Source organism: Schistosoma haematobium, chromosome ZW (assembly GCF_000699445.3).
Source record: "Schistosoma haematobium chromosome ZW, whole genome shotgun sequence".
In the NCBI taxonomy this organism is placed as follows: Eukaryota; Metazoa; Platyhelminthes; class Trematoda; order Strigeidida; family Schistosomatidae; genus Schistosoma; species Schistosoma haematobium.
The window spans coordinates 82,838,943-82,968,235 of NC_067195.1; the positions used below are offsets into that span (position 1 = coordinate 82,838,943).

At 35.3% G+C, this 129,293-nt stretch overlaps 3 protein-coding genes across 3 annotated transcripts; 2 read left to right on the forward strand and 1 right to left on the reverse strand.

Moving 5' to 3' along the window:
* The first annotated feature begins 9,817 nt into the window (after window positions 1–9,817).
* DZIP1 (Zinc finger protein dzip1) lies at window positions 9,818–42,185 on the forward strand. Its single transcript, XM_051212479.1, has 16 exons — window positions 9,818–9,955; window positions 16,670–16,856; window positions 17,166–17,263; window positions 18,885–18,956; window positions 21,906–21,971; window positions 24,285–24,638; window positions 25,589–25,753; window positions 26,532–26,637; window positions 28,857–28,897; window positions 30,876–31,173; window positions 33,345–33,604; window positions 34,876–35,204; window positions 37,395–37,790; window positions 38,910–39,070; window positions 39,756–40,040; window positions 41,477–42,185. Exons 2-16 carry the CDS (start codon window positions 16,742–16,744, stop codon window positions 41,551–41,553), a joined length of 2,823 nt encoding a protein of 940 aa, XP_051072664.1. The 5' UTR covers window positions 9,818–9,955; window positions 16,670–16,741; the 3' UTR covers window positions 41,554–42,185.
* Window positions 42,186–42,335: 150 nt separating this feature from the next.
* Window positions 42,336–60,301, forward strand: RDH12_1 (Retinol dehydrogenase 12). The gene is made up of 3 exons (XM_051208747.1): window positions 42,336–55,705; window positions 56,773–57,240; window positions 59,258–60,301. Exons 1-3 carry the CDS (start codon window positions 55,418–55,420, stop codon window positions 59,471–59,473), a joined length of 972 nt encoding a protein of 323 aa, XP_051072665.1. The 5' UTR covers window positions 42,336–55,417; the 3' UTR covers window positions 59,474–60,301.
* A 15,413-nt stretch (window positions 60,302–75,714) lies between these two features.
* On the reverse strand, window positions 75,715–102,905 carry RDH13 (Retinol dehydrogenase 13). Its single transcript, XM_051212480.1, has 5 exons — window positions 102,366–102,905; window positions 100,062–100,529; window positions 78,827–79,151; window positions 76,522–77,279; window positions 75,715–75,864 (listed from the first exon to the last, which is right to left on the reverse strand). The coding sequence occupies exons 1-3, from the start codon at window positions 102,651–102,653 to the stop codon at window positions 79,029–79,031; spliced, it is 879 nt and encodes a 292-aa protein (XP_051072666.1). The 5' UTR covers window positions 102,654–102,905; the 3' UTR covers window positions 75,715–75,864; window positions 76,522–77,279; window positions 78,827–79,028.
* Window positions 102,906–129,293: the final 26,388 nt, after the last annotated feature.

Here is a 129,293-nt window from a genome sequence, read left to right on the forward strand (position 1 = left end):
GTAAGTAAGTAAGTAAGTGCCCGTTTGTTTAAGTGTACTAAAAAATATACATTCTTTCGTTGTCTGTGACCTTCCACGGACTCGCTTACGCTCAGCAGTCCCGCTTGTGAACTTTAGCACGATTTCAGTATTCTGTCGATACCACGAGGTCGCCAACAAGTACATCTTACCTCAAACTTTAATTGCCTTCTGATATTTGGTCTACAGATGGATCTAACCTGGTAACTGGCACGTAGTCTTCCTGTAGTGGTGACCGTAGTCAACCGCGACTTGACGCCACACTACATCTCAGAGAGCAGCTCACAGGTAGTATTCACAAACACATACACAAAGCTACATGAATCTCACTGGACCACACCACAGAGAACCAGACACATCATATTTGCATCGGTAATAATGTTCACAAGGTTATTGGAAGACGTTAGAACAAAGAGAGGAACTAAAATAATTTCAAACCACCACCAACTGTTGGTTGCCAAGATGAAACTGAAGCCAAAGAAGCATTGAACAACTGGATAAACGGCAATACAAAGGTTCAGTATAGCCTTCCAAACACTAACAAGCTCAATCGATTCAAGATAACTCTCGACACCAGGTTCCAATACCTACAAGATCTCCTGGAAGAAGAAACTACTGTGAAGAACAACTTGAAAGCGATCAAAGAAGCACTTACTTCAACGTGTCAGGAGGTGCTGGAACGCAGTAAGCATCATCATAATCAATGGACCTCAATCGAAACACTGGACAAGATTCAATAAAAGAAGAACAAGAAGACACCAATTAACAACAGTCGAACGAGAACGGAGAAAGTAAATGCACAAACTGAATACACAGAAGCGAACAAGCAAGTGAAGAGGAACACTAGGGACGACAAGCAGAAATATTTGGAAGACCTAGCGACGATAGCTGCCAAAGATGCAACCGAATGAAATATGAGATAACTATGTGGTACTTTCGTGCCTCTAGGTAACCCTCGTGCTATTGATAAAAGAAACCAAACAAGTAGTGAATAGGTCTTTATTTAGATCTTCGCGCAGTCACAGTGGAGCGTGGGATTATTTGTTCAGACAAACAAAGCCTCTCAACATTCAATATAAGATAATAGGAAATATAACGCCTATACAAAATAAGGAAGTGAATGAATACTTGAACTATACTGTTTTGGCATATGCTTGGTTGTTTGAGGTCAACTCTTAACCAACCAACCTAAGCTGTAACAGTACAACGAAGAAACTAGCAGGGAAAAATGGTAATACAGGAGGACTGGTCGAGGACAAAGAAGGCAAGACAATCACCGAGACTCAAAAATAAAGTAGCAAGTGAGCAGAATAATTTGAGGAACTCTTGACTAGGCCAGCTCCATTGAATCCATGGGATATCGAAGCAGAACACACACACCTTCCTATAGATGTCATTCCACCAACGATCGAAGAAATCAGCAGAGTTATCAGACAATTGGTGAGAGAGGAAGCAGTAGAACCTGACAATACACTAGCTAAAGCACTGAAGTCATACACGGATAAAACTGCAAACATGTTCCATGTTCCATTTAAGACGATTCAGGAAGAGAAACAAGCCTGACAGACTGGAAAGAAGGATATATCATCCAAGAAATCTCAGCAAGTATGAGATCTATGTAGGCGTTACACTGTAGAATTATGGTCTACTATGATATTAGTACTGCTCTAATAATAGACCTAATCCTAAATTTGTAGATTTGTCATGATATAACTGCCTAATCTATAAGATCTTACGTGGAAGTCACACCATCGACTACACCAACTCACTGTATCGTATCAATTACCAATACATGATGTAGAACAAGGTTAGGCTAGAGGAAGAACAATATATTTAATATGAATAGAAGATATAAGGTAACATCCAGCAGAGACCACGCCTGCATGGCCAAGCCATGCCACTCGAACAACTCCAGTCCATTCAATTCCTTGTTCGCGCCTTCTCCATCGTTAAGTATTTCTCCGCGTTAAATATTGAATATCTATCTTCCTAGTAATCTCGTATTCAGCTTTGAGGATTGTGTGGTTACGGTCCAATGCCGCTACAACACCACTATCAGTAACAGCGCAAGTTTTCGGCTGCGTTGCTGAACCAAATGAAAAATTCAATAGACATCCAACTTCGAGATCAACAGACCGAATTCCATAGGGTCGGTAGTGCATAGACCAAATAGTATCATCTTTGAACAGTCAGTTGGATGGAACTCGCCACTACACATCAAATTCCTTAATAGAGAGAAAGTATTCGATAGTGTGAATAGGAGAACCCTATGAAACCTTCGACATTAAGACGTTAGTAGTTGAGGACATCGTCACTATCATGTGGAATTCATACAACGCACTACAATGCAAAGTCGTAAATGTAGGATAGATGACAGATGTATTCCAAATAAGGACCGGGGTCAGACAAGGCTCCCCCTTCCTCTTTCTTCTAGTGGTCGATTGAATTATAAAGACCTCGACTTCTGAGAGGAAGCACGGAATATAACGGACAGCTCGGAATTGAGCAGACTATTTGAACTTCGCAGATGACTTGACCCTTCTGTCCCATACATACCAACAATTGAAGATCAAGGCAGTCAGTGTAGCAACAGCAATCTGCATCAGTGGGCCTTAACATACATAAGGGAGAAGCAATATCCTAAAATACAACACGGAGAACACCAACCCCAGGTATTCGAGGCAGGTTCAATGACAAGGATTGTGTTCACACAGTCGAAGAACACATGAAACTCAAAACAAGTGTCAATCGTCATCAGCAAAGTACGAGTATTTCTAAACGATTGTCTACGCAAGATACTGAATGTCCGTTGATCGGATACCACCAGCAACAATGTACTGTGAGAGAAAACAAACCAACTCCGAGCTGAAGAAGAAGAAATTAGGAAAAAACGTCAGAAGGCGATAAGACATATACTGCGGAAATCACCAGACTGCACCGAGGGGCAGGCCTTTACTTGGAACCAAGAAGGCAAAAGGAAAAGAGATGGACCGAAGAACACTTTTAGTTAAGAAATGGAGGCAAACATTATAAGGATGAATAGCAACTGGAAAAATTGTAAATGATTCTCTGGAACAGAGTTTGATGGAGAGTTGTGGGGGGGTCTTATGGTGCCCCACGAGGGTTAACAGGCGTAGGTAAGTAGGTAAGGATATATAGGTTCACTAATGCATTTCCCCATTTTTACAATATAGAAACTGGTTTAAAATAGGAAAGCTATTGACTGTCACAATGAACTTGATGAATTGTTTTGAAATAAGTGTTGTCCATATCAACAGAGTCTTTGGCTGGTGTCTTGTGCTTGTATTTTGAATGTGTGAAGATTTACTGGGGTAACTCGTTGTTTTTACTGCTTTTATTTTGTGTGTTCCCGAAGTTGAATTTCCAGTCACATTTCCAGAGAGTCAGATATCAGCCTAATGTTTTTTGAACCCTGAATTTTTATCTTGACCTTCAGACACAGTTACCGTTTCTATCCTCTTAGTGATTTCATCAATACACATGAATTTTGAATTTTGACTCATAAGAGCATTCGATGACTCTTAGTTACGTTGTTAGAACATAATCCAAACCTGTTTGTAACAACCGAAATGCCAATGTTCGGTTTGAACGCTGGACTAACAAACCAAAATTTATTCGATTAGACCAGAATACGTCTTTTTGTATCTCGTACGAAGCGTTTTTGAGTTACTCGCAATAATGCTACAGAGAAATTTTCAGCGTTTTCTCTTCTTTATACTGCTGGTAATCAATGATTTCAGTCGGCTCATAAAACTAGTTTGTGATGAGAACTGACTACCTCACCGCTTTATTCACTCCGAACCACCTAACTCCTTATTCAATGACACAACCGCATACTCCTACATCCTGGTCAAAGGAATTTTCATGTATAGAACAATCACATAAATATTCTTTCGGTAGAACCAACAGCAACAGAGATGTGAGTGAGCGGAACATAAGCCACTTGTTAGAAAAATTCAATAGTAGTCAAAACCACATTTCTCTTACATGTGAAGAAGAGAAGAACAACCAACTTCCTTTTCTTGACATCCTGATTACTAGGAGAGATTATGGTTCCATCAAACGTGCTATATATAGAAAACCAACATGGACAGGACAATATCTTAATTTTCATAGTCACTGCCCTATTCATTATAAACGTGGTTTGATAAAGAGCTTATTCAATAGAATCAATCGTATTTGTACTAGTGATACTATTGAAGTAGAGATGAAGCTCTTGACTGATGCGTTAATCAATGATGGTTACCCTTTGAAGTTCATAAACCGCTGGAAGGGTTGCAATATGACTAGACCTATGACGCTTCTGGCACCCAAAAAGCGAGTTTATATTACGCTACCATTCAGAGGTGACACAAATAGTCTCATGTTGAAACAGAGACTTAAATTAGCTATCAACCGGACATTTTATGCAGCCCAACTTGTCATTATCGAAAAGACAAGGTCTATGTTTCACCAAAAGCCCAAACAGCATGAAAACGATTGTGTCACATCCCATTGTGTCTACAAATTTACATGTGTGTGTGGAAACACGTACGTAGGGAGGAGCAATCGTGATTTGCAATTAAGGGTGGGTGAGCATATACCAAAATGGTTGCAAAATCAGATGAATTCCAATGGTGAAATAAGACCACAGGATAGACAGACATCATCATCCATTGCGAAACATTTGATTGAGACGGGTCATAAGGTTGATATCAAATCAGCATTTGTTGTGTTGTACAAAAGCCTTCAAGGACGTATACTAAGGTTTATTGAAGCCTTGGCTATACGAAAATTGAAACCCCCTTTATGTGTTCAAAAACAATTTGCACTTACACTTAACCTACCCTGGTAGTACTGATTTACTGTCCAGAGTGGTAATCACATTTGTTTTTGTGTACTTTAATAGTTTTCCTTTGTTATGACTTACCCTTAACCTGTCTAGTTGACCTTTTAATTTTTCATATATAAATGTTCTTAACAAGTATATGTGTGATCAGATTGTTCGAAATGTATTGCGCAAATATATCACATAATTCTGATAAACTACGTCTTCTCATTGCATTATCGACATTTTTTTATCTGTATCTTATTGCTCTTTTCGAAACTGCAAGGATTTGGCAACTGACAATCCAAATCGACCTCTTCTCCAGTGTAGCAAATGTGTCAAGACTGAAACTTTCTGGGGTCTCAGTGATTATGGCGCTAAACCTCCAACCAGACTGACAAGGTTTTGATGTATTTACTGAATGAGCAACTGATAGAGAAACATAGTGTAGTCATCTGTAGTGAATGAAGACAAAAGATAAACAACACTATTTAATGATAATTATAAGTCAATTTGTTGACCGATTTTGTCAATAGTTTCATCAATTTTATCAATCATATTACGCGATTGTCAAGTCATGACAATGCTTTATGACGATACCGTGAAACCATTATGTTTAGCTGATTGTGGTGATGATTGAGGATTAGCCAGTGGAAAATTGGTATTGTTGCTTTAGATGGTTTGAAGTTATCAGAAATTAGTAGAGTTAGCGAATCCGAGCTGCTTGATTGTATTATAAATTTCAATCTAAAAAATATTCGTCTACATAGTGTTAATTTTAGTAGTAGGATCCGGAGTTTTAATTTTAAATATTTGTTTGGCCAACAACTACATGACATTTTAGTTATTATGCTTGTGCATTATGATAGCACTTAAAATCGGTGGCTTTATTATCTAGACTATGTTTGCGTTTTTAAGCTACCAATATAACAGACCAATTCATAAACCCAAACACGCATAGCAATAATGACTATGACGGGTTTATTGAAGATGTTACAGGCGGTTCAAATGATTTTTACATCTAAAAGACAGGGATATAGTGCAGTCCATGTACGGGCCAGGTTAACATGCAGGTTACTGAGGTATATGGTAATTAAAAAGTAATAAACATGGCCAAAATGAAAAATATTTTTAAAGTTTAGATGACTTATGGAATTTCAGTTGGGAATATGACAAGTTAAACCCTCCATAAGAAGCTACTGTCGTTAATCTTGTGGTATTCATAAATGTGTGGCAAAGACTACTACAACTAAGAAAGCTCTTAAATAACACACTTTCTTGATAGTATTTGGTAGCATAAAAGTATTAAATATTTCTAACGAAAAGTTATGGGAGCGGCTCGTATTAAATATATACGACCAGTCTAACGGAAAAAATCTATGTAAGTCGAGAAGTGCTGAAAACATAGTAAACTAACCAGAAAAGGAAAACAGGGTCAAACTCGCCTGGGTTATTTTCGCGTCCAAGTAATGAAAATTTGAATTATACGGTAGTTTGAATATGGATTATATACGGGGTACTGTTGATTAAATTTTTGGATTAACACAGCATTGCAGACTGAGTATAATTAAGTTCAAAATTAACTGAAACCGAATACATAGCATTGCATGACGAACAGTCTAAATGAAATCTAAGATTGCAGGAAATTTATAGTTCAAACTCACCATAAATTTCTAGAGTATTATTGTTTGACCATGGAACTCAGCGATTGGAAATTAGGCAGGCAGTGGTCAGAAGGAAAGATATTACGGGATAGTCCATAGTTTAAAAGAGATTGAAATGTTAAGCGAAGAAACAATATAAAGAATAAGATCCAGATAACTGTTTAGTCCTTGCTTACGTTGCTAGTGAACGTATGTTTACGTTATTTACAGATCATATTTGCTAGAGCTTGATGTTTAAACAAGTTTATTTCGCTGAAGCATGTAAATGCTATTAAAGCTTGTTAATGAACCATCGAAGCTAATTAACATACACGACCAGTTATTAGTATCGATTGGGTTAGTATGCTATGAGTGCTAATCAATATAACATTACGATCATGCATGTGAGCATTAATCAGAGTACTATTAGAAAACTGGGTTTACATAAATAAAAATCGATCGAGAAAGGTAAGGTGGAAATACGGATTAACAACAATAGGTTGCGTTTCTTTAGTCGGGCTTACCAATGTGGAATCATGGTCAACTATGATATTAGCACTGCTCTAATAATAGATCTTATCCTAGAATGGTAGATTTGTCGTGATGTAACTGCCTAATCTATAAGATTCTACGTGGAAGCCACATTATTATCTACACCACCTCATCGCATCGTAACAACCATTAATATATGATGAAGAACACACTTAGGCTGGAGATAGAACAATATATTTAATATGAATAAAAGATATGGGGCGACATTCATTCAATTCATTGTTCCCGCTTTCTTCATCGTTGGGTTTTTCTCCTCATTAAATGTCGAACATCTATTTTCCCAAGTGTCTCCCCTCCAGCTTTGAGGATTGTGTGAGTAGGGCTCAATGCCACTACAAACTTACTCCAAGCAATGTATGAAACTGCCATATCGGAAGAAGATTGAATTATGGGTAACTTCTAGGAACTATTTATAGACTGTTATTATATATATGTTCTTATTGTATAAATGTTAAGTAACTAGATTGTATATATTTATATTCCTTTTATCATAAGCTTTTGTTCGACCTATTGACTACTATCATGTGATTTACTGTTCATCAGTTATTCCCAATTTATTGGTCACATTCTCTCAAAATCACGGCCACGTTTTGGCTCAATCCTGTATGATTGTTATTTCCATTTCATAGTATGAAGTGGTTTAACTAGCTTGTTTATAAACTAATTATATCCGAAATATATGATTTCAACAATGAAAGCTGATATTGGTGTTCCGAACTCAACAGGTGGGGCTAGACGAGAGGGACCAATAAGGAGTCTGGGCTTCTCATACCGGTCAATACGTCATTGCTTTGGCACAGTGATAAGATCGTATAAGTTGTGTTCTGATTGCCAATCTTATCATGTGCAAATGGGCAGGCCACAAGTCATAACAAAAACCTTCCTCTTGAGTAACACAATAATTAAAGGAAGCAAGTGAGAAGTAAAGTTAGACAAGGACCATGCAGAAGATGTTGAACTAAGTGTTAAAGTTAGTTCTTCTTACTCAGTCAGCGATATTTATGAGGACTTAATGGGAGTGAAACCTACCTCAATATACCATCGCTAATTTACTTCCCATACTAATTACTACATTATATTCAAGTTTCTTTCACCTGTCTTCGGGTAAAATAGGTTAACAATTAACGTTCTGAGTAGCTAACAAAACGACTTATTGTAGCTCACTTACTTTAACGGTTATTGAGAATTCTGAACGATAGAGGGCTTAAATATTGTCTTACAAATAGTCTATATGACATCGGGACTAATCAACACATCTACGAAACTCCAAGCTTTATTCCCTCATCAGATCGAAAGGTCAGAAAAGAAATTTAAACCATCCGGTTAAAAATTTTATTACATTCCAATCGGAAGTAAGTCAAACTGACTGACTTTATTCAAACACAATTATTATTCCCTTCATCACTCGGCACAGGAAAATAAGAAATATGCTTCCCAAGTAAAATAAGGAAGCGAGCTACCCTGAACCCGTATCGAGATGCTTTTATCTTGATAGCCACCGGATGGTTGACAGTTCTGCTAAGCTCCATACCTTTGTCTGCTACAAATTGACATCCCAAGTGAATACCAAAACATGAGATACTTAAATGATTGTTCAGTAAACCTAGTGTCTAAAAACAGTAATCAAAAAATTTAACCGGAGTAAGACTATAGATCATGGAGATCGAAGTACATTTTAAAAGAGCTTTTCAAGGGATCAAAACCGATTCAGCAGAAAACTCAAATAGAGACTTTCTTTCAAACAGATAGCTTGAGTTCGGTTTGGGTTTGCAACTGTTAATACAAAAGTTGTAGGGTCTAATCATCAGATAAGGAAAAAAATTGACTGCAGTTGAGTAATGTGAAATTCATTTGTGCACAACCTACGTTTGTTCGTAAGTATATTGAAAGATGTCAACTAACTCCTCTTTATTCGTTAGAAGGAGGCCCACTACTGACATTCAGTATGACAGTCGTATGCTGGAAAGATTATCCCGCTCTACTCGTCTCGGATTCACTTGCACCCTAGTTTAGGGGACGTCAACGTTCCTAAAGTCAAGTTCATGGCACATACGTATATTGGAGATGAAAACCACTGGGGCTCGGTTCTTCAACGTCATTGAGGATCTGGGATCATTCAAAAATGTGAAGTCGGCAATTCGTTGGAGAAACTGTCAGACGCAGTCGCGCTTAGACTGGGTATTTAAAAACGAAGTTTGACGGAAGAACTTTCCATATAGTCTCCAGCAGTTTCATTCGTCCCCGTTAAGAGTACGGAATCATAGTATTTCCTCCTTCACTCCAAAAGGATAAGGACACTCTAGAGCGCATCGAACGGCCAGCCACCAAATCATTTCGGGGACTCAAATTCAAGCCTTATAAAGAGCGCCGCCATTCACTAAACCTTTACTCATTAGAGTACGGACGTCTTAGTGGTGACCTTCTAATGGCTTACACTATCCTCAACACTTATGGACATCCCCTAAAACACCTACTTAAGTTTAGCTCCAACGTAAGCCTAAGGAGTAACACCCAGAAACTGGAGACACAACACAGCAGAACGGACTGTAGACGTGACTTCTACTCCTTAAGAGTTTTCAAATGCTGGAATTCGGATGAGCTAGTCCAAGCGACTTCCCAGGAGTCCTTTAAGAGGAAACAACCTATTCTTAGGTTTACTAAATTATTTCCCCTTTATTATCGTTAATATACCTAGGCTCCTGCCTGAAGGTGTTGGTGTTCTACTATTACTAGACACAAAAGCTCGTTAAGCGACAGTTTCTTCTATTCCGTCCACAACCATTTGAACAATTGTTTAAATATAGTAATTTGTGAGTTCCTATGCTACCAACATGAAACTTGTTTGTGTGCCGTTTGGTTATTGTTTCCTCATAACATCTGAAGCTTTATATCATACCACCGAGATATAACGTTTGTAGGTTTGAATGTTTTTCAAAACTTCTGAATATATTTGATAAACCTCACAAAATAAAAGAAAAAATTCATTTTCTTGACTTAACTTCCATGATTGCTTGGTTTTCTACTGTTTCTATTCCACTTGAATAAAAGACATGTCTATTGGTTTTTGTTTCTTGAAAGCAAGTGAGGCAAAGCGTTAAATAATGACCAAAATGCCTTCATTTCGCTGATATTCTGTACATGGATACTTATTCGTATCTATAGTTACCTAACCCAGTTTCAGTTTCAGTTTGGGAAGGACAGGAGGCTCGATGGCCTATGTTAGTCCTGGCAGTGGTGGTCTCTCAGTTGATCCAACTTTCTTTTGAAAGAGTCGACGGATGGAGCCTCAACCACGTGCTGAGGTAGTGAATTCCACTCGTTGATGATTCGATGGGAAAGTCGATAGTCAGCTGACAAGTAATTTGTTCTCGGCTTATGAACTTTTTTGGAGTGTCCTCGTAAATTCTCTGTTTTGGAAGACAAGAAAAATGAGGGCATGTTAGATGCAAATTTATCACTAAGCAATTTGTAGACTGTAATCAAGTCGCCTCTAGTTCTGCGATATGACAACGGGAAAAGGTTCAGCTTGGCCAGTCGAGATTCATACGGAAGCTTCGCTATTGCGGGAACCAGCTTAGTCGCCGTTCTCTGAACCTTTTCCAGAAGCTCACTGTCTTTTTTAAAGCAGGGGCTAGCCGCCTGTATGCAGTACTCAAGTTTAGGACGAACGAACACTGTATACAAAGTCAAAAACGTCTTAGTGTCGACATGACTAAAAGCCCTACGTATTGACCATAACGTTCTAAAACTTTTGGCGGCTATTGCACGGCAGTGTGCAGTAGTCTTTAAGTCTTGACTAACGATAACTCCTAAGTCATCATATGTCTGGACGACAGGTAGCTCAGTGTTATTCATCGTGTATGTATCTGTGCCTTGATGACCGATATGCATCACAACACACTTGGAAGTATTTATCGGCAACTGCCATGTTTGAGACCATTCAGATAACTTCTTCAGGTCATTTTAAAGTTCTAAGCTATCACTCTTACATCGTATCGTTCTCCATATTTTGACATCGTCAGCATATAGCAAGACCGATGATGATAGGAGACAAGGAAGGTCATTTACATACAAGAGGAATAGCACTGGCCCCAAAACTGTACCCTGGGGCACTCCACTAAGCACAGTTTCCCAGCTAGATAACTTTGAGTTCACCCTTACTCTTTGTTGACGCCCAACTAAGAAGTCTTTTATGCACATCAATAAATTACCTCCAATCCCGATATGTCTTAACTTATATAACAGCCGGTTATGCGGAACTTTATCAAAAGCTTTACTGAAATCAATGAAGGCGACGTCTACAGGTAGCTTTTGGTCCTTAAGAGCACACCAGCTTTCACGAGCCACTAATAAGTTAGTGAGACAAGAATAACCTATTCTGAAGCCATGCTGCTTCTCCGAGAGGATCCGGTTTTTATCGAGATACTTAAACAGCTCCTTCCGAATAATCTTTTCTAAGATTTTAACAACCACACTAGTTAGGCTAACGGGGCGGTAGTTCTCAGGTTTGTGTTTCGTGCCTGTTTTGAAGACAGGACTTACTATGGCGTTTTTCCAATCTTTCGGTAAGCGACCCTGCGTAACGGATAGGTTAAAGCATGTACTTAAAGGGTTCGCAACGAAGTTAGATAATTCCTTCAGTAGCCTAGGATGTAATTCATCGGGCCCCGTGGATTTACCTATGTCAACCTTATTTAGCAGACCAAAGACATCGAGTTCTTTAATGGTCACGTTATCCAGTGTATGTATGGGGGGATCTGTATACGCTGACGAGAAGGGCGCTTCTATGGTATACACGTTGCTAAAGTAGTTCGAGAACGCTTGAGCCTTACCAAAGTCGTCCTCCACTAATGATGAAGCAGTACTGTCTCCCCATAGAGCAGGAATATTTCCTTTTCTCCTTGTCCTTTGGTTTATATAGGAATACAAGCGTTTAGGACATTCTATCGATTCCTTAACAAGTTTTTCTTCGTACAATTTTCTAGACTTACGGAGGGTCGAGGCACAAGTGTTCCGAGCCTTTCGATACTGAGATTTTGACTCATCAGTCCCCAGTAACCTAAATCTATCCCACGTTTTCCTTTTCTTACGGAGAAGGATACGGACCTCCCTACTGAACCATGGTGGTGAGTTTTTCGGCCCCTTTGGTATAGTCAAAGGGATGTGAGGTGTGGTAACTTTTAAGTATGATTTTCGAAATGCGTCCCAGGCCGTTTCAATGGAGGACTCTGGGTCTATTGTCCAATCTATTAACGATGCTGAGTGCATGATGTCTGGTATGTTTGCTTTCCGGACGTTAGGTCTGGACTGGACTGACGCGTCCTCATGACTGGCAGTTATATGGAAGTCGAAAGTTAAAACTGCGTGGTCACTTTTACCTAAGGGTGGCATATGGTGGAGGTTCGCAACATCATCCTCATAGTGAGTCAGTATAAGATCTAATAAGGATGACTCAGTGTCCGGGTCGTACCTAGTCGCTTCTTTCACATGTTGCACTAGGGCACATGTGATAACCGCATCAACTAGTTCCTGGTCGAAGGAATTTTCTGACGATTCAGTTCGCAGATTTTCCCAGTCTACCATAGGTGCATTAAAGTCCCCTAGGATTAGACATCGACCACTTTGGGACCAAGTATTGAGACTGCTTAACAGGATCTCATTTGCCTCACAGCTTGGACTGCGATAGACCAAACCAATCAGCAGCTCTTGTCCCTTGCATTTTAAGCGAAGACTAACTAATTCACACGTCCCACTCTCATGGGATACACTATCGATAATGGTAAATGGGATAGCATTCCTAATGAATAGAGCTACTCCCCCTCCTTTGCGCTTTTGTGTTCTGTCGGCCCTTACTAACGTAAAGCCCTCGAAATCAAGTTCTATACTATCTATAGCCTGTGTCAGCCAGGTTTCTGTTACTGCGATTATATCTGGCTTTATAGAGTCAATCTGTACACCTAGTTCCGATCGCTTATTAAGTAAGCTTCGTGCATTGGTGTAACAGATCCGAAGCCTGTTTAAGTGCCTTCGTGCTTCACCCAGAGTGGCTTCGGCATCATTCTCTGTCGAAGTCTTACAACCCGAAAATTTACAATTTTCAGGTCCTTTTCGCCAGCGTCTAACCTAAGTTGTAGTTCTTTCTCGGCTTCCCGTCTTTTAACACGGTCTGCCAACGGTAGGTCCTTTCGGATAAAGACTCCTGAACCCTTTAATTTGTGTCCATTTTGTAAAATTAGGTCACGTTCGTTTGAAGAGCCGAATACTACTTTAAGCAGTCTGGAATGATTTGGTTTCGAGTCCGTTAGACTCCCTAGTCTATACACCTTTAGCAAGGTGACCCCAGTCATATTTTGAGGCATGAGTTGATTAAGCAGCTGCCTAATCAGTACAATGTCATGCTCAAAACGAGCTTTAGGTTCAGAGCTATCGCTCTCCTTAATTCTATGAAAAATAGCTGTTCTGTCGCTATGATCAGCTTTCGATTTTTCAACCACTTTTACGGGGGCAGGTTTCCCTTTTATATCAATACTTTTCTTCCTTACAACCTTTACCCATTCGTCAACGCTGCTGGTAGAAGCAATAGCAGTTGAGTCAAACCTAGTGTTGGGTTTTGGGGGGTTGTCGACGACCTGAGGGGTCGTGTTATGTTTGCCATTTGAAACCGATCGAGCCTTGCGATTGCGGCTTTTAGGTGTTTCCTGTTGGATCCCATCTGGGAGACGGGGAACAGACGACCCTACTTTTCTTGAGCTTTTTTTTAAGGCAGGCCCCTTTGGAGACTGCTTTTCCTTCTTTGACGGGCGTGAGTCATCTATCACCGGACTCACCTTAGTTTCCTTCACATTGGTTTGCGTGTCGACAGATCGAGTGCTGTTTGACGCGTTCCGACTATGCTTGTTGAAACACTTCTTTGCAGCATCAACCAGTGAGATGGCCTCGGTTAACAAGCTGTTTGCATCCGAGCAGCACTGTTGACAAAGCCACACACAACCCTTCTTACTGAACCGTTTGAAAGCAGCAGGCGTTAAGTTCGTGCAAACTTCGTGGTACCAGCCTTTGCACTCGTCGCACTGCATGCCGCTTTCAACAGGATAACGACAACCCGGACGTTGGCAACTGCTTTTTTTACACTGTCCGGTCATTTAGGAGGGGTTTTTTCAATATGCGATGATACCCAGAAACAAAAAAATTATCAATGACCAAAAAAGTGAAGAGCTGTAGATTGCTAGGACCAAAAGTACTAACAGATACAGTTGAAAAAGAGGTACTAAAGAGTACCAACGACAAAACAGTAAAAACGATACTTTAGTCAAATACTTTAACTGAAATAAATTCAATTAAAGTGAAAAACAGTAGTCTTGATACGTAATAAACGATCAAAACAATGAAATTTACTCAGCGAGGAAAAATACCACTGTCCTTTTTAAATAGCGCACTTAAAAATGTCTGATAAAGGGGTGTGCTTTATTTATAAATCCGAAGACTATGTAAGTAATTGATCGACCCATACGTCAGAGCTTTCAAAACTGAAGACTGACTGAAAACAGATTGGATGAGATTTTTCTTAATATTTGGAAATGGAATAGAAATTCTGGTTTTAGATTTCTTGAATTCATCGACATGGTGGCATTTAATATTGATTTAAGTTTAACTTTAAAACCCTTCAATAGAGACAGCGATAGTTCAGGACGATGTGCGCTGGAAAGTCCATGAACTCGATTCAACAGGTTATCTATGATTCAACCTTATCACATACAAACCCAACGATTGGGTAACAAAGCCACAGTCACTTGGTCAAATAGAAGAAAAGATTAAGCTTCTGATATGTTGTTTACGGAGCAGTGTAGATCAGTCCGCCTTGGATCTCACCGCAATACTGCTTGGGGCCTTAATCCACCTCAAAGTCAATGAAGCCTATCATATGTTGCCTAATATGTCTAAAGATCCATACATTTTCGCTAAACCACAGACGTTTTCCATTTTTGTTTTGAAAAGCTATTCACCAATGCACTAAAACTTCACTGCTTTGCGATAACTTGGTAATAATGGAATCATTTAAATCCTGTCAGTCTATCTAATAATAAAAACCTCGAGACATCCAACATTACATAGTTTGCAGTTTAGTCTCGTTTTGTTTTTTTTTTTTTGTTTGTGTATGAAAAGTTTGTGTTTTTCATGTTTTGAAAACGTATCATTCTTAATTTCATCTGAGCTTCTCAAAATTTATCTCTTTGTCTTATAGACTTATCATTTGAAACTGAATTTTCCGTCTTGTAAAATGGCTTTGGATACCTATTTAGTGTATCCATCGTCATTACCGTGGGTATTTCTTCATAAAATATCAGCAGTATCTTATTTATAAACATAAGAGTTTGGTACCATTCATGACCATCATTCAAGAAAATGATCATAAAATATAACACATATCTAATTGCTGCCACAAAAACCTCATCGCAGTATGATTTAGCACTTACCTTTTAATACTAAACTCGGTGCTACAGTGTGGTTTAGTTAGGGTTTTCCCAACATGCATTGTTGTAATTCACCAGTTCAGATGCAAAAGTAGTACTCACATAAAAAGTTACTTGAAACAGTTAGTGATGACTTGTACCTTACTTTAAGTTACATTTGAAAGATTTTTCTGTATACTGGAAACAATTTACCAAAGTTTTCGTAAATTCATAACAGCTTTATACTTTTTAAATTATATGGTTAAAAAGACTACCAAACATTTACATAGTTTTCACGTTTACCTTCAACTAAACATTAAAAGTAAGTTTCAAGCTTCCATCACCAGATTTTATATCCTTCCTGACAGATGTCTGGGGACAATAAAGCAAGCAACTAATGATCTTGGAAACGGTAAGCAGCTTCATTTTGGTCAAAATAATTTGTGTTCTGTGCATCCTGTCTGTTGTTTTTGTTTATCGAGTCAGATCAAATACGTTAATGACTATGTTTTTTTTAAACTGGAGATCAAAGCAACGATTTTGTATTTGCGACCTAGCATGACATCTTGCAATCTTTACCTGTCTCTGTTGAAGATTCTGCGTCTCAAATATATCGTATGTGATATAGAATCAATTTTAAATTCACACATCGATATGAAGTGGTTTTCTCTCAAACAACTTAACGCAGTTTCATTGTATTAATTGAGTTACCGTGATTATGCATTTGACTTCAATTTCTCAGTTTAATACAATTCCGCAACTAATGATCATTCGGTAACCAATTTATGATTTGAATGAACCCTGGTGCAATTCAATCCTTTTCAGGCCTCTTTCAGGATAAACTTGTTAACAAACGGAAACTTCTCACTCTAGTAAATAGGCGGGGAAGTAAGGGATAGAAATAATCGCACTCATTATATTCAAGTCGGAGTTCTGAATAACTAGTTCAGCGCACAACTGTATCTGTTTGAGAAAAATCTCGAAGGTTATTTTGAAGAACACTGACGAATTGCATTTGAAATAATGCTGATAAATGATACCTAAAGTAAAACAATATATCTTATGTTTTTACAACTTGTTACAGGTTTTACAGAGAAAAATGCATATGAGGCTGTTTGCTCATTCATATCTTCAGATTTTCTTTAGTTTAGTAAATTTCTGCTTGTTGTTACTTTTAGCTATTTGTCTTACATAATGAGTTGAATCAGCCAGTTTGAAAAAATATTAGAAACTGACTCATTCAATAAACAATGTTTGAACCGTGTTATAATACTCCTGGAAGAATTCCAAGTCCACAATATACCCAACACGTTCCTCCAATCCTATTTCGTAAACGTACTGAAAAAATTGATTGGAAACGCTTAGGTGAGTCTTTGTCCTGCTAAAATCACATTTGTATGCATTCTTTAGGTGACATAATACTCGAAAGTGAAATTCAAGTTCTCTTGACCCAGAGCCTAGTTGTATTTAATTAACAAGTTATTTTATTACTTGTAGTTTTGGTATCTTTTTCTTCATATTTGATCAGTAAAAATGGGTGAAATTGTTTAATAAGCTCTATAAAATAATCAAGTAAATTGCTTCTGGGCTTTTACTAATTATCATTGCCTCTGAATGTTGAAACATTTTTTCGTGAACCTCAGTTACATTTTTCTCTTTGTGTTCTATCCACAGCGTCGATTGATGTAAACCGTATAACAAAAGATGTAGATATTGAAAGCCTACAAGAAATATTATCGTCTGTCACATTCTGTGATATAACTAACGAAATAGTAAGTTCTGTACAAACGATCTTTTGGATAAACAACAAGCAATAATTTACTGATTGGTCCGAATCTATCAAAATATTTCTACAATTTAGTCGAACAGTTAGGGACTATGTTATTTTCGTTCAACATTCATTACATACAATTATCTTGCTGTAGATCGGACATTTTAGCTACAGTTGATTCCCAACGTAACCTTGAAGTGACAAAAGAACCAGAGAATAGAAACTTCATTTCATTCCGACATGACCCAAAATTTCTAGTGGCCGATTGAGATTATCGTGTGGACCCCAACCAGGTAGTCTGCACCTACCACCACAGCTCAATGCAATAGTCATTGACTTCATGGACTAATGTTACTTTTTGATTCGGCTGCCCTTAACTTCATTCAGCCTACTACAGCGGAAATTGTACATCATGGTAGGTGGTAGTTGGTCATAAGTAACAAGTTTCTCAGCCTACTCAGTTGATGAAGATTCACAACTGCATCGACTAGTTTACTATACTTTGTTATCACCCTACTCCTAGCGTCAATATTTTTCATTCAGTTGTCCTACGATGACCGAGAAATGCTTCGAGAAAATTCATCCTCAAGAAATTACGCCTCAGAAATTTCCCCTACTTTTGAAACCAATGTTTCACATCTGTATAGTAATAACGAACACATAGTATACTTGTTCTTTCACTTGCTAACAGACATATCGCCTATCCCATGGGTGACGCGATTTGGCGAATTCCAAGTGAGCTTTCTGAATTCATGATAAAATTATGTTAGATACTGACTCATCAGGATGAATGAAACCTTCAGTTTAGTTAAGGTGATAATTTGTTACAAAAAGTGTCTGTTCATCATCTTACCGAGGCGGTATCGAATCAACTAGGCTGTTGGTCAACGTCTTGATCTACTGTACAAAATATTTAATATTAACGTTATATCCAAAATTACATAAAACTGAAATGATTTTAAAGTTTAACAGAGTGGTTATGTCGCAATGACTTATTGTTCAAAATTGATCGTTCGCTAAAATTAATCTTAAATTCACTTAGACACTGATAATGGGCACATACAGCTAGTCAGTGGGTTGTTTTTTCCCGAGAAACATACTAATAAATTAGTGGACGTGAATAGTCATTGCCGTTAATATAAATTTAATTTACGTAAATAAAAATCAAATTCATCTGCTCCATTCGAAACAACTCCGTAAGTAGTTTTAATCAATTCTTCATTATTTATTAGTATAGGGTTATGGAGATTGTTGAGCTATAAGTGAGATCATGGATTGATCAATGTTAGACCGCCATTGTAGACCTGCAATATCGTGGATTGGCTGAAATTAGACACTAACGCTGAACTGTGGATGCGTACTGCTGAGGAGTCCATAATAGGGCGAAACGGCCATCCAGTGCTTCTAGGTCTTCAATAATGGTCTAATATTGATCGATTTATGAGCTCAATTACTCATTATTCGATAACTCATTATTTACTTGTCAATTTTATGGCACTACACGTACTACTTAAGTTTGTATATAAGTAGTATGTTTTATTATTTAATCATCCTTGTAACCGTATATATTTTTTATTATTTACTAGATGAAAATTATCTTATTTTATTTTTTTTCCAAACAGGATACACGTTATGTGGATAATAACTTGATAAAACTATTTCAACTTGCTCAACTTTTAGTTGAATATTTATTGGTAAGCAGTAGATTTACGAATACTAAGTCAGTTGTGTATTCAGATTCGACATCTTTAATATTATTAATTCAGAAGGAATTTCCTCATATTCACGCATAAACAAGCACTGAAGAACACAATTCCTAATTCAAGAGTCTTCTTTTTCTAAATATCTTTTAGTGTTTAAATAATACTTTAAAAAACATGAGGTCCAGTGAAGGGATCTCTTTTCAGCGAATTTGGTATCAAACTATACTATCGAATATATTTTTTTCCACAGTTTACTTCACAAGTCGATCTAAGCTAGACCACCAGTGGAAGCGTGGAATAACTGGATGTTGGCTTCGTCCCACGATCACGCATGTGGGACTCGAACCGAGGACCTTCTCTCATGCGTGAACGCTTAACCTCTAGACCACTGAGCCGGCATCCAACGGTATTAATGTCTAACTCCAATCTATCCATGATCTTACAAAACCCTTCATCCATTGCTTGAGATGGATAACTGTTTCACACTATACATGGATTGGATTCCATTGATCACGGCTTCTCAGTAGAACTCCAGGAAATCTATCTCGATGCTAGTCACTAGTGAGCACATGACTATTATCAGTATGGGGATTTGTGGAGATTGTAGTATTTCCACACTTAAATTCATAAGTCGACCTAAGCTAGGAATTTTTTCAAGTATTTATCCAGTAAGGACCTATGAACAAAGAATGAGTATGATAATGTAATATAAAGATTACAATATAAGATGATGTAATATTAATGATAACACTAAAAGATTGTGTGTGTGCAAATAAAAAGCCTTATAAAATTAATAAGTTAACAACGTAACTTGAATGGAGTAAGATAAACGTTTGAATAAACGAAATGAGAGGGAAATATTTTCAAATACGAAATAAAATAATAATAGTTTGAGGTTATGGTAAAGATAAGGTTTAGATGCACTTCATTTGTACGCAGTTTTGGCTTCATTTCTTAGATGGCAAGAGCTGTTGTTTTAAGGAGTTAGATATGAAGAAATCTAGGTAGATTTGAACGATTTGTATAAACAACCTTAAAATTAACCTGTGGATTAGCGGAGTGATTAGAAATTTCATGCAATTGGTTCCCTTTATGAATTTAAATAAAGCAAGAACAAATATTGGTGCAGAATAGTATGAATTCATATTATTTCGAGGTTTCTCGTCAGCTGCTTACAAACCAAAAATGTGGTAGAATTTTTACATTGAGATAGAGTGAGAACAGTTGACACAGATGAGTGTAAATAACTGGGTTACAATAATAACTAATATATATTATATATATATATATATATATATATATATATATATATATACTAGAACAGGTCAGAGGTCAAAAGGAATTAATTCGGGTTGGGAGGTGTAATAATGGAATTAAATAATCATAAGATAGGTTACGTAATAATAATTAAATAGAATTTGAAAAGTTAAGATAATTTAAGAGGATCAGGTGGTGGGAATGTGTGAATAATAATGTGGTTTAGGAATTATATAATAGGGGAGGAGTATAAATATTTTTAAATAAATAAATAAAGGGTTACCAGGGTAGTGATAAGTTAATTAAAGTCTCTTTTTGAATGCATAAGTCAGGTTTAAGTTTTTTGATCATAATGGCTTCAGCAAAACGGAGGGTGGTCGTACTTCTTTGTCTATTGATAGTTTTGAAAGCATGCGGAATGTCGATGGTGTGCCCAGTGTCAAGTAGATGTCGAGCTATTGCGCTGTTGAAAGCCTTAGTCCCTCGATTAGATGTTCAAGAATGGAGCTTCTAATTGCTTGATAATAAATTCGTTTAAAAGAGGTCTCTTTGCTGAACTTCTTATTTTTTTAATATTTAAATAGGAATTATAAATCTATTTGAAAAATATGTACATTTGACATTTATCCTAATGATCACACTAAATTTAGAACATTAGTGATGCTTAATGCGTGACTGTGATGAATATCTGAAGGTAGTTATTATTTTGAATTTCAACTTTTGAAAGCTAGATAACCACACGTGAAATACATCATATTCTATCAAGATTGCAGTAAATCATCGACTGTAGGAAACGTTTCTATTCAGTTTAACCGATGTTCGTTATACAAAGTATTTTTAGTTAACCATTTCATTATCTTCCTGTTAATCTTAGAGAGAAATCTCCCACTATTGTTTACATTTGATCGAATAGTTTTATAGTATTTGGGTGCCGAGTTAATCTGAGACATTAAGGAAGAATAATGCATTTACAAAATCTCAGAAAATGAATTTAAAGTTAATTCAACATTTTGCCCTGATAATATTTGATAATTTTGATGTTTGAAAAAGCTTGGACCAGATTGCCAGTCGAAACGTTGAATTTACCTCAACGTCATTCGCTGAAAGTTTTACCAATATATTCTTCCTCTTTAATGTCTACTGATATTTGATAATAGGAAATGCGCAATTATTACAACCCTAATTCAAGGTTATATTTTATCTTGTAGCATACTTTATCTTGCCTACTCCGAAAAATACATAGTCCTTATAAAAGAGCTACAATGACAAATACATATCGTATTCACTATTCCATTGATTCTCATATAATTTACAAGATATCTTTCGTTAACATTTTTCATAATCCCATTAATTGTTAGATCACTCTAATTATCTGTAAATCTTCAATCTGATTAATCTATATTAAATATTCCTCAAGGAAAATAAGGTTATATTGATTTATACTAAATCAACTTAACTTATTACATAATAGGTTGTAAGATTTTCTTCAAGTTTTGTTAATTCATTAACCATCATAAATAATTCTACTTTATTCCAGTAAATATTAAGGAGTAAATCTGTTGTCATTTCTATTTCTTTTTGATATACTTTATTAACATCCATTATTTTCCAAATAAGTTTTTCGGTGATATTCTGTTTAGACTATGTCCTTTCATATATACTTTGTATCTTTTTGTTATTTAGTACTCTCAAGATTATTTGACAACGACAATTGATTCACTTAAAGAAGAAAATAATGAACTTCACAAGGTAATTTATTCTGTTATCAAGAATAAGGGTTTGTAATTCCTCATTATCAATATTTAGTATTGCAATTAAACAATTTACGTTGTTATATGTTTACCTTAAGTGATACTGTTACTACATTTACTATTCTGGGATCTGATCAGACAATTTCTTCTTTCTGCTGAGATATGGGAATTTGAACCGATTTATATGCGTGTCAGGTTTTACGTTGCGACTAACTAACTGCCTTAAGTGAATGACATGGATATAGCCTTTTAGTCATGAATTATAGTATATCTAGTATATGACCACCAGTGGAATCAAAGAAGTTCAAGTGTCAACAAGTTAACCATTGATATATTAATTCCAGAAGCGAAATGTACTGGATTTGTCTCTCAGTTTTAATATTAACACCAAGATCCAGGGAGATTCAGTTGATAAGTCCCAAATAAGACAAAATCCACATAATTGATTCCACTGCTAACCATATACCAAATAAACTGAAATTTTGTTTTGCTATTTTACAGATTAATGCTACAACTAGCTCAAGGTTTCCTCTATCAGTGATGTTGAAATACTGAATTTCTTTTCATTGATTTATACAATCAGGCATCAAAAGTAAACCTTATAGATAGTGAAATAACATTCTTATTTATAAATCATCATATAGAATGTAATCTATAGCTCATCTGATAGTAATCTTTATTTGGGTGGATTTGAGTTCAAAATGTAATTATCATGCCACTTCATATTTGTCAGCTGAATCATATATCTCGACTATTGATTCGAAGTTAATTTAAACTTCCGATTTTAGTTGTCTTATCGTTTATTTCAAAAAAGATTTACATTTTCAGCAAGGATAGATAGTGTCTAGTAGTGGAATCTAGGACGCGCCTCTCGTCCTATTCGGGACTCGTCAGCTGGATTTACCTGCATCTCAGAGTTAATGTTTCGAACACCATCGCGTTATCCACTTAGCTACTGAGCCCTGATAGCCTATTGCTTGTGCAATGGGGTGAAGTTTAAATTCATTTTGTCTAGTTTGGTTGAATCTTTTGATTGATGTGAACACCAACTGTGGGATGCAGGTACATCCAATTGACCAGTTCTAGATAGGACAAAACACGCGCTCAGGATTCCACTGCTAGCCACCATCCATCTTTGCTTATAATATATGTGAATTAAGGCAATGTCATGGCAATAGACACAGTATGTACATACGCCGATAAGAGAGTGATTATTTGCAGTTCTGAACATCAATGGGAAGATTCAAGTAAACAATACCAAGTGGAATTGCATTTTCATCTTATTATTAACTATTAAATCTAATTATGTCGTTAAAAACCTTTAATTTGAGATTTAATACTTATTTTATGAAATAAGGAAACAGATTTATGATTCATTTTGAAGTAGAATTATTAAAAATGAATAAAATAAATTCCCTACTGATCACCGCTTTTTAGTTATATTGAACATTTTGATCTTACTGAGAAGTTGCCTCAGATGACGGTGCAAAACAAACCTTTTCTTCAAAAAAACCTCCATGATTTACAATAAAACAATATCAGAATGGAGTTTGTGGAGATTGTTGTGATTTTAATAGTTGAATTGATGAGTCGATTTAAACTAGATCACCATTGAAAACCTGGAAGTACTGGACAACCGTTTCGTTCTAGTATGGGACTCCTAAGCAGTGCGCATCCAAAATCCTGCACGCGGGACTCGAACCAAGGATCTTCGGTCTCACACGTGAACGCTTAACCTCTATACCACTGAGCCAGCATCCAATAGTGTTAGTGTCTAACCTCAATTTATTTATGACCTTGCATAACCCTTCATCCATTGTCTGAGGTCGATAACCGTCTCACACCCGACACGGATGAACTCCTCTAGTCACGTCTTCTCAGAAGAACTTCAGGAAACCTATCTTGAAAACAGTCACTGGTGAGCACATGGATTTCTTATAGTTCTAGTGAGAAAACGTGACCAGTGGAGTCCATTCCGATTCAAGTTTAATATTAACACCAGTGCTGCCGGGTTTTCAATGGTAGTCTAGCTTAACTAATGAATTCAACTATTAAAATAAAATAATACTCATCGAGTAGTAACGTTACACAATTATACAATGACTCACTAATTATAAAATAACATTGAGTAGTTGAAAAAAGAGAATTATACTCATCAAAGTGATAGTTCGAAAAACCAAGCAGTTGCTTCGTTGTATATTTATTTGCTCTATCTATTCTTTTTTTGCCAAATGTCAAAATGGGAATTTTCACCATATTAAAAAACATTTCATAAATTACTGTCAAATTTCTTCATCGGTATTTATTTTAGAATTGTGATAAATTAAAACACCAACTTCAAGAGAAAACAAATCGTCTTACAGCAACTCGTCGAGAATGTCATCGTCGACGTTTATTACTTATGGCTCAACAACAACTTATGGATTCTGGTCCACAATCATTACACAAATGTATCTACTGTCCTAAAGCTTTTGTAAATGCATCATTTCTAGCTACACATATTCATCGTCGACATCCAGAAACAGAGACTACGGATAGAAATACTCCAGTTTATGCAACACAACCATGTTTAATAACTAACAACACACCTTATCCACAAGTACAACAATCACAACAAATATATCAACAGTCTGATGATCACTATACAACGAATAATAATAACATGGTAAGTTTGAGAATTTGTCAAGTGTATTTTCAAAAAAGAAGATGTGTTCACTTTGATCCTGGATAATTTCTCTAAGCATAGCTGTAAAAACTAAATTACATTTTTATTGATATGTACTAATCACTTTGAAATCTTAGCTTACAGCATATATATGACTATAAAAGTCATTAAAGTCAAATGTAAATTAGTCTTAATATTTTTTTCAAAAACATGAATCTGTTCTGATGAAATGTCTATGAATAGATGTTTTTGGAAATTTTTAAAGTTTTATTTGTTTTCAAGTACCTAAATGATAGCTCAGAAAGATAGGGAACGTTTGACAAAGAAGTCACCAAGCTTAAAGAGCACAAATGAAAGCTGAGGTATGAATTGATTCCCTACATTCATTCCTTTTTTTTATACTTATTTTTACTGTTTCAGTACATTGTTAACATTTAATTTTCTTATATGAAATAGTGGAGATTATATATGGCTCAAGATGAGGATATTGACCGTGTTATGGTTTCTGAACCGGATAGTTTTGTTATAAAACTTTCATCGTTTTTCTGAACAACATTATCAACACGCACTTTAAAAGAGAAGTGACCTATTAGAATTTCTCCTCAACTGGCTAACAGCTTGTTAATGGATTTAACAGTCAATATGGAAAAGAAACAACAACTGTAAGGTTAGAGTTCAGGTTAATAGAGAAAATAACCAAACCAAGCATACGAAAAACGACCACATAGTTATGAATAACAACTAAACAAATCCCTGGTCAACAGAACAAGTCGTCAGTCAATCGTGAAGAAATCCTAATTAGTCACATCTATTTAAAGTACATACTGATGATTTTGTTTAGACCAATAACGAAGGCTCTAACAACCAAACCATCCATCTTATAAACCACAATATCAACAAATTTTCTTATATTTTTCACCGAAAATCTTTTTTAATTGGTTTTTTTTCAGAGGTCATCTTTAGAACATGATGTGAGAGAATTGCTAAACCAATTGAAATTGAATCCTCCAAATCTACCAAATAAACATCAGTCACCAACTAGATCGATTGGTTTTGATGGTGAACAAAATAAAAACAATGCAGATTGGCATACACAATTAATGGAAGAGCATAGAGTATGCAGAATCATTACTATTGTTTAATATTTCTTTTGCTGTGTATTGGTTATATTTTTTAAATAATGTTAGAAACATACACTAGTCGATCTCCTGGTAATCGTTAGGATTGATTAAATTCTATCAATCAAATTGTACTACATTCAATAAATTACAAATGAGTTGACATTATGCTATAATAAGTTTTAATTTCAATCGTCTGGAGAGATAATCGGTAGATCTACCACTACGGGATTTGAATCGACAACTGCATCTCTATGTTAATGTGGTATGACAACTCGAACTGATGTACGTACGTACGAAGTTCTACGTTGTTACTGACTGACTGATAATCGGTAGATAGCTTTGTATCAATGTTTTGTGCTAGTTGACACTTGCCACTAACATGAATCTGTCCTGTTAAGTGAACTGATTTTTGATCACATATTACATATCACACCATCATCATCATCATCATTACAATTGTCATCGTAATGAAAACAGTAATAGTAATCTCATTTTCATAAAGTCGACAATTGTTGAACATAGTTAATACAAATATTTGTAGAATACAAATACTAGTAATAATTTAATATAATTTGACAATTGTTCTGTTGATTTATTTCATCATAATTTCTGAAGTTTAAAACACCAATACTCAACAACAACAACAACACCAAAAATACAATCACTGAGGTAGTTATCTTTACAAATCATTATTGAATTATGGTAACCGAATAAGATTCATCAAAGTATTTAGTATTATTACATAAAATATTTTTGTACACTTTTTTCCTAGCGTGATATGGAATTAATGAGAAAAAGATTTGAGAAAGAACTTCACAATCTTCAAATTCAATATCATCAAACACAAGAAGAATTAAGTAAATTAAAATCCAGACCATGTGAGTTCAGCAGTATATAAATGATCATCGAAAATTTATTTTTTGTATTGCATTGATTGACGAGTTTTGATAGAGATTAATTTCATTGGTTGATAGTATTTTTCATAGATTGAATTTATTTGAAACAACATTGAAAACCATGTAGCATTGTAGTATGAGACTACTAAGTAGTGTGCTCTTATAATCCTATCTGAAATTCTAGTAAGAAGTTATCACTGGTAGAATTCATGTTGGAAGTGAGATTTTTTCCTCCACTGATTTCAACTAGTTGATTGTCGCGCCATATGTTGAATCAACTGAAGCTAAAAATACTCACCAGTAAATTCTAACTCAATTGTTCAATTAATAAACACTCTACGATAGCCAAAGGTTTTGGGTTACGCAGGACAATACAAAAATCTTTTAACGCTGGAGAACTGCGATTAATGTTTCCTACGCGCCCAATGGTGACACCGAGGCTAAAAGATGAATTACCTAGAATGACCACCTCATTTTGTATTTATCAGTTCGGCTGCTCTTGTGGAGCGAGTTATATTGGTCGAAGTTCTAGGAATTTACATTTTCGTGCTCGTGAACACCTCCCAGCGTCGCTAAACAAAGGTTTGATGAAGAAAGTGAACAGCTCGATATTGGCCCATTTAGTACAAACTGGTCATAGCGCCAGTATAAACCAGTATTCTTCAAGTATTTATAAGGTCAGTAATTTTTTCTCAAAGCTTGTCAGACTTAAAGTCCTTGAAACGGCTGAAGCAGTAGCCATCCGGATGAAGAAACCGGAGCTATGCGTACAGAAGAAATATCTTCAACCACTCCTCCTCCCCTGACCAACATCAAGTCCAATTAATCAATAGTAATCTTAGCTATTGAATGACCTAATTTGACTACGACCTTCCGTAGTCATTACTATTGGTTAAACATCATTATTAATCGCCCCTATACATGATTCATTTACTTCGCATTTATCCCTCCTTATTACATCTTACTAATTTTGCACACAATATAGCCTCCCACTAAACATTTGACCGAATTGTAATTGCACTATTACTTCTCTCACCCTATCTGACCCATCTTTATTCCGTTCATGGATCTTAAATTTCACTTAACATATACGCAGATTCAAGTTAGCATTCCATCTGAGTCATATCAACATTAACAATTTTATTGTATTTTGTTTAACAATCCTAAATTCACATACTTTAAACCATGTACATTGCCCTTAACCTGGCCATTTTTCGGATTATTAATTGGGATATATAATTGTAGAACCTGAAGAGAATTTATGGAAAAGAATATTCTTCGTCCAAATATTAGTCTTTTAATATGATGGGAATCTTTAAACGATTAAAGTTTTCTATGATGAAAATACCATTCCATGATGGTACGGATGTGTTATGTGTGGCGCACTCAGTCATGATGGAAGAAAATAATAACATAGCTGAAGGCGTACCTTTAACTAATTTTGTAATAAAAATTATTCGAAAATATCTACAACTGAATGACTAAACAAATGAAAACATAACCGTAATTACTGACTACGATACACTTAGATGATTTGACAGCATGGAGTTTATCCCTAGGGTTTATTAACGTCAACTAGTATTAAATGATGCCATATGTACTATGAAAGATGTCTGCTTCTCTTTCAATAGTCCCTGTCATGTACATATTTTCATGCTATATGCTTCATTTCCATACATAACATAAAATTGATTTACATTTATTCATTTCTAAATGAATATCTTCTCTAATACAATCGTCAGGTTAGTTACACAACAACCTTTGTAATAGTATTTTATTGTTTTCTTTCGAAAAAACGTTGAGTAATAGCTTTTACAATAATGTATATGCATCGATAGGATTGGTTTTATTGTTTCCTACTTGGATACAAAATATTAGCTTTTTTTCTAAATAATTAAACAGTTCAGTAATTCAAGATTATTTTGATTAATGGAAGTTGATGTGGAATGAGTTTAAATACTATATTTTATTGGGAACATTTATTCTGATGAATAATCTTAGCGTTATTCGGTTTAATAGTCAACATACTCTACTCGGCCAGTAATAAATTTCAGGTTAGAACCCAACTCCATCTTACTTGGTTTAATCAACTGGAAATCTTTAATATAAAACCACTTACTAAACTTATACTTAAGGTGAATTAATTCACAATTCTCTTCAACTTTGTTTCATTGTCCCAATACTTTTATTGTTATTTTCAGCTATTTCTAATTTAGGCGAATTAGAAAATGATATGTCTGGAGTAAGTTTTTAATACTACATTTTGTTATAATATGATGCATTTGTTAAAAGAAATCTATTAAATCATTAAAAAAAATAACTGAGAATAGCTGGACGAAGAAAATTCTTTTTTAAGTGATTTCATTTTCTTGAGCTGTACAATAGTATTTACAAGTGATTTTCGTATGTAAAATAGTCTGTAATAAGATAAAGGAGTGTTACACTATTAGACAAAATTGTCGTAATACTTCAACTTTCTGAAGTACTTTTCACTTATTACGTAATCGTTTTCATCGTCACCATTGTCTTATAAACTATTTTGATTGGTTTAATAATTCCGTATATGCATATTAATATTGTTGGATATTAGAGTAAAGCCTGATGAGGATCTAATCGACAACAATATTGTTCGCTTATATATGTTGTTCTAAATTTACAATATGGGAGTATTTCACATTTTGATTACACAATTACTCATAACGTTGCCATATTTAAGCATGTTTGTAGAGAGTTCTAAAAGATCAAGGTCATGTGAAACTATAAACACACTATTTTCTGTACCTAATTAACCTTAGACTAATGCTCTTACTCAGACATTGCGCTTGTTCTCTGTTGTTCGAATAAAAGTGTAAAAGTAGTTTGTAGTTATACAAAGTGTCTTGGAAAATCAGTAGTAAGCGCTCTAGTAACAGACCTATCGTAAATTAAATTAATATTTAACAGAACGTATATGTATTTCCAATAAGACTTGTAAGTTCTGTTTATTCCCCTGAATTAATTAGAAATTTCTACTTTTATTTGTTAATCGTTACTCTAAAACTATGACAGAATTGATTCAGTTTATCATAAATATGTTGTTTATAAACAATTGAACAGTTATTCTCTCTTTTTTTGGAATTAATGATTATTATCAAATATTTAATAATGAACGTTTTATTATATAAACTTAATTAAAACACTGAATTTTCCACCTTCTAAAGCGATTGACTCTCTCTCTTTCTCTGTCTAAAAATGGTCATGAACACGATTATCTATGTAAGTAAAGATGGATGGTGGCTAGTAGTAGAAGTCAAGACACGCGTTCCATGCTTTTGGGGACTCGTCAGTTGATGTATCAAAATCCCAGAGTTGATGTTCACTCTGGGACTCTCTATATGATAAAAACAGAATATATGTATAATATTATTTTGATATGTTATAGATTCTGACGAAAAATAGAGAAATTAAAGGAAGAGATAAGATTATCGTTAGAAAGTTCATTTGTCTGTCGTTTATTAATTCTCATGTATCGTTATTATTTTTTGGCATAGACTTGATCATATACATAGAAAATAACTAAAGTCAATTATTTTTATTAATGAAAATGAATAATCTAAAGATTTATTTAGTTCTTTATAACAGTCATTTCATACAACTGTATGTATAAGCGCAGTTATAGATAAAGTTTTCCAAGAGATATTCACAATAATGTTACACTACTGATTGTTTGAAAGTAATCAGATTTCTTACCTAAATTACAGTTGTAATGGCTAACTTCAGTATTATGTTAAATAACGATTTTATTCGTCACATATACATGAGCTATATAATTATGCTTTACCGACTGATTTTAATGTATTTCATGTAATAATCATATGGTCTAAAATACTACTTACAAAAGCTTATAAATATATAATATATGGTTATGGGAACATCAGTCACGGTCATTACTTGTGTTAAAATTCAGTTCTATTCTCTAGTAAACAAAATACAAATATGTTTAAATGTTATGTGATTTCTTTTATTAACATTTCCTTTCAATATCTCTCTTCGTTTCATTTGTTTTCCAATGTAGTTTGCTTGCAGTATTTTGTATTGAATGTCAGTACTGGGACTCCTTTTTTCTGAACATAATTCTACAGTTATAATTGTTTATTTAGACGTTGTCTATAACACTCGATATTTTACAATATTTTCAAAAAAAACCGATTTCTTAATATCATTTTTGTTTTATTTATTAGCCTGTATTTCGACCAGATCGAGCAAAATCAGCTAATACAACACTAAGGCAGTCGACTAAAAATTATAATGTTGAGCAAGGTGAAACAAGTTCCCGTCATAGTTTACCCATTGATGATGATAAACAGTCAAATACTCATGTCTCAATTATTTCCGGACCAACAACAAGATTCTTAAGACCACCTTATTCATTGAAACCACAATTTAGTGATACAATAAATCATGATGATAAAGATGAATCGGAAGCACAACAAGTTTCTCGGGCAATGGGACGTGTATTAACTGCTTCAGGGGGTACAAGTAAGTAATTCTTAAATTACTAAATTATAATTTGTCGGCAAACATTTAAGAAAGGTATAAATTCTTTCTTTAACTATCTCTCAATTATAGTTCTACTAAGAATGGATTGATTTCATGAATATAGATTGAAAAAAATTAAACTTAAGTTTATCATTGTGTTTTGTAATTCAAAACTTGGAATATTAAGTTCTGTTATTTGAAGAATCATAGATAATTTTTTTAAAAATTGCTGTTAGTTATTCACGAGCTCCCTCATTACAATCGATTCTATTTGAACCGCCAAATGTCCTGGTACGACCGAGAGTGGGGAGAGTCCGTTCTCCCACATGGTCACTGTCAGAGAAGTCCTACTCACTGCGTCTGACGTGTTGATGACGAAGTTGAGAGGACGGAAAGCGAATACCTGGCACTTTAACCGGGTTGGTGGATATGGAGGACCCACCTAGGGGAGTTGGAAAATCTTGATTCCAAACCAACGGTGCACACGGGCTCTAAGATCCTGAGGGGAAAAATGGTGTATGAACCTATTATTGGTCACCGGCTACCATGTAACTGCATCTCCTAACGTTGCTCCACCACCTTGTGGAATACACTTTTGAGTCAAAGGTTCGGAGTGTGGCTCACTAAGAAAATCACTTGTTTTGCTGTGGGCGACCGGGCAGTATTTCAGCCCTCACACGAATCGAATGATTTATGTGGCGCATATATATTTTGTACTTCATTGTACCAGTATTTGTATTTATATAAGTAAAACAGGGATGAACATTACTTTATTGTATATTGAAGTTGAAAATCTTAAATTATTTTATTGATTCAATTATAAAATGGTTCATCATTAACCGACAATTGTTTTTAATATTCTTTGAAATTCAATTAACAATTACATATTTGAGCGAAGAAATCTCTTTTCAATTAGTTTTTCATCATGGCTCTACACTAATATATATACGTTTTACAATAATAATATAATACTCATCGAGTGGATACGTTACGTAATAATTACATAATGACATTTAAATTAACATTCAGTAATTGGAAGAGAGAGGATTATTAATATTCAAAGTAATCAAGAAGTTGCTATGTTGCGTAATATAAGAAACAAAGAAGGAATAGAATTTTACCGGATGGTCAATAGGATAGTAGTTACGTAAGAATCAAGAGATGAATGTTGAGAAGTTATAAGGCTCAAAAGCGATAGAAACAAAATTACAAAAATTTTAAAATTAAAATAAAAATGGAAGAAGCATTTTAAAATTTTTGTAATTTTGTTTCTATCGCTTTTGAGCCTTATAACTTCTCAACATTCATCTCTTGATTCTTACGTAACTACTATCCTATTGACCATCCGGTAAAATTCTATTCCTTCTTTGTTTCTTATATTACGCAACATAGCAACTTCTTGATTACTTTGAATATTAATAATCCTCTCTCTTCCAATTACTGAATGTTAATTTAAATGTCATTATGTAATTATTACGTAACGTATCCACTCGATGAGTATTATATTATTATTGTAAAACGTATATATATTAGTGTAGAGCCATGATGAAAAACTAATTGAAAAGAAATTTCTTCGCTCAATTCGTTCCTTCTTTATTTACCAAATGGCAAAATGGGAATTACATATTTCATTCAATTAGTTTGCCAGTTTTTTTTAAATTCAAATTTCATACATCACTTTTGACATAAAGTGTAAGTTAATGTGTTAGAGGTGATTGGTGTTAGCCTGACCTAGGTTTCATGCTAGTTAGCACTTGTTAGTAAGTCGTACCTATAGCCTTCAGGAAATTGATATTTCGTGTCTACATATTCACAGTTTGAGATATAAATACTGAGCTATTAAGCTTGAAATCCAGAACCAGTGTTTCTTCAAGACTACTATTTAACATCAAACATAGTTACCCAGACTAGCCGTCACATTATAAATTAATTAATAGTAATTTATCAATACTAAAGACTATACAAACATTACATTGATCTCTACCTAGTGATCAGCCAATATAAATAAGTTGATATCTTTGCTTTCTGTTAGAATTATATCTATGAAAGAAAACTAAAACTAAATAATACATGATTCTTGTTATGTAATTTCAATAATAGTAATTTATTAATACACCTATCTATTACCTATTATCATTCATTTATTTAATCACTTATTTTATTTGTTTAAGGTCCAACACCAAGTTTAAATGCAAGTACAAATATGTTACGGTACAGTCGTTTATTAGATCAATTACGTGGTGATCCAGAAACTTTAAGGAAACTACGTCATGAAGTTGAACAATTATTATTAGAACAATTAAATGAACATGGAATTAAATCAGATCAACGTCGTTTATCTACAAATCAACTTAATCAAAAACTAACTATTTTACATAAGGAAAGAGAAAATCTAGCTAGAAAGCATCGAAATTTTATGGAAATACGAGATGTATGTTTTATGATAATGTTTCTTTTTACTAGAATTTTTTTGATTAACAGATTTAAGTACCAGAAGGGGTTTCGTGAACATTATAGTAATTTCAATGGTTGAAATCATGAGTCAGTTGAAGCTAGACCACCATGGAAAACCTGGAAGCACTGCTGAGGAGTCCCACAATAGGACGAAACGGCCGTCCAGTGCTTCCAGGTTTTCCACGGTGGTCTAGCTTCAACTGACTCATGACCTCAACCACTGAGATTGAAGTACATTTAAAATTGTCATATCGATTGTATTCAAATTAGTAAGAAGCCGTGACCAATAGAATTCAATCCATGTCGATTGTAAAATAGTTATCCACCTCAGGTAATAGATGAGAGTGAATCATTATCATGAATTGATTAAAGTTAGACGTTAACATTGTTGAGTACCGGCCTAGTGTTTAGGGTTTAAGTATTCGAGAACGAGACTGAAAGTCCTGGTGTCGATTACTGGTTGCGGAGTATTGAATGAGGAGTTCCATGCTAGGACGAAACAGCCATCCAGTGCTCCCAGGTCTTCAGTAGTGGTCAATGTAAGAACACTTCATGATTTAAAACTGAATGATCTGTTGCTATTTGGACAGATGATATTTCATTATTTTCATTTTCGACGAATCAATGTATTAATTATAGGGACGTATATTTCACTACCAGATCATAAATTCTTAAAATAAGCCATTCTGGTAGGTACGAACCTATTGGTTAGAATCTGAAGAACAATCGTAATTCATTTCGGAAGATATTAGGTGAAATATCTTTTATTCGATATTAGTACTACATTTACATTCATTATTGATCTTTATCGAAATCTAGATTATAGTTTCATCCCATACTTTTCATTATTTTATTTGTTCCGTTTGCATTATAATTCTTATATTTTGCTTCCTCTCTTTCCACCTTACGGACTCCCTCTTTCTCGGTGAAATGTAGTAACTTGGATATATATGTATTCTTTTCCGGTCTCAAGTTGAGTGTAATTGACTGACACTGACTTTAGTCTGTTATAGAATTTATTAAAATGAATTTATTAGATAGTAGATCACAGCGATCAACACAAACTTATTTCATTCAAATGTGATTACTTGATAACTTTTGTAAATAAAATTTATTCTATTCTCAACTAATTTATTGTAGTTGGATATATAAATAACCATTTAAAGTTCCTACAGCAAAAATGTAGCGCAGTGAGATGCTTTGATGTTTCATCAAAATATCCATAATAAATTTGTTTAATAATTTTAGGCATTAAGTCAACACGTTGATCGTTTAGCGCATGCTGCACTCCGTGGTAGTACAATCAGTATTCCAGAAGCAAGACTACGTGCAGAGAATATTCATAAAATGAATTCATCCTACAAACCTGGTTTGCCTCCTCCAGCATCACACAGTCCCGGTAGTTTACGTAGAGCTGGAACTCTTCCATTAGCTTCACAAAGAGTTGATATTACATCTAACTTAGGAGTATCTTTACCAATATTATCTGTAAATAATGAAATTAGAAGAAGTCAATCTACCATGACAGGAATGATAAATTCACCAAGTAAAAAAGGAACAGGATTCTCTGAGGCAAAGTAAACATGTTTTTTAACCTCTCTTTGTTGTGTTACAGTAATTTACGTTGATCATTTATTCACTTGAAATTTTAAAACATTTTATTTATTCACTATTGGGCAAGTCATATTCCAGTTGAGTGCTTTACTCGCTGATTAACTGCTAAGTCTTGAAGTTCTTCACGTCATCCATTTTTTAATCGAATGAAGAACCACAATTTTTTTGTATACCTTGATCTCTTTGACGGTAACAATTTCTGAAGCTGTACAATCGTGTTTATAGGTATTTTTTTACATGTAATAGTCTATAGTGAAACAGTAGAGTTTTACAAACTTATCAAAGATAGTTAAGGTGGAAGTCAATAAAAATGAATCGGCGTTGCATAGCAGAGTCAAGATTATCAAAATATTTCAAGTATGATGTATAATAATTTATCAATGGAAGAATGTTTTTACAATGCAATTCAACTTTTTAAGTATTGAATAAAAAGGATTGTATTATTTAGCAAAGTAATCAAAGATCATCGACAGCTTACGTTACGTAATAGTTTTCGAGGTAATAAAAGGTGAAATCTGTGGAATAAAGAATAATGATAACCGACTACTTAAGAAAGGAATAAAAAAAGAAAAGGGCAATATATTGTAAAATTTGAAGGGGTGCTAAGATCATGGGAGAATAAGTGATTGAACGTGACTCTTCTGTACACAGAGTTTTGTGTTTAGAATGTTGAATTGCTATAATCTGAGCTGTGCAAAAAATTCTTTTGGAGCCAGTTCTTTTTGCTTTTTAGAAGATTTTGAACGGAGATTCACATGGTGGGGTGTTATTTGAATTACTCACGTGTTCGTGAACTGAGCTGTTGTTTTATTTGTGTTGTCCTTTAGATAACCATTCAGGGTGGTGCTCGGATATTCGTTTACCACGTGGATGCTTTGTACGCCTAGTATAATCTAATCCACAACAGCAAGTAAACTGGTAGATACACATTGAGATGGCCCAAAGCGTCAGTTGATCCTTGAAACTTCCCTGAATGAGTTTCTTGCCGGCGAAAATAGTTCGTAACTCTGCTTAATAAAATGTCCTCAAGGATCTGGATAGTCCTTTCATCAATATCTCAGCTTCCGTATCTTCCTAGGATTCGATTTTCAAAAATAAAACTTTCCTTGTGACCTTGGAATTACTTTGAACTTAACGTTACAGTTTTAGATTACTGCCAGTGAGCGTGGGTGGAAAGAGATTCTCTAGAATAGTTCGTCGGATTATATTCAGATCATCGTCAGTAGTCTTCAATGCATATTTGTCCGGCTCTTGAGGATAGAGAATAAATCAAACTTCTCTTCCTGATCAGTGGCACCCAACTCCGCAAGTTCGTACACTGTCCGTTTTAGGTTGGCTTTCTGTATAATTATTATTACTCATTACTTGAAATCTCTTCATTATTTTGAGACATTACTTCATTTTCGTTGACTTCCAGCTGAATACGTTTGACTATCTTTGTTAATGCTGTAAAACTACTCTGTTTTACTACAGACTACTAGATTTTAAGATTATCTATAAGTACGATTGTACAGCTTCAGGAAATGACATAATCGAAAAGAATGTTTTCTTTGCTAAAATGTATCAATTTTTTTCACAACGAATCAACTTACTTTGTTCGTTTTTTTAACCAAATCTATTTTCAAAAATACAAAATTATATTAAGATCAAACCACCTAACTTCTAAACTATTTTCTAATATTTTCTAACAATGAACTTGCAGAAACCAAAAACGCAATAAATAGAATATCTTAGAACATCAGAAACAACAATAACATTTCTTAGTTTCATTTAATTTAGCTTAGTCGACACATTATTATGACATTAGTTGGCAAATCGTATAACAGTAGTCAATAGGTCAAATGGAAGTTTATAACAAAACGAATATGAATATACATATGATTTAGTTACTTGACAGTTATCCAATAAGGATATATGTATTAATACTCCACGAATAATTCCTAAAAGTCACCACTCATTTATTCTTCGTTCGGATGTAACAAACATGATGACCAAGAGTCAAATTAAACTATAACCGTGTTACAAATGATCAGAATACATCAATGTAAGTCAACTAAACTAAGAAAACTCACGCCATGGAAATGTTTCTTTCATCAATCATTTTGTTGCTTGAACGAATGAAGAGTAAAATTATGTTATTTCTCTTCACTTAGACCACGTTTACAAAGATCAAGTCCTCAACTTCAATTTGTTTCAGAAGAAAGTAATTTTGGCAGTAAATTAGCACCAACCATGTTTAAACAGAATCCTACAAATGAATCACAATTACAAATGACTTCTCAAAAATATCCCACCTGTCTACATAACAGTAATAATGATAATAATAATTATAATAATAACAATGGTACTATTCAACAAAAACAAATCACATCTAATTCACCTGAGATTCATTTCAGTCATGATCAACGAGTTGTGACATTTGGTACAAAACCAAATACTACTAATACTACTAGTAATTTATCAGTTGTGCCGAGCAGTGAGGATGATGAATGGGATTCAGAAACGGAAGATTTAAATATTGTTGCAGCTGGAATTAATAAATCTCAACAGTAAGCACGATTTGTATTTACTTCAATGCGTAATTAAGTAGTATTGTAAATCGTGCTAAATAATCGTTTTGATTTCCGTTAATTATACAAATTGAATAGTTGAAATCATGAGTCATTTGAATCTAGACCACCATGGAAAAGCTGTAAGCGCTGGATGGCCTTATCGTCCTAGTTTGAGAATCTTCAGCAGTGCTCATCCACGATCCCACATCGCGAGATTAGAACTATAATATCCACAAACACCTCTCTCTTATTACAATTGTAAAAAGGACATTGTGTTCAACTATCATTTTATCGAAATTAAATGATAGTTGAAAATATCTCTGAAATGGAGTTAATTTGTTCTAACGAGGGCAGGATAGTGATATTTAGTGTTCCTTAGTTGGAAATACTCCGAATTCTTATCGTTTTGGGCATTACAGACAAATAACTGTCACTAATATAAAACAAATTTATGATAATAAATATTAAGTTTTGTTTATTTCAGTGGAGTGTGAAAATGCAACATCCATTCCGCGATTACGTAATTACACATTTACATGAATATAGACTAGATGATAAAGAAAATTCTCATGATTACTTCTCACTGTTCAATGTAAATAATCACAATCACGAATTACGAAATACATGTTATTTGTAATATTGGAAGAAATTTAATAACCCGGACACTTCAACGATCCATATATCTATTCATGTTTTATGAATGAAGATTTGGGAAGATATTCTTGAATAGTCTAAAATCCATCTGCATTAAGATGACTGGATTCGGTGAGTCGGATTGTGCTGGAGTTATCACTCCAGATAAGTTGAAATTAAAATCCACTTCGTTTGATGTTAAGTGGTTAGTTAGTATGAATTTCTCAATCGTACAGGGGATTGTTTGTCCTGTAAGTATTTCAGTGCTCTTATCTCTGTTTGTAACTACCGATTCAAGTTATCAACCTGCTGGAAGACCTAGTTCCTAAGAGATTACTGATACACCGTACTGACTAATGCTAACTAGAATCAAATAATTGTCCCGATACTTTCTATTAACTACCCCCGAACTCCTAATACTCACCTATTTCTTCTACTTCATTTCTAATATTTTACATATTTACTTTTGTTTTCCATGTAAAGATTAACACCGGGATCATCAAATAAACTAACAAATCCCCTAAAACCAATAACATCCTATTATAAATCAAATCACAGTATCAATAATAGTTCTATGCAACAGAAAAACAACAGTCCTCAAGGAGTAAAGTTCACTTCATATAAAAATCCAAATTTAAAAACTGGTTAGTTTCAAATTTTGTAATTTGATTTATGAGTAGTATCTCTCTTGATTTTTTACAAATTTTTCTAGAGATTAATGCTATAAATCTTCATTTAGATCTTCATAGATCTATTGTTGTATCATGAAACCTGTTTGCACACATTTCATCATAAAGTCGATTAGTCGTTACACACATACACACACACTTGAAATTCTTTTTTTTTGTCTAAACACCTTTTTCATCTTATTTCTAATAAGTTTTCATAAATTTATCACCATTTATGTCTAGTTTATAAAAGCGATGGATCAAAGGAAGTAACCGCCAAAACTTAACTAATGGAGGTTTTCACAATTATGTATAGAGAAATATTTCATTACATTAATTATTCTTATCTCGGATGATAAATAAATCTGAAATTTCATCTCATTCCTTATAATTTTCGGTGGGTTTTTTTCAGTTGATGTTATATTTCGATAAGAACAGACCTCTCGGAGTTTGCACAAAGCTACTAAACCAATGAATTATTGTTTCTTTTCTTTTGTAACGATACAACGAATTTACACATCATTGAATTGGCAAACAGATTAAGAGGAAGACAATGAAGGCACTGTAATCTAGCGAAAAGAAGATTGTTTTGATTTTAAGAAATGTATATATATATATATATATACCTCAGTTTAACAGTCTTACTTTCATTGTTTTATAGATGATGAAGATATATTCAGCGTATCATCAATCAACGGTGGTTTAGCCGAAGATAATAGCTTATCTTTAGCCCAAGAATTATCGCCGAGACATCCAGTTAGAGTTAGTCGGTCTTTGGATCCGAGCGTAGCAGCAGCACACGCAGAAATGGCTGCATTAGGTCCTAGGCCAACTACCAGAGTAGGTGGAGTGAGTAGGCAACCAATTACTGCAAAGCACACATCAATCGGAAGCCCAGAATTAAGCAACACCATGGTAACTAGTCTCTGGGGTACTAATTCTAAAGGTAAGTAAGAAAGAAGTGGTATTTTCTGCGATCCCAGTATTCTGATTATGTTCATAGCTTTAAAAATAGTCTATTTTAGGAAGTAACAAGTTTAAGTATAAGCTTATAGATGAACCACATCTCTCATAATCTACTGCTACAAGCTGTATAATCAATTATTACTGAATACGTCCGTTTGTTAATTCAGAATTCCGAATAATGGAAATAACGCTTTCAGTATGGAAGGTGGTTAGCAGTGGAATCTAGGAGTCTCTTTTCGTCCCGTTTGGGATTTTTCAGTTAGGTGCACCTACATCTCAGAATTGATGCTCACTCCGTGTCTCCTACTCAATACCGCTCGATTAAAACTCCAACGCGTTGTTCTCTTAGCTACTGAGTCCATATAGCCAATGCCTTGTTCAATTGGGTGAACTTCAATAAATTTGTATTGGTTGATTGAGTCTTCCCACTAATATTGACGACTTTCATTGATCGATCTCCAAATAGGATGAAATGCGCGTCCTAAATTCCACTGTTAGCCACCATCAATCTCTGTTTATAATACCTGTGACTTCTTTGTATATTCAGATAATCTGCACGGAATGCACATATACCAAAAAGAGACTCAAGCAACCAGTAAAAATGAATTAATGCTTAGTGTATTTTGAAATCCTAGTGATATTAAAAAGACAAACATGATCTTTTATCTTACGTAATTATTCTTCTGATTGTGTTGCTAGCACGATTATATGAAAGATAGTCTGTATTACTGAAAATAATAATCCACTATATGTATATAAGTCCGTCATATTGAACGATTTAGTAAAGTGTTGTATTCTCAGAAACTAACTAGTTTTCATAAACATTGCCAAATATCTAAAGCTTCATCCCATTCTATAAAGACATTATCACCAGTTTCAGACAAAATATGATACGAATTGCATTGATTCATATATAAGAAAATTATGCAAATAATGTATAAGAATGTGAAATTCGAATCTAATTTTCCGGCATCCGTATCCAAGTAATTTAGTTACATAGTATAAGAAGAATCACATTATGGTTGTTACATTGTTTGTGAGTAGTTAACATTTTAAAGATTTTCACATGCTTAACTATCCTTAAAGAGACTCAGTTATTTGTCTACTCTATAAACTAATTATTTATGCCCTAATGGTGGCCCAAATGAGTACATAATTGCTTCAGAATAATGATAGTTTCAGACTAAATTGAATTCAACTGAAGTTGGAGAAAACAATCTGTCTGATAAAACTTCAATCATTGAACTCATTTCAACAATGAACTAAATAATTAAGATTAGAATTCACCGGATTTTACAGCTTAATTTCATCATCATCATAATAATAATTTTTCCTTATCGTTAAAAGTGAAATTCAGCCTATTGAACTTAATTTTGTTCAATGATGTTTAACGTGTGAATTTCATATGCATTTTAGCCGCAAGTCCAATTACTAATGTGATCTCTGTGGCCAGATCTGATGGTGCCTACGATGAGTTCGATTCAGACGATTGACTTTTCAAAGGGATTTCATGAGAACAGTTTCACTCTCTGTCTTTCTAATGAACATTCAGGTATTTCTAAAAACAAGTTCATATTTTTGTCAAAACTGCATAAATACGTTTGTCCGAACAGGCGTTTATGCGTGGAAATTCAATACGTGCATAGAACTGTGATTCTTTCGAAAAATGTGCTTTTTTTGTGATATTGATATATCTCATTGTGGTTGTTTGTTTCTCTTCTAGATTCTGTCTTCCATTTCCTTAATTCTCCATTGTCATTCTGTGTGTTTCGCTTCCTATACATTCTGTTGTTAAAATATTTGTTACGTCCCATTATTTATTCTATATTCGTCAGATTGATGTACGGTATAATCCATAAAGGAAAACCAATAAATAGGACTAACAAGTAATCATTGAAATGAAAATTCCTTTTCTTAGCGCTTACTGTTTAGTTCTGTTGTTCTATTTACGATTTATCACATTAGTTTACATTGACTCATTATCTTCAACATAATACTCTTTCCCACATATGAATGAATAATTAAAAACAACCATGTAACCATGTTAGAAATTAGTTTTCTTTCGCAAATTAAACTGAGTATATCATTTTAGGTAGTGTTTACTATTAGCAATTTACTAGTGGATTATTATTAGTATTATTATTATTATTATTACTATTTATTATTATTACTATTATTATTAATACTAATATATTTCATTCATTATTTTTATTGTGATCGAGATTTGCTTTACTATTGTCTAGGCTAATAATTTACGTGTTAGTACGGTGTTTTGTTTCTAATACTAAGTAGACTTCAATGAAAGAGATCTCCGATCCTCTATGTTTCATTCATTTTCAAACTAGAATGTGTGTTGTTTCACAGGAATTACAATCACTTAGAAATAAGTACAAGCATTTAACTGATAAATTATTTTAAACTAATGATGAAGTCATTTTATGTGTATCCGTTTCTGTTTGAGTGAATTTGAATGAATGATTATAGTTGTATGTATATTTCTACAGTATAGTCTTGATAAAGTTTTGATCATTCAATATTTTGGTGGAATAGTAAGCAATTTATCTGAAGTATTTCTGTAAAAGATTGTTGTGTGAAATTCGCATAAATCACTGAATCTTGATATAGAAATTTATTGATGTTGATTAGCATGACGTTTACGCAAGCGACAAAATTCATGATTTCATTTACATTGAAATGCATGTTGATTGTTCTTTAAGTGATTCGATTAGAGAATATACCAAACTCCATGACCGTTGGCATTTCTTATTGCATGTCAATAAAATGTTCGAGAATACTTAAAATTTGGTCTCAATATCTAGTTCATCAGGAAGAAATAAAGTGCTCAGTTACTATGAATACTGCCATTATTTTGTGAGGATATCACTGAGTTTTCCCAATACTTCGAAATAATGAGCAGTGAGAAAAACGCAGCATCTCTTTGGGTTTGCTGACAAAGTAGCAATGAAAGAGATAACAATCAACTTATTATCACATCGGTAAATTCATGGGTCTCACCGAACCACACTACGGAGAACCAGATCAATCATTTTGCATCTCTAACAAATTCAGATCAATGGAAGACGTGAGAACTAAGAGAGAGAGAGAGAGGCCTATATAACTTCAGATCGAGACCCTGATCGGGATTCAAGAAAGAAAGAAAGAACAAAAAGACAGCAATTAACAACAGTCGAACAGGAACAGAGAAATCCAAGGTACAGACCAAATACGCAGAAGCAAACAAGCAAGTGAAGATGAGCATGAGACTTGACAAACAGAAATACGTGGAAGACCTAGCAACGGCAGTGGACAAAGCTGCAACAGAAGGATATATCAGAAAAGTATATGATATAACGAATAAACTGGTAGGGTAATATAGTAAACCATAGCAACCAATCAAGGACGAAGAAGGCAAGCCAATGAGTGCGGTTCAAGAATGGTGGAACAGGTGGATTGAACAATTTGGAGAGCTCTTCAACAGATTAGCTCATAGAACACACTGTACATCGATGCAACACACATACAGACCTTCCTATAGATCTCACTCCACCTACAATCGAAGAAATCAGGATGAACGCCAGACAAATCAAGTGTGAAAAATCAGTTGGACCTGACAACATATCAGACGGAGCATTGAAGTCAGACATAGAACTGCAACCATGTCCAATGTTCTATTTAGGACGATCTGTGAAGAGAATCAAGTCCAACAGGCTGAGAAAAATGATATTTAATCGAGATCCCAAGGAAGTAGATCTAAGCAGGTGTGAAAACTGCAGAAGCAGCACACTACTATCAGTACCAGAAAACGTTTTCAACAGAATGTTGTCAAACCGAACCAAAGATTCGTTAAACACATAATTTCAAGATGAACAGGTCGGATTCCGTACGAATTATTATTATTTGTTGACCTTGATCACGCTGACATGTCACTTAATAAATATTATATCTAATACAACTGTACTGTCAAGTACCATGTCAAGCTAAAAACGGGTTATTTTAACTTGCGGAATGTCCAGTTTATTCGTCCATCTTGAGTCACACTTTGACCTGGCCAATTATTCTCTCACAAAACTTGACTGCTTTTATATGAGCGTACGTGTGTGTGTTGCTTATCCTACCCATCACATGTCTGTAGCTTATTTTTGTCTTGCTATAAATATTGAGTCACGCTTTATTAAAGGGAGTTGACACACTTACCTTTCCTACTTTTCATTATGAATGTCTATCTGGATCAACGAGTGCTTAGAATGAATTCATCTAACGCAACCCATAATTGGCTTCTTATTACCGCCGTCACACAAACAGGGTAAGGCTATATAATAGACGGAGTTAAATGTCAGATTTATATTTGTAGCATATTCATACGTTCATCCATATCGGAGTCAAATTAACAGGCCACAAACTACTAACTATTCTAGAAGTACTGTTGTTTTCATTTTTACAACTACATTGATACTGATTTTTCTCTATACTAATAATTAACGTTTTGTATTGTTGTACTTTCAGTGTTAAATATACTTAAATTAATTAGAGACTTCATATTTCTTCCGCTCCTTTGATCTTAAATTAAATACAAACGGAATCTGTATTGTTTCACAAGAACTACGATGACGTAGAAATAAGTACAAGCATTTAACTGATAAATTATTTTAAACTAATGATGAAGTCATTTTATGTGTATCCGTTTCTGTTTGAGTGAATTTGAATGAATGATTATAGTTGTATGTATATTTCTACAGTATAGTCTTGATAAAGTTTTGATCATTCAATATTTTGGTGGAATAGTAAGCAATTTATCTGAAGTATTTCTGTAAAAGATTGTTGTGTGAAATTCGCATAAATCACTGAATCTTGATATAGAAATTTATTGATGTTGATTAGCATGACGTTTACGCAAGCGACAAAATTCATGATTTCATTTACATTGAAATGCATGTTGATTGTTCTTTAAGTGATTCGATTAGAGAATATACCAAACTCCATGACCGTTGGCATTTCTTATTGCATGTCAATAAAATGTTCGAGAATACTTAAAATTTGGTCTCAATATCTAGTTCATCAGGAAGAAATAAAGTGCTCAGTTACTATGAATACTGCCATTATTTTGTGAGGATATCACTGAGTTTTCCCAATACTTCGAAATAATGAGCAGTGAGAAAAACGCAGCATCTCTTTGGGTTTGCTGACAAAGTAGCAATGAAAGAGATAACAATCAACTTATTATCACATCGGTAAATTCATGGGTCTCACCGAACCACACTACGGAGAACCAGATCAATCATTTTGCATCTCTAACAAATTCAGATCAATGGAAGACGTGAGAACTAAGAGAGAGAGAAAGAGAGAGAGAGAGAGAGAGAGGCCTATATAACTTCAGATCGAGACCCTGATCGGGATTCAAGAAAGAAAGAAAGAACAAAAAGACAGCAATTAACAACAGTCGAACAGGAACAGAGAAATCCAAGGTACAGACCAAATACGCAGAAGCAAACAAGCAAGTGAAGATGAGCATGAGACTTGACAAACAGAAATACGTGGAAGACCTAGCAACGGCAGTGGACAAAGCTGCAACAGAAGGATATATCAGAAAAGTATATGATATAACGAATAAACTGGTAGGGTAATATAGTAAACCATAGCAACCAATCAAGGACGAAGAAGGCAAGCCAATGAGTGCGGTTCAAGAATGGTGGAACAGGTGGATTGAACAATTTGGAGAGCTCTTCAACAGATTAGCTCATAGAACACACTGTACATCGATGCAACACACATACAGACCTTCCTATAGATCTCACTCCACCTACAATCGAAGAAATCAGGATGAACGCCAGACAAATCAAGTGTGAAAAATCAGTTGGACCTGACAACATATCAGACGGAGCATTGAAGTCAGACATAGAAGTAACTGCAACCATGTCCAATGTTCTATTTAGGACGATCTGTGAAGAGAATCAAGTCCAACAGGCTGAGAAAAATGATATTTAATCGAGATCCCAAGGAAGTAGATCTAAGCAGGTGTGAAAACTGCAGAAGCAGCACACTACTATCAGTACCAGAAAACGTTTTCAACAGAATGTTGTCAAACCGAACCAAAGATTCGTTAAACACATAATTTCAAGATGAACAGGTCGGATTCCGTACGAATTATTATTATTTGTTGACCTTGATCACGCTGACATGTCACTTAATAAATATTATATCTAATACAACTGTACTGTCAAGTACCATGTCAAGCTAAAAACGGGTTATTTTAACTTGCGGAATGTCCAGTTTATTCGTCCATCTTGAGTCACACTTTGACCTGGCCAATTATTCTCTCACAAAACTTGACTGCTTTTATATGAGCGTACGTGTGTGTGTTGCTTATCCTACCCATCACATGTCTGTAGCTTATTTTTGTCTTGCTATAAATATTGAGTCACGCTTTATTAAAGGGAGTTGACACACTTACCTTTCCTACTTTTCATTATGAATGTCTATCTGGATCAACGAGTGCTTAGAATGAATTCATCTAACGCAACCCATAATTGGCTTCTTATTACCGCCGTCACACAAACAGGGTAAGGCTATATAATAGACGGAGTTAAATGTCAGATTTATATTTGTAGCATATTCATACGTTCATCCATATCGGAGTCAAATTAACAGGCCACAAACTACTAACTATTCTAGAAGTACTGTTGTTTTCATTTTTACAACTACATTGATACTGATTTTTCTCTATACTAATAATTAACGTTTTGTATTGTTGTACTTTCAGTGTTAAATATACTTAAATTAATTAGAGACTTCATATTTCTTCCGCTCCTTTGATCTTAAATTAAATACAAACGGAATCTGTATTGTTTCACAAGAACTACGATGACGTAGAAATAAGTACAAGCATTTAACTGATAAATTATTTTAAACTAATGATGAAGTCATTTTATGTGTATCCGTTTCTGTTTGAGTGAATTTGAATGAATGATTATAGTTGTATGTATATTTCTACAGTATAGTCTTGATAAAGTTTTGATCATTCAATATTTTGGTGGAATAGTAAGCAATTTATCTGAAGTATTTCTGTAAAAGATTGTTGTGTGAAATTCGCATAAATCACTGAATCTTGATATAGAAATTTATTGATGTTGATTAGCATGACGTTTACGCAAGCGACAAAATTCATGATTTCATTTACATTGAAATGCATGTTGATTGTTCTTTAAGTGATTCGATTAGAGAATATACCAAACTCCATGACCGTTGGCATTTCTTATTGCATGTCAATAAAATGTTCGAGAATACTTAAAATTTGGTCTCAATATCTAGTTCATCAGGAAGAAATAAAGTGCTCAGTTACTATGAATACTGCCATTATTTTGTGAGGATATCACTGAGTTTTCCCAATACTTCGAAATAATGAGCAGTGAGAAAAACGCAGCATCTCTTTGGGTTTGCTGACAAAGTAGCAATGAAAGAGATAACAATCAACTTATTATCACATCGGTAAATTCATGGGTCTCACCGAACCACACTACGGAGAACCAGATCAATCATTTTGCATCTCTAACAAATTCAGATCAATGGAAGACGTGAGAACTAAGAGAGAGAGAGAGAGGCCTATATAACTTCAGATCGAGACCCTGATCGGGATTCAAGAAAGAAAGAAAGAACAAAAAGACAGCAATTAACAACAGTCGAACAGGAACAGAGAAATCCAAGGTACAGACCAAATACGCAGAAGCAAACAAGCAAGTGAAGATGAGCATGAGACTTGACAAACAGAAATACGTGGAAGACCTAGCAACGGCAGTGGACAAAGCTGCAACAGAAGGATATATCAGAAAAGTATATGATATAACGAATAAACTGGTAGGGTAATATAGTAAACCATAGCAACCAATCAAGGACGAAGAAGGCAAGCCAATGAGTGCGGTTCAAGAATGGTGGAACAGGTGGATTGAACAATTTGGAGAGCTCTTCAACAGATTAGCTCATAGAACACACTGTACATCGATGCAACACACATACAGACCTTCCTATAGATCTCACTCCACCTACAATCGAAGAAATCAGGATGAACGCCAGACAAATCAAGTGTGAAAAATCAGTTGGACCTGACAACATATCAGACGGAGCATTGAAGTCAGACATAGAAGTAACTGCAACCATGTCCAATGTTCTATTTAGGACGATCTGTGAAGAGAATCAAGTCCAACAGGCTGAGAAAAATGATATTTAATCGAGATCCCAAGGAAGTAGATCTAAGCAGGTGTGAAAACTGCAGAAGCAGCACACTACTATCAGTACCAGAAAACGTTTTCAACAGAATGTTGTCAAACCGAACCAAAGATTCGTTAAACACATAATTTCAAGATGAACAGGTCGGATTCCGTACGAATTATTATTATTTGTTGACCTTGATCACGCTGACATGTCACTTAATAAATATTATATCTAATACAACTGTACTGTCAAGTACCATGTCAAGCTAAAAACGGGTTATTTTAACTTGCGGAATGTCCAGTTTATTCGTCCATCTTGAGTCACACTTTGACCTGGCCAATTATTCTCTCACAAAACTTGACTGCTTTTATATGAGCGTACGTGTGTGTGTTGCTTATCCTACCCATCACATGTCTGTAGCTTATTTTTGTCTTGCTATAAATATTGAGTCACGCTTTATTAAAGGGAGTTGACACACTTACCTTTCCTACTTTTCATTATGAATGTCTATCTGGATCAACGAGTGCTTAGAATGAATTCATCTAACGCAACCCATAATTGGCTTCTTATTACCGCCGTCACACAAACAGGGTAAGGCTATATAATAGACGGAGTTAAATGTCAGATTTATATTTGTAGCATATTCATACGTTCATCCATATCGGAGTCAAATTAACAGGCCACAAACTACTAACTATTCTAGAAGTACTGTTGTTTTCATTTTTACAACTACATTGATACTGATTTTTCTCTATACTAATAATTAACGTTTTGTATTGTTGTACTTTCAGTGTTAAATATACTTAAATTAATTAGAGACTTCATATTTCTTCCGCTCCTTTGATCTTAAATTAAATACAAACGGAATCTGTATTGTTTCACAAGAACTACGATGACGTAGAAATAAGTACAAGCATTTAACTGATAAATTATTTTAAACTAATGATGAAGTCATTTTATGTGTATCCGTTTCTGTTTGAGTGAATTTGAATGAATGATTATAGTTGTATGTATATTTCTACAGTATAGTCTTGATAAAGTTTTGATCATTCAATATTTTGGTGGAATAGTAAGCAATTTATCTGAAGTATTTCTGTAAAAGATTGTTGTGTGAAATTCGCATAAATCACTGAATCTTGATATAGAAATTTATTGATGTTGATTAGCATGACGTTTACGCAAGCGACAAAATTCATGATTTCATTTACATTGAAATGCATGTTGATTGTTCTTTAAGTGATTCGATTAGAGAATATACCAAACTCCATGACCGTTGGCATTTCTTATTGCATGTCAATAAAATGTTCGAGAATACTTAAAATTTGGTCTCAATATCTAGTTCATCAGGAAGAAATAAAGTGCTCAGTTACTATGAATACTGCCATTATTTTGTGAGGATATCACTGAGTTTTCCCAATACTTCGAAATAATGAGCAGTGAGAAAAACGCAGCATCTCTTTGGGTTTGCTGACAAAGTAGCAATGAAAGAGATAACAATCAACTTATTATCACATCGGTAAATTCATGGGTCTCACCGAACCACACTACGGAGAACCAGATCAATCATTTTGCATCTCTAACAAATTCAGATCAATGGAAGACGTGAGAACTAAGAGAGAGAGAGAGAGGCCTATATAACTTCAGATCGAGACCCTGATCGGGATTCAAGAAAGAAAGAAAGAACAAAAAGACAGCAATTAACAACAGTCGAACAGGAACAGAGAAATCCAAGGTACAGACCAAATACGCAGAAGCAAACAAGCAAGTGAAGATGAGCATGAGACTTGACAAACAGAAATACGTGGAAGACCTAGCAACGGCAGTGGACAAAGCTGCAACAGAAGGATATATCAGAAAAGTATATGATATAACGAATAAACTGGTAGGGTAATATAGTAAACCATAGCAACCAATCAAGGACGAAGAAGGCAAGCCAATGAGTGCGGTTCAAGAATGGTGGAACAGGTGGATTGAACAATTTGGAGAGCTCTTCAACAGATTAGCTCATAGAACACACTGTACATCGATGCAACACACATACAGACCTTCCTATAGATCTCACTCCACCTACAATCGAAGAAATCAGGATGAACGCCAGACAAATCAAGTGTGAAAAATCAGTTGGACCTGACAACATATCAGACGGAGCATTGAAGTCAGACATAGAAGTAACTGCAACCATGTCCAATGTTCTATTTAGGACGATCTGTGAAGAGAATCAAGTCCAACAGGCTGAGAAAAATGATATTTAATCGAGATCCCAAGGAAGTAGATCTAAGCAGGTGTGAAAACTGCAGAAGCAGCACACTACTATCAGTACCAGAAAACGTTTTCAACAGAATGTTGTCAAACCGAACCAAAGATTCGTTAAACACATAATTTCAAGATGAACAGGTCGGATTCCGTACGAATTATTATTATTTGTTGACCTTGATCACGCTGACATGTCACTTAATAAATATTATATCTAATACAACTGTACTGTCAAGTACCATGTCAAGCTAAAAACGGGTTATTTTAACTTGCGGAATGTCCAGTTTATTCGTCCATCTTGAGTCACACTTTGACCTGGCCAATTATTCTCTCACAAAACTTGACTGCTTTTATATGAGCGTACGTGTGTGTGTTGCTTATCCTACCCATCACATGTCTGTAGCTTATTTTTGTCTTGCTATAAATATTGAGTCACGCTTTATTAAAGGGAGTTGACACACTTACCTTTCCTACTTTTCATTATGAATGTCTATCTGGATCAACGAGTGCTTAGAATGAATTCATCTAACGCAACCCATAATTGGCTTCTTATTACCGCCGTCACACAAACAGGGTAAGGCTATATAATAGACGGAGTTAAATGTCAGATTTATATTTTTAGCATATTCATACGTTCATCCATATCGGAGTCAAATTAACAGGCCACAAACTACTAACTATTCTAGAAGTACTGTTGTTTTCATTTTTACAACTACATTGATACTGATTTTTCTCTATACTAATAATTAACGTTTTGTATTGTTGTACTTTCAGTGTTAAATATACTTAAATTAATTAGAGACTTCATATTTCTTCCGCTCCTTTGATCTTAAATTAAATACAAACGGAATCTGTATTGTTTCACAAGAACTACGATGACGTAGAAATAAGTACAAGCATTTAACTGATAAATTATTTTAAACTAATGATGAAGTCATTTTATGTGTATCCGTTTCTGTTTGAGTGAATTTGAATGAATGATTATAGTTGTATGTATATTTCTACAGTATAGTCTTGATAAAGTTTTGATCATTCAATATTTTGGTGGAATAGTAAGCAATTTATCTGAAGTATTTCTGTAAAAGATTGTTGTGTGAAATTCGCATAAATCACTGAATCTTGATATAGAAATTTATTGATGTTGATTAGCATGACGTTTACGCAAGCGACAAAATTCATGATTTCATTTACATTGAAATGCATGTTGATTGTTCTTTAAGTGATTCGATTAGAGAATATACCAAACTCCATGACCGTTGGCATTTCTTATTGCATGTCAATAAAATGTTCGAGAATACTTAAAATTTGGTCTCAATATCTAGTTCATCAGGAAGAAATAAAGTGCTCAGTTACTATGAATACTGCCATTATTTTGTGAGGATATCACTGAGTTTTCCCAATACTTCGAAATAATGAGCAGTGAGAAAAACGCAGCATCTCTTTGGGTTTGCTGACAAAGTAGCAATGAAAGAGATAACAATCAACTTATTATCACATCGGTAAATTCATGGGTCTCACCGAACCACACTACGGAGAACCAGATCAATCATTTTGCATCTCTAACAAATTCAGATCAATGGAAGACGTGAGAACTAAGAGAGAGAGAGAGGCCTATATAACTTCAGATCGAGACCCTGATCGGGATTCAAGAAAGAAAGAAAGAACAAAAAGACAGCAATTAACAACAGTCGAACAGGAACAGAGAAATCCAAGGTACAGACCAAATACGCAGAAGCAAACAAGCAAGTGAAGATGAGCATGAGACTTGACAAACAGAAATACGTGGAAGACCTAGCAACGGCAGTGGACAAAGCTGCAACAGAAGGATATATCAGAAAAGTATATGATATAACGAATAAACTGGTAGGGTAATATAGTAAACCATAGCAACCAATCAAGGACGAAGAAGGCAAGCCAATGAGTGCGGTTCAAGAATGGTGGAACAGGTGGATTGAACAATTTGGAGAGCTCTTCAACAGATTAGCTCATAGAACACACTGTACATCGATGCAACACACATACAGACCTTCCTATAGATCTCACTCCACCTACAATCGAAGAAATCAGGATGAACGCCAGACAAATCAAGTGTGAAAAATCAGTTGGACCTGACAACATATCAGACGGAGCATTGAAGTCAGACATAGAAGTAACTGCAACCATGTCCAATGTTCTATTTAGGACGATCTGTGAAGAGAATCAAGTCCAACAGGCTGAGAAAAATGATATTTAATCGAGATCCCAAGGAAGTAGATCTAAGCAGGTGTGAAAACTGCAGAAGCAGCACACTACTATCAGTACCAGAAAACGTTTTCAACAGAATGTTGTCAAACCGAACCAAAGATTCGTTAAACACATAATTTCAAGATGAACAGGTCGGATTCCGTACGAATTATTATTATTTGTTGACCTTGATCACGCTGACATGTCACTTAATAAATATTATATCTAATACAACTGTACTGTCAAGTACCATGTCAAGCTAAAAACGGGTTATTTTAACTTGCGGAATGTCCAGTTTATTCGTCCATCTTGAGTCACACTTTGACCTGGCCAATTATTCTCTCACAAAACTTGACTGCTTTTATATGAGCGTACGTGTGTGTGTTGCTTATCCTACCCATCACATGTCTGTAGCTTATTTTTGTCTTGCTATAAATATTGAGTCACGCTTTATTAAAGGGAGTTGACACACTTACCTTTCCTACTTTTCATTATGAATGTCTATCTGGATCAACGAGTGCTTAGAATGAATTCATCTAACGCAACCCATAATTGGCTTCTTATTACCGCCGTCACACAAACAGGGTAAGGCTATATAATAGACGGAGTTAAATGTCAGATTTATATTTTTAGCATATTCATACGTTCATCCATATCGGAGTCAAATTAACAGGCCACAAACTACTAACTATTCTAGAAGTACTGTTGTTTTCATTTTTACAACTACATTGATACTGATTTTTCTCTATACTAATAATTAACGTTTTGTATTGTTGTACTTTCAGTGTTAAATATACTTAAATTAATTAGAGACTTCATATTTCTTCCGCTCCTTTGATCTTAAATTAAATACAAACGGAATCTGTATTGTTTCACAAGAACTACGATGACGTAGAAATAAGTACAAGTATTTAACTGATAAATTATTTTAGACTAATGATGAAGTCATTTTATGTGTATCCGTTTCTGTTTGAGTGAATTTGAATGAATGATTATAGTTGTATGTATATTTCTACAGTATAGTCTTGATAAATTTTTGATGGTATAGTTAGGAATTGCTATTAGGCATTTTTTGAAAGATTGGTGTTGGTTATCAGTTTGTTTCCTGTGCCCAAAATATGAAGAAGTATGCTTCGAAGTTGGTCTCATCGATATCAGGTTTTCCAGAAAAGAATAGTGCTCAATTATTAGGAATACTGCTGTTATTCTTAACTTGATCTGCTGGTGGCAAGATTTGCCTGAAGATTCCGAGGAATGTACTCACACATAGTAGGATGGTTAATCCCAAATGAGTCGACAACCTGTGATATATGTTAGTGAATATGTTTACCAACTTATATAAACTGCACGTGAACATTTGTGCATATAAACCATAGAAGAACCTCAAGAATTCTGAACAAAATGAGAAAGTAAGGAAATATATTTCTTTAGTTAGATGGTTAAAAGTAATGGATAGGAAACACTGGTGGGGGGTTTCGTGCCACTTGGCATAAATCAAGTAAGTTTATGTGTAAGTTCAAGGGGACTCATGTTCCTGACACATTCAATCTCAACATTGGTTCTGGCCTTGATTATAGACCGGTCGTTCTAATCAGTTGTCAGAAATAAACAACGATTGAAAAGATCTTTAGTATCATAGAAGCACGAAACACACTGAAATTTATCATGGTGGACTAGTGAAATTGAAGATATAATGAATGTTGTAAATTAATGTGAAATGTGAAAGACGATTCACGATCACCAGGCATGGTGACAAGCAATTTATTGATTATGTAATGAAGGACACAGTTGCGAACCTATCCTAACCGTGGTAATTACATCGTCAGTCTATTACATCATTTTTGTAATTTTCTTCTTTCCTATTTGTATTTGCATCATCTATTTTGAAGTCATGACTTAGTTTAACTGACTGATCTGAACTGATGTTATTCTTAATTGCTATTAATTTTTGTTCAACTGCTGCTATATATATTTTACGTAATCCATTCACTCACATCGAATCAACTAAAACATGCTCTTGTACATCTCTAGTACATTTCGAAATCTGTAAGGATACTCAAAATAGCCGAATCTTTGTCTATAGAAACATATGGAATTATCTATTCCACTTCCACTAAATTAAATAGCATATCGCATATATTTATCTTCTTAAAATAAATCAGTTTATTGACTGTGTCGATGGTTGAATCAAGTCTTTAATATATAGTAATCGAAACAAGGATGAATAATCGATTCTAAGTATATCGTATAAAATGGTATCCGAATCATTCCTGTTGACGTCGTTCAGTCAGGTAGTAATTGCTTCAACAGTGAATAATCAAATTGATGACGAGTACTGAATTGAAAATAATCTTATTGAGAATTTTCCTGACACCCTTTAAAGAAATTTGTGAATCTAAATAAAGGTAATTATCTGGTCACACATAAATTCACAATCCATTATCATTTATCTAAATAATGATAATAATAAGCCAAATTTTATATGAAAGAAGTTTCATTTAAAAATATGCGACTGGTACCACAGATAAACACAATAATACGGTCAGTATATATCTGTTATTATTTAATCAATCTGATTGATTAGATATTACATTCAATTCACTTTAAATTCGTGTACAATTCAATCGTCACATATCAAACAGACTCAACATCAAAGTCACACCACCGTATTCAAACACAATGAAAGAGACAGTCGGTTCACGGAGAAAATTATGTATCATCAACAAACGATTGGATGGGAAAATAGCAATCGTGACAGGATGTAACACTGGAATCGGTCTTTATACAGCCAGTGAATTAGCTCATCGTGGTGCGACAGTCATTATGGCATGTAGAAATATTGAACGAGCCAACAAAGCTAAAACACGTCTATTGGAAATGTATGGTAAGAATAATGAGAAAAGTGGCGAAACAGATACTGCATGTAGTCAAATGAAGCCATATTTAAAGCCCATCGAGTCGGATCAGGTATGCCAATACTGAATTAGTCATATTCTCTTCGAGTTATTTGCATGTTATTAGAGTGTGTGTTTGTGGAGATTGTTTTGTTCGCAGGCGGTTTACATAACAAACTGTCATCAACTCGAGAACCACTTATAACCGATTTGTACTCAACAACTGCTTAATACTAACCTCAGATTAAACACTGCAACGCTCACTCTAATATTCATAAACGTCTTTCAGAAAACATGATTGCTACTGACTCCATTATGTCTGCAAATAACACTAAACTAAGTTTGCAACATTTTGTGATATTTTATACACCATATTCATTAGTTGAGAAAACACTTTCGAATGAATGCATCTGTTGATTTGCCGACACATCGTTAACACGGTTATTAATATTATTATTATGGCTTCATTCAATATTATATTCTTGGTACAATATAGAATTCCCAGCACAAAATATTTCAATAAATTTCCTTTTCTCATTTCTTGGTCGATCCTGCCGACAAATCAATCAAACTGTTCATGTTGGTAATGATAGACTTGTCGAACTAATCTACTCATTACATTGTCTCTATTGGTGCAAATATATATCATACAGCCAACGATCATCCAAGTATTTAACAGGTCATAATACATTGAAAACTCACTTTCCTCAATCCTTGAAATCAAATATTATAATACCCGAATAAGGATAAAGCAATAGTTAGATTCATTATATTTCACGGTTCCTCGTCGGTTTCTTACAATTATATATGTAGTGAAGTATAACATTAAGATATGATACAATATGAAATGATCGACACTAATGAAAGAAAACGAAATGAGAATAAATAAATACATAAATATACTTCACTACATATATGGTTGTAGGGAGCTGACGAGGAATTATGAAATACAATGATTTCACATAATTCTGTTTCAATTGTTGTTCAGCCTTTATTCAAGTTCGTAAACGGAACCAAATGCATGAGGTATATTGTGTCCCACCATACTATATTCAAATTTTATTGAAACAGTGGAGACAATGTGTTTAAGAAAGGTTCTCATCAATTTTCTTCTTCCATAATATTTCGATTTTATTCCAGTTGATCATTGAACAACTTGATCTGGCTTTGTTAACATCAATCAGAGAATTTGTTGACAGAATCAAAAGTAAATACAATAAAGTAGATTTTCTCATCAACAATGCTGGACTCATACTACAGAACTATACAACAACTGAAGATGGTTTTGAAATGACAATGGGAGTGAATTATTTTGGACCATTTCTACTGACAGAATTGTTGTTACCATTGTTGAGGAATGCTGCACCATCACGAATAATAAATGTGTCATCTGCACTGCATAAAGATGGATGCATTCTAAAACCTGATTTGCAGTACAGTAAGGAAAATTATAATGCAATGAAGGCATATAGTGTATCGAAATTGGCAAATGTGATACATACTATTGAATTGAATGAACGTTTGAAAGATAGTGGTGTGGTGGCTGTCTGTTTACATCCCGGAGCTGTCAAAACTGAATTGATGAGAGATCTGACAAATTTTCCTATGGTGAGATATTCTAATACTTTTACTTATCATTTGATGTTGGTGTTTAATTTAGTGCAATAGCAAAATTCATTATAAAATAATCGTAATATGCATAATGGTGTAGAGATTTTATGCAAAGTGAACCTAATTTCTACCGTCATTTCTGCTTCGATTTGAAATTACGATAAAATTGATTAATATGACGATCATGATGAACATGAGATTGTTCACACATAGACCTTCAAGTTGGTTGAAATAAAGTGGTTCATTGTTTGTCGATCTGAACATTACGATCGATTTCCAGTAATTACATGAAGTGGGTATTAATGTTACTCAACAATGAAATACATAGGTCAATATCTTGGTATGTTTCCGATATGTATATTTGATATATCGGAGGAATATATCAAAATTACGTTCTTTTACTCATTATGATTTTTGTTCAACATTAATTCCGTTTTAAGTCAATGTGATGGTTTCTCATTGTAGTATTCGTTTTGTTTTCCCGTATGATATTTTCTTCTGTAAAACTATGATAATTAGGAGTAACTGAATTACAGTACAAACTAAAAATCCTATAAATAACGTAATTTAAGCAAGGAGTACTAGATGAGCAGAAACCATTGTGTTGTATTTGGAATTCGAAATCAGGCAGTCAATAAGTACAAAGGAATCATTGTTCATACAAACAACACAAATATATACGATATTCTTGTATTAAATTAACATGAACTAGGCTGAGCATGACATGTAGCATATGATTTGTTATATCTGTAAGTATTATTCATATATGTGATTTCATCCTAATTATTAATCAAAATGGGTGTATGAATCAATATATAAATGATTGCATTTTCGACTAGAGTCGTCGTTATCGTGTTTTGTGATTAGTAAATTTTCATTTGTACCAGTCTTTGTGCCCTTACTTTCACGTCGTCGGAATTACAGTGGCTCCTCACTTTACAAATATAAGTGATGGTCGATTCCTACATAGCAATCAGAGACGACCAGATAAAACAAAGCAACGTTCAATCGAAAAGACTTGTCAGTGGCGACAAGAAAGCCACAATGAATATATCTTGGGACCAACTAGAAGCATATATGGAACATCAAGAGAAACTGTTTGGACAGTCACAGATCAGAATCATGGAAGTCATGGTTCAGAAAATGTGCTTGTTCCAGAAAAACCCCGCTTCTGATGAATTGCAAGTATCGCATGCTGATTCAGTCAATAATGCCATCCATGAATTTAATTTTGATCGTATAGTAGGTGTTACTTTTGACTCTTGGTTCAAGGAATATGAAGATTTGTTCCATATTGATCTCTGCAGATTGAACGACGCCTCAAAAGTCAGACTGCTTTTAAGAAAAAATAGGATGACGGAACATGAGAGCTTCGGTAACCTTATTTTTCTAAAGAACCCACGAGCCTTTAGTTTTGATTACACAATAAAAACCCTGTCTCAAATCTTTGGAGAACAGTCATCTCTATTTATTATCCGTTAACAATGCTTGAAGATAACGAAAGAACAAGGAGATGACTGGATAAATCATGCAGGAATTGTGAGACGAGAATGTGAAAGGTTCACGTTGTCTTTCATAACAGAAGACCAGTTTAAATGCCTAATATTTGTCTGTAGCCTGCGTTCTCTCGAAAATACCGACATCCGAATGACAATACTAAGCAAGCTCGAACATTGTCACAACATGACCAAACAGGAAGTAGCTGCTGAATGACAAAGGTTGGTGAATTTGAAGGACGATACCTCGATGGTAGAGAACGGTAATCCGATACTTCACATAAACGCACACGAGAGAAACGTTTTACAAGGTTCTAGCACGCAGAATTACCGTCATGACAGTGGCTAAACTTTATGTCCATGCTGATTATGTGGTGGCTGGTATTTCAAAAGGTTTCGTCCGTTTAAAAATCATCGTTATACTGTTATATATATATAGTTTCAACAAAACTTTGTAAATCATTAGCATTTATCAATATACAGACTGTAATATGTATTATTCACCTCATTTATTTTAGAATATTATACTGCCATTCGTCCGCAAATTACTTAATACACCGAGGGATGGCGCACAAACCACTCTATATACTGTATTAACAGATAACTTGTCTCCTGGAGGTTATTATTCAAATTGCACATTGAAAAAACCTTCAAAATCTGTTCAAAATGGGGAAGACAGAAAATGGTTTTGGAATAAAACATGTGAACTATTAAACATACAATGTGATAACTAGGTGTGAATGACTACTCAAGTGAACTGTGTAGACAGAATTCGGTGTTCATTTTGATGATCGTATTGAGACAAATTCACCAATAAATCAGTTAATAGAATGTGATAATTTTCAATTTGGTGTTATTTACAATATGATTTCCCTTTGTACACACTGATTTGAGTGAATGAAAGCGTTTCTCTTTTCAAAGAGTTAACAGTTTGTGTGTGTTTTCTGTTAGATTAATAGTTAGTTGACTGGATGGTGTGAGTATTGCATGAATAATTTGACGGGATGTGATTTTGTTTGTTGATGAACTGATCGACTTGAAAACAGTTTTCATCAGGGAATGAGATGAGTGGAAGAGTCATTTTCACAAATGTTCACATCTCGATCTCTGTTGACATTCACCACATCACATGAGATCGAAGTCAGCACATCGACTTACCTTTCCAGTTTGATATTGACTGAATGAAAGAAAAGTGACTCTCACTCGAAAGGTTATACGTAACTAAGTACCACACATCTAGTCCGTTTCAACATCGTTCTCAATCATTCTTCACCAAATGATTCCTTCTGAGACCAATGCATATCTCGTGGACAACACAAATTATTCACTTTGTGTGAATACACATGATCAATCTCAAATGATTTTCTATGCGAAAATCTGCCATTCACCAATATTACTAAGTATATACGACTGTTGCGGGTATATTACAACAGTTGGTATTTCCGAGTGAACAATTATTGTTTGTATCTTGAAATATAAGTGACAACACACTGTTAATCGTCAACGAAGCACAAATGCCATTTCGGTTCACTGCACTCGGAATAGTGTTTATACTCGAATTATTCAGATTCGATACCCCCAGGCTCCTCATTGTGTTTGCTTTCCTCTATCATATAATAAGGACACTCCAAATACTTAGATAAATCTTCCGTTGACTCCTCTTCTGAAATCCACCTCCTCATTTCCTCTCGAATCGATCATGTATACTTGGTCACTACCTGTTTATGACCAAAGTCCTTAGGTGAATTGTGGCTAGATAATAGTGAAACAGTGATTGTTAAGTTGTGAAGACAAATCGAGAGTAATGAGACTACTGACAAAGTGTTTATCATTCAGTCACCAGATAGATGGTATCAACGAAGAGACTAGTACAGACATAATACTGCACACACAGAGCAAAGTGAATTACAGAAAGGCCACAATCAAACGCGTCGAAATGACAAAACCACAAAAAATGCAGGTAAAACATAACACGGGGTCGAGTAATGATAAATATTAAATAATACGGAAAATCACTATCAGGTGAACGATCTGCCACACAACAACCAACTTCTATCCAAGTGATCTGGGGTCACTCAGAATCCAGTACGATTGTTGTATTGACCCTATTCAATAAGTCAACTCCATCCAACACAGCTCCGATCAACAGTCGTTACATCCACAGATTGATGCAATATGGAACCATTTTCTCACAAACCAACACAGAATTATTTTGGTCAGAGAGTGAAACTGTTCTTATAAAACCTCATTAACAAATCAGTCATCTGAATCGAATTCATCGTAGGCACCATCAGATCTGGTCACAGAGACCACATTGGTAATTGAACTGACGGCTAAAATGCACGTGAACTTCACACACCATTGAATAAAATTAAGTTCAATGAACTTAATTTTGCTCTTAACGATAAAGAAATATTTGGATGATGAAATTAAACTTGAAAGTTCGGTGAATTATTTTGTTGACTGTTGAAATATGAGTTTAATGATTGAAAATTTATCACACAGATTGTTTTCTTCAACTTCAGTCAAGTTCCATTCAATCTAAAACAAACATGGGAACAGGAACTACGTAGACCTAAAAGTAACTACGACATAAATTATGACATTATTGCTAAGTCTATTTTACGTTCTCTGTCCTTACTCACTTTCCTTCGACTCTTTCGTGTATTGTCTTATACTACTTTTCAATATTCAGTAAATAGTTGCATTCCTAGCAATTTCTACACGTACTCATGTTTGTAATATTCCAAAATGTTTACATGTACTTTTATATTGTACATATGTAACCAAACAATCATTGATGTTACGATTAAGCTGTCATTACAGACACCAATAAACGAAGCGTGATGATAGATGATACATTGGCTTGAAAACCTGTAAGAAGTTAAATATTTAGTCACCTATCAAAAGCATGGACTGTAGTACATTTTCAACTGTATTATTTATGCAGACAACTCGTTGGATTTCGTGAAGAAATTTCCGTTCTCCTGTGTATAGATGAAGACAATGACAATTCGGACTGTTAGAGCTAGTCGTACAGGCAGAAAAACGAAGTCAAAAGTTATTTTGGAAACACTTATTTACTTAAAAATTAGTAGACGAGGTTGAGTTTGACGAACATGTTCAGTCGATGACCATTTCCTGTTCACATGTGTGGTGGAAGCATTCATTGAGCAGTGAAGAGAGAGATCCAATATTGAGGCTACTTCTAAAATGTTATGTGACTGAAGATTAAAAATATACATCAATTTGATCTTGTCCAAACTCCGCCTGTAACTCTTTCAGAGTTACTACCGGACCCAAGCCCGGGTAAAATAGGAGAGTTGGGCATGGGGTTAGCGTCCCCATCCCGTAGAAAACTAACTCGCTAAAAAACGCCTACCAGTGATCTTGTCCAGAGTTTCTATAGAGATCCATTCCTTATGAGGATGCTTCTTTAGGCCCAGAAACTCTTGACACGTTGAAGTTAACGCTTCTTTGATGCCTTTCCAGTTGTCCTCCATACTAGATTCTTCTTCCTTCAGTAGATCCTGTAAGGCTTGGAACCTGTTGTTGAGAGCTATCTTGAATTCATTGAGTCTGTCAGTATCTTGAAGGAAGGCTGTATTGAACCTTTGTGTGACTGAAGATTAAAAACATACGTCAATTTGAGACTTGTTGGATCGGACAATTTTACAACTAGTTTCTGGTTTGTTAGCACCCATTTTGAAAATCGTTTACGCCGAGGTGCAGCTTCTGAGACAGTTAGTTTAGATATGCTTCATTGCGAATACTTACTAAATCCTTCGTTCTTTTATGTGTGTATAGAAATGCTGTACGTGATGGCTTTCCATTTAAAACCGTGTACTTCTCAAATACTTTGCATGCCGTTAGTACATACTTGCTCTCAGAACTTAGATTCATTAATTTTGCTTAGTCTAAACTATCAGAGAGTCTGATGTCTGCAGAAGTGTGGAATGTTAAATCACTTATAGTAGGAGTGTAGTAGGTGAATCTTCGTTATATCAGTATACGGCATATTTTGTGAATTGTTAATTCTGTTGGCTAATGAATGAACGTTCAACTATCACATTTATTGAGTAGAATACTGATTTATTTATTTATTTATTTGAACACATAAATATTGGTACAAGAGAGCGCCAATATATATGCGCCACACAAAATAATGAGAATTCGAAGAGAAAAAAAGGTAAGGAGCGTAAAAAAAGAGAACAATAACGAAGAGGTTAGTGTAAGGTAGTGTGGTAGTAATGAGCGAACGGAAAGGTACAATCAGAAGAAATCTTTCAGTTAAGGAAGACACAACCACTTTTTATGAAGAAAGTAAAAGAAGGTTACAGCAGGATCGCCACTGGCTTCTATTCTGAGCCATATCTGATAACGTTTCAAGCCACTGTGTAGCACCATCTCTCGGACCCCAACCAGGGAGCCGTGAAGGACCAACAGAAGCCAGTCTTTTGCAGCTTTCTTTCATATCACGACACCATGTCATGCACTGACCACCTCTCCGCTTCTTCCAACCAGTCCCAGAGTCGGCAAATAATGCACGACGTGGAATTCTCCGGGACGACATTCGGAGAACATGTCCAAGCCACCGAAGTCGGTGTTTCAAGATGGTGACATCGATTGCATTATCAATTCTGTGCCCGAACACACGATGCCGAACCTCTGCATTACTGACATGGTGTTGCCACTGGATGTCAGCAATCCTTCGGAGACAGCGATGATCGAACACAGAGAGTCGTCTAACGTCCTCAACTCGGAGAGGCCAGGTTTCACAAGCATAGAGCAGAACTGCTCTCACCGACGCGTTGTAGATCCGACCTTTTACAGCCAGACTAACATCACGAAGGCGTCAAAGATGGCCCAGATTGGCATAAGCCACTCTGGCTTTCACTATACGTGCACTGATCTCATCACTCACGCCACCACCGGCACTTAAGCAGCTACCTAAATACACAACTTCTCAACTACTTCTATCTGCTCACCATCCAGAGTGAGAACAGGATTAGAATCCTGCCAGTCTTGTAGAAGTAGTTTGCACTTCGAAGGTGCAAAGCACATACCATACCTACGGACACTGATTGCCAACTGATTAAGTGCGAACTGCATGCCTTGGGCATTATCGCACAGTAAGACAATATCGTCCGCATACTCAAGGTCGAGAAGTCTTTCTCCAGGTAACAGATCCACATCACCACTACTTACATTCATCAGAGCTGTTTCCAGAATGTCATCGATGGCAAAGTTGAAGAGGAATGGTGAGATTGGGCAACCCTGCCTAACCCCACTACTCGAATGGAACAATGGAGAGAGGTGGTTGTATGCCCTCACTCTGCCTGAGGTGTTTGTATATAGGGCTTTTAGGATGTTAATAAACTTCTCAGGCACACCCTTCTTCAATAGACAATCCCAGAGAACAGTCCTGTTCAACGAATCGAAGGCAGCCCTGATGTCAAGAAACATTACGATTGTTGGCCTTTGGTAAGTATGGCGATGTTCTAACATTTGGCGGAGGGTGAAGATATGATCAATACATCCTCGACCAGAACGAAACCCAGCCTGCTCCTCGCGAGTCAATCTTTCTCGGGTTTGGAACAACCTACGAAGTATGACGGAAGCCAATAGCTTGGACGCAATCGGAAGTAGACTTATCCCTCGATAGTTGTTACAGGAACGACGTGAACCCTTTTTAAAGATAGGGACAACTATCGACTCATTCCATGACGTTGGTACACTCTCTAGTTCCCAAACCTTTGTAAACAACGTCGTCAGTTCCTTAGTCAGAAAGTCACCTCCAACTTTAAAAAGGGTCGGAGGTAAGTCATCTGGGCCAGGTGATTTGTAACGCTTCAAGAGTTGGAGTTCCTTGTGGACTTCCGCCTCATTTGGTGGATCAGTCGTCACCTACCATGGGGGGCAGGACAGTCTGATCGGTGTTGCCGAAGCAGCAGGCCAGTTGAACTGTCCTTCGAAAAATTCTGCCCATCGTCCAAGACGTCGATGGATGTTAGTGATTGGCATCCCATCATCCTCGCAGATTGTTTCGCTCACACCAGACTTCTTGCTGCCAGTGGTTCGGATGGATTGGAAGAGCTTCCGGTAGTTACCAGATGCTGCTGCTGCTTCCAGCTCATTAGCACGCTTCGACCACTAGGCTTCTCGGTCCTAACGCAAGCTTTGCCCAATTTCCTTACGTAACATCCTTCGTTTATGGTCAAACTCACGGTCACCCGGAGTAGACCGACGGGCTTCAATGAGTTGTAAGGAACCTGGAGAAACCCAGTGCTTAAAAGCGGGACGTTTCGCAAACCCACAACTGACTGTTCCCGCCATTTTCATGACGTCATGCAATTGCAACCACTGCTCATCTATACTTTTCGGTGGAGTGGTAGCTAGCCTAGAGGCTAGCTCGGTTCGATACTTACTTGCAACAGAAGTTGCAACCAGCTTGCTAACATCAATCCGTTGATGGCGGTCACTTCGTTGGCCACTGAAAAGTAAGGCAAGATTGGCGCAGACCAAGGCATGGTCAGAGTCCAGATAGGTACTCCAAAAGGAGTGTCAGTCTTGTACACAACCACGCCAGCGGTAGCTGATCGCGATGTGATCAATCTGAGTCCAGGCCTGGGATGCAGAGGGAGGATGCCAGGTGGAACATCGGCGATGACTGTGCCGAAAGTTAGTACTAGCCAGAAACAGGTTGTGGTCTGTGCACAGTTGCAGTAGACGGTCCCCTTTATCTGTCCTGCGACCAACAAGTCCCCATCGGCCACCTCAACGACTCTCTTCTGTGACTAGACGCCCGACCTGAGCATTCAAGTCTCCGGCTAGTACTACAATATCTGTCGAACGCACTTTCTGAAGAAGAACAGATAACTGGTGGTAAAACTCATCCTTGATTGCATCCGGGCTGCAATCTGTCGGAGCATAGGCGGAGATGACGAAAAGACATCGTTTCTCACGCTGATTTCTTCTCACTTTGATGGAACTTTCTAATCTAACAGCACATAACCGACTGTTAATGGGGATCCAATCGATTAGTGCTGCCTCAGCTCTAGCGCTTAGTGCGACACCAACGCCAGCAAGACCAGACGAAGATGCCACAGGGTCCCCGGATAAGCGCACGTAAAACAAGCTTTTCGAAACGACAGATGAAGAGCGAATTTGTAGTACTTCACCAGAGTCTTGAATACGGGTCTCGGATAGACAGCAGACATCGATATTAAGACTTTCCAAAGACATAGCCAGTCCTATCTGTTGTCCAACCTGCATAAGTGTGCGAACGTTGAAGGCAGCCAGTTTGAATGGTGCACGTGGTTTCAGAAAAACTGCTTCAGTACTCATATTCAGTGGAAACATACAATTTTCAACCGGACAGTGACTCGAGAACGTCTAGATACAGTCGGATTTCCACCAAAGACGAGCCGCTGTATAAGTATGAAAGAGGGTGAATAATGTGGTTAATAATAATAATAATAATAATAGTTATAATAATAATCATTTGATTGTTAGTTGTAGCAAGTAAGGTAGTTTCCATAGTTATAGGCAGTTCATCATATTTGTGTGTGGGCTGTGATACTGCCCGGGTGCCCAGACCGAAGCAGGTGGTTTTCTTAGGGGGCTACACCCCGAGCCTTTGACCCAAAGGTCTAACCCACAAGGTAGTGGAGCATCGTGAGGAGATGTAGTCCCATGGTAGCCGGTGACCAACGATTGGTTCATACGCCATTTGTTCCCTCAGGATACTGGAGCCCATGTGCACCATTGGTTTGTGATCCGGTTAAAGCGCCGGACATTCGCTTTTCGTCCTCTCAATTTCGTAAACAACAGTAATGCCACGAGAATGCGGTGAGTAGGACTTTCCTGGCAGAGGCTGTATACGCGTGGCCATGTGAGAACATTTTGAGAGTATTTCGAGAGAGAGAGCAGACTCTCCCCACTCTCGGCCGTACCGGGGCATTCGGGAGCAGAATACTGATCGATCAATATTATGCAATTATCCAAGAAGTAATCGACTGATCGCAGCTAACTAGACCGCATTATTAACTCGAGTCCATGGGTGGTTTGAAGAAAACAACCTGTCTGATAAAAATTCAATCATTAAACTCATATTTCAACAATGAACTAAATAATTAAGATTTGAATTCACCGAATTTTCAAGCTTAATTTCATAATAATAATAATATTATTAATAATAATAATAATAATGACAATAATAATAATAATAATTTTTCTTTATCATGAAATGCGAAATTGTGTCTAGTGAACTTGGATATTATATTAGGAGTTGAATATGGAGATATTTAGGAACGTATATTCCCGACCACTGGTGCTACTTTAACGTGGTGGTTCGGCTTGCTTATCAGGTTGGACCAACCGAGCTCTACTAGCTGAAATCATCATTCCTCTAGATGCTATCATGCTTGACAGGTGGGTTGAAGTACGGTAAGACTAAAAGCAGCAAACACAAGGTTCGAAGGCAAAGTCGTACTGCTGACTATACAGAGGTGTGGCGGCAGTAAGGTGCTTCTCTCACACTACCAGTATAACAGCGAGGCCGCTTTCTCACAAGGAGTGGTGGGGTTGGAAACGGTTGGCGCTAAAGATGAACACCTCACATTTTCCCACGGATATCCGTCTTCGGAACGGTAAGTTCTCAACAAGTACTAGACTAAAACAAACGTCATCCACAAAATGTTTGTGAGTGACCGTCCTCAAGCATTTGTCCGTTGGACACCGCAGTCACGCTCTCAGGTCACTAAGACCACCCCCACCAATTTCCTCTTCTGGTACCTCTTGAAGAACCTTTCCACGATGTGGGCAACTGGGGAGTGACAAACGCATTCATACCTCTGACAACACTCATGATCCCTGTATTCATAATCAGTCTTCCTATTCAATTTCTATCATTCGACCCACATCGACTTTCAACTCTAAATATCCTCTTTTGACTTCCTCCTCACACGTCACACGTCATCGCATTTTCATCTTTTCTTCCTACGCTTCCACTGACTGCAGCCCAGATGAAGTTAAAGATGAATTTTACAGATGGCTTTGTGAACTTCAAAAGCTGAACGCTCAGGTATGGTACTCATATCAGGCGACTTCAATGCTCAAGGAGGTAGCTTAAACTAAACAGAAAGACATTTGTGTGGGTATTTTATTATTCCTGTTCAGCGAACATTTAATGGTGACCGTCTGCTGCAACTGTGCTCAGACAATCATTTATTTTTAGCAAGCATTAACTTCAAGTATAAGGAGAGACATTGTCTAATATGGTGGTCGCCTGCACCAAACCGACGATGGACTCAAATAGACCAAATTTTCATCAGTCAACGTTGGAGAGGATCGATAGAAGACTGTCGCTCATTCTGAAGTACATGTTTGGACTCTGATCATGCTCTAATACGAGCACGCATTCGCTTGAGCCTCACTGGACGCAGAAAAACCACACTAAAAAGACCCATTGGAGTTGAACTAATTGACGAGAAAACCAAAAATAGATTCCAGGAAAAACTGATCTCACATTAGGGCAGTTTTGAAAACGACGCTGACCCAGATGTTGCTTGGAAAGATATACAGACAGCTTTGGAAACAGCGGTGACATCTATTGGTGATTTGAATCAAAGGGTCACGAAAACCAGTGGATTTCTTCTATGTCTATTGCAGTGATAGATTTTCATAAACGCATCCTATCAGACTCTGAACACAAGGAAGAGTGAGAACAAATCAGATCTGGGCTAACCAAAAGTCTATGGAACGACCGTGAGTAGTGGTGGGTAACGAAAACAAAAGACATGGAAAAGTCAGCGGCTAAATGTAACAACAGATAGCTTTTTGGACCAGTAGAAGAAACTGGAATTAAGAAGTCAAGTGTAGATGAGATGATCTCGGAAAAAGACGACACTCTTATCTGCTCTCGGCTTAAACGTTTAAAACGATGGGTGGAACACTTTGAGGAGAAGTTTAGCTGGCCTTCAGCTATTCCACAACTACTCACCATTCCCAAACAGCCCCAATGGAACACTGAAGTAGGTTCCCCAACTCTAGTTGAAGTTCGAAATTCTATAGCTAATCTGAAACGAGGAAGAACAGATAGTCCAGATGTCTTTAAGTATGGTGGTTCGGTTTTAGCCATTAGGCCGACCAAAAGTTTAGCTAAAATCTGGGAGATGGACGTAACCCCATGTGACTGGTCTCAACCACTGATTGTCCCACTATATAAGAAGGTGTCAGAATCATCCTGAGACAGCCATAGAGAGATTGGTTTGACTAATATATTTTCTAAAGTACTAGTCTCGGACGCTTAACCATGACTCATGAGCTGCATCGACCACATATTCACCATTCGTTAGATTTTAGAACACAGGCATGATTATCGGCGTCCGACAATGGTGGTCTTTCTTGACTTAAAAGCAGCATTTGACTCTGTAGACCGAGATTTTCTGTTGTAGTGAAGGAAAATACAGTTTGGGGAAAATTGATCGTACATAGAACACAATTACAGTTACTTGGTAAAACAGAAAAACCATACTCTAATACTTCATTTGTAAAATGTTCATTAATTGTCTTAGACTTCATTGTCCCTGCATTTCCATACCAAATGCTTTCTGTTCCCGTTTTCTCTTTTCGATCTTCTGCTACCAGACATTATATTCCAGACTCGCGATTTATACTACTTATGTCGATATAAGTAGCACACACCACACTATGTCAGTGTCTGTCATTGAACGGCGTACTTCAGAAGTACATAAACCTTGTGAATGCTCTTCACTCGAACACTACTAGTCGAGTGAGGGCTTATGGATAAATGTCATTTGTGATGGTGGAGAAGATTTGTAGCTCAGGTGGATGGTTTTGGTGGAGTTTTGTTCTCTGAGCTGGATGGTTTGGTCGTGGAGCTTTCTTCGTTCTTCTGAACGACATCATCAGCACAAACTTCAGATAGAAGTGAAGTGTTCGAATTTCTCCATATGCGTTTCACAGCTTGTTTTGTACACCTCGATGTTGATTGGTTCCGATTGACCTTAAATTTGTCATTGTTTACTCCTTTGTTTTGGTTGTGTCTCCCATTGGTTTGATTTTTGTTCCTATATTTGTGCATAACTTTCCTGATTGGTGATAAATTGGGTTGATTTCAATACGCTTATTGATTGCTGATTGACCTGAGTGCCAGGCTTCTAGAAATTCCCTGGTGTTTTTGGAATTTCCTCTGTCCAAGAATTCCACATTTTTCCATTCGAATTAGTGTCCGCAGTTGTTCACGTGTATTGATGTAAGTGAAGAGATATCACGGCGTTTGACTGCTAATTGATGTTCGCGTAAGCGAAGGTGAAGGGGGCGTCCGCTTTTTCCGATGTAGTGTTTTTCGCAGTTGGCACAATTTATTTTGTAGATGATGTTTGATTTGTCTTCCTTTGTTATTTCATCCTTTGGTTTGCATAGGATTGATTGTAGTGATTTCGTCGGTTTGTGTGCCACACCTATCCCGAAGGTTTTCAGCAGTCTCGTTGCGGTTTCTGAAATGTCTTTTATGTATGATAGGGTGATCCTTTTGTTGATTTCTGTGCTTGACCTTAGGTCCTGATGCTGCGTTTGGTTGGTATTTTTGATGAAGTTGGTTGGGTAGCCATTCTTTTGAAATACGTCCTTCAGGTATTTCTCTTCATTTTTCGTGCTGCCAGTGTGCTGCAGTGTGTCCTCGCCCTTTTGAACAAAATGTGTATGCAGTTGATTTTGTGAGCTCTTGGGTTGTTGCTATTGTAGTTGAGGATTTGATCTGTATGTGTCGGTTTCCTATATAATTGAATTTCCAGTTTTCCTCAGTCGGTTCTAGTGATTAATATATCCAAGAATGATAGTTTGTTGTATGACTCTTGTTCCATTGTGAACTTGATGCCATCGAAGACTTTGTTGATCAGCTTGTAAGTGTTTTTCAACCCATTCTTTTTGATGATGACGAATGTGTCGTCTACATAGCGAATCCAAATTTTTGGCTTGATCACTGGTAATATCGCGGCTTCTAGTCTTTGCATCACTGCATCTGCGATCAGTCCTGATATTGGTAATCCCATTGGTGTCCCTTCCGTTTTTCGGACAAACATTTTCTCGATTTTCGTTTAACTTCATCATAGACCTACTCATGGAAATAACGTTCTCGTTGACTGAATTCTCGGACATTGGTCTCCTTCCAGGAAGTCCACTTATCGACTTAGAATACGCAGATGATATAGTCCTGTTTGGTGAAGACGCTGATAAAATGCAGAGTATTTTGGTAGCGCTAATCAACAATGCCAGGATGTTTTGGGATGCATTTCTTCTCGTTAAAATGCGAATTGTTGCTTCAGGACTGGCCTGCGTAAACACCTGAACTAAGGATAGGGAGTGAAGTAGTCGAACGCGGCAACAACTTCACTTATCTCTGAAGTCTGACCAGCCCTGATAGGTTGGTGTCTAAAGAAATCTATGCACGGATTCAGAAAGCCCGTTTGGCTTTTGTCAACTTACGTCACCTATGGCAAAGGCAAGATATCCATCTATCAATTAAAGGAAGAGTATACTGCAAAGTATTTCGTCCTGTTTTACTTTACGGCTTCGTAACGTGATTATTAAGGGCCGGGTACGCTCGTAAGTTACTAGTTTGATCACAGATGTCTTAGAAATATTGCCAGCATTTGTTGGGACCACCGGGTAAGTAATAGTGAGGTTAGACGTAGGGTATTAGGGAATGATGGTAAATCAGTTGATGAGGTTGTAAACCACGTGTAATGTATGCCTGAACACCGATTACCATAACGCGCAATGCTGACTAGTGTTGGGGATGGCTGGAAGAAAGTTAGGGGTGGCCAAACCAAAACGTGGCATCAATTCTTGAAGTCACTAACTTCTAGTCTGAGCCATGTTGGTAGATGCAGATTACTTGGTTGGGGCGCGCGTGACTATCGTAACCAATTGTTGGAGAATCTTGGTGACATGGCTCAGAATCGATCATAGTGGTGTAGGAGTGTACACTCTCTGTCTTCCCTTAAACTAAGAGATTAAAATCGCTTCACATCTTTCTTTCTACGAACTAATTCTTTCTTCCTGTATCATATCCTTATACACCATCTTTCTTTTATATATTACTACCATTGAAATAACCACTTTTATAAATTTGATGTTGATCTTGTTGTGCTAAGGAGGTGTGGCAACTTGAACCTATGCATATATGTCCCTAGTGTTGCGTTGTAGCTGACTGACTGGAACGTATATTTTAAACATTCAGTTACTCAAACAATCATTGATATGGCAGATTCGAAACGAAGTGCAAATGGCAAGCGTGCAGACTCCATTCGATAAAACGTGACTCACTATTCATATTCAGACACAAAAATAAGCTTAAGACGTGATAACTAAAATGATGGTTAAACACATTTAAATTCACATAAAAGTAGTCAAGGTTATTAGTGAGTAACTGACTGGGTTATAATACATGTGATTAATGAATCAAAGAAAGTAAATTAATCAGTCTGTACAAAAGGCAGAATAATTGATGTAGGCATGACTTAGTACGAGATGCTACAATCTATGTTGTCCAAAGTTTATTACCACTTCAACTCAAATACATCTCAACTGAGTGCACGTAATATGGAGTCAGTGAGAATAGAAGCCATCATGTAATTTGATTGGTTGTCTATGAGTAGGCCTATAGGTTGGATAAAAAATGGCACTGAGTTGTAAATCTCAGAGATAAGTCAATTGTAAATCATGACATTAAGTTTTTAACTAGTTAATTACAAATGTTTGTTACTAGTCAGTTCAATAAAATACTGTGCAGAATTTCTAACTGAAGTAATAACAATTATTAGTGACTTTCTCTAGATTTTTGAACAATGTCATTATTTTCACATTGCGTAGAGTTAAATTAATGCAATTCTCGTCACTATACATCAACTTCATTGATTATGAAAAGGCATTCGACAGTGTAGATAGGAGAACGTTATGGAAACTTATTAGACACTACGGAGTTCCTGAGAAGATTGTCAATATTATCCGGAACTCATACGACGGACTACAGTGCAAGGTCGTGCATGGAGGACGGCTGACAGATGCATTCCAAGTAAGGACCGGAGTCAGACAAGGCTGTCTGCTCTCTCCCTTCCTCTTTCTTCTGGTGGTTGACTTGATTATGAAGACCTCGACATCTGAAGGAAAACACGGAATACAATGGAGAGCTCAGAATCAATTAGACGATTTGGACTTCGCAGATGACCTGGCCATCTTATCACATACACATGAACAAATGCAGATAAAGACAACCAGTGTTGCAGCAGTCTCTGTATCAGTAGGCCTCAGCATACACAAAGGGAAAACCAAGGTCCTCAAATACAACACGGAGAACAGCAATCTAATCACTCTTGATGGCGAGACTCTGGAAGATGTAGAGTCCTTCTTATACTTAGGAAGCATCATCGATGAACAAGGAGGTTCAGATGCAGACGTAAAGGCGAGGATTGGAAAAGCAAGGGTCGCATTCCTACAATTGAAGAACATATGGAACTCAAAACAACTTTCAACCAATATCAAAGTGAGAATCTTCAATACGAATGTCAAGGCAGTTCTACTGTATGGAGCTGAAACTTGGAGGACTACAACAACCACAATCAAGAAAGTACAAGTATTTATAAATAGCTGTCTACGCAAGATACTCAACATCCATTGGCCGGATACCATCAGCAATACCCTTCTGTAGGAGAGAACAAACCAACTTCCAGCTGAAGAAGAAATTAGGAAAAGACGATGGAAATGGATAGGACATACATTATGCAAATCGTCAAACTGCATCACGAGGCAAGCCCTAACTTGGAATCGTGAAGGGAAGCGGAAAAGAGGAAGGTCAGAGAACACATTACGTCGGATAATAGAAGCAGATATGAAAAAGATGAATAACAACTAGAAGGAGCTAGAAAGGATTGCCTAGGACATGGTTGGATGGAGAATGTTGGTGAGCGGCCTATGCTCCTTCACGAGGAGTAACAGGCGTAAGTAAGTAAGTAATTAAGTAGTGCAATTCATTTTGCTTACATACTTTTCTTTAAGTATTGCGTGCACTGATGAGTGATCCATTGATCTGCATAAGTTTTGCAAATAAAATATTTCGACTTAATAAAGACATCGAAAAGTAAGAGTCCGACAGACTATAATTTATGGACAAACCAATCATATTTAAGATAATAGGTCTTAAATTTTGTCATGAAATTTTTTTACTCATTTGGTTAAATATCATTTTGGTATTCACAATGAAAACTCCAAAATCTAATTCCTAACGCTAACGTCCAACTGTAAATCTTTATCCTAATTTGTTACACTAAATTATAACTCTTATTTAACCCTAGTAAGTAAGTAAACATTCCAAAGTGATTTTAGTGTTGCTCAAAGATCATCCATAAATTCTTATCTCATCAAACAATCTTTTTCTGATACAATGTTTCTTGAATTTACAGTTTCTAGTAAATTGTAAGGACAGATTAAAATAGTTCATTTGTCATTTAGTAATCTGCATCACTTATGATATAGTAATTTCATGTGATTACATAACAAAGAGAGAGTATACTTCGCATTAATGATCTCATTCAGTTATAATAAAAGATTTTCATGATCAAAGCATGGAATGTTTAATTCCGTTTTATTTCCAATTCCATATTTGAATTTTTTTAAAATCTTTTATTTTCGTTGTATACAGCGCTGAAATATGACAACTGAAACTGTTACATCCTAGCAAAGATTAAATTATGAGTAACTTCTGAGACTTTTTAATGGACTAATATTATATATATATATACATTCTTATGGTATAACTATTCAGTTATTAAATTATGTATATCTATATTCCCCTTATTATAAGGTTCGTTTTGACCTATAATTTATTATTGTACGATTTACTGTTCATAAGTTATACTCAGTTTATTAATTACTGTCTCCCACGTTCACAGCCACTTTTTGGCTTATTTCTGTATGAATATTATTTCCTATTTTTTGATGCGTTGCGGTCTGTTTGCTTGATATATAAACACAGTATGTTTGAAATATATGATTTGCATAGTGGGAGCTGTTATTGTTGTTCTGGACTCAAGTGGACGGACTAAGCGGACATAGGACCAATAAGAAGGCTAGGCTGCTCATACCGGTCGAACGTCATTGGTTTTGGTACAGTGCAAAGATAGTATAAGTCATATTTTAATTGGCGAATAGATTACGTGATAACCAGTGGGCCATAAAGTCACAACAGAAACTGCGTTATTAATCCATTGGTACAAGAGAGATTCTACACATTATGGTAAAATGTAGATTAAATCAACCATTCATTGTGATGATAATGAAGATCAATAAGTGTTTTTTATAAGCATATCTTAAATGTAAACAAGATTATTTACTATATGAAACTAATTGCCTATTTAGTTTCGTATCATACAATTCATCACCATAAATAAAAATCTAGAACCTTTCACTGTGTGAAATTATATCATTTATCATTTCTTTTTTTTATGATTAAAATCATAGACTGTGCTCGATTATATTCAATGATTCTTCCACTTATCTCATTCCCTGATGAAAACTGTTTTCAAGTCGATCAGTTCATCAACAAACAAAATCACATCCCGTCAAATTATTCATGCAATACTCACACCATCCAGTCAACTAACTATTAATCTAACAGAAAACACACACAAACTGTTAACTCTTTGAAAAGAGAAACGCTTTCATTCACTCAAATCAGTGTGTACAAAGGGAAATCATATTGTAAATAACACCAAATTGAAAATTATCACATTCTATTAACTGATTTATTGGTGAATTTGTCTCAATACGATCATCAAAATGAACACCGAATTCTGTCTACACAGTTCACTTGAGTAGTCATTCACACCTAGTTATCACATTGTATGTTTAATAGTTCACATGTTTTATTCCAAAACCATTTTCTGTCTTCCCCATTTTGAACAGATTTTGAAGGTTTTTTCAATGTGCAATTTGAATAATAACCTCCAGGAGACAAGTTATGTGTTAATACAGTATATAAAGTAGTTTGTGCACCTTTCCATGGTGTAGTAAAGAAAGGTCGAATAAGTGGTTGTACAATATTCTAAAATAAATGAGGTGAATAATACATAATTGAGTAAACGGAATAATTCATAGCATTACTGTTATTTCAGTATACATATATTGATAAATGCTAATGATTTATATATAGACTTCATATATACATAGATATACATGTCGGAAACATACCAAGATATTGTCCGATGTATTTCATTGCTGAGTAACATTAATACCCACTTCATGTAATTACTGGAAATCGATCGTAATGTTCAGATCGACAAACAATGAACCACTTTATTTCAACCAACTTGAAGGTCTATATGTGAACAATCTCATGTTCATCATGATCGTCATATTAATCAATTTTATCGTAATTTCAAATCGAAGCAGAAATGACGGTAGAAATTAGGTTCACTTTGCATAAAATCTCTACATCATTATGCATATTACGATTATTTTATGATAAATTTTCTTATTGCACTAGATAAAACATCATATGGTGTTTGAATGAACTAATGATTCTTTTGTACTTGTGGAATGCTGAATTTCGAATTTCAAATACAGTACATTCGTTTGTGCTTGTCTAGTACTTCTTGATTCAATTGCGTTATTTCTGGGATTCTTAGTTTATACTATAATTCAAATACTTCTAATTATCACACATCATCAAATGATAATTAAACGTATAAAAATCTCTCACCATAGGAAACTTTCTCAGATCCCTCAGCACTTCAGTTTTGACAGTTCCGGGATGTAAACTCACAACAACTACTCCACTATCTTTCAAACGTTCATTTAATTCAATAGCATGTATCACGTTTGCCAATTTCGATACACTATATGCCTTCATTGCATTATAATTTTCCTTACTGTACTGCAAATCAGGTTTTAGAATGCATCCATCTTTATGCAGTGCAGATGACACATTTATTATTCGTGATGGTGCAGCATTCCTCAACAATGGTAACAACAATTCTGTCAGTAGAAATGGTCCAAAATAATTCACTCCCATTGTCATTTCAAAACCATCTTCAGTTGTTGTATAGTTCTGCAGTATGAGTCCAGCATTGTTGATGAGAAAATCTACTTTATTGTATTTACTTTTGATTCTGTCAACAAATTCTCTGATTGATGTTAACAAAGCCAGATCAAGTTGTTCAATGATCAACTGGAATAAAATCGAAATATTATGGAAGAAGAAAATTGATGAGAACCTTTCTTAAACACATTGTCTCCACTGTTTCAATAAAATTTGAATATAGTATGGTGGGACACAATATACCTCATGCATTTGGTTCCGTTTACGAACTTGAATAAAGGTTGAACAACAATTGAAACAGAATTATACGAAATCATTGTATTTCATAGTTGCTTATCCCATTCAAATGACATTCCTAATGATCTCTAATTTCTTTTATAATGTTCCATTCAGCCCCACATGTATGACACATTATCATGCTAAAAAACGTAAAGGCATTAAAACAAGGCTAAGTTATTTCCCGCATAACCTTCTACTACTCAACAAATCGTGTCCAGTTCAAAAGAGTTTTAAGTATAAGAATAACACGTTATTGTTACTTACATATTCGAATAATAAAATCGAGAATCAAATATAAACTTAAACTTGATTAACTGTTTTTCTTCTTATACTGATTGATATTACTAGATGAAATGATGTTATAATCATAAAACATAGTTGGCTTATCGATAAGCGTTTTATGATTTTCATCTAATGTTATAAGAAAAACAATCAGCTCAGAGAAGATCAGTAAATGAATACATAGTTCTTTTATCTATATCTCTATAATATGAGTCGTTGATGATTTTTAGATATTATATCTTATAAGTAATTTTAATAGTTGAAATTATGGGTTGATTTAAACTAGACCACCACTGAAAACCTGGAAGCACTGAATGACTATTTCGTCCTGAATGCGTACTGTTGAGAAGTCCTATACTAGATCAAAACGGACGTTCATTACTTCCATCTTTTAAATAATGTTCTAACTTAAATCGACACATCATTTCAACCATTAAAATTACTACAATATCCACGAACCCTATTGTGATATTGATAGTAATTTCCTTCAAGGCCATACTGATGTATCTGTTTATTACACTTAAATGAATAGGATAAAAATGAATTCATCTCAAGATCTAGCTGGATATGATATTTAACTTTCACTATAACAATATTTCAGCAGATGGTGCTATTCAGTGACTAGCTAATACTCTGACGAGTATTACTGAGACTAATTATGAACTTCAGATAATTAAAATAACCCACAGTGTCATTAAATAAGAAAAAGAGAATTCAGCGAAGAAAATTTTCTTTTCAACGACATTGCTAATTCATATTGCTTATTTGGGGCACGTTACATAGGCCGCACAAAGCGATCACTGCCCAAACGCATCTCGGAACACTATCCAACCTGGCTCTTGAAAGGAGAACGTAAAACAATTACTAGTTCGATACAAGAGCATTTGATAAACTGTGGACACATCACTCCAAAGGACTCTTCTTTTAAAGTAATCTACAGAGTCAAAGGAATTGAATCGTCCAGTGCTTCCAGGTTTTCCATGGTGGCCTAGCTTCAATTGACTCATGATTTCAACTAGTGAAATTTCTAAAATCTCCACACAACCCCTTCTGATATTATTCAGTCTATTAATATGATCTTTGTGTATGTCGCTTTTCTTCATATCTGTCAAGTGGACTATTATCTGACCCATAAATTATTTTCTTCCTTACCCCATGATTAGTACGTAACCTCACTTGTTATTTATTTTAGAATCCATCTTCGTGATGCAATCTTTTCTATCCTCTTATAGACATACATTTTCCATATATAACTATATATACGAATGTAGAGCTTAAGTAAATGATTTCGTCGAAAAGATAATTTTCTTCGCTGAATTCTCTTTTTCTATTAAATTATAAGCTTATCAACCTCAAGAAAGGGATATAACTTAAGAAGAGTATACTAAAGTCAATGTTAGCATACCTGATCTGACTCGATAGGCTTTAAAGATGACTTCACTTGACTACATGCAATATCTGTTTCGCCACTTTTCTCATTATTCTTACCATACATTTCCAATAGACGTGTTTTAGCTTTGTTGGCTCGTTCAATATTTCTACATGCCATAATGATTGTTGCACCACGACGAGCTAATTCACTGGCTGTATAAAGACCGATTCCAGTGTTACATCCTGTCACGATTGCTATTTTCCCATCCAATCTTTTGTTGATAACACATAATTTTCTCCATAAACCAACGGTCTCTTTCATTGTGTTTGAATACGGTTGAGTGACCTTGATGTTGAGTCTATGTTTGATATGTGATTATTGAATTGTACAGGAATTTAAAGTGAATTGAATGCGAACTGAATGCAATATCTAACCAATCAGATTAATTTAATGATAACAGACATATACTGATAGTATTTGTTTAGTTGAACTATGTAACTGTTTATAATTATATATTTTGTTAGTTGGATACGATTATGGTAGTTCAGATTTATTCATCAAATGCATAACTATCAAACAACTGAATTTAGTGGAAAATGTAAGAAGTAATAGTAATATTCTGAATTATTTTCAACTACAATTTTTTCCAGTTCAGTCCATTTAATTCTACATTTACTTCATTGGTCAGCTATTTCAAATAATGAATTCTTTATTTCGATAATGATATTAGAAGACGAAGATTATCAGAACTATATGATATATTAGCGCAATACATTTCGAACAATCTGGTCATACATATACTTGTTAAGAGCATTTATATATAAAAATAAAAGGTCAACTAGACAGGAAACGGGGTAAGAGGAGATAAGGATAATGATAAGAGTAATAATAATAATAATGTGAACACAAAGCGAAACCTAATCACTCTGGATAATAAGTCAATATTACCAGGGTAGGTTTAAGGTAAGAACAAACTGTTTTTGAACACATAAAGGGGTTTGAATTTTCGTATGGCTAAGGCTTCAATGAACCTTAGTATACGCCCTTTTACACTTTTATACAGCACTACAAAAGCTGAATTTAGATCAATCTTGTGACCTTAAAAAGAAGAATATATTTGTAAAATCTCTGCGAATGAATTTTAAGTAAATCCAACGTTTCGCCTGGCAATCTGGTCCAAGCTTTTTCAAGGAAAATATAATCAAACAACAAAATTATCGAATATAAATAGGTACATGGTTCTTCGGTTTACTGTATACTGAATAAGTCATCCAATCGACGTGAAGGATTTCTTTATAGATAGGTATTTGTATTAATGTGTAAGAGACATGTTCATATGAAAAATAATAAAGGTCAAACAAATAAAATAAAAGTTCATTTGAAAATAATCAAGGGAAAGAAATTGTCATGTTATCCTAGGCCATAGAATGACTTAAGGATTATAAGGTAAATTCAAGGTTATGACAAATTGTTTTGTATGTGTTATGGAACCAAAACGTGTTAAGATAACAGAATGTGTTTATACGCAAGTGATATGAGAAAAATTTCATTCAACTTAATATTGACTACGGTCTGTGTATATTAAGAAAACAAATCATTTTTATGTATGAAATGAATCAAAATGCTACAGCCTGCATTAAATGAAGATAAGTAAACAAAATAAACGAGGAATGTATATGTAATTGAAGTGTGTTATTTTAAAAAATGTTCCAGTCAATTGTTTAACATATTCAGATAAGATAACGGATTTGAATCATTGAGCGTATTATCTATAAACCCACACGCGACCAAAGTGACAGTGGCCAAAAATTTGATCACCAGAGTCAAAAAACTTGTCACTGAACCAGATGATATAAAAATGGAAATGAATTTAGTTGTATCCACTCTATTAATGAATAATTATCCGAAAGGTTTTATTAAAAAGAATAATTAAGAATGAAGAACGGAATGATATTTTTTAAAAAAGAGTTAAGCAAGATTGGATGAATACAGTAGTGATCCCATATCGTAAAGGTATCTCAGAAGACATCAGAAGGATTTTAATTCGTCAAAATATAAGAGTATTCTTTCGAACAAACAATACTCTAAGATCAAAACTAGTAAGAATCAAAGATCCAATACACAAGGATGATCAACAAAATTGTGTTTATGAAATCAAATGTAATGATTGTAATGCAACGTATGTAGGTGAAACATCAAGACAACTGAATGTGAGGGTGAAAGAACACAAACTGTGCTTAAAGCATATTCCTAAATCCTCAATTGATGTAAAAAAGCTTGAGAACAGATCAGCGATAGCATTACATTCAATTGAATCGGGTCATACAGTTGATTTCAATGGCACAAGAATCATTCAAAAAGGATTTAATTCTTACAAAGAACGCCTAACAGCTGAAGCCTTACATATATGGGCTAATTTAAACAATATTAATAGGAGAGATGGAATACAACTAGCTGCACCATGGCAACTAATAATTAATAAGTAAACCTGATCTCCTTTTTGCCATTTGATATATTTATGCCATAGTAACTAATTGATAGATAATACGTTTAATGATTCAAATCCGTTATCTTATCTGAATATGTTAAACAATTGACTGGAACATTTTTTAAAATAACACACTTCAATTACATATACATTCCTCGTTTATTTTGTTTACTTATCTTCATTTAATGCAGGCTGTAGCATTTTGATTCATTTCATACATAAAAATGATTTGTTTTCTTAATATACACAGACCGTAGTCAATATTAAGTTGAATGAAATTTTTTCTCATATCACTTGCGTATAAACACATTCTGTTATCTTAACACGTTTTGGTTCCATAACACATACAAAACACAATTGATTGATCACTGGGTGGTGATCAATCTCATGCTTGTCTAGTCCCTATTAGTGCAGATCGAATGCTATCGATCATGTTGCAATGTGGCCACCAGTCTAGGTGACTCGACACTGCGGGCACTATGTATTGAGATTAGATGGTGGTTGGAGGTAGTCAACAGGAAACCCTGGACCCGGGTTTCGTGCTACTTGGCACTCGTCAGCAAGGTGTACCTGTAATCTTGAGGGAACTGGTGCTCCCTGGCGGATTCGATCTCGTGTCACCCAGCTTCACAGTCAGAGACGTTACCACTGAGCTATCCGAGCCCTCAATATTACAGGTACACCTTGCTGACGAGTGCCAAGTAGCACGAAACCCGGGTCCAGGGTTTCCTGTTGACTACCTCCAACCACCATCTAATCTCAACATACAAAACAATTTGTCATAACCTTGAATTTACCTTATAATCCTTAAGTCATTCTATGGCCTAGGATAACATGACAATTTCTTTCCCCTTGATTATTTTCAAATGAACTTTTATTTTATTTGTTTGACCTTTATTATTTTTCATATGAACATGTCTCTTACACATTAATACAAATACCTATCTATAAAGAAATCCTTCACGTCGATTGGATGACTTATTCAGTATACAGTAAACCGAAGAACCATGTACCTATTTATATTCGATAATTTTGTTGTTTGATTATATTTTCCTTGAAAAAGCTTGGACCAGATTGCCAGGCGAAACGTTGGATTTACTTAAAATTCATTCGCAGAGATTTTACAAATATATTCTTCTTTTTAATGTCTCAAATTAACTCGGCGCCCAAATATTGTGAAACTATTCGTTCAAATTTAGACGAAAGTTCTTATTTAATCTTGTGACCTGTTTCGATTATATGTTTAGCAATAGATGATGATGGATGTTTATCCTCTGCTCTTATTGGGTCACTTGATTGTATTTGTTTCTGAAGCCATTTGGGTACATGTTCACTCATCCTAATGTTGAGATCACGATTACTCCTCCCTATGTATGTGTGACCACACACACATTTAAATTGGTAAACACAGTGGGATGTGACGCAATCGTTTCCATGTACTTTAGGTTTTGAATGAAGCATGCACCTTGTTCTTTCTTTGATGATGACCTTTGCTGCGCAATAGGTTTTATTGATGACTGATTCAAGTCGTTGTTTCAGTAAAAGGCTATTTGAATCACCTCTGAATGGTAAGGTGATTCTTTATTGTCATTTCTCAATGTTTAGAATTGTATTCATCAATAGTTTAATATAGTTACAAGTATAATCAATAAATCTGATTACTTCAAATAGATTTAATCAACTTAAATAAATGTTGAGTTTAAGTGTTGAAGTGGAGATTCTATTTAACATTCAGTAGGATGAAATCAATTGAAACTTCTTCTAGTTTATATTTGAAAGCTTTTACCTTGATTGAAATCCAATCTTCTTTATAGTATTAATTTTGTTGCAAGTCCAGCTTATTAATTTTTAGAAGAAATAATATCAGATATTACTTACTTGAATCTTCCGATTGATGTTTAGGACTGTAGTTGATTAGTCTCTTATTGGTATATGTGCAAACAGTGTCTATTGCTTCGACATTACTTTGATTCACATGTATTATAAGCAAAGATGGATAGTGGCTAGCAGTGGAATCCTAGACGCACGTTTCGTCCTATTTGGGACTTATCAGCTGAATGTACCTGTATCCTACAGTTGATGTTCATATCAATGGGAAGATTGAAATAAACAATACAAAATGAATTTAAACTTGACCCCATTACATAAGCAATTGGCTATCAAGACTCAATAGCTAAGTGGATAACGTGATGGAGTTTGAAGCGAACGGTACTGTATTCGAGTTTTGGAGTGAACATCAACTCTGAGATGCAGTTACATCCAGTTGATCCATCCCAAGTGAGATGAAACACGTCTCCTGGATTCTACTGCTAGCCACTATCTCTCTTTGCTTATTAATATCACGGTTTGAACTGATAATTACAAAACGAACTTGGGATCGAATCCGTCAGGGAGCACCAGTCCCCTCAAGATTACAGGTACACCTTGCTGACGAGTGCCAAGTAGCACGAAACCCGGGTCCAGGGTTTCCTGTTAACTACCTACAACCACCATTTCATCTCAGCATAGTGCATGCAATGTCGAGTCACCTAGACTAGTGGCCACATTCCAACTTGATCGATAGCATTCGATCTGCACTAGGAAAGACTTAATACAGATGTAATTGATCACCACCCAGTGATCAATCAATTGTGATTACAATATTGAGCATTGGATAAATTGTTAATAATAGAAATAATGGTAAATTTCTGACGTTTTATGATTTAGTGTAAGCAATTTCCTTAAAGAATAAATACATTAATTAACATAGATTTAAATAGTAAAAAAGGAAGCAAAGCAAAATATTTTTAGCATAATCAAAATTAAATTTAGATCCGATTATTTTAATGTTCTGTCATTTTAGTTAAAGTGATTCTGCATGAGATTTACATAGGGATAATATTTAATTGAACATAGAATTTAATCGTATGAAAAAAGATGGACTATTTACTAATATCTTCCTATGTTCATAGTTTAAATCAAGAACTGATCTTAGATCACAATTGAAAGCCAGAAAATAATAAACAACTGTTTTGTCTATAGTATGGAACTCCTTGGAAGTGACTATCTTCGACTCCAGCATAAAGAATCAAGGAAACATTGAATATATTAGTTCGTAAAATCAAAGCAGTTATATTTAGTTACGGTACATAAGACAGACACAAAATAATCAGCCTTAGTTTAGAATCTATAAGTCATAGCATTCAGATCCATCTATAATAAGCAGGTATATTGACTTAAATCAAATATATCGACCTTATCTAGAAAGACCAATTAGTTATATCAGTTAAGGTCAGACTATGATACAAGAAGAAAACAGAGTAAGAACAAAGATTCTAGTAGAATACTAACAATTCAAACAGCCAGAAACAATTGTTGTCACAATCAATGTTGTAGAATGTTCGTTCACATAAAATATATATATTCACAATATTCAGTCTATTAAACTTATTTACACCCATGTTATCCTATACTAATGTGTCTTTAATATAAATTCCAACCAAACCCATTATGTAATCATGATTTTAAATATCACAGGTTATAAGTAGTTGACGAGAACCACTTACTTACTTACTTACGCCTGTTACTCCTCGTGAAGGAGCATGGGCCGCTCACCAGCATTCTCCATCCAACCATGTCCTGGGCAATCCTTTCTAGCTCCGTCCAGTTGTAATTCATCTTTTCATATCTGCTTCTATTATCCGACGTAGTGTGTTCTCTGACCTTCCTCTTTTCCGCTTCCCTTCACGATTCCAAGTTAGGGCTTGCCTCGTGATGCAGTTTGACGATTTGCATAATGTATGTCCTATCCATTTCCATCGTCTTTTCCTAATTTCTTCTTCAGCTGGAAGTTGGTTTGTTCTCTCCTACAGAAGGGTATTGCTGATGGTATCCGGCCAATGGATGTTGAGTATCTTGCGTAGACAGCTATTTATAAATACTTGTACTTTCTTGATTGTGGTTGTTGTAGTCCTCCAAGTTTCAGCTCCATACAGTAGAACTGCCTTGACATTCGTATTGAAGATTCTCACTTTGATATTGGTTGAAAGTTGTTTTGAGTTCCATATGTTCTTCAATTGTAGGAATGCGACCCTTGCTTTTCCAATCCTCGCCTTTACGTCTGCATCTGAACCTCCTTGTTCATCGATGATGCTTCCTAAGTATAAGAAGGACTCTACATCTTCCAGAGTCTCGCCATCAAGAGTGATTAGATTGCTGTTCTCCGTGTTGTATTTGAGGACCTTGGTTTTCCCTTTGTGTATGCTGAGGCCTACTGATACAGAGACTGCTGCAACACTGGTTGTCTTTATCTGCATTTGTTCATGTGTATGTGATAAGATGGCCAGGTCATCTGCGAAGTCCAAATCGTCTAATTGATTCTGAGCTGTCCATTGTATTCCGTGTTTTCCTTCAGATGTCGAGGTCTTCATAATCAAGTCAACCACCAGAAGAAAGAGGAAGGGAGAGAGCAGACAGCCTTGTCTGACTCCGGTCCTTACTTGGAATGCATCTGTCAGCCGTCCTCCATGCACGACCTTGCACTGTAGTCCGTCGTATGAGTTCCGGATAATATTGACAATCTTCTCAGGAACTCCGTAGTGTCTAATAAGTTTCCATAACGTTCTCCTATCTACACTGTCGAATGCCTTTTCATAATCAATGAAGTTGATGTATAGTGATGAGTTCCACTCAACTGATTGTTCAACGATGATCCGTAGTGTAGCAATTTGGTCTGTGCACGACCGATCCTTTCGGAATCCAGCTTGTTGATCTCGAAGTTGGGCGTCTACAGCTTCTTTCATCCGGTTCAGCAACAATCTGTTGAAGACTTTCCCTGGTATTGACAGTAGTGTAATGCCTCTGTGGTTTTCACATTTGCTCAGATCTCCTTTCTTTGGAATCTTGATGAGGTGTCCTTCTATCTAGTCCATCGGCACTTGTTCCTCCTCCCAAATCTTTTTGAATAGAAGATAAAGCATGCTTGTGGTTGTTTCGATGTCTGATTTCAGTGCTTCAGCTGGTAAGTTGTCGGGTCCTGCTGCTTTCCCGTTCTTGATTTGTCTGACGGCCATTCTAATTTCTTCCGTCGTTGGTGGGTTGACATCTATAGGAAGATCTGTGTGTGCTACTTCGATGTCCGGTGGATCCATTGGAGCCGGCCTATTCAGGAGTTCCTCGAAGTATTCTACCAATCTGTTCCGCTGTTGTTGAATTTCGGTGATTGGCTTGCCTTCTTTGTCTTTGACCGGCCCCTCTGGTTTACTGTATTTCCCTGCTAGTTTCTTCGTTGTATTGTGAAGCTGTTTCATATTTCCTTCCCTAGCAGCTTTTTCCGCCGTCGTTACTAGTTCTTCCACGTATTTCTTCTTGTCGGCTCTAATGCTCCTCTTCACTTGCTTGTTTGCTTCTATGTATTCAGCTTGTGCTTGGACTTTCTCTGCTCGTGTTCGGCTGTTGTTTATTGCTTCCTTCTTGTTCTTCCTTTCTTTGATCTTGTCCAGTGTTTCTGTAGAGATCCATTCCTTATGATGGTATTTCTTTAGACCGAGAACCTCTTGACACGTTGAAGTTAATGCTTCTTTGATGCCTTTCCAGTTGTCCTCCATAGTAGTTTTTCTTCCTTCAGTAGATCTTGTAAGGCCTGGAACCTGTTGTTGAGAGCTATCTTGAATTCATGGAGTCTGTCAGTATCTCGAAGGAAAGCTGTATTGAACCATTGTAGTGCTGTTTGTCCGGTTGTCCAGTTCTTCTTTAGCTTCAGTTTTAAATTGGCTACAACTAGGTGGTGATCTGAAGCTATGTCAGCACCTCTCCTGCTTCTCACATCTTCCATTGTCCTTCGGAATTTTTTGTTGATGCAAATATGATCTATTTGGTTCTCTGTGGTATGGTCCGGTGAGATCCATGTAGCCTTGTGTATACGCTTGTGTGGAAATATTGTGCCGCCTATGACCAAGTTGTTGAATGCACATAGATTTGCAAATCTTTCTCCATTTTCGTTTCTCTCTCCCAGTCTATGTCGTCCCATAATATCTTCATATCCAGTGTTGTCTATTCCGACTTTGGCATTTAGATCCCCCATCAGAAAGGCGAGGTCCTTCCTTGGGCATTTCTCAATGATTGACTGTAGCCGCTCGTAGAACTGATCTTTAATTTCGTCGTTGCTATCATTGGTGGGTGCATAACATTGGATAATATTTATTGTGATCCCCTCCTTCTTGGTTTTGAATGATGCTTTGATGATTCTGGATCCGTGAGATTCCCATCCTACAAGTACATTTCGTACTACTTTGGACAGCATAAGAGCGACTCCCTGAGTGTGTGGAGCATTTTCTTCTTCGTGACCGGAGTATAGCAGCATCTCTCTCATATTTAGCCCTTGTTGTCCAGCTTGGGTCCAGTGGGTTTCGCTGATTCCCAGTACTGCTAAGTTGTATCTCCTCATTTCCATTGATATTTGACTGGTCTTCCCGGTTTCCCACATTGTTCGAACGTTCCATGTACCTATAAAAATTTTTGCTCTGGTTGTTAGAAGGGGCATCGGCCTCGTGACTTCCGAAGGAACTCGGCTTTCACCATGAAGCGTCATAATTCTTCTAAATGAAGACCTTCTAACTCCCAGGGCAGACTTAAAATGGTTTGAATTATTTTTTCTGGTAAGCGTTTGTTTAGCGAGTTAGTTTTCTACGGGATGGGGACGCTAACCCCATGCCCAACCCTCCTCCTTTACCCGGGCTTGGGACCGGCAGTAACCCTATAAGAGCTACAGGCGGAGTTGACGAGAACCAAACGAAATAAAATGAATTCATACTATTCTACTAGTATCATTGTTCTTGCTCTTTACAAAATGATAAAGGAAAAGATGTTTATAAAATGTCTTATAAGATAATTCATCATAAATGATATTATAAAAAACTAATTCTTTATTTGATTAGTAATTTTTTCATAAGTATTTCGTCTATTGAAATCATGAGTTAATTGAAGCTAGACCATCATGGAAAACCTGGAAGCACTGGGTGATTTTCTAAGTGTTCCATGGTGGTCTAGTTCCAATTGACTAATGATCTCAACAATTGAAATGACAAAAATCTCCACAAAACCACCTTTTGAAAATATTTCATCTCTTTGAAATAGACACTAATGAAATGATTGAGAAAGAAAATAAAACGTTTTCTTAATTCTACAATCAATAAATCCTCAATAAAAGTAACCATTTATACTTTAACATTTTCAGGTATTCTATAGATGATCAATTCATAAATTCTATAAAACTTATCAATGTTAAAAGATCAGGCTATCGATAATATTTTTTCTACCTTCATATTAAGTACAAATTAAACCACATAGCAACAACACTCTTACTCTTATTACATTTACAAATTAAACGGATACTACTTTTGAATATATTGATTTTTCTTTGCAAAACAGATAATCATTTAAAAAGTGCAGTTGTATTAAAAGGGTTAAAAAGATTAACCTTAAGATGTACAATACAGAAGAAGATTTGTATGATAACATACATGAAACCAATACGGATAGATAAGTGTAAAGTAATTTAAACAAACAAATTATCATCTTTCTGGTTGAATAACGCTAATCAAAAAGATGATAATTGATTTGTTTAAATGACTTTATACTTATCTATCCGAGTTGGATTCATGTCTTAACATATACAAAGGGAAAAGCAAGATTCACCGATACAACACAGAATGCAACAATCCAATCACAATTGACGGAGAAGATTTGGAAGATGTAAAAACCTTTACATATCTGGGCAGCATCATTGATGAACAGGGTGGATCTGATGAAGATGTGGAAGCGCGGATTGGAAAAGCAAGAGCAGCATATTTACAATTGAAGAACATCTGGAACTCAAAGCAACTGTCACTCACCACCAAGGTCAGGATTTTCAATACAAATGTCAAGACAGTTCTACTTTATGGAGCAGAAACCTGGAGAACTATGAAAACAACCATCCAGAATATACGAGTGTTTATTAACAGTTGTCTACACAAAATACTTCGGATCCGTTGGCCAGACACTATGAGCAACAACCTACTGTGGGAGAGAACAAACCAGATCCCAGTGGAGGAAGAAATCAGGAAGAAGCGCTGGAAGTGGATAGGACACACATTGAGGAAAGCACCCAACTGCATCACAAGACAAGCCCTCACATGGAATCCTCAATGCCAAGGGAGGAGAGGAAGAACAGAGAATACATTACGCCGAGAAATGGAGACAGACATGAAAGGAATGAACATGTAGTGCCAGTTGCCATGTTAAGCCCATATACTTTATTCTAACTTTCGGACAGCCCATTTTATTCATTCTACTTGAGCCATACTTTGACCTTGTTATTTATTCGCTTATCAATCTAGACTGTTTTTATATGAGCGTATATGTGTGTGCCCTTCCTATCCCATTAATCACATGTCTGTAGCTTTATTTTGTCCGACTATAAATATTGAGTAACGCGTGACTAAAAGGGGTTGGCTTCCCAGCCGTCTTCCCTGCGTGTCATTTTGCTTTGCTCTGTTTCGTTCGCTTCATATACAAAATATATGTATTCACAAGTCAATTCTCGTTATTTGACTTATTTAATTTCGTTATTGACTAACGTGATTTAAGTCGATGATTGTATACGAGGATAGGTGATAACAAACATTCATATGATCTAATTGGAGTCAGATCCACGGGCCACTAAAAACAACAGTTGGGTCAAACTAGAAAGGAAGACCCAGAACAGAGTGAGATGGAGAATGCTGGTCTGCGGTGTTATGATCTTATGTCCTGCTGTTTATCATGGGATTTATCCACCAATCAGACTACGACTTCTACAATCTTAGCACTGTGCCAAAACCAATGACGTTCGACCGGTATGAGCAGCCTAGCGTCCTTAATGCTTCTATGTCCGCCTAGCCCGTTCACTTGAGTTCAGAACACCAATACCGGCTCCCACTATGCAAATCGAATCGAATCATTTACTTAAGATATACTGGGTTTATATATCAACCAAACAGACCTCAACGCACCATAAAATAGGAAATAACATTCATACAGAAATAAGCCAAAAAGTGGCTGTGAACGTGGGAGGCAGTAGTCAATAAACTGAACATAGCTTAAGAACAGTGAATCGTACAATAATAATCTATAAGACAAAACGAAGCTCATAATAAGGGGAATATAGATAAACATAATCTAGTTGCTGAATATTTATACCACAAGAATATATAAATAATATTAGTCCATTAATAGGTCACAGAGGTTACTCGTAATGTAATCTTCACTAGGATATAACAGTCGGCCTATGCTCCATTGGAAGTAACAGGCGTATGTAATTAATTATCATCGTTCAATGTGATTTTTACCAACACGATGAAATAAAAATTTATAAAAAAATTTAGGAAATTTAGAAAATACTAACGCATCAATGTAATTTAAAGACAAACTTTTACTTTTCATGGATTATAAGCATGTAACGAATCCGTTAGTACTTTACTAGTAAGAGAGTGTAATGAAAATGTATCCCAATGTTCATTCGTGATAGTGCAGTGAACAAGAACACGAATGAGGACAATCGAATGTATGAGAACACAAATTCACACCATCCCTTAGTAAAATCCAAGAATCATACAGTAAATACTTAATTTGCATAATATCAATCAATTGGCTCAAACTTTTGCAAATATCAGTCAATCATCTCAGATTTCATTGCGCTTGCATTTTCATACCTATTGCATTCCATTCCCATTCTTTCCTTCTCGATCCTCTACTGAAATACATTCTATTCCTGATTATCGTTATATACTACTTATGTGGATATAAGTAGCTCACACCACTATAGTATATATTCAACTCGTATATTAATGAATATTAATTTAACATTATGTAAGTATATATCCATACTTAGAAAAAGGTCAATAATTAACACTGAATTTGAAATAAACACAATTTTGAAGAAAAAACAAAAACAGCACCAGAAAAGTCTTAAGTGATTTATCCAGATTCCTTTTTAATAATAATAATGCCATATCTCACTACAATTAGATAATAAATTCAGTATGAATCTTGTCTAATAACAAAGGGACTGTATATTCATTTTCTTTTCAATAATTTCATTTTCCTCACAATGATTACGTTACAATATGAACACTATCTCAGTCAATGTCTTCATATATATATCGTGTATTATACATAGAATCTTCATGACGTCTTCATCTCATTAAAAGCTCATTTCGATGATGAGTTGGTTATTTTGTATCTTTTTCATTTTCGATTGTGTTATATGCTTGAAATGTATGTATATTAAACTTACTAACTCGTTCAAAAGTTTGATTTATCCGCCATTAACTACTCTTGAAAGTATAGATATGTTATTATACACGTAAATAATGATGAAATAATTAGTAAAGAAGATTAACGTATGGTATTATTATTAAGATACTGAACTATTGTACTTATAAGATATTCTCGATCACCTGAAAATATTATCGTAATAGTTAAGTCGGATTACGCGATAGACACGTAGTTCTGAAAAGGTGGAGAAGATTTGTAGTTCAGGTGGATGATTTTGATGGAGAGAACAAAACTCCATCAGACACGTTATTCACACATATGGTATATATATATATATATATATATATATATATATATATATATATATATATCAATTATCGATAGCACATCTTTATAGATTTTGTACTATTTTAATAGAACATTCTAATGCTACTTATAATAAAATAAGTAGACTAAAAATTAATCAGTTAACTAGATATTATGTTCTATGGGCGAGATTGTGATATATAGGCGAGCCAATCACGTTTAATATAACAGGTTCCGGATTTCGGCCTGAAATTCATTCATCCATTTGGATAAACAGAGTTTTGGCATTATAGCTGATGTCAGTTCGTGTTGAATACCCGGAATTTAATTTATAAGCTTAATCATCAAGTGCAAATTATAATTATAATTCCTCACACAGGTTCATAAACCTCATTTGGTCCTGGTTATCAAGTGAACACTTTCAAGGTCAGTCTAGCGTCATTTAAAGATCGGCCATAAATTATAGTCTCACCATTCTATGCAGTAACTTAACATTAAATATTACTATTTATGTTTTTAGAAAACATGAAAGGCTATGAAATAATGTTGTAGAAAAGATAGAGAAGAGTAAGACGATTAAAATTGTACAATTTTGATACTTAAAAGATTTTTTATGATGCTCAAATTCTTTGATGACAAACTCAGACCTATTTGTCGTACCGATCCATATATCTACAAATGATATTCTGATAACTTACAATTAGCAGTTATACAGTAATTTAAGGGTAAGTGAGCAGATTAAAAGTGATAGCGGTACGAAACACGTTGGAAAATATATGACCATTAAAAACATTCTACTGAAATAACCATCCATTAGTTGTTAAACACTTGCTCTAACTATCACTCTCTTGAAATTTTCTTATTAACAATTAAATACTATTTGAACACGACTAAAAAAATACATAGTTCTGTTTTTTCATTGCTTCTGATATCAGTCAGTATAGATGACATTCATAAGATCATACTTTTCAAAAATTCAAGCCAGTAAACCTATTCATTTAGAAATGAATGAAAGAAGTAGATACCATTATCATCATTCGATTAAGCAAGTTGGTGTGCTTGAACATTGACCTACGAGATTTCAACAATCGTACATCCATGCCGTCTAATGCTCTTGTTCACTCTCTTATTCGCCTCCGTGTATCCACCTTGTGCACTCACTTTCTCTGTTCTCGTTCGACTACTATTAATCACGGTCATCTTGTTCTTCTATTTTGCATCCTGGTCAGCGTGTCGATAGAGATCCATTCCTTATGATGACGCACATTGCAGCATAGCACCTCATGACACATTCAAATCAGTGCTAATTTCATCTCTTTCCAGTTGTTCTACATTATAGTGATTTCTGCTCTGACTAGATCTTGTATGGTTTGCAACGTGTTGTTCAGAGCTATCTCGAATTCGTTGAGTTTTTCACTATGTCGAAGGAAGTTCCTATTGAACTTTTACAATGCTGTATCCACAATTGTCCAATGTTTCTTCGGCTTCCGTTTCATCTTGACAACCACTAGTTGGTGATGATATGAAGCCATGTCCGCTCCTCTCCTTGTTCTCACATCTTCTATTGACCTTATGAAATTTCTAGTGATGCAAGTATGATCGATGTGGTTTTGTGTAATGTGGTCCTGCGAGACCCTTGTAGCTCTGTGTATTCGTTTGTGTGAGAATATAATGCTTCCTATAATCATTTTGTCTACGTTCATAGACTTACAAATCTCTCATCATTCTCTTTCTTTTCTCCCAGTTAGTCCATGTCTTCATATGATATCTTCAAGTCCATGATGATGATAATGAACAATATATGTGAACTAAATCGATAATCAAAATTCCGGCTAGTGAGTCTATCATGTGATATCGATTGAAGTATTAAGACAATAAAATCATTTAATTATGTAATAAAATATTGTATATTTCTCTAAATAACAATCACTATTTTAAGCAATAAAATCATGTGTTATAATGTGATGATTCTGTATTACACTAAAACGAAAATACAATTCTGGAAGAAACCGTCTTTGTGTGATTGGATCCAATTGATCTTTTATTATAGATGATATTCATTACATTCTATCAAGCCTTTAATAAGTATCAGTTACATTGATTTTTCATACCAATAGAGAAATAAAAACAAGTGAAACAATTGATCTTGGAAAGAATAAAACGAAGGAACAATCAAGTCTGAGACAATCGATTAACATTTTGCAAATGAAGTATCTACTGTATAGTTCTCGGATTTTACTAAGAGATTGTGTAATAGTTTTCATCCAAATACATTTGGTTGTCCCCACTGGTGTTCTCGTTCACTACACTATTAATTGATATAGTTATGTGTATGTTAACTGTCATACTATAACAATAATTCTTTTTGTAAAACGCGTACAATCATTCAGAATACTTATTAATGAAAACTTTAAGCTTATACAAGAGTTTTATTCATCTCATTTAAAAAAGATGTATTATTTAAAGCACTATATCAAATATATTTATTTAGATTGAATACAACTATCAACTGTTGACATCCAAGTTTATGTAATTTCTGAAACTTTCTAAACAAAATTTAAGTAGTGTAGTAAACCCGACCGTAGTTACCACCTTGACGTGGTGGTCAGGCTTGCCTATCGTGACCACCCAACCGAGCTATACTGGCTGGAACATATGTTCCTATAGGTTCTACTATGCCAGGCAGATCAGTTGAAGAACGGTAAGACTAAAAGCAGCAACTCAAGCTCTGACGGTGAAGTCGTACTGCTGACTGTCGAGGGGTGTGACAGCTGATTGACTAACTGACTGGCTGAGTGTAGTAAGAGAAGGTGGAGTTTCTCAAAGAAATGTGACATAAATAAAACTTTTAGGTTGACATTAAGTGACCGGCCTATATGATTCCCTACCACCCCTTTTAAAAAAATGGTAAACATTTATTGCACGGCCATTTTTGTATTTTTTTTTCGAGTGAAATTTTTTTTCATCCCCATCTTCCAATAATTTTCATTCTGTTTCGTCCAGTCAAATAACTAGTTTTGAGTTCGTTATAATTGGTCGTTTATTTCATAAAATCTATATAAAATATGAGGATTTGACGACAGAGCACATTTTCCTACAATTATGGGTGGTAGTAACATGCGGAGGGCGAGCTCCGTCGTTCCTCATGTTGTCACAGAAACCGATAACCTGTTCGTTCTTGAGCACATTGTATCTCGTAACGTCTCAATCACTTGACGAGCTCCATAAGAACTTATGAAACAGCTGCGTACTGTCATTATGTGGTGAGGGATTGTGTCTAGTGAACTTGGATATTATATTAGGAGTTGAATATGGAGATATTTAGGAACGTATATTCCCGACCACTGGTGCTACTTTAACGTGGTGGTTCGGCTTGCTTATCAGGTTGGACCAACCGAGCTCTACTAGCTGAAATCATCATTCCTCTAGATGCTATCATGCTTGACAGGTGGGTTGAAGTACGGTAAGACTAAAAGCAGCAAACACAAGGTTCGAAGGCAAAGTCGTACTGCTGACTATACAGAGGTGTGGCGGCAGTAAGGTGCTTCTCTCACACTACCAGTATAACAGCGAGGCCGCTTTCTCACAAGGAGTGGTGGGGTTGGAAACGGTTGGCGCTAAAGATGAACACCTCACATTTTCCCACGGATATCCGTCTTCGGAACGGTAAGTTCTCAACAAGTACTAGACTAAAACAAACGTCATCCACAAAATGTTTGTGAGTGACCGTCCTCAAGCATTTGTCCGTTGGACACCGCAGTCACGCTCTCAGGTCACTAAGACCACCCCCACCAATTTCCTCTTCTGGTACCTCTTGAAGAACCTTTCCACGATGTGGGCAACTGGGGAGTGACAAACGCATTCATACCTCTGACAACACTCATGATCCCTGTATTCATAATCAGTCTTCCTATTCAATTTCTATCATTCGACCCACATCGACTTTCAACTCTAAATATCCTCTTTTGACTTCCTCCTCACACGTCACACGTCATCGCATTTTCATCTTTTCTTCCTACGCTTCCACTGACTGCAGCCCAGATGAAGTTAAAGATGAATTTTACAGATGGCTTTGTGAACTTCAAAAAGCTGAACGCTCAGGTATGGTACTCATATCAGGCGACTTCAATGCTCAAGGAGGTAGCTTAAACTAAACAGAAAGACATTTGTGTGGGTATTTTATTATTCCTGTTCAGCGAACATTTAATGGTGACCGTCTGCTGCAACTGTGCTCAGACAATCATTTATTTTTAGCAAGCATTAACTTCAAGTATAAGGAGAGACATTGTCTAATATGGTGGTCGCCTGCACCAAACCGACGATGGACTCAAATAGACCAAATTTTCATCAGTCAACGTTGGAGAGGATCGATAGAAGACTGTCGCTCATTCTGAAGTACATGTTTGGACTCTGATCATGCTCTAATACGAGCACGCATTCGCTTGAGCCTCACTGGACGCAGAAAAACCACACTAAAAAGACCCATTGGAGTTGAACTAATTGACGAGAAAACCAAAAATAGATTCCAGGAAAAACTGATCTCACATTAGGGCAGTTTTGAAAACGACGCTGACCCAGATGTTGCTTGGAAAGATATACAGACAGCTTTGGAAACAGCGGTGACATCTATTGGTGATTTGAATCAAAGGGTCACGAAAAACCAGTGGATTTCTTCTATGTCTATTGCAGTGATAGATTTTCATAAACGCATCCTATCAGACTCTGAACACAAGGAAGAGTGAGAACAAATCAGATCTGGGCTAACCAAAAGTCTATGGAACGACCGTGAGTAGTGGTGGGTAACGAAAACAAAAGACATGGAAAAGTCAGCGGCTAAATGTAACAACAGATAGCTTTTGGACCAGTAGAAGAAACTGGAATTAAGAAGTCAAGTGTAGATGAGATGATCTCGGAAAAAGACGACACTCTTATCTGCTCTCGGCTTAAACGTTTAAAACGATGGGTGGAACACTTTGAGGAGAAGTTTAGCTGGCCTTCAGCTATTCCACAACTACTCACCATTCCCAAACAGCCCCAATGGAACACTGAAGTAGGTTCCCCAACTCTAGTTGAAGTTCGAAATTCTATAGCTAATCTGAAACGAGGAAGAACAGATAGTCCAGATGTCTTTAAGTATGGTGGTTCGGTTTTAGCCATTAGGCCGACCAAAAGTTTAGCTAAAATCTGGGAGATGGACGTAACCCCATGTGACTGGTCTCAACCACTGATTGTCCCACTATATAAGAAGGTGTCAGAATCATCCTGAGACAGCCATAGAGAGATTGGTTTGACTAATATATTTTCTAAAGTACTAGTCTCGGACGCTTAACCATGACTCATGAGCTGCATCGACCACATATTCACCATTCGTTAGATTTTAGAACACAGGCATGATTATCGGCGTCCGACAATGGTGGTCTTTCTTGACTTAAAAGCAGCATTTGACTCTGTAGACCGAGATTTTCTGTTGTAGTGAAGGAAAATACAGTTTGGGGAAAATTGATCGTACATAGAACACAATTACAGTTACTTGGTAAAACAGAAAAACCATACTCTAATACTTCATTTGTAAAATGTTCATTAATTGTCTTAGACTTCATTGTCCCTGCATTTCCATACCAAATGCTTTCTGTTCCCGTTTTCTCTTTTCGATCTTCTGCTACCAGACATTATATTCCAGACTCGCGATTTATACTACTTATGTCGATATAAGTAGCACACACCACACTATGTCAGTGTCTGTCATTGAACGGCGTACTTCAGAAGTACATAAACCTTGTGAATGCTCTTCACTCGAACACTACTAGTCGAGTGAGGGCTTATGGATAAATGTCATTTGTGATGGTGGAGAAGATTTGTAGCTCAGGTGGATGGTTTTGGTGGAGTTTTGTTCTCTGAGCTGGATGGTTTGGTCGTGGAGCTTTCTTCGTTCTTCTGAACGACATCATCAGCACAAACTTCAGATAGAAGTGAAGTGTTCGAATTTCTCCATATGCGTTTCACAGCTTGTTTTGTACACCTCGATGTTGATTGGTTCCGATTGACCTTAAATTTGTCATTGTTTACTCCTTTGTTTTGGTTGTGTCTCCCATTGGTTTGATTTTTGTTCCTATATTTGTGCATAACTTTCCTGATTGGTGATAAATTGGGTTGATTTCAATACGCTTATTGATTGCTGATTGACCTGAGTGCCAGGCTTCTAGAAATTCCCTGGTGTTTTTGGAATTTCCTCTGTCCAAGAATTCCACATTTTTCCATTCGAATTAGTGTCCGCAGTTGTTCACGTGTATTGATGTAAGTGAAGAGATATCACGGCGTTTGACTGCTAATTGATGTTCGCGTAAGCGAAGGTGAAGGGGCGTCCGCTTTTTCCGATGTAGTGTTTTTCGCAGTTGGCACAATTTATTTTGTAGATGATGTTTGATTTGTCTTCCTTTGTTATTTCATCCTTTGGTTTGCATAGGATTGATTGTAGTGATTTCGTCGGTTTGTGTGCCACACCTATCCCGAAGGTTTTCAGCAGTCTCGTTGCGGTTTCTGAAATGTCTTTTATGTATGATAGGGTGATCCTTTTGTTGATTTCTGTGCTTGACCTTAGGTCCTGATGCTGCGTTTGGTTGGTATTTTTTGATGAAGTTGGTTGGGTAGCCATTCTTTTGAAATACGTCCTTCAGGTATTTCTCTTCATTTTTCGTGCTGCCAGTGTGCTGCAGTGTGTCCTCGCCCTTTTGAACAAAATGTGTATGCAGTTGATTTTGTGAGCTCTTGGGTTGTTGCTATTGTAGTTGAGGATTTGATCTGTATGTGTCGGTTTCCTATATAATTGAATTTCCAGTTTTCCTCAGTCGGTTCTAGTGATTAATATATCCAAGAATGATAGTTTGTTGTATGACTCTTGTTCCATTGTGAACTTGATGCCATCGAAGACTTTGTTGATCAGCTTGTAAGTGTTTTTCAACTCATTCTTTTTGATGATGACGAATGTGTCGTCTACATAGCGAATCCAAATTTTTGGCTTGATCACTGGTAATATCGCGGCTTCTAGTCTTTGCATCACTGCATCTGCGATCAGTCCTGATATTGGTAATCCCATTGGTGTCCCTTCCGTTTTTTCGGACAAACATTTTCTCGATTTTCGTTTAACTTCATCATAGACCTACTCATGGAAATAACGTTCTCGTTGACTGAATTCTCGGACATTGGTCTCCTTCCAGGAAGTCCACTTATCGACTTAGAATACGCAGATGATATAGTCCTGTTTGGTGAAGACGCTGATAAAATGCAGAGTATTTTGGTAGCGCTAATCAACAATGCCAGGATGTTTTGGGATGCATTTCTTCTCGTTAAAATGCGAATTGTTGCTTCAGGACTGGCCTGCGTAAACACCTGAACTAAGGATAGGGAGTGAAGTAGTCGAACGCGGCAACAACTTCACTTATCTCTGAAGTCTGACCAGCCCTGATAGGTTGGTGTCTAAAGAAATCTATGCACGGATTCAGAAAGCCCGTTTGGCTTTTGTCAACTTACGTCACCTATGGCAAAGGCAAGATATCCATCTATCAATTAAAGGAAGAGTATACTGCAAAGTATTTCGTCCTGTTTTACTTTACGGCTTCGTAACGTGATTATTAAGGGCCGGGTACGCTCGTAAGTTACTAGTTTGATCACAGATGTCTTAGAAATATTGCCAGCATTTGTTGGGACCACCGGGTAAGTAATAGTGAGGTTAGACGTAGGGTATTAGGGAATGATGGTAAATCAGTTGATGAGGTTGTAAACCACGTGTAATGTATGCCTGAACACCGATTACCATAACGCGCAATGCTGACTAGTGTTGGGGATGGCTGGAAGAAAGTTAGGGGTGGCCAAACCAAAACGTGGCATCAATTCTTGAAGTCACTAACTTCTAGTCTGAGCCATGTTGGTAGATGCAGATTACTTGGTTGGGGCGCGCGTGACTATCGTAACCAATTGTTGGAGAATCTTGGTGACATGGCTCAGAATCGATCATAGTGGTGTAGGAGTGTACTTGTGGAATGCTGAATTTCGAATTTCAAATACAGTACATTCGTTTGTGCTTGTCTAGTACTTCTTGATTCAATTGCGTTATTTCTGGGATTCTTAGTTTATACTATAATTCAAATACTTCTAATTATCACACATCATCAAATGATAATTAAACGTATAAAAATCTCTCACCATAGGAAACTTTCTCAGATCCCTCAGCACTTCAGTTTTGACAGTTCCGGGATGTAAACTCACAACAACTACTCCACTATCTTTCAAACGTTCATTTAATTCAATAGCATGTATCACGTTTGCCAATTTCGATACACTATATGCCTTCATTGCATTATAATTTTCCTTACTGTACTGCAAATCAGGTTTTAGAATGCATCCATCTTTATGCAGTGCAGATGACACATTTATTATTCGTGATGGTGCAGCATTCCTCAACAATGGTAACAACAATTCTGTCAGTAGAAATGGTCCAAAATAATTCACTCCCATTGTCATTTCAAAACCATCTTCAGTTGTTGTATAGTTCTGCAGTATGAGTCCAGCATTGTTGATGAGAAAATCTACTTTATTGTATTTACTTTTGATTCTGTCAACAAATTCTCTGATTGATGTTAACAAAGCCAGATCAAGTTGTTCAATGATCAACTGGAATAAAATCGAAATATTATGGAAGAAGAAAATTGATGAGAACCTTTCTTAAACACATTGTCTCCACTGTTTCAATAAAATTTGAATATAGTATGGTGGGACACAATATACCTCATGCATTTGGTTCCGTTTACGAACTTGAATAAAGGTTGAACAACAATTGAAACAGAATTATACGAAATCATTGTATTTCATAGTTGCTTATCCCATTCAAATGACATTCCTAATGATCTCTAATTTCTTTTATAATGTTCCATTCAGCCCCACATGTATGACACATTATCATGCTAAAAACGTAAAGGCATTAAAACAAGGCTAAGTTATTTCCCGCATAACCTTCTACTACTCAACAAATCGTGTCCAGTTCAAAAGAGTTTTAAGTATAAGAATAACACGTTATTGTTACTTACATATTCGAATAATAAAATCGAGAATCAAATATAAACTTAAACTTGATTAACTGTTTTTCTTCTTATACTGATTGATATTACTAGATGAAATGATGTTATAATCATAAAACATAGTTGGCTTATCGATAAGCGTTTTATGATTTTCATCTAATGTTATAAGAAAAACAATCAGCTCAGAGAAGATCAGTAAATGAATACATAGTTCTTTTATCTATATCTCTATAATATGAGTCGTTGATGATTTTTAGATATTATATCTTATAAGTAATTTTAATAGTTGAAATTATGGGTTGATTTAAACTAGACCACCACTGAAAACCTGGAAGCACTGAATGACTATTTCGTCCTGAATGCGTACTGTTGAGAAGTCCTATACTAGATCAAAACGGACGTTCATTACTTCCATCTTTTAAATAATGTTCTAACTTAAATCGACACATCATTTCAACCATTAAAATTACTACAATATCCACGAACCCTATTGTGATATTGATAGTAATTTCCTTCAAGGCCATACTGATGTATCTGTTTATTACACTTAAATGAATAGGATAAAAATGAATTCATCTCAAGATCTAGCTGGATATGATATTTAACTTTCACTATAACAATATTTCAGCAGATGGTGCTATTCAGTGACTAGCTAATACTCTGACGAGTATTACTGAGACTAATTATGAACTTCAGATAATTAAAATAACCCACAGTGTCATTAAATAAGAAAAAGAGAATTCAGCGAAGAAAATTTTCTTTTCAACGACATTGCTAATTCATATTGCTTATTTGGGGCACGTTACATAGGCCGCACAAAGCGATCACTGCCCAAACGCATCTCGGAACACTATCCAACCTGGCTCTTGAAAGGAGAACGTAAAACAATTACTAGTTCGATACAAGAGCATTTGATAAACTGTGGACACATCACTCCAAAGGACTCTTCTTTTAAAGTAATCTACAGAGTCAAAGGAATTGAATCGTCCAGTGCTTCCAGGTTTTCCATGGTGGCCTAGCTTCAATTGACTCATGATTTCAACTAGTGAAATTTCTAAAATCTCCACACAACCCCTTCTGATATTATTCAGTCTATTAATATGATCTTTGTGTATGTCGCTTTTCTTCATATCTGTCAAGTGGACTATTATCTGACCCATAAATTATTTTCTTCCTTACCCCATGATTAGTACGTAACCTCACTTGTTATTTATTTTAGAATCCATCTTCGTGATGCAATCTTTTCTATCCTCTTATAGACATACATTTTCCATATATAACTATATATACGAATGTAGAGCTTAAGTAAATGATTTCGTCGAAAAGATAATTTTCTTCGCTGAATTCTCTTTTTCTATTAAATTATAAGCTTATCAACCTCAAGAAAGGGATATAACTTAAGAAGAGTATACTAAAGTCAATGTTAGCATACCTGATCTGACTCGATAGGCTTTAAAGATGACTTCACTTGACTACATGCAATATCTGTTTCGCCACTTTTCTCATTATTCTTACCATACATTTCCAATAGACGTGTTTTAGCTTTGTTGGCTCGTTCAATATTTCTACATGCCATAATGATTGTTGCACCACGACGAGCTAATTCACTGGCTGTATAAAGACCGATTCCAGTGTTACATCCTGTCACGATTGCTATTTTCCCATCCAATCTTTTGTTGATAACACATAATTTTCTCCATAAACCAACGGTCTCTTTCATTGTGTTTGAATACGGTTGAGTGACCTTGATGTTGAGTCTATGTTTGATATGTGATTATTGAATTGTACAGGAATTTAAAGTGAATTGAATGCGAACTGAATGCAATATCTAACCAATCAGATTAATTTAATGATAACAGACATATACTGATAGTATTTGTTTAGTTGAACTATGTAACTGTTTATAATTATATATTTTGTTAGTTGGATACGATTATGGTAGTTCAGATTTATTCATCAAATGCATAACTATCAAACAACTGAATTTAGTGGAAAATGTAAGAAGTAATAGTAATATTCTGAATTATTTTCAACTACAATTTTTTCCAGTTCAGTCCATTTAATTCTACATTTACTTCATTGGTCAGCTATTTCAAATAATGAATTCTTTATTTCGATAATGATATTAGAAGACGAAGATTATCAGAACTATATGATATATTAGCGCAATACATTTCGAACAATCTGGTCATACATATACTTGTTAAGAGCATTTATATATAAAAATAAAAGGTCAACTAGACAGGAAACGGGGTAAGAGGAGATAAGGATAATGATAAGAGTAATAATAATAATAATGTGAACACAAAGCGAAACCTAATCACTCTGGATAATAAGTCAATATTACCAGGGTAGGTTTAAGGTAAGAACAAACTGTTTTTGAACACATAAAGGGGTTTGAATTTTCGTATGGCTAAGGCTTCAATGAACCTTAGTATACGCCCTTTTACACTTTTATACAGCACTACAAAAGCTGAATTTAGATCAATCTTGTGACCTTAAAAAGAAGAATATATTTGTAAAATCTCTGCGAATGAATTTTAAGTAAATCCAACGTTTCGCCTGGCAATCTGGTCCAAGCTTTTTCAAGGAAAATATAATCAAACAACAAAATTATCGAATATAAATAGGTACATGGTTCTTCGGTTTACTGTATACTGAATAAGTCATCCAATCGACGTGAAGGATTTCTTTATAGATAGGTATTTGTATTAATGTGTAAGAGACATGTTCATATGAAAAATAATAAAGGTCAAACAAATAAAATAAAAGTTCATTTGAAAATAATCAAGGGGAAAGAAATTGTCATGTTATCCTAGGCCATAGAATGACTTAAGGATTATAAGGTAAATTCAAGGTTATGACAAATTGTTTTGTATGTGTTATGGAACCAAAACGTGTTAAGATAACAGAATGTGTTTATACGCAAGTGATATGAGAAAAAATTTCATTCAACTTAATATTGACTACGGTCTGTGTATATTAAGAAAACAAATCATTTTTATGTATGAAATGAATCAAAATGCTACAGCCTGCATTAAATGAAGATAAGTAAACAAAATAAACGAGGAATGTATATGTAATTGAAGTGTGTTATTTTAAAAAATGTTCCAGTCAATTGTTTAACATATTCAGATAAGATAACGGATTTGAATCATTGAGCGTATTATCTATAAACCCACACGCGACCAAAGTGACAGTGGCCAAAAATTTGATCACCAGAGTCAAAACACTTGTCACTGAACCAGATGATATAAAAATGGAAATGAATTTAGTTGTATCCACTCTATTAATGAATAATTATCCGAAAGGTTTTATTAAAAAGAATAATTAAGAATGAAGAACGGAATGATATTTTTAAAAAAGAGTTAAGCAAGATTGGATGAATACAGTAGTGATCCCATATCGTAAAGGTATCTCAGAAGACATCAGAAGGATTTTAATTCGTCAAAATATAAGAGTATTCTTTCGAACAAACAATACTCTAAGATCAAAACTAGTAAGAATCAAAGATCCAATACACAAGGATGATCAACAAAATTGTGTTTATGAAATCAAATGTAATGATTGTAATGCAACGTATGTAGGTGAAACATCAAGACAACTGAATGTGAGGGTGAAAGAACACAAACTGTGCTTAAAGCATATTCCTAAATCCTCAATTGATGTAAAAAGCTTGAGAACAGATCAGCGATAGCATTACATTCAATTGAATCGGGTCATACAGTTGATTTCAATGGCACAAGAATCATTCAAAAAGGATTTAATTCTTACAAAGAACGCCTAACAGCTGAAGCCTTACATATATGGGCTAATTTAAACAATATTAATAGGAGAGATGGAATACAACTAGCTGCACCATGGCAACTAATAATTAATAAGTAAACCTGATCTCCTTTTTTTTGCCATTTGATATATTTATGCCATAGTAACTAATTGATAGATAATACGTTCAATGATTCAAATCCGTTATCTTATCTGAATATGTTAAACAATTGACTGGAACATTTTTAAAATAACACACTTCAATTACATATACATTCCTCGTTTATTTTGTTTACTTATCTTCATTTAATGCAGGCTGTAGCATTTTGATTCATTTCATACATAAAAATGATTTGTTTTCTTAATATACACAGACCGTAGTCAATATTAAGTTGAATGAAATTTTTCTCATATCACTTGCGTATAAACACATTCTGTTATCTTAACACGTTTTGGTTCCATAACACATACAAAACAATTTGTTATAACCTTGAATTTACCTTATAATCCTTAAGTCATTCTATGGCCTAGGATAACATGACAATTTCTCTCCCCTTCATTATTTTCAAATGAACTTTTATTTTATTTGTTTGACCTTTATTATTTTTCATATGAACATGTCTCTTACACATTAATACAAATACCTATCTATAAAGAAATCCTTCACGTCGATTGGATGACTTATTCAGTATACAGTAAACCGAAGAACCATGTACCTATTTATATTCGATAATTTTGTTGTTTGATTATATTTTCCTTGAAAAAGCTTGGACCAGATTGCCAGGCGAAACGTTGGATTTACTTAAAATTCATTCGCTGAGATTTTACAAATATATTCTTCTTTTTAATGTCTCAAATTAACTCGGCGCCCAAATATTGTGAAACTATTCGTTCAAATTTAGACGAAAGTTCTTATTTAATCTTGTGACCTGTTTCGATTATATGTTTAGCAATAGATGATGATGGATGTTTATCCTCTGCTCTTATTGGGTCACTTGATTGTATTTGTTTCTGAAGCCATTTGGGTACATGTTCACTCATCCTAATGTTGAGATCACGATTACTCCTCCCTATGTATGTGTGACCACACACACATTTAAATTGGTAAACACAGTGGGATGTGACGCAATCGTTTCCATGTACTTTAGGTTTTGAATGAAGCATGCACCTTGTTCTTTCTTTGATGATGACCTTTGCTGCGCAATAGGTTTTATTGATGACTGATTCAAGTCGTTGTTTCAGTAAAGGCTATTTGAATCACCTCTGAATGGTAAGGTGATTCTTTATTGTCATTTCTCAATGTTTAGAATTGTATTCATCAATAGTTTAATATAGTTACAAGTATAATCAATAAATCTGATTACTTCAAATAGATTTAATCAACTTAAATAAATGTTGAGTTTAAGTGTTGAAGTGGAGATTCTATTTAACATTCAGTAGGATGAAATCAATTGAAACTTCTTCTAGTTTATATTTGAAAGCTTTTACCTTGATTGAAATCCAATCTTCTTTATAGTATTAATTTTGTTGCAAGTCCAGCTTATTAATTTTTTAGAAGAAATAATATCAGATATTACTTACTTGAATCTTCCGATTGATGTTTAGGACTGTAGTTGATTAGTCTCTTATTGGTATATGTGCAAACAGTGTCTATTGCTTCGACATTACTTTGATTCACATGTATTATAAGCAAAGATGGATAGTGGCTAGCAGTGGAATCCTAGACGCACGTTTCGTCCTATTTGGGACTTATCAGCTGAATGTACCTGTATCCTACAGTTGATGTTCATATCAATGGGAAGATTGAAATAAACAATACAAAATGAATTTAAACTTGACCCCATTACATAAGCAATTGGCTATCAAGACTCAATAGCTAAGTGGATAACGTGATGGAGTTTGAAGCGAACGGTACTGTATTCGAGTTTTGGAGTGAACATCAACTCTGAGATGCAGTTACATCCAGTTGATCCATCCCAAGTGAGATGAAACACGTCTCCTGGATTCTACTGCTAGCCACTATCTCTCTTTGCTTATTAATATCACGGTTTGAACTGATAATTACAAAACGAACTTGGGATCGAATCCGTCAGGGAGCACCAGTCCCCTCAAGATTACAGGTACACCTTGCTGACGAGTGCCAAGTAGCACGAAACCCGGGTCCAGGGTTTCCTGTTAACTACCTACAACCACCATTTCATCTCAGCATAGTGCATGCAATGTCGAGTCACCTAGACTAGTGGCCACATTCCAACTTGATCGATAGCATTCGATCTGCACTAGGAAAGACTTAATACAGATGTAATTGATCACCACCCAGTGATCAATCAATTGTGATTACAATATTGAGCATTGGATAAATTGTTAATAATAGAAATAATGGTAAATTTCTGACGTTTTATGATTTAGTGTAAGCAATTTCCTTAAAGAATAAATACATTAATTAACATAGATTTAAATAGTAAAAAAGGAAGCAAAGCAAAATATTTTTAGCATAATCAAAATTAAATTTAGATCCGATTATTTTAATGTTCTGTCATTTTAGTTAAAGTGATTCTGTATGAGATTTACATAGGGATAATATTTAATTGAACATAGAATTTAATCGTATGAAAAAGATGGACTATTTACTAATATCTTCCTATGTTCATAGTTTAAATCAAGAACTGATCTTAGATCACAATTGAAAGCCAGAAAATAATAAACAACTGTTTTGTCTATAGTATGGAACTCCTTGGAAGTGACTATCTTCGACTCCAGCATAAAGAATCAAGGAAACATTGAATATATTAGTTCGTAAAATCAAAGCAGTTATATTTAGTTACGGTACATAAGACAGACACAAAATAATCAGCCTTAGTTTAGAATCTATAAGTCATAGCATTCAGATCCATCTATAATAAGCAGGTATATTGACTTAAATCAAATATATCGACCTTATCTAGAAAGACCAATTAGTTATATCAGTTAAGGTCAGACTATGATACAAGAAGAAAACAGAGTAAGAACAAAGATTCTAGTAGAATACTAACAATTCAAACAGCCAGAAACAATTGTTGTCACAATCAATGTTGTAGAATGTTCGTTCACATAAAATATATATATTCACAATATTCAGTCTATTAAACTTATTTACACCCATGTTATCCTATACTAATGTGTCTTTAATATAAATTCCAACCAAACCCATTATGTAATCATGATTTTAAATATCACAGGTTATAAGTAGTTGACGAGAACCACTTACTTACTTACTTACGCCTGTTACTCCTCGTGAAGGAGCATGGGCCGCTCACCAGCATTCTCCATCCAACCATGTCCTGGGCAATCCTTTCTAGCTCCGTCCAGTTGTAATTCATCTTTTCATATCTGCTTCTATTATCCGACGTAGTGTGTTCTCTGACCTTCCTCTTTTCCGCTTCCCTTCACGATTCCAAGTTAGGGCTTGCCTCGTGATGCAGTTTGACGATTTGCATAATGTATGTCCTATCCATTTCCATCGTCTTTTCCTAATTTCTTCTTCAGCTGGAAGTTGGTTTGTTCTCTCCTACAGAAGGGTATTGCTGATGGTATCCGGCCAATGGATGTTGAGTATCTTGCGTAGACAGCTATTTATAAATACTTGTACTTTCTTGATTGTGGTTGTTGTAGTCCTCCAAGTTTCAGCTCCATACAGTAGAACTGCCTTGACATTCGTATTGAAGATTCTCACTTTGATATTGGTTGAAAGTTGTTTTGAGTTCCATATGTTCTTCAATTGTAGGAATGCGACCCTTGCTTTTCCAATCCTCGCCTTTACGTCTGCATCTGAACCTCCTTGTTCATCGATGATGCTTCCTAAGTATAAGAAGGACTCTACATCTTCCAGAGTCTCGCCATCAAGAGTGATTAGATTGCTGTTCTCCGTGTTGTATTTGAGGACCTTGGTTTTCCCTTTGTGTATGCTGAGGCCTACTGATACAGAGACTGCTGCAACACTGGTTGTCTTTATCTGCATTTGTTCATGTGTATGTGATAAGATGGCCAGGTCATCTGCGAAGTCCAAATCGTCTAATTGATTCTGAGCTGTCCATTGTATTCCGTGTTTTCCTTCAGATGTCGAGGTCTTCATAATCAAGTCAACCACCAGAAGAAAGAGGAAGGGAGAGAGCAGACAGCCTTGTCTGACTCCGGTCCTTACTTGGAATGCATCTGTCAGCCGTCCTCCATGCACGACCTTGCACTGTAGTCCGTCGTATGAGTTCCGGATAATATTGACAATCTTCTCAGGAACTCCGTAGTGTCTAATAAGTTTCCATAACGTTCTCCTATCTACACTGTCGAATGCCTTTTCATAATCAATGAAGTTGATGTATAGTGATGAGTTCCACTCAACTGATTGTTCAACGATGATCCGTAGTGTAGCAATTTGGTCTGTGCACGACCGATCCTTTCGGAATCCAGCTTGTTGATCTCGAAGTTGGGCGTCTACAGCTTCTTTCATCCGGTTCAGCAACAATCTGTTGAAGACTTTCCCTGGTATTGACAGTAGTGTAATGCCTCTGTGGTTTTCACATTTGCTCAGATCTCCTTTCTTTGGAATCTTGATGAGGTGTCCTTCTATCTAGTCCATCGGCACTTGTTCCTCCTCCCAAATCTTTTTGAATAGAAGATAAAGCATGCTTGTGGTTGTTTCGATGTCTGATTTCAGTGCTTCAGCTGGTAAGTTGTCGGGTCCTGCTGCTTTCCCGTTCTTGATTTGTCTGACGGCCATTCTAATTTCTTCCGTCGTTGGTGGGTTGACATCTATAGGAAGATCTGTGTGTGCTACTTCGATGTCCGGTGGATCCATTGGAGCCGGCCTATTCAGGAGTTCCTCGAAGTATTCTACCAATCTGTTCCGCTGTTGTTGAATTTCGGTGATTGGCTTGCCTTCTTTGTCTTTGACCGGCCCCTCTGGTTTACTGTATTTCCCTGCTAGTTTCTTCGTTGTATTGTGAAGCTGTTTCATATTTCCTTCCCTAGCAGCTTTTTCCGCCGTCGTTACTAGTTCTTCCACGTATTTCTTCTTGTCGGCTCTAATGCTCCTCTTCACTTGCTTGTTTGCTTCTATGTATTCAGCTTGTGCTTGGACTTTCTCTGCTCGTGTTCGGCTGTTGTTTATTGCTTCCTTCTTGTTCTTCCTTTCTTTGATCTTGTCCAGTGTTTCTGTAGAGATCCATTCCTTATGATGGTATTTCTTTAGACCGAGAACCTCTTGACACGTTGAAGTTAATGCTTCTTTGATGCCTTTCCAGTTGTCCTCCATAGTAGTTTTTCTTCCTTCAGTAGATCTTGTAAGGCCTGGAACCTGTTGTTGAGAGCTATCTTGAATTCATGGAGTCTGTCAGTATCTCGAAGGAAAGCTGTATTGAACCATTGTAGTGCTGTTTGTCCGGTTGTCCAGTTCTTCTTTAGCTTCAGTTTTAAATTGGCTACAACTAGGTGGTGATCTGAAGCTATGTCAGCACCTCTCCTGCTTCTCACATCTTCCATTGTCCTTCGGAATTTTTGTTGATGCAAATATGATCTATTTGGTTCTCTGTGGTATGGTCCGGTGAGATCCATGTAGCCTTGTGTATACGCTTGTGTGGAAATATTGTGCCGCCTATGACCAAGTTGTTGAATGCACATAGATTTGCAAATCTTTCTCCATTTTCGTTTCTCTCTCCCAGTCTATGTCGTCCCATAATATCTTCATATCCAGTGTTGTCTATTCCGACTTTGGCATTTAGATCCCCCATCAGAAAGGCGAGGTCCTTCCTTGGGCATTTCTCAATGATTGACTGTAGCCGCTCGTAGAACTGATCTTTAATTTCGTCGTTGCTATCATTGGTGGGTGCATAACATTGGATAATATTTATTGTGATCCCCTCCTTCTTGGTTTTGAATGATGCTTTGATGATTCTGGATCCGTGAGATTCCCATCCTACAAGTACATTTCGTACTACTTTGGACAGCATAAGAGCGACTCCCTGAGTGTGTGGAGCATTTTCTTCTTCGTGACCGGAGTATAGCAGCATCTCTCTCATATTTAGCCCTTGTTGTCCAGCTTGGGTCCAGTGGGTTTCGCTGATTCCCAGTACTGCTAAGTTGTATCTCCTCATTTCCATTGATATTTGACTGGTCTTCCCGGTTTCCCACATTGTTCGAACGTTCCATGTACCTATAAAAATTTTTGCTCTGGTTGTTAGAAGGGGCATCGGCCTCGTGACTTCCGAAGGAACTCGGCTTTCACCATGAAGCGTCATAATTCTTCTAAATGAAGACCTTCTAACTCCCAGGGCAGACTTAAAATGGTTTGAATTATTTTTTCTGGTAAGCGTTTGTTTAGCGAGTTAGTTTTCTACGGGATGGGGACGCTAACCCCATGCCCAACCCTCCTCCTTTACCCGGGCTTGGGACCGGCAGTAACCCTATAAGAGCTACAGGCGGAGTTGACGAGAACCAAACGAAATAAAATGAATTCATACTATTCTACTAGTATCATTGTTCTTGCTCTTTACAAAATGATAAAGGAAAAGATGTTTATAAAATGTCTTATAAGATAATTCATCATAAATGATATTATAAAAAACTAATTCTTTATTTGATTAGTAATTTTTTCATAAGTATTTCGTCTATTGAAATCATGAGTTAATTGAAGCTAGACCATCATGGAAAACCTGGAAGCACTGGGTGATTTTCTAAGTGTTCCATGGTGGTCTAGTTCCAATTGACTAATGATCTCAACAATTGAAATGACAAAAATCTCCACAAAACCACCTTTTGAAAATATTTCATCTCTTTGAAATAGACACTAATGAAATGATTGAGAAAGAAAATAAAACGTTTTCTTAATTCTACAATCAATAAATCCTCAATAAAAGTAACCATTTATACTTTAACATTTTCAGGTATTCTATAGATGATCAATTCATAAATTCTATAAAACTTATCAATGTTAAAAGATCAGGCTATCGATAATATTTTTTCTACCTTCATATTAAGTACAAATTAAACCACATAGCAACAACACTCTTACTCTTATTACATTTACAAATTAAACGGATACTACTTTTGAATATATTGATTTTTCTTTGCAAAACAGATAATCATTTAAAAAGTGCAGTTGTATTAAAAGGGTTAAAAAGATTAACCTTAAGATGTACAATACAGAAGAAGATTTGTATGATAACATACATGAAACCAATACGGATAGATAAGTGTAAAGTAATTTAAACAAACAAATTATCATCTTTCTGGTTGAATAACGCTAATCAAAAAGATGATAATTGATTTGTTTAAATGACTTTATACTTATCTATCCGAGTTGGATTCATGTCTTAACATATACAAAGGGAAAAGCAAGATTCACCGATACAACACAGAATGCAACAATCCAATCACAATTGACGGAGAAGATTTGGAAGATGTAAAAACCTTTACATATCTGGGCAGCATCATTGATGAACAGGGTGGATCTGATGAAGATGTGGAAGCGCGGATTGGAAAAGCAAGAGCAGCATATTTACAATTGAAGAACATCTGGAACTCAAAGCAACTGTCACTCACCACCAAGGTCAGGATTTTCAATACAAATGTCAAGACAGTTCTACTTTATGGAGCAGAAACCTGGAGAACTATGAAAACAACCATCCAGAATATACGAGTGTTTATTAACAGTTGTCTACACAAAATACTTCGGATCCGTTGGCCAGACACTATGAGCAACAACCTACTGTGGGAGAGAACAAACCAGATCCCAGTGGAGGAAGAAATCAGGAAGAAGCGCTGGAAGTGGATAGGACACACATTGAGGAAAGCACCCAACTGCATCACAAGACAAGCCCTCACATGGAATCCTCAATGCCAAGGGAGGAGAGGAAGAACAGAGAATACATTACGCCGAGAAATGGAGACAGACATGAAAGGAATGAACATGTAGTGCCAGTTGCCATGTTAAGCCCATATACTTTATTCTAACTTTCGGACAGCCCATTTTATTCATTCTACTTGAGCCATACTTTGACCTTGTTATTTATTCGCTTATCAATCTAGACTGTTTTTATATGAGCGTATATGTGTGTGCCCTTCCTATCCCATTAATCACATGTCTGTAGCTTTATTTTGTCCGACTATAAATATTGAGTAACGCGTGACTAAAAGGGGTTGGCTTCCCAGCCGTCTTCCCTGCGTGTCATTTTGCTTTGCTCTGTTTCGTTCGCTTCATATACAAAATATATGTATTCACAAGTCAATTCTCGTTATTTGACTTATTTAATTTCGTTATTGACTAACGTGATTTAAGTCGATGATTGTATACGAGGATAGGTGATAACAAACATTCATATGATCTAATTGGAGTCAGATCCACGGGCCACTAAAAACAACAGTTGGGTCAAACTAGAAAGGAAGACCCAGAACAGAGTGAGATGGAGAATGCTGGTCTGCGGTGTTATGATCTTATGTCCTGCTGTTTATCATGGGATTTATCCACCAATCAGACTACGACTTCTACAATCTTAGCACTGTGCCAAAACCAATGACGTTCGACCGGTATGAGCAGCCTAGCGTCCTTAATGCTTCTATGTCCGCCTAGCCCGTTCACTTGAGTTCAGAACACCAATACCGGCTCCCACTATGCAAATCGAATCGAATCATTTACTTAAGATATACTGGGTTTATATATCAACCAAACAGACCTCAACGCACCATAAAATAGGAAATAACATTCATACAGAAATAAGCCAAAAAGTGGCTGTGAACGTGGGAGGCAGTAGTCAATAAACTGAACATAGCTTAAGAACAGTGAATCGTACAATAATAATCTATAAGACAAAACGAAGCTCATAATAAGGGGAATATAGATAAACATAATCTAGTTGCTGAATATTTATACCACAAGAATATATAAATAATATTAGTCCATTAATAGGTCACAGAGGTTACTCGTAATGTAATCTTCACTAGGATATAACAGTCGGCCTATGCTCCATTGGAAGTAACAGGCGTATGTAATTAATTATCATCGTTCAATGTGATTTTTACCAACACGATGAAATAAAAATTTATAAAAAAATTTAGGAAATTTAGAAAATACTAACGCATCAATGTAATTTAAAGACAAACTTTTACTTTTCATGGATTATAAGCATGTAACGAATCCGTTAGTACTTTACTAGTAAGAGAGTGTAATGAAAATGTATCCCAATGTTCATTCGTGATAGTGCAGTGAACAAGAACACGAATGAGGACAATCGAATGTATGAGAACACAAATTCACACCATCCCTTAGTAAAATCCAAGAATCATACAGTAAATACTTAATTTGCATAATATCAATCAATTGGCTCAAACTTTTGCAAATATCAGTCAATCATCTCAGATTTCATTGCGCTTGCATTTTCATACCTATTGCATTCCATTCCCATTCTTTCCTTCTCGATCCTCTACTGAAATACATTCTATTCCTGATTATCGTTATATACTACTTATGTGGATATAAGTAGCTCACACCACTATAGTATATATTCAACTCGTATATTAATGAATATTAATTTAACATTATGTAAGTATATATCCATACTTAGAAAAAGGTCAATAATTAACACTGAATTTGAAATAAACACAATTTTGAAGAAAAAAACAAAAACAGCACCAGAAAAGTCTTAAGTGATTTATCCAGATTCCTTTTTAATAATAATAATGCCATATCTCACTACAATTAGATAATAAATTCAGTATGAATCTTGTCTAATAACAAAGGGACTGTATATTCATTTTCTTTTCAATAATTTCATTTTCCTCACAATGATTACGTTACAATATGAACACTATCTCAGTCAATGTCTTCATATATATATCGTGTATTATACATAGAATCTTCATGACGTCTTCATCTCATTAAAAGCTCATTTCGATGATGAGTTGGTTATTTTGTATCTTTTTCATTTTCGATTGTGTTATATGCTTGAAATGTATGTATATTAAACTTACTAACTCGTTCAAAAGTTTGATTTATCCGCCATTAACTACTCTTGAAAGTATAGATATGTTATTATACACGTAAATAATGATGAAATAATTAGTAAAGAAGATTAACGTATGGTATTATTATTAAGATACTGAACTATTGTACTTATAAGATATTCTCGATCACCTGAAAATATTATCGTAATAGTTAAGTCGGATTACGCGATAGACACGTAGTTCTGAAAAGGTGGAGAAGATTTGTAGTTCAGGTGGATGATTTTGATGGAGAGAACAAAACTCCATCAGACACGTTATTCACACATATGGTAATATATATATATATATATATATATCAATTATCGATAGCACATCTTTATAGATTTTGTACTATTTTAATAGAACATTCTAATGCTACTTATAATAAAATAAGTAGACTAAAAATTAATCAGTTAACTAGATATTATGTTCTATGGGCGAGATTGTGATATATAGGCGAGCCAATCACGTTTAATATAACAGGTTCCGGATTTCGGCCTGAAATTCATTCATCCATTTGGATAAACAGAGTTTTGGCATTATAGCTGATGTCAGTTCGTGTTGAATACCCGGAATTTAATTTATAAGCTTAATCATCAAGTGCAAATTATAATTATAATTCCTCACACAGGTTCATAAACCTCATTTGGTCCTGGTTATCAAGTGAACACTTTCAAGGTCAGTCTAGCGTCATTTAAAGATCGGCCATAAATTATAGTCTCACCATTCTATGCAGTAACTTAACATTAAATATTACTATTTATGTTTTTAGAAAACATGAAAGGCTATGAAATAATGTTGTAGAAAAGATAGAGAAGAGTAAGACGATTAAAATTGTACAATTTTGATACTTAAAAGATTTTTTATGATGCTCAAATTCTTTGATGACAAACTCAGACCTATTTGTCGTACCGATCCATATATCTACAAATGATATTCTGATAACTTACAATTAGCAGTTATACAGTAATTTAAGGGTAAGTGAGCAGATTAAAAGTGATAGCGGTACGAAACACGTTGGAAAATATATGACCATTAAAAACATTCTACTGAAATAACCATCCATTAGTTGTTAAACACTTGCTCTAACTATCACTCTCTTGAAATTTTCTTATTAACAATTAAATACTATTTGAACACGACTAAAAAAATACATAGTTCTGTTTTTTTCATTGCTTCTGATATCAGTCAGTATAGATGACATTCATAAGATCATACTTTTCAAAAATTCAAGCCAGTAAACCTATTCATTTAGAAATGAATGAAAGAAGTAGATACCATTATCATCATTCGATTAAGCAAGTTGGTGTGCTTGAACATTGACCTACGAGATTTCAACAATCGTACATCCATGCCGTCTAATGCTCTTGTTCACTCTCTTATTCGCCTCCGTGTATCCACCTTGTGCACTCACTTTCTCTGTTCTCGTTCGACTACTATTAATCACGGTCATCTTGTTCTTCTATTTTGCATCCTGGTCAGCGTGTCGATAGAGATCCATTCCTTATGATGACGCACATTGCAGCATAGCACCTCATGACACATTCAAATCAGTGCTAATTTCATCTCTTTCCAGTTGTTCTACATTATAGTGATTTCTGCTCTGACTAGATCTTGTATGGTTTGCAACGTGTTGTTCAGAGCTATCTCGAATTCGTTGAGTTTTTCACTATGTCGAAGGAAGTTCCTATTGAACTTTTACAATGCTGTATCCACAATTGTCCAATGTTTCTTCGGCTTCCGTTTCATCTTGACAACCACTAGTTGGTGATGATATGAAGCCATGTCCGCTCCTCTCCTTGTTCTCACATCTTCTATTGACCTTATGAAATTTCTAGTGATGCAAGTATGATCGATGTGGTTTTGTGTAATGTGGTCCTGCGAGACCCTTGTAGCTCTGTGTATTCGTTTGTGTGAGAATATAATGCTTCCTATAATCATTTTGTCTACGTTCATAGACTTACAAATCTCTCATCATTCTCTTTCTTTTCTCCCAGTTAGTCCATGTCTTCATATGATATCTTCAAGTCCATGATGATGATAATGAACAATATATGTGAACTAAATCGATAATCAAAATTCCGGCTAGTGAGTCTATCATGTGATATCGATTGAAGTATTAAGACAATAAAATCATTTAATTATGTAATAAAATATTGTATATTTCTCTAAATAACAATCACTATTTTAAGCAATAAAATCATGTGTTATAATGTGATGATTCTGTATTACACTAAAACGAAAATACAATTCTGGAAGAAACCGTCTTTGTGTGATTGGATCCAATTGATCTTTTATTATAGATGATATTCATTACATTCTATCAAGCCTTTAATAAGTATCAGTTACATTGATTTTTCATACCAATAGAGAAATAAAAACAAGTGAAACAATTGATCTTGGAAAGAATAAAACGAAGGAACAATCAAGTCTGAGACAATCGATTAACATTTTGCAAATGAAGTATCTACTGTATAGTTCTCGGATTTTACTAAGAGATTGTGTAATAGTTTTCATCCAAATACATTTGGTTGTCCCCACTGGTGTTCTCGTTCACTACACTATTAATTGATATAGTTATGTGTATGTTAACTGTCATACTATAACAATAATTCTTTTTGTAAAACGCGTACAATCATTCAGAATACTTATTAATGAAAACTTTAAGCTTATACAAGAGTTTTATTCATCTCATTTAAAAAGATGTATTATTTAAAGCACTATATCAAATATATTTATTTAGATTGAATACAACTATCAACTGTTGACATCCAAGTTTATGTAATTTCTGAAACTTTCTAAACAAAATTTAAGTAGTGTAGTAAACCCGACCGTAGTTACCACCTTGACGTGGTGGTCAGGCTTGCCTATCGTGACCACCCAACCGAGCTATACTGGCTGGAACATATGTTCCTATAGGTTCTACTATGCCAGGCAGATCAGTTGAAGAACGGTAAGACTAAAAGCAGCAACTCAAGCTCTGACGGTGAAGTCGTACTGCTGACTGTCGAGGGGTGTGACAGCTGATTGACTAACTGACTGGCTGAGTGTAGTAAGAGAAGGTGGAGTTTCTCAAAGAAATGTGACATAAATAAAACTTTTAGGTTGACATTAAGTGACCGGCCTATATGATTCCCTACCACCCCTTTTAAAAAAATGGTAAACATTTATTGCACGGCCATTTTTGTATTTTTTTTTCGAGTGAAATTTTTTTTCATCCCCATCTTCCAATAATTTTCATTCTGTTTCGTCCAGTCAAATAACTAGTTTTGAGTTCGTTATAATTGGTCGTTTATTTCATAAAATCTATATAAAATATGAGGATTTGACGACAGAGCACATTTTCCTACAATTATGGGTGGTAGTAACATGCGGAGGGCGAGCTCCGTCGTTCCTCATGTTGTCACAGAAACCGATAACCTGTTCGTTCTTGAGCACATTGTATCTCGTAACGTCTCAATCACTTGACGAGCTCCATAAGAACTTATGAAACAGCTGCGTACTGTCATTATGTGGTGAGGGATTCTCATTTACATAGAGATCGGAAGCCGTATGTTAGATTCGTATGTTGGAGAAATGGTCGTGGAACACCTAGCGGTTCTTCACAGCCGAGTAGACGAACGAGGTAATTTGATTTGTGTTATTATAATTTTTCATTAAGGACTACCGTGAACACTCAATGTCCTTCCTTCATATTTTGTAAGTTACCGACTATCAAAATAACGTCAATATGGATACAACGTTAAGCAATGAAGAGGAAGAAATTGTTTCGATTAGCTCAGAGGAGTTCACAGAACGAGACAACGACAATGACGAAGACGCGTATGACAACAGACTTCATGATATTTGCAATCTTGCGCAACCGCCACATGAAACTGCTGATGGAAGTACCTGGATTTTTTGTCCATGTGAAGCCATGCTTCATTTATTTTGTGCCTACGACCCATCAACACACGTCTATGGAATCCACTGTCCCGTGTACGCAGCTATAATGGAATAATAGTAACGCCTTTGTTCATGAAACTCGGAACTGTTAAGAGAACGAGTAAAGGCCCTTTTCAGGGCCACCCACAATTTGATTTAAATTCTTTTGTTTCAGTTCCTTATTTCCATAGCAAAGGTCAAGTGATCAAACCATCAAAATTCATTTAAGATTAATAGTCATTATGTGATTAGCGCCTACGTATTCGTAAACGTTTTTTAAGCTTTATCAAATATAGGGTTTAAGTAAACGATTTCGTATAGGAAATGTCATCTAATGAACACTCATCTGTCTAAGAATAGTACATGCAAAACTTATTCAGAATGTTTCAATGTTGTGTCATATAGTTAGGATAGGCGAATGTAGTACTACCAGTTCACTAGTACAACGACATCATTTATATAGGAAAGGTCAACTGAACCAACATTGATGAATTCGAATTTAGCCTTAGTGATTAAGCAATATAATCAATGGAGATTTATAGAAATTTCGTGGATTAGATCATTAAAAGAGAATTTTGGAAAAAAACATAACTGGTTTTAATAGTTGATGATAGTAATAACTGACGTTGAAAGGTGGTCAAATGTTTAATACACAATTAGTAAAGAAATTATTCATCGAAGTATTTCCATTAGTTTTTTCTTAACACATCGTATGTTATTTTAATAAACGTTATATGCGTAGCAACATATCCATAAATCATCGTGATAAAATAATGAATAGGGCATGCGTAAATCACGCTAACCGTTAACCATCGGTAAATGAAGCAAAATAGTAATAACTTCTCTCAGAAAATAGCAAACAATATTTGTCATTGGGTATTTTTCCAAACAGTAATTCTTAGTACAAAAGAGTTGTTTAGTTTTATCTGAATAATGGTGTCATAAATAAATGCAAGATTGTCAATTGTGTTATTTTGCTAATCCATTAAAAGCGTTAATTGTTTTTAACTGTACATTCTTTGTAGTTGAGCAGTTTAAAATTATGACAAAAAGTACTTGTCTATGTAAGTAGTCATGTGAATCGATTATTGTGCTCGTCAATTGGGATTAACAAGTTTCGCATGTAATGTCAACAGCATATTTGCAGTTTAAAAAATCTCCATATAATATTCTATATTGTTGAATAACAAGTTTTGACAAGGATTTGAAATATTAGTTACATTAAGTGTAAAAGTACAAGCCTACGTCTGAGGAAATAAATGTCAATCTTAATTATACAGGTTAATACGAACAAAGTCAGTTGTATCAAATGACATTTGGATATACGCACGTTTAATGTCAATGTAATAAATAAAAGTCTACATTTATTTACCAAACTTCAAAATGATCAATTTCACGATATTGAAACATGGTGCTCTATCTTCAATTCACTCATGATATAGACATTTTATAAAACGTATAAATGTATCACTTTGTCCGACTATAAATATTGAGTAACGCGTGACTAAAAGGGGGTTGGCATCCCAGCCATCTTCCCTGCGAGTCATTTTGCTTTGCTCTGTTTCATTCGCTTCATACACAAAATATATGTATTCACAAGTCAATTCTCGTTATTTGACTTATTTAATTTCGTTATTGACTAACGTGATTTAAGTCGACGATTATTTACGAGAATAGGCGATAACAACCATTCGTACGATCTGGGAGTTAGGTCCACGGGCCACTAAATACGTTATAAGCAGCATAATATTCTCACACAAACGAATACACAGAGCTACAAGGGTCTCGCAGGACCACATTACACAAAACCACATCGATCATACTTGCATCACTAGAAATTTCATAAGGTCAATAGAAGATGTGAGAACAAGGAGAGGAGCGGACATGGCTTCATATCATCACCAACTAGTGGTTGTCAAGATGAAACGGAAGCCGAAGAAACATTGGACAATTGTGGATACAGCATTGTAAAAGTTCAATAGGAACTTCCTTCGACATAGTGAAAAACTCAACGAATTCGAGATAGCTCTGAACAACACGTTGCAAACCATACAAGATCTAGTCAGAGCAGAAATCACTATAATGTAGAACAACTGGAAAGAGATGAAATTAGCACTGATTTGAATGTGTCATGAGGTGCTATGCTGCAATGTGCGTCATCATAAGGAATGGATCTCTATCGACACGCTGACCAGGATGCAAAATAGAAGAACAAGATGACCGTGATTAATAGTAGTCGAACGAGAACAGAGAAAGTGAGTGCACAAGGTGGATACACGGAGGCGAATAAGAGAGTGAACAAGAGCATTAGACGGCATGGATGTACGATTGTTGAAATCTCGTAGGTCAATGTTCAAGCACACCAACTTGCTTAATCGAATGATGATAATGGTATCTACTTCTTTCATTCATTTCTAAATGAATAGGTTTACTGGCTTGAATTTTTGAAAAGTATGATCTTATGAATGTCATCTATACTGACTGATATCAGAAGCAATGAAAAAACAGAACTATGTATTTTTTTAGTCGTGTTCAAATAGTATTTAATTGTTAATAAGAAAATTTCAAGAGAGTGATAGTTAGAGCAAGTGTTTAACAACTAATGGATGGTTATTTCAGTAGAATGTTTTTAATGGTCATATATTTTCCAACGTGTTTCGTACCGCTATCACTTTTAATCTGCTCACTTACCCTTAAATTACTGTATAACTGCTAATTGTAAGTTATCAGAATATCATTTGTAGATATATGGATCGGTACGACAAATAGGTCTGAGTTTGTCATCAAAGAATTTGAGCATCATAAAAATCTTTTAAGTATCAAAATTGTACAATTTTAATCGTCTTACTCTTCTCTATCTTTTCTACAACATTATTTCATAGCCTTTCATGTTTTCTAAAAACATAAATAGTAATATTTAATGTTAAGTTACTGCATAGAATGGTGAGACTATAATTTATGGCCGATCTTTAAATGACGCTAGACTGACCTTGAAAGTGTTCACTTGATAACCAGGACCAAATGAGGTTTATGAACCTGTGTGAGGAATTATAATTATAATTTGCACTTGATGATTAAGCTTATAAATTAAATTCCGGGTATTCAACACGAACTGACATCAGCTATAATGCCAAAACTCTGTTTATCCAAATGGATGAATGAATTTCAGGCCGAAATCCGGAACCTGTTATATTAAACGTGATTGGCTCGCCTATATATCACAATCTCGCCCATAGAACATAATATCTAGTTAACTGATTAATTTTTAGTCTACTTATTTTATTATAAGTAGCATTAGAATGTTCTATTAAAATAGTACAAAATCTATAAAGATGTGCTATCGATAATTGATATATATATATATATATATATATTACCATATGTGTGAATAACGTGTCTGATGGAGTTTTGTTCTCTCCATCAAAATCATCCACCTGAACTACAAATCTTCTCCACCTTTTCAGAACTACGTGTCTATCGCGTAATCCGACTTAACTATTACGATAATATTTTCAGGTGATCGAGAATATCTTATAAGTACAATAGTTCAGTATCTTAATAATAATACCATACGTTAATCTTCTTTACTAATTATTTCATCATTATTTACGTGTATAATAACATATCTATACTTTCAAGAGTAGTTAATGGCGGATAAATCAAACTTTTGAACGAGTTAGTAAGTTTAATATACATACATTTCAAGCATATAACACAATCGAAAATGAAAAAGATACAAAATAACCAACTCATCATCGAAATGAGCTTTTAATGAGATGAAGACGTCATGAAGATTCTATGTATAATACACGATATATATATGAAGACATTGACTGAGATAGTGTTCATATTGTAACGTAATCATTGTGAGGAAAATGAAATTATTGAAAAGAAAATGAATATACAGTCCCTTTGTTATTAGACAAGATTCATACTGAATTTATTATCTAATTGTAGTGAGATATGGCATTATTATTATTAAAAAGGAATCTGGATAAATCACTTAAGACTTTTCTGGTGCTGTTTTTGTTTTTTTCTTCAAAATTGTGTTTATTTCAAATTCAGTGTTAATTATTGACCTTTTTTCTAAGTATGGATATATACTTACATAATGTTAAATTAATATTCATTAATATACGAGTTGAATATATACTATAGTGGTGTGAGCTACTTATATCCACATAAGTAGTATATAACGATAATCAGGAATAGAATGTATTTCAGTAGAGGATCGAGAAGGAAAGAATGGGAATGGAATGCAATAGGTATGAAAATGCAAGCGCAATGAAATCTGAGATGATTGACTGATATTTGCAAAAGTTTGAGCCAATTGATTGATATTATGCAAATTAAGTATTTACTGTATGATTCTTGGATTTTACTAAGGGATGGTGTGAATTTGTGTTCTCATACATTCGATTGTCTTCATTCGTGTTCTTGTTCACTGCACTATCACGAATGAACATTGGGATACATTTTCATTACACTCTCTTACTAATAAAGTACTAACGGATTCGTTACATGCTTATAATCCATGAAAAGTAAAAGTTTGTCTTTAAATTACATTAATGCGTTAGTATTTTCTAAATTTCCTAAATTTTTTTATAAATTTTTATTTCATCGTGTTGGTTAAAATCACATTGAACGATGGTAATTGCTGATTCATCGAAGTCGGACCCAGTAGTAACTAAACGTTTAGCTTCGGGATCAACAGAACGGATTCCGTAAGAATCGATTGTCCACAAACCGAATCGTGACACTACGGATCATTGTTGAGCAATCAGTTGAATGGAACCTGTCATCGTACATCACCCTTCTTGACATTGAGAATGAGTTTGATAGTTTGGCTATTAGAAGTATATGGGACGTTGTTCGTCACTATGGTGTACCTACACACAACTTGGGAAGCACGGATTACAATGGCCAGATTGGATGCAATCAGATGATTTTGAATTCCCAGATGGTCTCGCTCTTCCATACCATTCGCACTAGCAAATAAAAGTGAAGTTAGCCAGTGTAGCAGCAGCAGTTTTTACAGCATTAGGCCTCAAGATACATAAAGAAAAATTCATGGTCCTCAAATACAACACAGAGAACACTAACGCAATCACACTTTATGGAGAAGCTTCGAAAGAGGTGGAAGCTTTCACTCACCTGGACAACAGCATCATCGATGAACAAAGAGGATCTGATGTAGATGAGAAGTAACGGATTGGCAACGTAAGCGAAGCATTCTTACAGTTGAACAATATATGGAACTCAAAATAATTGTCAATCAACATTAAAGTCAGAATCTTCAATACGAATGTCAAGACAGTTGTACTATGTGGAACTGAAACTTGGAGAATTACTACAAACACCATCAAAATGGTACAAGCATTTCTAAACAATTATCTATATAAGATACTGAATGTCCTTTGATCGGATACCATGAGTAACAGGATACTGTGTGAAAGAACAAACCAGTTTGTAGTTGGAGAGGAAATTAGAAAAAGACGTTGGGAGTGGATAGGGCGCACATTACAGAGATCATCAAACTGCATCTTGAAGTAGGCGCTAAATTGGCATAGTGAAGAGAAGAAGAATAATGGAAGACAAAAGAACACACTATGTTGATAATTAGAAACACACATCAAAAGAGTGAATATCAACTAGAAACAACTGGAAAGGATTCTTTAGGACAAAGTTGAATGAAGAATTCCGGTGGATGTTCTATATTCCTCCATGATGGGTAACACGAGTAACTGAGTATATAAGTATGGTTATGGAATAAGGTTAATTGTTAAGCCTTCAGAGTAAAAAAACAAAGAAAAAAAAAGAAAAACAAGTCTTAATTAAAATTTCATAATCATCTTCTACGGAACTGTTATGTTTAAAAGACCTTAAATAGACCTTCAATCGATTTTTCTAAATGTATTAATGAGTAGTTTACAAAATGTCTACAAGTATATTACTTTCAATTAATTAGTTATTTAGTTTATAAATAAATAAACAAATACAACCATATTAATTCAATGTTCAATATAATGAATTTGATGATGGAATATTTAGTAGGTAGATTGATTTCATTGAAACTGATTTTATAGACAAACACTTTTCTTGACACTATTAATAGAAAGATTAGCAAACAGATTCAGATGTAAACATTTAATTGTAAGTCTAGCAACTAAGTATATACACTTGGAACATAATAAAAAACACTTAATTAGTGCTTAATTTACGATTGTATTATGAATTGATATGATAGAATGTTGCAAAACATCGTATGAACTTATTTGACCTAGACGAGTGTCGTTATGACTGTTTTAGTTACACTGTATACATTCATAAATAATTAACTGTGTTGGTCTATATCATTTTGTCTATATTGAGATTCAAACTTATTTAAATGAGTTAGTTAGTAATACCTCTTCATTCTATATCCATCTATTATTGTCTGTCTACTGATTTGTAAGCATGAAATAATATATGCCTTTCAAAAACATGTATATTCAATTTATATTATTTTGTTTTCACTTTTAAGATTTGGCCAAGGTACTCGTACATAAAGTTAAGGCCCCCAAACGCCCTGGTACGGCCGAGAGTGAGGAGAGTCAACTATCCTTCTCGAAATGCTTTCAAGTGTCCACGTGCATACAACCACTGATAGGGAAGTCCTGCTCACTGCCTTCTCGTGGTGGGGGTGTTGTTTACGAAACTGAGAGGACGAAAAGCAAATATCCGGCGCTTTGACCCGATTAGTGGATACGGAGGATCCATCTAGGGGAGTTGTAAAATCCTGACTCCAAACCAGTGATGTACATGGGATCCAGGATCCTAAGCATACAAATGGCGTATGAACCAATTGTTGGTCACCGGCTATCATGAGACCGTATCTCCTTACGTTGCTCCACTACCTTGTGGATTAGACCTTTAGGTTGAAGGCTGGAGATATGGCTCCCTAAAAAAACCACCTGCTTCGGTCTGGGCACCCGGGCACTATCACAGCTCTCACACAAATAAAATGAGATTTGTGTGGCGCATATGTATCTGGTGCCCCCTTGTACCAATGTTTATGTGTTTAATTAAATAAATAAATAATGAAGTTAACTAAGAAATTATGTTTCCAAATAATTATCAATTGGAGTCAGAATAAAGGCCAGATGCTCATTAATCAACCTTCATATAAATAACTATGTAAACAATACCTACTTCCATTTCTTGTTTTCTATATTAATCAATAATTTCATAGATATGTTATTGAAATTTCTAGAATTATTTGTTTACCTGATACTTCACTTAGTCAAACCAACTTTCAATTAATTCTGTTTACTTTGATTTCATTATTGCCGTAAACTACGTGTATAAAATAATGTATGCAATCAATCATAAAATAAGACCAAACATCTATTCACTACAGATTGTTATTTATTTATGATTGTTAAAATCACAGGAAACTGGTACTTAGAACAAGGGGAAAGTGAGATTAGCACGATACAAAGAAGTAGACACAAAAAAATGGTATGAGCAGATTTTATTCACTTTCTGACACATGACGACCATTTAAAACAAATACACTCAATTATACATAAATTTTACTGATATTTTGATGACTAGTCAATGAATATTATTCATGGTAGAAATAGAAAAAATACAGAACCGAAAAATTAAAACAAAACACTTCTTATATGTTATACACTGAAAGTAGTTTACTGAATTATTTAATTGATTAATTACGCTTGTTACCCCTCATGGAAGAGCATAGAACACCCACCAGAATTCTCCATCTAACTCTGTCCTGAACAATCCTTTCCAGTTCATTTCATTTTCATGTCTGCTTCCAATCATCGACACAGTGTGTTCTTTGATCTTCTTCTTTTCCGTTTCCCTTCACGATATCAAATTAGTACTTATTTCGTGATGCTGTTTGGTGATGTTATGACCTTGAAGTTGAGGGTTCAAAACTTTTCTCCACCCCGTCGCCAATTGTTATGACCTTAGATGTCTTGTTTTGCTACCACGCGACCTATCGACCAATCCGGATACGAATTATACGGATCTTTACACTAGGCCAACCAATGACGTTCAACCGGTGCGGGCAGTCTAGCGTCCTTACTGGTCCTATGTCTTCCGAGCCCTTCCACTTGAGTCCAGAACACAATACCAGCTTCGAATCAGAGCAGATCGTTTATTTCATGCATACTTGGTTTATATATCAATCACACAGACCGCAACGTACCATAAAATAGGAAATAATATTTGTACACAAATAAGCCCAAAAAGTGGCTGTGAATGTGGGAGGCAGTAGTTAATAAACTGAACATAACTTAAGAACCGTAAATCGTACAATAATAAATTATAGGCCAAAATAAAGCTTGTCATAAGAGGGATATAAATATACATAGTGTAATTGTTGAGTAGTTATACAATAAGAATATTAGTCCATGAATAGTCCTCGGAAGTTACCTGCAATTTAATCTCCACTCGGATATAACAGGTGATTTACTCAATGTGTGTCCTATCCACTTCCAACGTCTTCTCTTAATTTCCTCTCCAACTACAAACTAGTTTGTTCTCTCTCAAAGTTGATTGTTACTAATGGTATTCGGCTAACAGACGTAATTTACACTAAATTAATGCAAATAATTTTATACTAAAGGAAAATCAAACTGAATTACCAAATGATCTTGTGTTTTATTGAATCTTAAAAGTAATACAATTTAAATTTAGACTATTTTTATTTTTCTCATAACATTACAATGTCCTACTCCAAACGACTTAGTCTTGAAATCGCTTTGGTATACATAAAGTTTACTCAATTTAAAATTTTCCTCAGTTTTGTAACACCTCACAATGAACAGTTTCATTTGCCTATCTATTACTATATATAAGTTAATAAACATCAGTATTTTTCAATGTAATTGAACAATTATTTACACATGAATTTGATTAAAACGATAAATAACTTATATTTTAAATAAGTATGCAATTATAATCAGAGAGAGGATATCGTGGCGGGATCGTCAATGCACACTGATGAGGAGTCCCACAATAGGACGAAACAGTCGTCCAATGCTTCCAGGTTTTTCATAGTGATCTATCTTCAATTAACTCATGAATTCAACTATTAAAAAACTATGAAATTGTTTCATTGTATGCTGATCTTTTAGTTTATCATTATTAATACTTGAAACTGAAAATCACTTCAATTCGTAAAATGCAAATAAGAACATAAAAACTGATATAGATGATGTTGTTTTTTTCTACCCTCTGAAATACCTTAAGAGTTGTTTTTATAGCGAATAATTAGTACTGACCACTTGAACTTATGAATCCCACGATCCAAAGTTGGAAAATGAAAATATCAAGTGAACATAGATCCTGGGTTCGAAACTCGCGGGGGGCGAGATCGTGGATGCGAACTACTGAGGAGTCCCACAATAGGACGAAACGGCCGTCCAGTGCTTTTAGGTTTTCCATGGTGGTCTAGCTTCAATTAACTCATGATCTCAACCATTGAAATTACTATAATATCCACAAAAACCTCTTTTTAAGAAAAATTTATTTAACAACCAAACTAAAATAAAATGGATATCTGAACATATTAATTTTTATGTGATTTTTAACCACGCTGGTCAGTAGTCAGATTTATTTGAGTTAAAGTGAATGGTATCCAAGATTAATTAATTAAGAATTTACTGTCTGAATATAAAATTACATTATCATAAGATTAATGTTACTTCTCAAAATTTAATTAATATATCATAAAGCAATTAGTCCCTTTGATAAATCTCAATAGTGTAATAAGAAGACGAAGATTATCAGAACTATGTGATGACATATTAGTGTTGTAATACATTTTGAACAATCTAATCACACATCTACTTATTAAGAACATTTATAGATAAAAAAAATAAAAGGTAAACTAGACTAGAAATGGAGGATAAGAGGAGACCAGGATAATAAAGAAAACAATTTGTAACCTTATCACTCTGGATAATAAGCTAATATTCTCATCTTAAACCTATCCTGGTAATATCTGCTTATTATCCAGAGTGATGAGGTTTCAAATTGTTTTCACATTATTTTCTTTATTATTCTGGTCTCCTCTTATCCTCCATTTCTAGTCTAATTGATCTTTATTTTTATATATAAATGTTCTTAACAAGTGTATGTGTGATCAGATTGTTCGAAATGTATTGCTCTAATATATCATCACAGTTCTGATAATCTTCGTCTTAATATATCATAAACAATTAGAATAAAATTGATTTCATATATCACTTATACTATCATCAATTAAGTCTCTGCACATTCTTATCTAATACTGATTTGATATTTCTATACAAAAATGAAAATAGTTTATTTCAATCCATTTAATTGTTAGTCTTTTAGAATACGCTCAAATGAAATAATCTATGTAAATTCTAATTGATCTATATTGAATTCACTTGGTGTTGTTTGTTTGTATCTTCCAATTGTTGTTTAGGTCTGCAATTGATCAGTCTCTTATTGGCATATGTGCATCCTATACGGAATGCCTCAATATAGCCTTAATTTACAAGTATTATAAACAAAGATGTATGGTGGCTAACAGTGAAATCCAGGACGCGTGTTTCATCCTATTTGAGACTCGTCAGCTAGATGTACCTGCATCCAAGAGTTTATGTTCATTTCAGGACTC

What these genes read in the sequence shown, in the direction of transcription:
- RDH12_1 (XM_051208747.1), top strand. Translation starts at nt 55,418, where the DNA reads ATGAAAGAGACAGTCGGTTCACGGAGAAAATTATGTATCATCAACAAA. An exon ending in AGCCCATCGAGTCGGATCAG is followed by an intron (nt 55,706 to 56,772) that starts GTATGCCAATAC and finishes ATTTTATTCCAG; the next exon opens with TTGATCATTGAACAACTTGA. An exon ending in ATCTGACAAATTTTCCTATG is followed by an intron (nt 57,241 to 59,257) that starts GTGAGATATTCT and finishes CATTTATTTTAG; the next exon opens with AATATTATACTGCCATTCGT.
- DZIP1 (XM_051212479.1), top strand. Translation starts at nt 16,742, where the DNA reads ATGTTTGAACCGTGTTATAATACTCCTGGAAGAATTCCAAGTCCACAA. An exon ending in AATTAATGGAAGAGCATAGA is followed by an intron (nt 25,754 to 26,531) that starts GTATGCAGAATC and finishes CTTTTTTCCTAG; the next exon opens with CGTGATATGGAATTAATGAG. An exon ending in CTGGGGTACTAATTCTAAAG is followed by an intron (nt 40,041 to 41,476) that starts GTAAGTAAGAAA and finishes TATGCATTTTAG; the next exon opens with CCGCAAGTCCAATTACTAAT.
- RDH13 (XM_051212480.1), bottom strand. Translation starts at nt 102,653, where the DNA reads ATGAAAGAGACCGTTGGTTTATGGAGAAAATTATGTGTTATCAACAAA. An exon ending in AGCCTATCGAGTCAGATCAG is followed by an intron (nt 100,530 to 102,365) that starts GTATGCTAACAT and finishes ATTTTATTCCAG; the next exon opens with TTGATCATTGAACAACTTGA. An exon ending in ATCTGAGAAAGTTTCCTATG is followed by an intron (nt 79,152 to 100,061) that starts GTGAGAGATTTT and finishes TATCAAACATAG; the next exon opens with ACTCAACATCAAGGTCACTC.